The sequence below is a fragment of the Mustela nivalis genome (genome assembly GCF_964662115.1).
Source record: "Mustela nivalis genome assembly, chromosome: 1".
In the NCBI taxonomy this organism is placed as follows: domain Eukaryota; kingdom Metazoa; phylum Chordata; class Mammalia; order Carnivora; family Mustelidae; genus Mustela; species Mustela nivalis.
The window spans coordinates 86,655,081-86,799,259 of NC_139020.1; positions in this window are offsets into that span (position 1 = coordinate 86,655,081).

A 144,179-nucleotide genomic window follows, 5' to 3' on the forward strand; every position below is an offset into this window, starting at 1 on the left:
GGCAGGCAGAGGCAGAGGGAGAAGCCGGCTCCCCGCCAAGCAAGGAGCCCGATGTGGGACTCGATCCCAGGACGCTGGGATCATGACCTGAGCCGAAGGCAGCTGCTTAACCAAATGAGCCACCCAGGCGTCCCAATACATTATATGTTAATAAAAAAAATTAAAAATTAAAAAAAAAAAAAGATGCTCCCCAAGATTGTCAGTCCTCCTGGTGCACATACCCTATATAATTTCTAGGATAGTGACTAAGCCATGTTATATGGTAACATTGATCTTAAGAAAGGGAGATTATCCAAATCGGATAATCTGCCTAAAAGAAAGCAAACATTCACGCCATGACTTGCCTACTGGGGATCATGTCAGCAGGATCTGAAAGTGGTCTCTAGATGAGAATAGCTTCCACATGACAACCAGCAAAGAAAGGGAGATCTTCATTTTACAACCACAGAAATTGGATTCTTGTAACTAAAAGAATGAGTTTGGAAATGCTTTTGTTTGTTTGTTTGTTTGTTTTTTCCTCTTGTTTCAAGGAGAATCTAGTCTGGTTGACATCTTGTTTTTGACCTTGTAATCAAGTCTCTGGATAGAGAACCTAGCCATACCTTGCCAGAGTTCTGGCCTACAGAACCATGAGTCCATAAATGTATGTTGTTCTAAATTGTTAAATTTGTAGTCATTTTCTATTAGAACATAGAATTTCTATTTTAACATAGTCAATTTCTATTATAACATAGTTTCTATTGTAACATAAAATTATTGTAGTGTTATATAAATAAAAGTGATTGAATAAATGATTGAATGAATGGGAGAGAAGAAATAAATCATCCTAACATAATTCTGAATCATAAATGTAGAAGGAATGTAGGAAGTAGAAAATCATTATTTTTCAGTTATTCAAAAATAACTGCTATATACAATATCCATTGAATGATAAAAATAACCATTTTTCAGTTATTCAAAAATAACTGCTATATACAATATCCATTGAATTATAAAATTAGCATGTTAAACTTTGAGGAAAAACAGACTACTTGCATACCTTCAAGTTATCTCCTCTGAGTTACTTATTAATTACTATAATGATTGTAACATACTTCTGTAGTCTTTGATGCTCCGCCCTTCCCTTTGAGTGTAGCCTTGTTTCAACACCTAAGTTATTACAACAACACAGTATGAAAAAGAAAAATAGTAATTTTACTGTAGAGAAACTTGTCAGACATCAACTTACCGAAATAAGATTAATGTCATGAATCATAAACCAGGCTGATATTGCATTCCTCCTGATTTGAGGAGATGAGGAGAGCATCCTTTAGTATTCTCCAGAACTCTGAACTCCATTAATAATCATGAGAAAATACCTCAACAAACTTAAAGTCATATGGGCCTCTGACCCTTGACCTGAAGGAAGAGTGGCTCTGATCACTGTCTCTTCCAGTGATTCAGATGGGTAACTGTGCATCCATTACCACAAATTGGGGCTCTGAAAATTCAGAAGTAGTGGCCTTCATAGAGGGGTACACTCTTGCCAGGAGACAAAAAAAAAAAAGAAAGAAATGGTACCAGTGGATTACCTGCTATAGGTACTGTCAAAACATTTTAAACTTTGCCCAGGTACTGTCAGGTGGAAAAAGAGTCACCAAACTGGCAAAGAAGGAGGTGGAGCTGCTTTTACACCATGGGGACAAGAAGAAATATGTGTGCAACCCAGGTAATCCACTTAAGTGTCTCCTGATGCTCCCATGATGTATTTTAACTGTGAGGGGACTTACACAGCAACCTGACCTGAACAGGTGATCATTTTTCAGATTTCAGCAAATGGAGGTTTAAAACACAGACCAGAATGACCCACCCAAGTGACACTTCACATTAAAGGGAAGTTAGAATGGATATTGGTTGGGGGAGATGATCAATACCAAATATAGCACAGAGATCTGCTGAAGTGATGGGAACCATAATTCAAGCAAAAAGGCACATGGAACCCATGGAAGAACTATATTTACTGATTTTATTTTATTTATTAAAGATTGTATATATTTAAGGTGCACAAAGTTACTATCTTTATATATGAATAACTATTATAATCGAGCTGATTAAACATCACCCGACATAGTTGTCATTTTTCTTGTGTGTGTGTGTGTGTGTGTGTGTGTGTGATGAAAGTACATGAAACCTACTCTTTTAGCAAGTTTCCAGTTATTAGTAACTATGGCCATCATGTTGTATATTATTAGATTCCTAGATTTATTCATCCTATATAACTGTGACTTTGTACCTCTGACCAACATCTTCCTATTTGCTCTACTTCCCCCAACCTGGAAACCAACATGCTATTGTGCTTCTAGGTATTCACCTTTTTAAAATTTTCCAGAAATACGTGAGATCATGCAGTTTTCTCCTTTATGTGTCTGCCTTATTTCACTTAGTGTAGTGTCCTCCAGGTTTATCCATGTTCTCAAAAATGACAGGATCTCCTTATTTTTGAGACTGAATAATATTCCATCATATATATGTGCTATGTTTTTTTGAAAGTTCAGATATATCTCTAAGGTACTGGTTTCATTTCTTTTGGGTATATACATGACAAAGGGATTGCTAGGTCGTGCTCACTTCATTTTTGAGTTTTTGAAGATCCTCCATACTGTTTTCCACAGTGCCATCACCAATTTACATTAGCACCAGCAGTGTATAAGGGGTCGCCTTTTCTCCATGTTCTTGCCAACACTTGTTTTACTTTTTTTATCTTTCTGATAATCATTTGACAGGTGTGAGGTGGTATCTCATTTTAATTTGCATTTCCTTCATGATTAGTGATATTGAGCAGATTTTCATATGTCTGTTGGTATTTGGAAAAATGTCTGTCTTGGTCCTTTGCCCATTTTTTAAATCATGCTATTTATGTATGTATGCTATTTATGTATATATCTATATAGCTTATTTATTTATCTATTTAGTTAGCCCTTTATCTGTCTACCTATCTGTTTATTTATTTTGGTGTTGAATTGTATGAATTCTTTATATATTTTGGATATTATCCCCTTGTTGGACATATGGCTTGCAAATATTTTCTCCATTTCATAAGTTATGTTTTCACTTTGTTGATTGTTTCCTTTGCTGTGCAGCAGCTTTTTATTTTATTAAAGATTTATTTTATTTGAAAGACAAAAAGAGTGAGTGTTTGAGTAGGGGGAAGGGTAGAGGGAGAAAATCTTTCAAGTAGACTCCCTGCTGAACATGGAGCCTGACTCAGGGCTCGATCCCACAACCCATGAGATCATGACGTGAGCCAAAATCAAGAGTCAGCCTCTTAACCAATTGAGGCATCTAGGTCCTCCAGCGTGCAGAAGCTTTTTAGTTTGGTGTAGTCCTACTTGTCTTTTTTTCTTTTGTCACCTAAACTTTTGTGTAATATCCCAAAAAATCATTGCTAAGGTCAATGTCAAGTTGCTCTTTATTTATGTTTTCTTCTAGGAGTTTAATAGTTTCAGGCCTTTAATCCATTTTTTTTTTTAATTCAGGTATAGTTGACACACAATGTTATATTAGTTTCAGGTGTGCAACGTAGTGAATCAACACCTCTGGATATTATGCTATGCCCATCACAAGTGTAGCTACCACCTGTCACTGTATCACTGTACAATACTATTAAAATACCATTGACAGTATTCCCTATGCTATACCTTTTATTCCCATGAGTTCATTCAATAACTGGAAACTTGTATCTCCTTCTTCCCATCTCCCATTTTGCCTCTTCCCTCCCCGTCCTCTGGCAACTATCAGTTGAAACACTTCTCTGTATTTATAGGTCTGATTCTGCTTTTTGTTTGCTTATTCATTTGTTTTGTATTTTAGATTGTACATATAAATGAAATCAGATGGTATTTGTCTCTCTCAGTCTGACTTATTTCACTTCACATAATATCCTGTGGGTCCATCCATGTTTCAAATGGCAAGATCTCATCCTTTTTATGGCAGAGTAATATCTGTGTGTGTGTGTGTGTGTGTGTGTGTGTGTATCTCATATCTTTATCCATTCATCAATGGATGGACAATTCGTATTGCTACTATATCTTAGATATTGTTAAGTAATGCTTCAATAATCATTAGGGTGCATATATCCCTTTGCATTAGTGTTTCACTTTTCTTTAATCCATTTAGAATTGAACTTTGTGTATGATGTAAGATAAACATGCTTCTTTTACTTTTTGCCAATATTTCTATTTAGTTTTTTATATTTACCTCAATGATTTATAGGACTTGCTTACATATTCTTGATAATAAGCTTTTTGAAAAAATGTGTGATAAATATTTTCTCCTTTGTGCCTTATGATCTTTTTAAATAATGTTTTTTTGATGGATGTAAACATTTAATCAACATAAATATATTAATCTTTTCATAAATAGTTAATGATTTATTTACCTTATTTAAGATCAGCTTCCTGGCCTTGCCTACCTATATCTCATCAGGGCATTTTCAGCTTCTTGGAACCAACAAATACATTCTGCTCACCTGCTTACACCCACAGATACCCCTGCAAGAGGCTTTGAGCACTCCAGTCCTAGTCTGCAGTTTCTTATGTGCCAGTGTTGGGTTTACTGACTTTAGACCAGCCCTGGCAGGGCAACTCAACAAATTTCTCCTCCATCCTGTGAGCTGCAACCATACCTTCTCCTGCCATCGGAATCCCAACCTTGGGAGGGACTCTGCCAAATTTATTCTTTTCTTGAATAATCTCTTTTGGGCCTAGATTATTTTTTAGAGGTTTTTTTTTTTTTTTTTTACCTTTTTATAAGTAATCACCTGTTATAATTAATAATTACTGATATTTAACTCTCTTCCTCAAATTATTCTGTGATTTTATCATCCTAATTGGACCCTAACTGATACATACTGTTCATATGTTCATACATACTCTTCATATGATAGATATATATAATCTTTAATATTCACTGAAAACATTAATAAGTATTGTTCATCTTCTTTTAAATCACTTTTATTCATATCTTTATATTATAACCTATTATTTTACATTCTTAGTTACTTCTGATGATTCTTAATTTATATATTTATATTTGTATACATTTGCATTACTATGCTAAAGCTTTCAAAATTGATCCTACATAGAACAGTAAACTGATTGTAAGGGAGATTTAACCTTTACTATAAATAAGTTATTTTTCTTTATAAATTCACTTCTGTAGTAATTTTTTACTACACAAATAATTATATTCCTGGGGCTCCTGGGTGGCTTAGTTGGTTAAGTGTCTGTCTTCCACTCAGGTCATGATCTCAGTGTCCTGGGGTGGAGCCTTGCATTGTGCTCCCTGTTCAGCCGGGATCCTGCCTCTCCCTCTCCTCACACCCTCCTCACTCATCTTTCTCTCTCTCCCAAATAAATAAATAAATCTCTTAAAAATAATTATATTTCCATTTCGTATAACTCTATGATATGTATTCCTTCTTGCATCATTTTCTTAAAGGAAAAGAATGAAACACACACCATATCAATTTTGTGGGTGATTATTTTTTATGGACAAAAACATTTGCCTTTTCCATATGGAGAGAATGAATTTTGAAAATTAAAAAATGAAATCTCTATCCTATATTTAAAGGGAAAGTTATATTAAACTTACAAATATTTCTAATCACTTTTTCCTAAAAATCGCAAATATTTCAAATATATAGAAACTGATAAATATCACTCTAAATCAGTCCTCTAAATTTTGTTAAAACTTTTAGGGCCTCTGGATTTTTTTCCAACTCAGAGTCACCCGATGAATCTCCTGAGAATCCTCAAGTAACCAACTGTAGGTTTTTGAAAATATTAATCTGTATTTTGCCTTAAAGAGGTAATTCTGATCTTCCTTGCTGCTCATTAAATTTCAAACCTACCCTATATGCTTTGAAATGCTAAATATTACTAGAACTAAATCCCAAAGAAGTGTCAAAACTACTCGTTATTATTTTACCTTGATGGTATACTTTTTATCATTATCTAACAACTTATATACATGTTGGGACAATATTGTAATTTTATAAATATGTTATAATAAGTTAATGCTTATTCCTTCAAATGGTGAACATGACATGAAAAAACTAAACTTATTGTTATTAATATTATTATGATTCAGGGGCATGCTATGTGTCTTTCCTAAGTGAAAAATAAGTAATTTCTCCAAAAATCTTAGAAATGATACGATGATATTGACAAGATATGACACTTAACCATCTTCAGATCTGCTTCATTAAGTTAACTGAAAAACTGCATATAAATAAATGTTAAGGTTTTAGTTATTAAATATAAGTAATATACTCTAAAAGCCTTGAGCCAATAAATGACATTGTCTCCTTTTTCTATGTTGGATATCTTTTATACTTTCATTACCTATTTTCACCCATCTTTTTGCATTCATTATTGTTACAATAGAAGTTGAAGATTTATCCTGAAAATGCCTTCCTCAGCTACATCCCATATGTTTTGCTTTATGCCTTCATCTTCTCCTTCCACTGTGTGGATGCCTGTAGGAAGCTGTTCAACCATCTGGCACGTGTACAGTTGATTTACAACTGGGCTGAAAAATCTTTATCTCTGTCTTGGATGTCTGGCTTTTGACTCTCGGCTAAGATAAGACAGACCTATGATATGCGGTTTTATATTGAAACTCTGCTGGTGACCCCCAAATCAGTTACTTACTGATGGTTTGCTACTGGCTCAATCAGTTAAGTCAGTTTTTCTTGATTAAGTGGCCAGAGAGGTATTTCAGACCTTCACTAGGAACTTCTGCTTTGAGTTCTCTCAAATGCAAACTTCCTCACACAGATGTCCATGGTTTTAACTGAAGAGAGAGAATCCTCCATTGTTTGTGAATAAGGTCCTCTGAGGAGTTTTTGCATGGAATATATCTGGGACCCCTGAAACTTGCCTGCAACTCTTGATGGACCATAGCATTTGCCTTTGAATAAAAGCCTTTAAATAAAAGATGAGTGTACTCTGTGAGTGTAATTGAATCTACTCAGATAATCAAACTGGGAAAATCTTTGCATGCACAAACCTGGAAATAAGAAGGATGTAAGAATTCTGGGCTTACATTTGATTAATGAGCAGAAAAGGCAATAGACACATTCCCCTCATTTGTGTTTTAGATGAATTCAAAATGCATGATATAAGCTTTCTTAGGTCATCCCTAGCAACACTGATCCCAGGTTCCCACAGAAGAAACTAACCTATTCATCTTTTAATTGGGTTCCCTTTCTTCCTTGCTTTGTTCTCTCCCATCTGCCCAGTTCCAGTCTCTGGGATCAATTCCCCAAATGAACTACCTGCTTGTAAAACCCAGACTTAGATTCTGAATTCTGGAATAAACCCAAGTGAATAATAAATTAATAAGTTAATTTTGCTATTTTTCCTATTCTTTTACAATTTTGTGGTATAGTACTCTCACTACCAAATGCTAAATAGATGTAAATCTTTGAAATGAAACTTAAGCTGTTATTTGTTATGGAATAAATAAGTCACAGGAATAAAATGTACAACATAGGGAATATAGATAATGGTATTATAACAGCTTTGTAGGGTGATGGATGGTATCTACACTGGTGGTGAGCCAAGCCCAACACACGGGGAATCACTGTGCTGTATACCTGAAACTAGTGTAAAATTGTGTGTCAACTATACTTCCATAATAAAATATATATATATATATATATGTATATATATATATATATATGCTGGGGCACCTGGGTGGCTCAGTAGGTTAAAGCCTCTGCCTTCGGCTTGGGTCATGATTCCAGGGTCCTGGGATCGAGCCCCTCATCAGGCTCTCTGCTCAGCAGGGAGCTTGCTTCCTTATCTCTCATCTCTTTCTGCCGCCTTTCTGCCTACTTGTGATCTCTGTCTGTCAAATAAATAAATAAAATGTATTTTTTTAAATTTGCTATTACAGTATGTAACAATTGTTGAGCTCCTGCATAAACCAAAATTCTGTCCATTTCTGTGATAGGAATAATCCTAGATTAAGTACATTATCTTTTCTGTTCTAGCCCCCACTGTTCATTTAAGTGCTTCTGCAATATAATGGAGAATAATTGGTTTAGAAATTGAAATAGAAATCCAAGAATTTGGGTGCCTGGGTGGCTCAGTGGGTTAAGCCTCTGCCTTTGGCTCAGGTCATGATTCCAGGGTCCTGGGATCGAGTCCCGCATTGGGCTCTCTGCTCAGAAGGGAGCCTGCTTCTCTGTCTCCCTCTGCCTGCCTCTCTGCCTACTTCTGATCTCCATCTGTCAAATAAATAAATTAAATTAAATTAAAAAAAAAAAGAAATCCTAGAATTTTCCTGAATTAGAAAGTCCTGGATCCTCAGAATTAAAAGTACCACCAAATGTTGAGTAGAATTCATTTTAAAGACCAGCATTGATAAACATTACCTTAAAATTGAAATTTGTTAAAGAAAAGAATAAAATTATAAATGTTTAGCAAAAATAGATGACTAATTTCAGTGAAGAATAACCCGAAAATTCTAAAGGGAAATTGAAATTAGACCTTTATGTCTAACAAATTAACCTAAAATAATTTAAAAATAGAGATATGTAGCTTTCCAAAAATTGTAATACTTTTAGGTCTGTTAAATGAAAAAGTTGAAACCCAGGATATGTACAGGAATATTATAAACAATATATTTCAAAGAGAAAAAAAAGTATTCAAATTGTATAGTAAAATGGAAAAGTATATCAGTAAGATAGTTTGGCCCATCCAAAATATTATGACTCTGATAATGTAATAACAGTAATTTTATATATATTTAAATACAGTTATAATTAAATTTTTTTACAAAATACCTTGGAATTTAAGAATGAGCTCTTCAGATGGAAATGAAAATCTGTTTCTAGCTTATCCTATTCAGAACTAAAGATATAAATAAGTTAAGAATTAGCTAAAAATAGACACATTACAAACTTAAGGCTAATGACTAAAATAATATAGTTGTCAATTATAAAACATTTAAATCAGAACAGGAATAAAAGGTGGCTCTAGAGTAAAAGGAGAATGATATTAACTCATCATTAAGCTAAGGCACAGAAAGTGTGTACTATACAGTCATTTCTAGTGAGAATGTAAATTAGAACAGCTACTTTAAGGAGTAATTTAAAATGATCTAATAAAAATTTAAATGCTCATACCTTATGACTCAGTAATTCCTGAATATACACTGGAGAAACACTTGTTCACATGCACAAAGGGGCATATACAAGAAAAGGCCTAGGAAGTTTTTGTAATTCAGTCTGATTTAAGCATTCTAAAATTTCATCCAGAGGAAGCAGATAAGTAAATTGGTAACACACGCACACATTGGGACTTCATATAGTACTTGTTTCCTCTTTCTTATTCATTTCCCTTATTACCCTGCCTATATAAATATCATAAAATATATATATGTGGGACCCATTATTATTTGAAAAACACTACTTACAGCACATGCACCTTACAGCGATTTAAGTAAAACTGAACTATCAATTTGTATAACTTAAAGAGACATTTATCTTTATAAAAAGGGTCTGAGTAAGTACACATTAGGAACTGCCTCTGCTCTCTATGATAGAGCAAAACTAGTTCTCCCGTGCTAAGTTGCCATAAATGATGAGGCAGCTAGAAAGGAGGCAAGACAAAGCAGGAATTTCTGAGTGAAGGGGAACCCAAAGGGACAGTACTGAAATCTGTCATCAAGTTGTTTATTTAAAACTTAGGAGATAATAGGATATTAGGCTCTCACTACAGTAAAATAAATTCTAAGTTTATTTTTGAATCAGTATGAGATTTACAAAAGCACCTGTATTCATTTGGACTTCAAACATTTATTTATTCAACGTACACCCTGTTGTATTTTGCATAAAATTTTAAAAAGAGTCTTGTTCTGATGTTTATTGTTGACATAGTTCATATCCTGAGTAAACACAGGAAAAAAAAAAGTGGATCCAGATGAATAAAAATAGTTTGACTCTTATTTCTATAATGGAAAAAAAAAAAAGAGATATAGCAAACAAATTTAAAATGGTAGTAGATTTAATAGTGGTATTTTTAAATGTATTAGAAACTTTAAAACTCAGATTTTTCTGTTTCAGCTCTGAAGCTTTTTTTACTTTTAGCCTTTGGGCAGATAGGCAAAGAGAGAGGGAGAGAGAAAGAGAGAGAAGAAACTTTGCTTGGCTTACCTGGAAGGAAGAAGGAATGAATATGAATAAAGGTCTGGGACTAGTGGAGCCTTTCCAGCCCTCCCACCCCACCTTTGTTTTTACTCCCTTTTTTTCCTCTTATCATTTTTTCTAGATCCTAGGTAGCATTTTATGTTCCCTGAAAGCTTTTGTTACACTTTCTATTAATCATAATTCTTTTCCATCAAATTAAATTGTATTCAGTCTAGATGGAGTATTTGAATAAACTGTAAACTCTAGTCCTTCTTGCTTTCTTTTCCTTCTTTTTTTTTTTTTTTAAGATTTTATTTGTTTATTTGACAGATAGAGATTACAAGTAGGCAGAGAGGCAGGCACAGAGAGAGGGGGAGGCAGGCTCCCTGCCGAGCAGAGAGCCAGATGCAGGGCTCAATCGCAGGACTCTGGGATCATGACCTGAGCCAAATACAGAGGCTTTAACCCATTGAGCCACCCAGATGCTCCTCCTGCTGCTTTCTTCCACTTGATTTCAAGCTCTCTCCTCTGGAGTAAGATACAAATCTTATTTTCTTGCCATATTCCTTACAAACGTTCTACTTTTTCTTATCCCTTGCAAATGAAATAAAACCTCTGAGCATGTAATTCGAATCTTTTCTTAACTCTTCTTTCTTATTTTCCCTCCTTTCTAACTTTTCCTGCTTCAACCCTGGTGTTTCCATATGTGCTATAGTCTTTTCTCTCTCCTTCTCCCAGTTGGTAGAGGGAATCCATTGCAGCATCTTGGTATAGATCTTGGCACATGCATGTGTGTATGTATACATATGTGTGTGTATAAATGTGTGCATATATGTATATAGAGATATACATATATGTGTATAAATATGTGTGTGTACATATATACACACACATGTATATGTGTGTGTGTAAAGGCAAAATGTAAGGGATTATAAATGTTTGTGAAAAGATTACCTTTAAATCATTATAAAGGGGAAAATGTATAATTGAATGACACCTTCCATTCCATACATTTAGTCCTATGAAAAACATTGTTCATCCCCTTCTACAAAGCTTTTCTAAGATATAATACCTGATCTCAACTACATTTGCATTTTAGAAGTTGGTAAAGCTATTAAAAATATAATACATTCAAGAAGAGCCATATAATGATTCAAGCCTTCTCAATAACATGACTGATAGAATTTATTTTAATACACTTCTTAAAATATATAAAACAGGGAAAATTTGATACGGAAAAATTAGACTTTTACTAAGCCTAAATTTTAGTAAGAATGCCTTTTCAAAGATGTATGGCAAAATTCTAGGTGTTGCAGTTATGTCAATACAAAAAAATCTAGAATTGACCCAGAAAAAATTGAATTAAAAATAAAATGTTTCAGGGACACCTGGGTGGCTCAGTCAGTTAAGCGACTGCCTTCGGCTCACATCATGATCCCAGGGTCCAGGGATTGAGCCCCACGTTGGGCTCCCTGCTCAGTGGAAAGCCTGCTTCTCCCTATTTCTTCTGCCTGCCATTCTGCCTACTTGTGCTGTCTGTCAAATATATAAATAAAATCTTAAAAAATAAATAAAAATAAAATATTTCACAATATAGTTTAAAAATAAACATAAACAATAACTATAAGGTAAAATTATGGTTTTCTTATATTCCTGAAACAATCATGTCATTAAAGAACTTCATACTTGGGGCACCTGGGTGACTCAGTGGGTTAAAGCCTCTGTCTTCAGCTCAGTTCATGATTCCAGGGTCCTGGGATCAAGTCCTGCATCAGGCTCTCTGCTTAGTGGGAAGCCTTCTTCCTCCTCTCTCTCTGCCTGCCTCTCCACCTATTTGTAATCTCTGTCAAATAAATAAATAAAATCTTTTTAAAAATAAAGAAGGAAAGGAAGAAAGAAAGAAAGAACGAAAGAACTTCATACAAAATATGAAAAAATTATCAGGACAGAGATATTCATTCTAAGGTATTAGTATATATATAGGTATATGCATATATATAGAGAGAGAATGTACATATATATGTATCTACTTAGTTTGTATATATACATTACCTGTACATATAGATACATGTATGTGCATGATACATATAAATAATAGTCTGTACATATAGACTCTGTATGTTCTATATAATATACACAGATATATAAATACAATAATATAATCATACATTAAAGATTATACACACACACAATCATTATATTCACCATTTTGTAAACTGTAAATCTCACATTTGCTGCTTAGTAGTTATTTCATCCTATTACCCAAATGTTTATTGGATATCTTTATATGCCAGGCAATTTTTTAGACCTATTCAATACTCATTTAATTAATAATTAATGCGTTTATTTTTTCAATACTATTTCAGTACCAATTAAGTACCAGTCCTATCATAAGTCTTGGAAATACAACAGTGATTACAAACAGCAAGTCTGTCATTAGTGTGTAGTAGTATAGACAATAGGTCAGCAAACTTCTGCTAGAGACCAGATAGTAAATATTTTATTTAGGTTTTGTGGCCCATTTGGTCTCTGCTGTGACATTCAACTCTGCTGTTGTAACATGACAGTAGCCAAAACAAACAAACAAAAATACCACATTAATGAATGAGCATGGCTATTTCCAATCAAACTTTATGTACAGAAACAGATAGAGGGCTAAATTTGGTCCATAGCCACAGTTTGCCAATGTCTGGTATAGACTGAGTATTAGTACTTAACAAAGTTTTAACAAATAAGAGAAGACAGTTCATGCAAAAAAAAAAAAAAATGTAAAGCAAAAGATTAAATGATGAGCTCCCATTTTTGATATAATAGTGAGGTCTTCTATGAAGAGGTAAACTGACTAGAAAACTAAAAAGAGAAAAAGTTATATCAATATCTCAAGAAAAAGTATACCATAAAAAGGGAAAAAAGAAATGAAGTGTTCATGTGTCGTGAGTAAAATAATTAAAAATTTGGAATTTATTGCATCATCAGACAGTGAAACAAATTTGATTTGGTAAATCTGTAACATACCATAAGTCAACCTCCGTTACTTTAGTGAAGAATGTTTTTCTTCACTTTCCTGTAGTTATATATTTTTCACTTAAAACCCTAATTAGTGTTATCTAATTTCATTAAATGATGAGGATGCAAAGATTTAATCTTTGAAACCAAATATAATTATCAAATATTGAAAAATAATAGTGAGACATCCTTATAATTACTCTTAAGTACTTTTTCTGTGTATAGAGAAATAGAAAATCTCATCTGTTGTCTTGTGTAGATAAATGATGTTTTTCTCATGAGCTAGGGAAAATTATCACATTTGCCCAGGTGTTTCTCATATTATTACAGAAATGAGTAGTGCCATTACCAGACTTCATACTTTCTCTTTTTAATAGCCTAAGTACATTGATCAATTTTGGAGTTGTGATATCTGCTGTAAAACATTTCTTTTTTAGTTATTTGATTGCTACTTTTTCTTAGTTTTACTCCCCTTCTACAGAATAAGATTTCCTTTCCTCTTTCTTTTTGAATATTTTCTTATTAATCCCTCATCTTCATGTTTAGTCATATTTGTATTGTTTTTTAAAGACCTATTTAAACCATAATTCAACTCTTATAAAAATTGAAGAACCAAGAGAGTGGTCTCCTCTCCAATCAAAAGTACCACTGTCATATTTTTGGAGGCCATGGAAGTGAAATATCCAACACACTAGTTTTGCCTTAGGTGACTTCTTTTGTTGCAAACTATAGATGGTGAAGGTATCCACGTTTAGGGTGTCTTGTGTGTATATGACTGTACTAATCATGCAGTGACACTTACTTTTAGATTGTCTGACACAGGACACGTGGGATTTTAATTTGCAAAGACTTTTTCCTGACAGCTTACTATTGTTCTGTAATTTTCCTCAGAAATATATTACTATTTACATAATATGCCCATCACAAAGGCTACCAGACAAGCCTCAAGCAAGGTTCTTGACTCTTGAAAAAGGAGGACTTTGACAGTCTGAGAAGACTATAGAGCAGGATATTATAGGGTCATCATTGCCTCCTGTAGCTCCTGACAAACATTCTGTACTCTAGAGTACTGGGAATGCTATTACACATAACTTTGCTTTCTGTCTCAATAGAGAGTGGGGTGAGCAGTCCTGTGCAGAGGTAGACCTCTAGGTAGAAAAGTACAGAGCAATCTGTTCTTTCAGCAATTTGTGTTCTTCAGAACCTTTTATTTTGAGTCTTTTTGGGAAAATATAGTTGCTTAGAAGAATCTTCAATAGCTTTCCTTCTTGTAATACATTGTTTCCCAAGTTTAATTCTGTAACTGAAGTATCATCACAGGATTTCAGATTGTGAATGCTACTTTCTGTTGTCTTTCTCCTAAAATGTCATAATTGAATGCTAACCCTTACTTCCTTGAATAGCTAAATTTAAAAAGTCCATTTACTTTAAACAAGTGGACACATGCACGGAGATAAAGGTAGAGTATTAGTTTAGTATTTTTCTCCCTGTGATATTTAAAATGCAGTAACATACACTTCCATTGGCTAACTGTATAGGAATGAAATGGCATAAGTTGCAGGAAAGAAAAACCTGTATCATAAAAATAATTCAAAACCAATTATTTAAAAATATCTTAGCAAGGAAATACCAACTTTAGCATTGCAAACTATCTAAGGTGGAAAATGGTATATTTGTAAGTATGTGTTTAAATGAAGTCTCACCCTAACAAAATGGCCTGCCTATGGCCATGTTAACATCAGAATGTTGCATATGCCTTGTACCATTCTGCTGGCATTCTTCTCTTCTTCATATTCTCCAAATACTCCATGAAAACCTTCTTCCCATTCCTTCACATAGCTTCACAAAGGGAATGACAAAGCATGGAACAGTGATAATCATATGAATGGAGTGTGAAGCAATATGTTCTTCCTCTTGAGGTCATGGTCTGGTCCTCTTTGCAGGAGATTGGTACTCAATAAGATATGGATTTGTTAGACTGGACTAATTAATTGTCTTCTCTGTTTATCTCCACTATTATATTTTGCAATCTTCTGCACGTTACTAATATTTCACTCTTGAAATCCTCAGTGTCCTTAAATCATATTCATGTTCAGACACCTGAATCAGAAATAATTTAAAACTTGATGCATTCATTTTTTTTTAAAATAAAATATCAAGCATGGGTAATTTAATTCAGAAATGATCTCTAGAAACCCAAATACAAGGGAAAGATTATGACTGAGTGAGGCAGGAAGATGACCAACAAAATTGTATTAATAAGCAAGTCACCGTTGGGGGCAACAAAGTTTAATCCCACTAAGAATTTGGAAAGCCAGTGTGGAACACATTCTTCAGATACATCACCCAAAGAAGCCAGAGTATTTATTTACCACTTCCTGTCAGTCATTGGTTAAATAGTGTGGTGTTAATTCCACAGGAATTCTGGCTTCCATTTATATGGACAATTTGGGATCCAGTTGCCAAAAACAAAAATAAAACAAAACAAAACAAAAAACTTTCAGGCAAAGGTATGCATGCAGCCACCACCAGTTGGAATTCCAATTGAGGTACCTAGAAATAATGACCAAGGGGATAGGTATTCAGCACTGACAACAATCCACTATACGCCCTTAGTACCGGTTAATGCCATTTTAATATATTTTAACATTTTTTAAAAGATGTATTTATTTATTTGAGAGAAAAAGAGAAAGAGAGAGTAGGGAAGGGGGCAGAGGGAGAGAATCTCCAACCAGACTCCCTGTTGAGGGCCGAACCCAAGGTAGACCCATGAGATCATGACCTGAACCAAAACCAAGAGTCTCATGCTCAGCCAACTGAGCCTCCCAGGCACCCCTATCATAACATTCCTAAGCAAACACATTGCCTTCAAGGTAAATAGATACCTGGATTGCATCAAAAACTGCACTGACATGAAAACAAAAAAATCTGTATCTGAGGTCCATACTAAGAAAACACAGGAAAAGTTATATACATCCTTTGTCCTCAACTTCTCCACTTAATGAGGGTGGTTTTACCATCTTGCTCCTTGATGAAAATGTATGCAGAAATGTCTGAGATTGAAAGAAAAATAAAAAAGATAAAAAAGATAATTTCTATCAAACAATTTAAAAAGAACAAAACACCCAAGAATATTACTGGGCCATTATTTAACTTAGATTTTTGAAAATCTATTGTAAAGCTAGTAAAAGATTGTGATTAGAATTATTGGCCAAATTATAGATGATTTTTAAGTAAGGCATCAAATGTATTTAATAAATTATGCTTCCTTTGATCCATGGACATTTTGATATCTGGATTCATCTTAAGATGTAAACAATCACTAAAGATAGGCTCAGCATGTTGCTAAAATTGATATCTCTAATTTGCATCACAGCATGCAACAGTCATGATAATTAAGCCAACTGATATTATCACTTATGATTGCTTCTTGTCAGAAACTGTGGTATATTTCCCATTGAGTGGGAGTGAGGCTGAGTGAATTAAGCTTAGTGCTAGAATTATTTCTCTTTTAGGTGAAATTCATCAAAACCAACAGTGAGATTCAAAATGACCAGTAATAAAAGTAGGAAGAGAGATGATTGTCTATAAAGCTCAATTTAATGGGACTGGACCCACAGAGAATATAACCACCTAGCGAATTAGGTCATATTAAAAAAAAGAATGGTCTCCATATATTCTATTAACAAAAACGAAACAAAAGGAAAAAATACATTTCAGTCATTTTAGATTAGCATCTATTCTTTTTTTCTGATTAAAAATGTTAGTGTTTTTTTTAATAAAATTGACACATGCACATATTAAAACCTTAAAGAGAATAGGAAATTCTCCCACTTCTAAATCTAGCCCAGATTAAAGAGGACAGTCTACAGTTTCTGGTGCAATTCCTTAAAAGGTGACTTGCTGACTTGAAAAGCGTATGTATTTAAATTTTGTATTGCCATGTAAATGGTCTAAATTGTTTAATACCATTCACAAGCACTGTAAGTTCTTGCTTTTCTACACTTCCATTAGTATTATTTCAGCCTTACTGTTTTGCCTATTTAGTAGGTGAAAAAAAGAAACTGATGCTTTAATTTTTATTCTTCAGTGGTAGGCGATGTTAAACATTTAATGTTTAGAAACCTAATTTTAGTGTTTTGATTCTGAATCACCTGTTCAATTTTTCTTTTTTACAAGATATGGAGCTGTTTTATTTTTCTGACTGGAATCACATTTAGCAACTTTTAGAATACAGTTATCACAGTAATTGATAAAATTAAGTGTTTAACTACTGTAAGGCATCTACCTTCCATTTCTTTGAATTGCCAGAGAAATAAAAACAATATATGTCATTAAGTCTTGTACACAAATATTCTTAGTAGTAATATTAGCCAAAAACTAGAAACAACGCAGATATCCACCAACTGGTAACTAAATTGTAGTCTATCACTACTATGGAGTACTACTAAGTGATTTGGGGGGAAAAAAGGAACATTAACACATGAAACAACATTGAAGAAAGAATGAAGTTGAACACAGAAAATTATATACTGTATGATTGCACTTAGAGGAAATTTTAGAAAAGGCAACAATAGCGTGGTTGAACATAGATCAGTTGTTGTGGGTTAGGGCTTAGGGAGTTTATTGAAAAAGGCAATGAGGGGATGTTTTATCATGATGCAGCTCTTCTGTATTGGGTAGTACAGACTATATGATTAGATAAACTTGGCAAATCCCTTAAACATTAAACGATATACTTAAAGAGTGATTATTGAATGGATATTATACATATTATACCTGTTCATATTTTTAATTTACTTATATATTACATATATTTGGCTTTTATTCATTTGTGGAAAACTTTTGAATATTGATCCACTAGAAGGAAGTAGTATTCTCTATGCTCTACATAACAGTTCTAGACCACTGAACCTGCTTCCTTCCACAAAATGTTTTATTATTTTTAGTAGCTTTACATATAAAAAAATATGCTTATGTATGCCGTAAGGTACTTTAATCCTTGTCATATCTATAAAGTAATCAGACTATTGATAGTACCATCTCAATTTCAGAGTTGAAGAAATGGAACCCTAGGATGTTCAATGACATGTTCAAATCTCATAACAGAAATGAAACCCCTGACTTCTTTCAACATTTTTTGCAGCTACACAAATCCATTGTCTCTTTTACTAATAGACTATTTTTAAATCCATTATCATGAACCTGAATTTTTTACTATTATGTTTTTATTATTGAATGCATCCTAATTAATGAAAAAACAGGTGAACTCCCTAGAAATTCTTGCCACAATCTGCTTTACTAGTTTAACATTTCAATACTCCCATCATTGGCCATAGACTTATATAAAACTGACTCAGCTATTTTCCATACAATTGCAGGTTTGCTACCAAAGTCAGTGTACACAATATTTCAGCTTTCTGGAATGGCCTTAAATACTTTATGCTAACTATTGCCAAACTATTACTCACCCTGGTTTCATTTCCTCCTCCTCGAGGAATACTTTCATGATATTCTGATCAAATCAAGGTCAGATTTTTTCCTCATGAGTTCCCATAAACTTTACAGTATTTTTATATAAAAAAAGGAAGCTGATTGCTTGAGTATCTGTCATAATCTTTGAAATAATGTTCATAAAATTATATTCACATATTATTAATACACAGTTTGACAACAGAATGTAACTATACATAAATTTATGCAGTTAGTTGGTGTTGCTCGCAGGTGTCAATAATTATTGGCAAGATGGGAGTTGAAGAAATTCAGGGGAACTCTTTTTGAACTAAAAAAAAATGATTTAAAATTTAAGAGCAGAAATAAGAAAAGATAAAGAAATGGAAACTGAGTAGATAATTTAAAATGTAAAGATGGATGTTATCATCCAGAGCCAGGTTAAGATTTGGAACATAGCAAAACATAAACTTTCCTAATATTTCCAGAATTTTTCTGTCTGCCACTCATGCCAGGTTCAATATTTATGTCTTATCAGAGCAACAGAGCGTTGAAGACCCTAAGGAAAAAATACAGAAAGCCAAATAGTGGGTTTGTTAATTAGCTATGCAAGGTTAGGAGGTGGAAAGGAGTTAAAAAAAAAAAAAAAGATGATGGAAGAACATCTAAGACAGAAAAGAAGAAAGGGAAAAGTAAAAGGCAAACAGGCAGAGGAAAACATTATATTAACCTACGTGTGGAGGTCAAGAGATTGTTAAAGGTGCGCATACAACAAAATAAACAGTAGCCAGACTGGACCAGTAGCATACTTAATGATTTGTGACTTTATATAATTCCATGGTATAAGTCTCGGGACCATAGAGGTGCCTGTGTCCAGATACTGCCCTAACAATAGTCTAGGGTTTGCATAAACTCTTCCGGAATTTTTCTTTCATTCTATATTGTAGGTTGTACCTAACATACCTAACTGGATTAACACAAAGGTAATGGTTAGACCATTTTATTTACACATATCTCCATATCTACTCATCTAACAGTTTATCAAATTATGATGTTTCATGTACTGGGTTTTCTAAAGATTATTTCATTTCACTTATTCTTTTGAGTCATTTTTTAAAAATTAAAATTAAAATTACACATGTATTTTAATTTCTGCTTAAATTATATAAAATTGTTTTACACAAGGATTAATGCACAAATAAAAAATGGCTAGTATTCTATATTGCTATTTAGGAGGATATTAATATGGCAGATAAACAAAAAAATGTTCTATAGATATCACTTATTTTTTTTTAAGATTTTACTTATTTATTTGACAGACAGAGGGGTCAAGTAGGTGGAGAGGCAGGCAGAGAGAGAGAGAGAAGGAAACAGGCTCCCTGCTGAGCAGAGAGCCTGATACGGGACTTGATCCCAGGACCCTGGGACCATAACCTGAGCTGAAGGCAGAGGGTTTAACCCACTGAGTCACCCAGGTGCCCACAATTCAACAGTTCTATACATGTCTCAGTGCTCATCGTGGTAAGCGTACTTTTCATCCCCTTCACCTTCTTCATCCATCCCCATATCCACCCCCCTTCTGGTAACAACTAGTTTGTTCTTTGAATTTAAGAGTCAGGTTTTTTGTTTGTCTCTTTTTTTCCTTTGTTTTGTTTCTTTTTTTTTTAATTTTTAATTTTTAATTTTATTTTTTTTCTTTTTAAGATTATTTTTTATTTTTTAATAAACATATATTTTTATCCCCAGGGGTACAGGTCTGTGAATCACCAGGTTTACACACTTCACAGCACTCACCAAAGCACGTACCCTCCCCAATGTCCAGAATCCCACCCCCTTCTCCCAAACCCCCTCCCCCGAGCAACCCTCAGTTTGTTTTGTGAGATTAAGAGTCACTTATGGTTTGTCTCCCTCCCAATCCCATCTTGTTTCATTCATTCTTCTCCTACCCACTTAAGCCCCCATGTTGCATCACCACTTCCTCATATCAGGGAGATCATATGATAGTTGTCTTTCTCTGCTTGACTTATTTCGCTAAACATGATATGCTCCAGTTCCATCCATGTTGTCGCAAATGGCAAGATTTCATTTCTTTTGATGGCTGCATAGTATTCCATTGTGTATATATACCACATCTTCCTGATCCATTCATCTGTTGATGGACATCTAGGTTCTTTCCATAGTTTGGCTATTGTGGACATTGCTGCTATAAACATTCGGGTGCATGTGCCCCTTTGGACCACTACGTTTGTATCTTTAGGGTAAATACCCAATAGTGCAATTACTGGGTCATAGGGCAGTTCTATTTTCAACATTTTGAGGATCCTCCATGCTGTTTTCCAGAGTGGCTGCACCAGCTTGCATTCCCACCAAAGGTGGAGGAGGGTTCCCCTTTCTCCGCATCCTCGCCAGGATCTGTCATTTCCTACTTGTTTATTTTAGCCATTCTGACGGGTGTGAGGTGATTTCTCATTGTGGTTTTGATTTGTATTTCCCTGATGCCGAGTGATATGGAGCACTTTTTCATGTGTCTGTTGGCCATCTGGATGTCTTCTTTGCAGAAATGTCTGTTCATGTCCTCTGCCCATTTCTTGATTGGATTATTTGTTCTTTGGGTGTTGAGTTTGCTAAGTTCTTTATAGATTCTGGACACTCGTCCTTTATCTGATATGTCATTTGCAAATATCTTCTCCCATTCTGTCAGTTGTCTTTTGATTTTGTTAACTGTTTCCTTTGCTGTGCAAAAGCTTTTGATCTTGATGAAATCCCAATAGTTCATTTTTGCCCTTGCTTCCCTTGCATTTGGCGTTGTTCCTAGGAAGATGTTGCTGCGGCTGAGGTCAAAGAGGTTGCTGCCTGTGTTCTCCTCAAGGATTTTGATGGATTCCTTTCACACATTGAGGACCTTCATCCATTTTGAGTCTATTTTTGTGTGTGGTGTAAGGAAATGGTCCAATTTCATTTTTCTGCATGTGGCTGTCCAATTTTCCCAGCACCATTTATTGAAGTGGCTGTCTTTTTTCCATTGGACATTCTTTCCTGCTTTGTCGAAGATTAGTTGACTGCAGAGTTGAGGGTCTATTTCTGGGCTCTCTATATTGTTCCATTGATCTATGTGTCTGTTTTTGTGCCAGTACCATGCTGTCTTGTTGATGACAGCTTTGTAATAGAGCTTGAAGTCCGGAAATGTGATGCCACCAACATTGGCTTTCTTTTTCAATATCCCTTTGGCTATTCAAGGTCTTTTCTGGTTCCATATAAATTTTAGATTATTTGTTCCATTTCTTTGAAAAAGATGGATGGTACTTTGATAGGAATTGCATTAAATGTGTAGATTGCTTTAGGTAGCATAGACATTTTCCACAATATTTATCCTTCCCATCCAGGAGCCTGGAACATTTTTCCATTTCTTTGTGTCTACCTCAATTTCTTTCATGAGTACTTTATAGTTTTCTGAGTATAGATTCTGTGCCCCTTTGGTTAGGTTTATTCCTAGGTATCTTATGGTTTTGGGTGCAATTGTAAATGGGATTGACTCCTTAATTTCTCTTTCTTCTGTCTTGCTGTTGGTGTAGAGAAATGCAATTGATTTCTGTGCATTGATTTTATATCCTGACACTTTACTGAATTCCTGTACAAGTTCTAGCAGTTTTGGAGTGGAGTCTTTTGGGTTTTCCACATATAGTATCATATATCTGTGAAGAGTGATAATTTGACTTCTTCTTTGCTGATTTGGATGCCTTTAGTTTCCTTTTGTTGTCTGATTGCTGAGGCTAGGACCTCTAGTACTATGTTGAATAGCAGTGGTGATAATGGACGTCCCTGCTGTGTTCCTGACCTTAGCGGAAAAGCTTTCAGTTTTTCTCCATTGAGAATGATATTTGCGGTGGGTTTTTCATAGATGGCTTTGATGATATTGAGGTATGTGCCCTCTATCCCTACACTTTGAAGAGTTTTGATCAGGAAGGGATGCTGTACTTTGTCAAATGCTTTTTCAGCATCTATTGAGAGTATCATATGGTTCTTGTTCTTTCTTTTATTGATGTGTTGTATCACATTGACTGATTTGCGGATGTTGAACCAACCTTGCATCCCTGGAATAAATCCCACTTGGTCGTGGTGAATAATCTTTTTAATGTACTGTTGAATCCTATTGGCTAGTATTTTGTTGAGTATTTTAGCATCTGAGTTCATCAAGGATATTGGTCTATAGCTCTCTTTTTTGATGGGATCCTTGTCTGGTTTGGGGATCAAGGTGATGCTGGCCTCATAAAATGAGTTTGGAAGTTTTCCTTCCATTTCTATTTTTTGGAACAGTTTCAGGAGAATAGGAATTAGTTCTTCTTTAAATGTTTGGTAGAATTCCCCGGGAAGCCATTTGGCCATGGGCTTTTGTTTGTTTGTAGATTTTTAATGACTGTTTCAATCTCCTTCCTGGTTATGGGTCTGTTCAGGCTTTCTATTTCTTCCTGGTTCAGTTGTGGTAGTTTATATGTTTCTAGGAATGCATCCATTTCTTCCAGATTGTCAAATTTATTGGCATAGAGATGCTCATAGTATTTTCTTACAATAGTTTGTATTTCTTTGGTGTTAGTTGTGATCTCTCCTCTTTCATTCATGATTTATTTGGGTCCTTTCTCTTTTCTTTTTGATTAGTCGGGCCAGGGGTTTATCAATTTTATTAATTCTTTCAAAGAACCAGGTCCTAGTTTCGTTGATTTGTTCTATTGTTTTTTTGGTTTCAATTTCATTGATTTCTGCTCTGATCTTTATGATTTCTCTTCTCCTGCTGGGCTTAGGGTTTCTTTCTTGTTCTTTCTCCAGCTCCTTTAGGTGTAGGGTTAGGTTGTGTACCTGAGACCTTTCTTGTTTCTTGAGAAAGGCTTGTACCGCTATATATTTTCCTCTCAGGACTGCCTTTGATGTGTCCCACAGATTTTGAACCGTTGTATTTTCATTATCATTTGTTTCCATGATTTTTTTCAATTCTTCTTTAATTTCCCGGTTGACCCATTCATTCTTTAGAAGGATGCTGTTTAGTCTCCATGTATTTGGGTTCTTTCCAAACTTCCTCTTGTGGTTCAGTTCTAGCTTCAGAGCACTGTGGTCTGAAAATATGCAGGGAATGATCCCAATCTTTTGATACTGGTTGAGTCCTGATTTAGGACCGAGGATGTGATCTACTCTGGAGAATGTTCCATGTGCACTGGAGAAGAATGTGTATTCTGTTGCTTTGGGATGAAATGTTCTGAATATATCCGTGATGTCCATCTGGTCCAGTGTGTCATTTAAGGCCTTTATTTCCTTGCTGATCTTTTGCTTGGATGACCTGTCCATTTCAGTGAGGGGAGTGTTAAAGTCCCCTACTATTATTGTATTATTGTTGATGTGTTTCTTTGATTTTGTTATTAATTGGTTTATATAGTTGGCTGCTCCCATTTTGGGGGCATAGATATTTAAAATTATTAAATCTTCTTGTTGGACAGACCCTTTGAGCATGATACAGTGTCCTTCCTCATCTCTTATTATAGTCTTTGGGTTAAAATCTAATTGATCTGATATAAGGTTTGCCATTCCTGCTTTCTTCTGATGTCCATTAGCATGGTAAATTCTTTTACACCCCCTCACTTTAAATCTGGAGGTGTCTTCGGGCTTAAATGAGTTTCTTCGAGGCAACATATAGATGGGTTTTCTTTTTTTATCCATTCTGATACCCTGTGTGTTTTGGCAGGGGCATTTAGCCCATTCACATTCAGGGTAACTATTGAGAGATATGAATTTAGTGCCATTGTATTGCCTGTAACTTGACTGTTACTGTATATGGTCTCTGTTCCTTTCTGATCTACCACTTGTAGGCTCTCTCTTTGCTTAGAGGACCCCTTTCAATATTTCCTGTAGAGCTGGTTTGGTGTTTGCAAATTCTGTCAGTTTTTGTTTGTCCTGGAAGCTTTTAATCTCTCCTTCTATTTTCAATGATAGCCTAGCTGGATATAGTATTCTTGGCTGCATGTTTTTCTCATTTAGTGCTCTGAAAACATCATGTCAGCTCTTTCTGTTCTGCCAGGTCTCTGTGGATAAGTCAGCTGCCAATCTAATATTTTTACCATTGTATGTTACAAACTTCTTTTCTCGGGCTGCTTTCAGGATTTTCTCTTTGTCACTAAGACTTGTAAATTTTAATATTAGGTGACGGGGTATGGGCCTATTCTTATTGATTTTGAGGGGCGTTCTCTGAACCTCCTGAATTTTGATGCTCGTTCCCTTTGCCATATTGGGGAAATTCTCCCCAATAATTCTCTCCAGTATACCTTCTGCTCCCCTCTCTCTTTCTTCTTCTTCTGGAAACCCAATTATTCTAATATTGTTTTGTCTTATGGTGTCACTTATCTCTCGTATTCTCCCCTCATGGTCCAGTAGCTGTTTGTCCCTCTTTTGCTCAGCTTCTTATTCTCTGTCATTTGGTCTTCTATATCACTAATTCTTTCTTCTGTGAGAGCCTCCATTTTTGATTGCACCTCATTAATAGCTATTTTGATTTCAACTTGGTTAGATTTTAGTTCTTTTATTTCTCCAGAAAGGGCTTTTATATCTCTCGAGAGGGTTTCTCTAATATCTTCCATGCCTTTTTCGAGCCCGGCTAGAACCTTGAGAATTGTCATTCTGAACTCTAGATCTGACATATTACCAATGTCTGTATTGATTAGGTCCCTAGCCTTCAGTACTGCATCTTGTTCTTTTTTTTGTGTTGAATTTTTCCGTCTTGTCATTTTGTCCAGATAAGAGTATATGAAGTAGCAAGTAAAATACTAAAAGGGTGGCAACAACCCCAGGAAAATATGCTTTAATCAAATTAGAAAAGATCCCAAATCGTGAGGGGGGAGAAAGGGGATAAAAAGTGGTTTAAAAAGGAAGAAGGGAAAAAAAAAAAAAGAAAAAAAAAAAGAAAAGAAAGGAATTTTAAAAAAAGAAAACAAATAAGAAAAATATAAAAAAGAAAAAAATATATATATATTAGATAAACTAGTTCAAAAACATTAAACAAGAAAAAGGTAAAAGTTAAAAGAAAATTTTACCAGAAGGCGAGAAAAAAAACAAAAAATGAAAAAGAAAAAAGTTAAATTAACTGCAAGATAAAAGAAATCACAGGGAAAAAGCCATGAGTTCCGTGCTTTGCTTTCCCCTCCTCTGGAATTCTGCTGCTCTCCTTGGTATTGAAACCGCACTCCTTGGTAGGTGAACTTGGATTTGGCTGGATTTCTTGTTGATCTTCTGGGGGAGGGGCCTGTTGTACTGATTCTCAAGTCTCTTTGCCCCAGGCGGAATTGTACCGCCCTTACCAGGGGCCAGGGTGAGTAATCCGCTCAGATTTGCTTTCAGGAGCTTTTGTTCCCTGAGTGCTTTCCATAGAGTTCTGGAGGACGGGAATACAAATGGCGGCCTCCTGGTCTCCAGCCTGGAGATGCCGAGAGCCCAGGGCCCCACTCGTCAGTGCGCCCTCAGAGAACAGCGCCCAGTTACTCCCGTCTGCCTGACCTCCGGCCGCCCTCTGAGCTCACCGAGCCTGCGACCGGTTCAAGGTCACCCCGAGCTGCAAGCTCACTGTCGGCTCTGTCTCTGTAGCCGGCTTTCGCGTTCCAATACCCACAAGCTCTGCGACACTCAGACACCCCCGATCCTTCTGTGACCCTGCGGGACCTGAGGACACGCGTGGGCTTCGCCCCGGTTTAGCCTCTGGAGTGATGTCCCTCAGTGGAACAGACTTTTAAAAGTCCTGATTTTGTGCTCTGTTGCTCTGCCGCTTGCCGGGAGCTGGCCCCTCCCCCTGGGGTCTATCTTCCCGTCGCTTTGGAGTCACTTCACCATTCCTACCTTTCAGAAAGTGGTTGTTTTTCTGTTTCCAGAATTGCTGTTCTTCTTCTCTTCGATCTGCGGATGGATTTTCAGGTGTTTGCAATCTTTAGATAAGCTATCTAGCTGATCTCCAGCTAGCTGAAGTAGTCTCAGCCTGCTACTTCTCCGTCATCTTGACTCCTCCCTCTGGATATCACTTTTAATAATCCCATAGCTGCTTCAATTATGCTATAAAGTGTAGAATACTGCCAGTTAACTTTAAAAGACATAATGATATAATGATAGAGGAAATGGATTTATAACTGTTACAAATTATTTTTAATAAAAAAAATTGTCTTGGGTTCACCTTTTTTAATCCCATATACTTTGGGATTCTTAGGTTCCTTAAAAGGATTATTATAAATGACTGTACAGAAACATTACATCTGATTTTGTGTTAGAAAATTGAAATAGTATGTGATAGTGGCTAAGCAAGAGCTTTATAGCAGTAGCAAATAGTTACATGATTACTGAAGTATAGCTGTCACTGGAAATAGAAACCTGCAAGAAGCCTATCATAAAAGTAGCAATTTCAGATTCACTAGTGTTTAAAATTAAAGTTTAGTAATTCATTGTGGATATATCTTCTTAACAGCTTTGGGAAAGTTTCTTACTTTCACTTAGCATTTTCATCTTTTTCATAGTATCCTGCCCTTCAAAATGAAAATATGGTTATTTAAGATCATTAAGAGGGTATTTATAAGACTATATAATGAGACACCTTGAAATTTTTGCATTATGGAAAATTGTTAGTTTTTATTTATTGTTAACACGGTATTTGTAATTCATTGAGAGATGCACCATGTTATTGTAGGTTAACTAATTTGACCAATATTTGTATTTTTCCCTCTTCTGGTGGATGATTGACAGATGAACCTGATAAGAGATGAGGCAAACCATCAAGTAAAATGTTTGATGAAAAATAAATGTCTATTTAAATAATTTTACATAAATTTATATGACATTATATTGTCTGAAGTAGAGATGAGAAGGAGATTTAAGAAATTGGATACTAGGGGCACCTGGGTGGCTCAGTGGGTTAAAGCCTCTGCCTTCAGCTCAGGTCATGATCCCACGGTCCTGGGATTGAGCCTTACATCCGGCTCTCTGCTCAGCGGGGAGCCTGCTTCCTCCTCTCTCTCTCTGCCTGCCTCTCTGCCTACTTGTGATCTCTGTCTGTCAAATAAATAAATAAAATCTTTAAAAAAAAGAAAAGAAAAGAAATTGGACACTAACAAAAAAAAGAGTTGAAAAAGAAATATTTGAGTTTTTTACATTTTGCTCATTTAACATGAAATGCATTTGGATGTATATATCCATTAAGATGTATGTAAAATATTGTGGAGGGACATTACAGAATTTGCATGAACCAAAAAAAAAAATAAACTTCAGAGAAATTGATAAAACTAACCAGAGTTTGAGACAAATTAGACAAACAAGGAAGGTATTGAAAAGAAATAAAGAATTCAGATCAAGAAGATTTAAGAGAGAAGATAAACAGTTTGGGACTTAATACTATTTTATCAAAACAATATTTTAATATGGTTCTATGAAAGCCTTGAAGTAGAGCACTTTCCTAGGCAACACTGAATATGAAAGCATAAGCCTCACATAAGAAGAGCATATTTTCCTAAGTTAAAGTTCCAAAACCTTTTTAAAAACTTAAGATCTCATTGTTATTTGGGCACCTGGTGGTTCATTTGGTTAAACTCCTGCCTTTGGTTCAGGTCATAATCCCAGAATCCTGGGATCCAGACCAACGTGGGGCTCCCTGATCAGTGGGGAGTCTGCTTTTCCCTCTGTCTCTGCCTCTCCTCCAACTTGTGCTCCTTCTCTCTCTCTCTCTCTCTGAAATAAATAAAATCTTTTTTAAAAAGATTTCATTGTTACAAGAATAAGAAACTTTGTGAAATATGTTCATGGCTTTGGTTTCCAGGTGCTTTTATAGATAATGCTGTAAGTAACCTAAAATGTTTTATGTATGTTAACCAAATAGGGTAGATAATACATGTTTTAATATTGCAATTAATATAGGTAGAAATTTACATATAAAGAACAAATGTCATAATTTAGTGCTTATTGGCATAAGATTATTGTTCACATCTGACTGAAAAGGAATATTTCACTAGAAATTACCTCTTTTTTGTGAAAGTACAGATTATTCTTTAGGACTATTAGTTTAATTTCACATAAAAACAAGAGGAAAGGGAAAGGCAAAAAATCTGCATATAGAAATAAAGTTATTGAAAATGTGAAATAATATTTTAAAATCTGCAAATCTAGTCCAATAAATCTTTTCATTGTTATCCATTATCTCATTCTTCTACAGCATGCATTCCTGCTCTAAACAGCAACCTTTCTAAATGTCCTGTGGTCTTATATATCCAGAACTTCCATTTATCGTGTTACTGAAGCTTGGAGGACCCTTCAAACACATTTCCCCATTAATCCCACAAGTGTGATTCCTACATTTCTGAATTATATATATCAAAAAGATTGAAGGAAAAGTCAAAAAGAAATCTTAAAATTGAGATAAGATGAAAATACCAAGAAGTAAAATGTTTTTATTAAGTACAGCTCCACTCTTACGACTTGACTCTAGGGGTGCCTGGGTGGCTCAGTGGATTAAGAGACTGCCTTCCACTTGGGTCATGATCCTGGAGTCCTGGGATCAAGTCCTGCATTGGACTCCCTGCTCATCAGGGACTCTACTTCTCCCTCTGACCCTCTCCCTTCTCATGCTATTTCTCTCTCTCAAGTAAATAAATTTTACAAATCTTAAAAAAAAAAGACTTTAGGCAAATAAAATATATATCTACAAAAAGACTCATGCATGAATGAACATTGTAGCACTGTTCAGATATCCAAAACACAACAACAACAGCAACAACAAGAAAACAAAACCCCAAAGTAACAACAAAAAGACCCCAAACCAGAAATAATCCAAATGTCCATCTGAAGGAGAATGGAAAATCATATTATGTTTTTTCCACACAAGAAAATAAAATGCCAATCAACAATGCAAGGACCAAACTTCTAATGCATACAAAAATTTGGATGAATATCACAGAAATTACATTAGTGTAAAAAGTCATATAAGAAAAAAAAAAAATAAGAAAAAAAAAAAGTCATATAAGAAAGGTACATATTGTGGCACCTGGGTGGCTCAAATGGTTAAATGTCTTCCTTTGGCTCAGCTCATGATCCCAGGGTCCTGCCTGGGATTGAGTCCTACTGGGGCTCCCTGCTCAGGGTTGAATGTGCTTCTCCCTCTTCCTCTACTGTTCCCCCTGCTTGTGATCTCTTGCTATATTCTGTCAAATAAATAAAATATTTTTTAAAATGTAAATATGATATTATTCCTTTTTATGTGAAGTTCTAAAACAGACACAACCAACCTGTGTAAAAATATTCAGAAACAATTGAAGGTAGTTGATTAAGAATGGTTTTGAGAGGGGCACCTGGGCGGCTCAGTGGGTTAAGCCACTGCCTTCTGCTCAGGTCATGATCTCAGGGTCCTGGGATCGAGTCCCACATTGGGCTCTCTGCTCAGCAGGGAGCCTGCTTCCCTCTCTCTCTCTGCCTGCCTCTCCATCTACTTGTGATTTCTCTCTGTCAAATAAATACATAAAGTCTTAAAAAAAAAAAAAAAGAATGGTTTTGAGAGAACTTTCTAGAGATGGAAATGTTCTATATATTGGTAGTGTATGAGGTACAAAGCTAAGTACTCATCAAATATTAAATTATACATTTAAGATGTATAAAATAAAAATACATAAATATTACTTTGAAAATAAGTATAAAATATTGAATTTTATTTAGTATCTTTACTTTTTCTGCAATATAAAGTTGGCAAAACTCAAAGTATTTTCTGTGTAATTAAGTTATTTAGATAGTTAATTATTCTATGGAAAAATAATAGGAAACAAAGAAGAGTTAAAAATACAGAAAACGAGAAAAGTAGGATGTACTCTATGGATTGGAATTAGAGTTATCCATATGAACTCATTGTATACACAAATGTGCATGCACACGCACACACACACACACATACACACACTCGGTGGAAGACAATTCTCCATGAGTGCCCTGTGTTCTTGCTCATTTTCCAAGAAAACCTATTAAACTATTAAACCTATTTAACCTATTAAACTATTAAAAGTATTTTTTCCAGATGGTTTATGGCATCCAGTTTGGGCTAATGAACATAGTACCTCTGAGACAGAGGACAGATCTGCTTCTCCAACAGAGTAGTAAAGTCTCATTCCAGGGCAGTTTGGGCAGATTTGCCAGCAACTCCCTTCCAATATTGGAAGTTTCCTCGGGTCATATTTCCTCAGTTGTCACACAAAACTTACTATGTAGACAGCATCCACATAGACCCATCTCCAGATTATCCCTGTGGAGTTTGGGGGCAACAGGAAGAGATGGGAGCATGAAGCTACTGGTGCCTGTGTGCCCTTCTGAATAAAGTCTTCTGATCCGGGAACTCCGTGACTTTTGTCTGCATTTATGACCGTGTTCAGACTAACTTCGTAAAGTGCAACTAGAGTAGTATTTCAAAACTTACATTCTGGTAACACCCATTTATTTTCTGAATTTTTCTGATAAGAGGGCTTAAAATTAAGGACCTAAGATATTCTTGACCAAACCTAGCATGCATATCTTGGTCTCTGAATACCATTCAACACTAAAAGAAAACAAAGTTTCTTTAAGAATGTACTGTTCAATGCTGTTCAATGCTGGGGCAGGTGTAGAGAAAGGAAATGCTAAAGAATAATGGTGGCAAATCTTAATCAAGTGATCATATTAAACATCACCAACTTTGGGACAACCCGGTATCACTTGGCTCCTGATATGATACATTGAGAAGGACACATCACATTAGTACTATTCCTACCTTAACTGTACAACCTGAATCTAATAATGAGGAAACATCACTGAGGAACATCCTGCAACATAAATAGAACCTGTGTTCTTCAGAAATGTAAAGGTCACAAATGACACAGAACTCTGAGGAAACATTCCAGTTTATAAGAGACAAAAGAGACCTCCCAAATAATTGCAAAGCATGATCTTTGTAAGAGGATATTTAATTTAACCATGGACACCAAATGAACATGTATCAGAATTACCCATTATGCAGTGGATACTGATGACCTGCCAAGTCACAGTGCCTAATGAGCCAGAAGCAGATGGAAGTGCTACGACTAGGGTCAAGTGTAAACAGGACCAGAGGGCATGAACAAGCTGTGTGAGTTGGTAGTCAAGACCTCCATATAAATACACCCTGTGCCATCTGGGGTGTTCCATCTGGGCTGAAGATGGAAGAAAAGCCTGAGCTAGGTCGTTGAGGACTACGCCAAAGATGGACAGTGACTGCCTCACAAACACATTCAGGGATGGTTCTGAAAGACACTGGGGAGGGAAAACTTTTGTGCTGGGAGAGATGAGAGCAGTGCACCCATCATCCACTTGGGAAGAAGTGGCCTGAGGTGAAATATATATACATTCCTTGATAGTGACAAAAAGCCTTACCTGGTCAGGGGGCTGGAAAGAATGAAAGACAAAGAATTCTTGAAAGAATTGTTGTTGTACAACATGTGTTGGAGAGGATGTGGAGAAAGAGGAACCCTCTTACACTGTTGGTGGAAATGCAAGTTGGTGCAGCCACTTTGGAGAAAAGTGTGGAGATTCCTCAAGAAATTAAAAATAGAGCTTCCCTATGACCCTGCAATTGCACTACTGGGTATTTACCCCAAAGATACAGATGTAGTGAAAAAAGAGCCATCTGTACCCCAATGTTTATATCAGCAATGACCATGGTCACCAAACTGTGGAAAGAACCAAGGTGTCCTTCAATGGACAAATGGATAATGAAGATGTGGTCCATATACACTATGGAGTATTATGCCTCCATCAGAATATGGATGGGACTGGAAGAGATTATGCTGAGTGAAATAAGTCAAGCAGAGAGAGTCAATTATCATATGCTTTCACTTATTTATGGAGCATAACAAATAACATGGAGGACAAGGGGAGATGGAGAGGAGAAGGGAGTTGAGGGAAATTGGAAGGGGAGGTGAACCATGAGAGACTATGAACTCTGAAAAACAATCTGAGGGTTTTGAAGGGGTGGGGGGTGGGAGGTTGGGGGAACCAGGTGGTGGGTATTAGAGAGGTCATGGATTGCGTGGAGCACTGGGTGTGGTGCAAAAGCAATGAATACTGTTACGCTGAAAAGAAATAAAAAATTTTTTAAAAAACCTAGAATATCAGATGAAAAGACAATCTAGGGTAAATCATGAGTATGCATATATGAGAGTGGGCAGAAAGTATGAAAATTTTGTTAGCACATATTCATGTCTAAAAAATATTAACCACCCAGGAAGGTCTAGATAACCACATAGAGTAGAGGTCAGTAAATCTTTCCTGTAATGGACAAAATCATAAATATCTTGGGGTTTGAGGTTCACATAGGATTGTTATCACATAGTCATATCATTTTGGGGTGTTTTCTGTTTTGAGCCCTTTGAAAATATCAAAACCATGCATGTGTATGAGCACTCAAGCCTACGCATCCATAGTCCATCTGCAGCCCTAAAAATAGTCATGTTTTGCCACCACATACACCTAAGAATGTGGACTCAGGTAGTGTCATGAAATCCCTAGTAGTATTATGCAGGCCTTAGACCAGAACTTGGAGCTCTTTGGGTAGGAAGCCAGGTGCCAGGCATCTAGAACATAGACTAGAAGTAGAGGTATTAGTACCAGGTGCTCCTCATCTTATGGAAGGTGTATAGCTGTAAGAGGGCCTGAATGGAATTTTCTTAAGCACAAAACCTAGGTCAGCAACACTTTTGCTGAGACCCACGATGCTAATGTGCCCCAAATTAAGCTTTTGGCATGATGGCCTTAAAGTTTTCTCACTTGCCCCCAAACTTCAGACAGCCTTCTTTCTGGGTAAGCTGCAGGCCTCCTTTTTCTTAGAGCATTTGCTCTAAGAAAATTTGGAGTTGCAAATTATTTCTTTGCTCCTCTGAAATGTAAATGTCTCAGTCTCTTGTTTTATAACCCAGGAATGTCTTTTTTTAAAGTCTTGGGAATCATCCCTTTGAAATGCAGTCATCTAGGGAGATAGGGCCTTTTTCCCTGTTCTCTGTGAAAGGGTAGGGACCTAACTTCAATAAAGCAACAGTTAGCAAACATACATGGCTTAATCAGATTGACCAGCCTACCCTCCAATGTGTTCTTGTATTTTTTCATCAGCTTATTCCAGCTTTTAAAATTCCCTCTGCCTGTCCTTTCAGAGGAATTGAGTTCCACTACTGGAAGGATCTTGAATGCATTTCCTTGCTTGTTTAACTCTGTCAGGTGCAGTTTTCTTTGACACCTGCCACTTGAGTATGTGTAAGAAAAGGAACAAATCACAAGGATTGATTTGGGAAACCTGAGGAAGAGGGGCTGCTTTCACCTAAAATTGGCCAACCAGATCACCAAAAGTTAAGTGTTTAGGCCAGCCAGATTTCCTACATTCCTGTGCTCCCTTCCTCTTCTATTCTCAGTTGTCTAAAATTAACAGAAGAGTAAATAGTAGACAAGGGGAACCTGCCCATTCTTTCTCTTAAGCAAGCTCCACCAGTCAGCTCTCCTCATTTCACACACACACACACACACACACACGTGTGCACGCGCACACACACAAGTTATATATCAAGACTATTCCCAAGTTCACCAGAAGAAAAGTCTTAGAAAGTTTTGAAGGAATTCAGAAAATACCTGGCATAACTTTTTCCTAAGTTTTATAATACATAACAAGTGTATCTTAATTTCAGAATTGTCAGTCTTAATTGCATTATTAATAACATTTTAAGTACCCTCAGGAGAAAGAATTTGTAAACATTATAGATTTTCACAAGGGTGACACTTTATTATAATTTTAATTACTTGGGAGATACTTATAGACAGAGCTATCATAAAGCTGAGCCTCAGGGCTGTGGGACAGGAGCTAAAACTCTTCTATCGGATTTTTTTGGTCAACATCAACATGAAATAAACAAATGAGATCTAAGCAACATTGTGCAGCACACAAAGACCTTTCCCAGGTGGCTTATCTCTCCCATGGTACATAATCTTTCCATCTCCGGTTTTGGCAATAACTACCACCATCCCCTCCAATTAACCAACTGAGCCACCCAGGCGTCCCTCCCATCCCCTCCAATTAAAATAAATTGTTTTAGAAATTGGAAATTTTAAGATTCAGCTTATTATTTTTAATAAAATATCTTAAAAAGTATTATATTTTTCAATGAAAATTATTGCAAGCATCTGGGAGCAGAGATAGGGATTTTTTAAAGGAAAAATGGATGTCTGCTGTCCCAGAAATAATATTATGTGCATGCCTGACCCTGTAGGTATACCTGCTTTAATCTACTTTGGTTTTTCAAGGGGATCAGATGAAAGGCCTAACTCTCTTCATCTGACTCATGGTGCTCAGTTCTGTTGATGAGGATAAGTCTATCTGGCATCTGCCTGCTTTTTATCATCCTCCTATCACTTTTTTCCCTCCTTTTCCTGAGCAAAGTCCTTTGCCAGTATCTACCTCAAGTACTAGAGCTTAGGGGTACTGTGTTTCCTCTCACGGTACTCTGGAGCAAGGAGCAGATGGTCCTTGGATGTGGTGCTGGCTTAGGACAGAACCGATAGAATGGAATCTCCTGGGAAGATCATAGGGCATCAGGTCTTTAAATGGAAAAGAAATAAATTTTGTTCAGTCTCATAAGTTACTAAAATATCAAGTCACATTTAACTTTAAATCAGCAATTATCCTATTGTTTTTCAGATTCTTCAGAATATGCATATTTCAGAATATACATATTTCTTTTTTTTAGAATATACATATTTCATATACAATATGAAAGTAAATTTAATTAAAATTAATTTAATCTCTTAACAAAATCTACAAATGTCATTTTCAATTGGTAGACCATCACACATATTTTTGTTAACTTATAAGTAAATTGGTTTCATCTATAAATAAGAAAGTTTACTAATATTTACTTTGAAAATTTTAATGAATGATTTTATGTAATTTTACATTTGAAATTAGTCTTATAAATTGCTTATAGAATATGAAAAAGTGAAAAATCTGTAAGATGAGACAGTAAACTTATGTAATAATATATATATATTTAAATTGTGCAGAAAAATTAGTATGTATTTGTTGAGAAATAAATTTAAGAACAAATAAAATATATAGGTTTACATTTCAGAATGTCTAAGTCAGGAAAGAGTCCTCTAACCATCGTTATTCTACTAGGATGTAGCATCTGAATGTCACAAGGATGAATTTAGCTAGATGTCAAAAGAGCAAGGGGCAGCTAATGGTATATCATAAAATCATGGGCCAAATGTGAGTCAAGGCAATTCTGTAGTACAGAGAGAACATACAGCAAATGTATAAATAAGATTGCAGGTAAGCAGAAAAACATGGGATTATTTATGGACAAATAATCCTAATTGTAATAAACTATAAACAATTGATAATTTAATCTCAGCAAAAGCATGGCTAAATATTTTTCATTATTATCTCATTAAATTCTCACATCAAATTTATAATTAAACCATCAAAGAAACTGAAACTGAGGGAATTTAAATAAGCACCCATGTGCCCAGAATAGATTTGAAGCTAGAATTTATTCTACTTATTTAACTACCCAGTATGTATTTATAACTGTGAAATTCTACTCCTTTCTTCTTTCTGCACTGTACTGTCTGCACTACTGTATGGACTGATTCCCTAATGTTGCATATTCCATGCATCTTGGTAGAACAAAGGAAAATGAACATAATCCCAACTATTTAATATCTACATATTTTATACTTTGGGAAAATGAATTTGTACTAATGACTTCAATTCAATTCAATGTGTTGTTTTCCTGTTTTTCCTGCCATGAATGTGGTTAAATTCATTGCTGCCCACTTATCACATAAATTCCTGCAGCTGAACGTGGCTAGAGTGATAAACACAGGAGCCTGCTGGATGGTCACCATTTAAACCTAAAATTACCAAATTCAAAGGTTGATACTGCCTTACAATCATGACAGTTTCCTAGTCTTTTCCTACCCTATTCTTCAAGATAAATTTATAGCTTCCTTTTTATTTTTTTCTTTTTTTAGATTTCCATCATCTCTTTTCACCTGTTGCTCAGCTGAAAATTTATTCCACAGAGGGGAAAAAAAGAAAGAATTATTAGGAAGTTTTTCTCAAATACTACTTTATCTAATAATTTGCTTCTATTTGCTTTCACGTCTAACTTCTTATTAGTTTGGATGAATTTTCCAAATTCCTATCCAAAACAACCCTTCCATATTTTGTGTAAGATTATATATGTATATGTGTATATATATTTAAATGCAACAGCCCAGCAATTTTTCCTCTCTCTCCCACATTATGAATTTCCTCTCTGCTTCCTGGATCAATGTGATCAGCATACAAACATGTTTTGACTCTTTCCCTTAAAAAAAAAGCACACATCTAGTGTTGAATCACTAAATTCTACTACTGAAATTAATATTACACTATATGTTAACTAATTGGCATTTAAATAAAAACTAAAAAAAAAAAAAAAAGCCACTCTCAGTGCTACCTCATTTCTCCTTTCTTTAGTCATTCTTTGTTGAATATCAAGCATTGGTCCTTGTCATTACACAGAAACTGATCTCCATTTTTCTGTGTCCATTGGTTAATTCTTACTCTGCAACTTGATTTAGCAGTATCTGAATTAGTAGTTCAGCCTTTTCCCTTTGAAGCTCTTTTCTTAGCTAACAGAATTTTACACTATCTTTGTTTAACTTCTAGTTCTTTGGGTGCTTTTCTTTCTCATCTGTTGATTCCTCCTAATTATCAACACTGGAGTATTCTAGAACTCAGTCCTCAGACTTCTGCATTTCCCTTATTCTCAGTAATGAAAGGAGAAGTCAAACACTCAGCCATAAAAAAAAAGAATGAAATCCTGCCATTTGCAATGACGTGGATGGAGTTAGAGTATAATTCTTTTTTTTTTTTTTAATTTACAATTCCTTTTATTCTTTTTTTGTTGTTGTTAACATAAAATGATTTTATTCCTTTTTTCTTGCATAGCATTTTTTAGTTATTATTTTCAGTTAGCCCACATATCATTAGTTTTTGGTGTAGTATTTAATTATTCATTAGTTGCATATAACACCCAGTGCTCAACACTATAAATGCCTTTCTTAATATCCATCCCTTTACATCATCCATTCACCCCCCTCCCTTCTGTAACCCTCAGTTTGCTTCCTGGAGTCCAGAATCTCTCCTGGTTTGTCTCTCTCTGATTTCTTCCCATTCAGTTTTCCCTCTCTTCACTTGTGGTCCTCCATGCTATTCCTTATGTTCCACACCATCAGTTATTGTATCCTGTCTTGTTAATTTTTACCATTCTAACTGGTGTAAGGTGGTATCTCATTGTGCTTTTGATTTGTAATTCCCTGATGGTTAGTGATGTTTTCCACATCTCTGTTAGCCATTTGTATGTCTTCTTTGGAGAAGTGTCTTTTCAAGTCTTCTGCCCATTTCTTGATTATTTGTTCTTTGAGTGTTGAGTTTGTTAAGTTCTTTATAGACCTTGGAGACTAGCCCCTTATCTGTAGTGTCTTTTGTAAATACCTTCTCCCATTCTGTAGGTTGTCTCATATTTTTGTTGACTATTTCCTTTGCTGTGCAAAAGCTTTTTGTCTTGAGGAAGTCCCAATAGTTCATGTTTGCCTTTGTTTCCCTTGCCTTTACAGACATGTCTTGAAACAGGTCACTGTGGCAATGTTGAAGAGGTTACTGCCATGTTCTCCTCTAGGATTTTGATGGATTCCTGTCTCACATTAAGGCCTTTCATCCATTTTGAGTTTATCTTTATGCATGGTAAAACAGAATGATCCAGTTTCATTCTTTGAGTGTGGGTGTCTAATTTTCCCAACACCATTTATTGAAGAGGCTGTCTTTTATTCCATTGGAAATTCTTTCCTGATCTGTCAAAGATTAGTTGACCATAGAGTTGAGGATCCATTTCTAGGTTCTCTATCCTGTTCCATTGATCTATGTATAATTCTAAGTGAAATAAGTCAGAGAAAGACAAATGCCATATGATTCTACTCATGTTTGAATTTTAGAAACAAAAGAAACAAGCAAAAGAAAAGAGAGAGAGGGAGGCAAGCCAAGAAATAGACTCTTAACTATAGAGGACAAACTGATGGTGTTTTGTTTTTTTTTTTTTTTCCTAGAAGGGAGGTCGGTGGGCAGATGGTTGAGATAGGTGATGGGGATTAAGGAGTGCTCTTGGGAAGAGCACAAGGTGATGTATGGAAGTGTTGAATCACTATATTGTACACCTAAAACTATTATTACACTGTATGTTAACTAGATTAAAAAAAATCTTTAAAAAGTAAAATGGGACATTTACATGATCAATAGTAGATTATATATAAACTTTAAAGACCTTTAGTATCAATGGAAGGGAAAATAAATCAATTCAGAATTATTAGAGTTAATCAGTTACCAACTATATTATTGAAGCTGTATTTAATGATTTCTCTGGAATTAAAAGTTAGATTTAAATAGTTAAAATTGATATTTCTTATTTAACTTACTTAACTGGATACTATTTTTTGGCTTCTAGGATCCTATCTAAACAGATGCATGGTGTAGAATTCAGAGACTATAAAAACATTCACTCAAATATATACACCAGCGTATCTATATTACTTTATTTTGTGTATCATTTTTACAGTAGAATTAAATTAAATATTTTGAAAATGTAACTCTAAGAGTGTTTAAATAAAATTTTAACACCTCCCCCAGTATACAGTAAGTTAAAATAAAGCATTTGTTAATATACTCAAACACCCTCAAAGTAAGTTCTGGGTTGGCCTGAATTTAAATTATCTAATTAGATTTGGGTTGAGCTGAATTTGAGTTATCTAATTAGGCATTTATATAAACATAAAGCAAGATAATTAGAAATATATTTGGAAAAGATAAACTTTTTTTTTTCCCTAGAAATCTCTCTAACCAAACTATTTACTCATTGAGAAGACATTTGTGAAATCTAAAGAACATGACAAATAGTCTCAAATTGAATGACATGTGGAAGACTAAGAAATTATATACACACTTCTGTCAATATTATATATATACTTAAGTGTCATAATAAACATATGTAAATAACAGACATTATACATTGATTATGAAAAACCAACATTACATTAGATTAATCATGCCTTTACAACATGCTGCTTATTTGGCTTCTTTTTAACTAATGCTTCTCACATGACTTTATAATAAGTCAGTTCTTTATATTCAATCTCTATGAGTAAGTTTTCATAAATTAATTTCATAAACTTTATCCCATCTAGATTAAACTCTTTCTATTACTTTAGCTTATTAAAAAACCTTACACATAAATCTACTAGTCTACATAACTTCTCCTTACTCTATATTAATCACATATTTGATAACCTTATCCTTTTTATTATAACCTACAATAAGGTAAAACAATTTAATAGGAAACTGTCAAAGAAAGGCCACCAGTGAATATCATAAGTAAAGTTTGTCTAGACAAAAGCTTTAATTGGATCTACTCAAAGATTGAAACCTAGTTAATTATACAATTTTCTAGCTTGAGTTTCTCCTGTCTATAAGCAAGCTACTTTATAATCAATGATCCTATCTAAAATGAAATACGAACTAGTGGGCATAACTTTTTCTTTAATGAACAATAGATTACCTATTTTTTTTTTCTAAGTGCTTATGCACTATACATTTATTCAGGCATCCATTCATTCAAATACATATTTACTACCTCCTCTCTGTGAACTCTGCTGTAAGTACACATGAGGTCCTACTATTATATAATTTATCTTCTAAACTACAGGTGGTAGATAGAAATATTTTGACCATAATAATCACACTCTCAATTTTCTTTTTGAAAAAAAAAAGTTTATTTATTCTTTTTAGAGAGAGACAGAAACAGGGAGAAAGCAGGGGGAGGGGCAGAGGGACAATCTCAAGCTGACACCTTACTGAGCATGTAGCCCCTTGTGGGGCTCAATTGCTGGACCCTGAAATCATGACCTCAGTGGAAATCAAGAGTCTGCCACATACCCACCTGAGCCATCTAGACGCCTCACTCTCAATTGTCTTTATAAGGAATCTTAATATTAATTTGGACAAATTTATTGGTTTACAGGCTTTTTATTTTCCCTAACATCATGTTTTTTTTTTCTATGAAATAAAGTTTTTCATTTCTTTACATTACTTTTAACTCTGGATTATTTATATGAGTTTTGTATTTCTCCAAACAGGAAAGACACGGATTTTTTTTTTTCATGAAAGTAAGAGAGGGTGGCTCAGTCAGTTAAGCATTTAATTCTTCAATTTTAACTCAGGTCAAGATCAGGTCCATGAGATTGAGCCCTGCCTCAGGCTGCGTGCCAGTTGTGGAACCTGCTTAAGATTCTTCTTCTTCTTTTTTTTTTTTCCTTCCCCCTAAGGGAATGTTTTTATTTTGGCTATCATATTTTTTTTTTTAAGATTTTATTTATTTATTTGACAGAGAGAAATCACAAGTAGTCGGAGAGGCAGGCAGAGAGAGAGAGAGGGAAGCAGGTTCCCTGCTGAGCAGAGAGCCCAATGCGGGACTCGATCCCAGGACCCTGAGACCATGACCTGAGCCGAAGGCAGCGGCTTAACCACTGAGCCACCCAGGCGCCCCTTGGCTATCATATTTTTAACTTTCATGACTTCTTTCTTCTTTTCTTTTTTAATAATTTTTTATTATTTTATATTAGTCACCATACAATACATCATTTGTTTTTGATGTAGTGTTCCAAGATTCATTGTTTGCATAAAACAATGGTTGCTCGATGCAATATGTATCCTCTTTAATACCCATCACCAGGCTCACCCATCCTCCCAATCCTCTCCCCTATAAAATACTCAGTTTGATTCCTGGAGTCCATAATCTCTCATGGTTCATCTCCCCCTCTGATTCCCCACCCCCTTCATTTTTCCCTTCTTTCTTCTGATGTCCTCTGTGCTATTCCTTATGTTCCACAAATAAGTGAAACTATATGATAATTGACTTTCTCCATTTGGCTTATTTCACTTAGCATAATTAATCTCCCTCATTTCCAGCCATGTTGGGTATTCATCCTTTCTGATGGATGAGTAATATTTCATTGTATATATAAACCACAGTTTCTTCATCCATTTATCTGCTGAAGGGCATCTCAGCTTCTTCCAAGTTTTGGCTATTGTGGACCTTGCTTTATGAACATTGGGGTGCAGGTGTCCCTTCTTATCACTACATCTGTATCTTTGGGGCAAATAAATAGTAGGTAATTACTGGGTCATACCTATTTTTAACATATTGAGGAACCTCCACATTGTTTTCCAGAGTGGCTATATCAACCTGTATTCTCACCAGCAGTATAAGATATTTCCCCTTTCTCCACAACCTCTCCAACATTTGTTGTTACTTGTCTTGTCAATTTTTGCCATTCTAACTGATGTAAGGTGGTATCTCAATGTGGTTTTGATTTGAATTTTCCTGATGGAATGATGTTGAATATTTTTTCATGGTCTGTTAGCCATTTGCATGTCTTCTTTGGAGAAGTATCTGTTCATGTCTTCTGCCCATTTCTTTTTTTTTTTTTTAAGATTTTTATTTATTTATTTGACAGACAGAGATCACAAGTAGGCAGAGAGGCAGGGAGAGAGAGAAGGAAGCAGGCTCCCTGCTGAGCAGAGAGCCCAATGTGGGGCTCGATCCCAGGACCCTGGGATCATGACCTGAGCCGAAAGCAGAGGCTTTAACCCACTGAGCCACCTTCTGCCCATTTCTTGACTTGATTATTTGTTTTTGGGAGTGTTGACTTTGATAAGTTCTTTATAGGTCTCGGATAATGGCCCTTTACCTGTAGTATCATTTGCAAATATCTTCTCCCATTCCGCTGATCGTCTCTTAGTTTTGTTGACTATTTCCTTTGCTGTGTATATAAGAAATAATTTTCCCTTCATCACTTTCAAGATAGTTTCCTTTGATCTAAGATTTATAAATTGTACTATTATATGTTATGGCATCAGTCTGCTCTCATTGATCTTGAGAAGGGTCCTCTCTCCCTCTTGCACAGGAATGCTTGTTTCCTTCCCCAGATTAAGGAAGTTCTCAGCTACAATTTGCTCAAATATATCTTCTAGATCTCTCTCGCTCACTCGCTTTCTCTCTCTCCACCCCTTTAAGGATCCCAATAATTCTGATATTGGAAAATTTCATTGAGTCATTAGTCTCTCTCAGTTTGATTCCTTGGGTTTTAATTAGTTTTGCCAAAACAATTTAATTTGTTTTGTTGCCTCTATTTCCTCCTTTTCTGTCATTTTATCCTCTCATTAATTTGTTCTTCTGCCTCATTTACCCTGGCAGTCAGAGTATCCAGTTTAGATTGCATTTCATTTATTGCATTTTTAAGTTTGGCCAGATTAGATCTTATTTCTGCCTATTGAGATTCAATATTGTCATTAATATTTTTCTCAAGCCTAGATATCACCTTGATAATCATTACTCTGAAGTCAATTTCTGGCATCTTGGTTATATCCATATTCCTTAGTTCTGTGGCAGAGGCCACATTCTCTGGTTCTTTCCTTTGTTGGGGGTTTATCTGAGGAGTGGTTGAGGGAACGTACAGAATCCAAATTATTGACCACAACCCAAGCAAGATGTACCTGTTTTATGAGGACCTTAGTGTTGTCAGCCTCTTGTTCTTCCATCCTGTCTTCTGGGGGAGGGGCCTGACATGCTGTTACTCAGACAACCCTGTCTGGGCAGAGTTGTCCTCCCCCACTGTGGAGGGGGAATGGGCTCAGTGAAAGCTGGTTTGGGGGGACTTTTGTTCTCTGGTGGCTTTCCATGGCAGCTTTCTGTGTCTCTTCCAAGAGTCAGAGCAGAAGTGACCATATCCAAACCTCTGTCTTAGAATACAAGAACAGAGAGCAAGATCACAATCTGCTCTCCACTGAGCACTCCAGGCCACACTGACTCTGTGCTGCTAAAAACTGCAGTGTCCTAGGTTGTATGGCTTACAGTAGCATTCTCAGCTCTCACTTCTAGGTCCAGGCATGTCTCTGACCTTTGTGCTTCTAAAACTGCAGCTGCCCCCCAGTTCACACACGTGCCCCTGGAGCTCCAGGTTTCACTCTCGGGACCTTCCCTAAAGTTCTTTCCCTACCACTACCGGTCTATGCATCTGTGCTGGATCTCCAGGGCGGGAGGCTTTTGCACTCTGGTGGCACAGGATCCTGGAGTCTCCCCTGGAGTCTCCCTTCCCCTTTTGTTTATCTTCTGATATCTGTCTACAGAATCATGGATCCCTGCTTCATACCTTGAGACCAACCAGCAGAGATACTCTGACTGTAGGGATCCAGATATATCTTCTTACATCTCAGGCTGATTTTGTGGGTGTTCAGAATGGTCTGATAGGAATGCAGCTCAATTCCAGAGATTCGTTGAAATAGAGTCCCCTACTCCTATGCCATCTTTTAGATCCAATCCCTGTTTAAGATTCTCTCTCTCTCCCTCTGTTCCTCACTCCTGACACACATGTGCACTCTCTCTCTAAAATAATAATAATAATAATAGTAATTAAAAAAAATAAGATAAACTATAATACATAGATCTTTAATTTTAAAATATATGTTATAGTTTTTTGGGGGAGTGCCTGGATGGCTCAGCCATTTAATCATCTGACTCTTGATTTCTGCTCAGGTCATTATTTCAGGGTCCTGTGACTGAACTGCAGTTTGGTCTCTGCCCTATGTGAGAAGGCTGATTGAGGTTCGCTCTCTCTGCCCCTGCCACTGTATACTTGCATGCTCTCTCTTTCTCAGATAAATAAATAAATAAATAAATCTTTGAAAAAAAATTTTTTAATGAATTTTAATTGTTTATTTTCATATCATGATAGTGAAACATGGGAATAGAGTACCAACATCTCTTTCTTTCTCTCTCTCTCTTTCCCTACCTTTCCTATGGTATCTGGAATGTGAAAACATACATAAAGGAAAAAAAAATAGGGGTGTCTGGGTGATTCAGTTGGTTAAGCATCTGCCGTCAGCTCAGGTCACGATATTAAGGTCCTGCGATTGAGCCCCACATCAGGATTCCTGCTCGATGGGGAGTCTTCTTCTTTTCCCTCTTCCCACTTGCTTGTACTTGCTCTCCCTCCCAGCCTCTCTTTCAAATAAATAAATAAAATATTTTTAAAAATAAAAGAAAAAATAATGCCTTCATGTCTTTCTGCATATTTCATATACATTTTGAGGATTTGTGCCTTGTCCAGCAAAATGTAGTTGGATTGGACTAATGTTCCTGTTATTATTGTTGTCATTGTTGTGGATCATGAAACACTTTTTTGTGACCATTAATACTCATTTTATTCATTAGCCTGATCAAATGTATTACATTGGGGCAGCTGGGTGGCTCAGTGAGTTAAGCTTCTGCCTTTGGCTCGGGTCATGGTCTCAGGGTCCTGGGTTAGAGCCCTTCACTGGGCTCTCTGCTCAGTGGGGAGCCTGATTACCCCTCTCTCTGCTCTCTCTGCCTGCCTCTCTGCCTACTTGTGATATCTTTCTCTCTGTGGGTATATATATATATATATATACACACATATATACTCTCTGTGGGTGTGTATATATATGTATATATCCGTATATATACATATATATTTTTTAAGATTTTATTTTATTTTTATTTATTTATTTTTATTTATTTATTTATCACGGTTGTAAAGGATGTCATATATATGTACACATATATAGATATACATATATACATATATATATATACAAATATGACATCCTTTACAACCATGATGTAAGAAGAAAAGGTTTAGATCTATGAATGGTCTCTTTAGTAGGATATACTTCGAAAGTGAATGCTGGAAACACCTGTGTTCCCAAAGAGATTTCCCAGTGCAATGAAGTTTAACTGCAATTGCTGGATCCCTCTAAATTGGGTTTTACCTAATTGAGGACTAGAGAGTGATCTTTTAAAAACTTTTACTAAAATTATTCCAAAACCCCAGGGGTACAGTTTCTAAAAGAATTGGATTGTATTTCAGTCCAAAAGAAATCATTTCCTTTCATGATTTTTGAAATGATCTGCTACTGTAGCTCAGTTGGTTTATTTGCCTTTTTTTTTTCTTTCAGAAAAAAAGATGCCATTCATTAGCATCGCACGGTAGCCACTTAGTACATATTTAACCCATAATTATAACCTTTTGTTAATTTTGCTGATGATATTTTTTCATTTTGTTTCCTGTTGCAAAGTAACTTGGCCAGGCATACCCTCTACTAAAATAAATATATAGCATGACATGAAAAATTGGGGGCTGTCAGGTGAGCATTTGAACTCAGATGTAAGGGATGTAGAAGCTGATAAAGAAGCAGCATCTGTTGTGATAGATCTGAGCAATGGCATAGCTGTCAGAAAGACCAAACTTTGTGAGAAGGGCTGAGGGTGACTGGAAGAGAACTATCCAGAACATTTGCTGTACAAAAGAAAGAGTATGCGATTTCACAAGTGGAAGGGTTATCAAATAATAAAATAGGCTATTTTATAAAGAGAATGGTGTTGCTAAAGAATGAAAATATCTATTGTCTAAAATTTTATAACAATCATAATCGGTGAGACCTTTTCTGCTGTCATGGAAATTAGAAGCACCTGCTGTTACTGGTAATAACAACTACTGACCCTAGTATGTCAAATAGATTTTCCAGGCACTGAAAATTACTGTTTTTATGGAGAACTGCAACTGTCCAGGAATGAAAGAACTCGTTTTTGTAGTATTAAGAACAGTTTGGATCATTGCTCTTTAATATGTTACTGTCACCAAAGACAATTGCTTATGTCTGGATGAAAAGTTTTCTTAGCAATCTAACAGTTTTTGCTACCTGGGAAAAAATTGTATGGTCAATAATCTCAACTTTGGCTACTATTTTTTAGTGACTACTTGTATTCAATGTTTCAAAATAATACAAGTTTGCAGTAACCATGTTAACTGGTGTATCCCATTACCAACATAAAACTGAAAAAATTTAATGAGTATTGGGTAGTTTATTGAAGCAATTGCTCTGATTAGTTAGATAAATAGTATTTTTAAGAAAATGATGTTGAGGCTAGAGGGGTAACATTTAGAAAGGACAAAACTTTGGTTAAATTATATATGTTGGTAAGAACTAATATATTTAGCACAGTGCTTTGTTAATGTTGTTACATATTATTCCTTATTGCAAAATGTATGCCTATAACATAATCAAATGAAAATTTGAATACAGGGAAATTTAATGAAAATTGATTTGGTTATTATAATTGAAGGTAGTGAGAAATTTGAAAGGCTACAAATAATGGTAATGCACACATTCGGGTAAGCAGTTTATTCCTAGCTCAACTATATGACATACCTGTATTGAACACCTAGCATATGTCACTGGAATGTATAGCATTGACCATATCTGACAGAAATCTCTGCCCTCAGAGATCTTACATAATATTGTCATTGCATATTAATTTTATCTTATTTAGTTATATAATACTAAATTTTATATAAATACTAACTAAATATTAATAGCATTACCTCTTTAGCAAATATCTATTTGGCTTTCAGTGATAAGATCTATGAAACTTATGGTTACAACTTCTCCATCACCTGAAAATATTCTATATGGTGGTTGTGGTGGTTATATGACTTGTATACTTGTCACAAAGCACCAAAATATACAATTAAAATTTAAAATTAAACTAGATAATTTAAGCTGTATAATTAAAATGAAACATATGTAAATTATATCTCAATAAAGTAGATTTTTAAATACTTGAAATATATTACATACTAATTATGAGGATTAGTATATTTATTATATTTTAGGAATACAGTTTTTCTTTGAAATGAGGTAGTTTCATCCCTGTACATCCTTCAGATCGTGAGGATGACATTATTGATGTCAGTAATAGATGGCATAGAGAAGGTGTCATATGAACTTTGGATGATTTATATAAAAATAAAATTCTGTTGTCTTGCTATAGTGACATTTACCTTTCTTTGGAGCTTCTATTTTTAGGAATATTTTATGAAGAAATGTTTTTTTTTTTTTTCAAAGAAATGAAGAAAAATAAAAATAAGTTTGTCTTTAACTTCTCTAACACCATTAAATTCTCAGTTACATTGTTTAAGAGAACCAAAACAGCACCTATCCTACCTGTGATTAATGACAGAAACACTTCATGAGAGAATTTATAGCTAAAGCCTTTGAGAGTAGCTATCTAAGTCTGTGCCACAAGTTATTAAGTGCTCAGTATTAAGAAACTATCAGGACAGAAGAGCAGGAATACAGAGGCTGTTGACTTGACTCCTTTGGCTGATTCTAACTCACTGATACTGGCCCAGAAACAGAATTATCAGCATGAACCTGAGACAGAATTATTCAAATGACACAGTGCTAACAAACAAAATAAGAAGGAAATGTGTTTCTACTGCTTAAGACCGCTTTAAGTAGTAAAATGCTGCTTTTAGGTTATAATTACATAAAACTGAAGGCTGTTCTATGTATGTCATGAGAGAAAGTAGAGAAGAAAATCAGTATGAGTAACTTAAAACAAACTTGCCAAAATATGAATAACTGTGATTCCTATCAGTTCAGTCTCTTATCATGGCTCTCTTTCCATACATTTGTTGCTTTTGGATCCGTTTATTCCTCCTCTTTCTTACCTTCTCTTTATCCTGTAAACATGGACTTAGCTCTTAGAATTCAGTTCATGTTTTATCTCATCCAGGAAGACTTCCTTGCTTCAATCTCTAATTCTATGCCAGAGAACCCTTTTATTCTGTGTGCTCAAGACAGACTGCATGATCCTTGCTCAAGATAGTTACCCTATGGCATTGGACTTATCTCTTTACTGACTCATGTCCATCACTAGCAGATAGCTTCTCAATAGACAGATTGTCTGAGAATCCATCCCTCTCATCCTCTATCATAACATCTTCTGCAGGCCATTTTTAAACACATTGTACTTTACTAGTTATTAATTCATGTATTTATACTGCACAGTGCTCTCCATGCCTGTGGAGACCTGTCTGTTTTGTCTGTTCTATTGCCAGTCCTTCACACAGTGCCTGGACCATAGTACAATTCAAGTATCTATTGAATAAATGAACAAATGAATGGATACCTCATGACTTGTTTATAATCGTATGTCCATCAGACACCATCTTATTGAACACATAATAGATATGTTAATACGAAAAAGACCTGTGTGAAATATAAGAAAAAATAATGGGACATTATTGTTAACATGTAAAATTTACCTATTTTAATATGCAGAGTAGTAGGTGGTATAACAACACAGGAAGAGGATAAAACTTATATGTAAACTTTAGATTGTATTCTATACTTTTATCTATTTATCAATTTGCATCCCAATACCTGATTTTTCCATTAAAAGATGGACTAAATTTTATAGATGTCTACAAAAATCATAGAGAATAATAACTGTGTAAAACATTAACATGCATTAGGAAATATTTATCTCAACCTTATTATATTAAAAATGAGCAGTCTCACTAATGTGATTGGCTTTACCCAAAGTTGAGATCTAGTTAATAGCAGAACCAAAGTAATAACAACTATTGCAAACTACTGCTATTCAGAAATTTAATATACATACACCATAGAAAGTAAAAGTATGTTTAGCATATTGTGCGAAGAACATATATGAAGAAGGGCTTAGTTCTACACATGCTAATAGAATTTATGGGGAAGTCAAGAGAGGATAGATCAAATCCAAATTTACTAGTGGCTTAGATTCCCACTGTAAGTTTTATAATTTTCACATATATTCCCAGGTGATTGGTTTTAAAAGACAGAAAAGTAGGGAAAACATGAGAATAAAAGAAAAAGAAGGACATGAGCAAAGAGGCTAAAAAAGAATAGACAATAGAAAATATGACAAAGGTGGAAGAATTGATAATATGAGAACAGGAATTCAGTCCCTGCAAAATAATTCTAAATCATCTGACAAAATTTTGACTCATTGTCTGCACTGAGTAAATTTAATTTCCCTTCTCTCTGATCCAGAGATTATTTCTTCCCGAGCTCAGTAAAACAACAGCAATAGCTACAACTAATATTTATATATAATATCCTTGTTGAAAATTCATTTTTTAGAATCTTCCAACTGTAGATTTCATGTCATAAAGAGAAACCAAATTACCTCACCAAAATATCGCAGGTAGATAAATGGATATTTGAGATATTTGTTCCTTTTGTTACTTACATATATTTGAGTTGGATAATTCTGCACAGACATCTCTGCAAAAGTTCCAAAATTTTTCAAGAAATTAAATTAATTTTGATGAAGTCCCAAAAGTTCATCTTCGCTTTTGTTTCCTTTGCCTTTGGAGACATAACTTGAAAGAAGTTCCTGTGGCTGATATCGAAGAGATTACTGCCTATGTTCTCCTCTAGGATTCTGATGGATTCCTGTCTCACATTGAGGTCTTTTATCCATTTTGAGTTTATCTTTGTGTATGGTGTAAGAGAATGGTCGAGTTTCATTCTACATATAGCTGTCCAGTTTTCCCAGCACCATTTATTGAAGAGACTGTCTTTTTTCCACTGTATATTTTTTCCTGTTTTGTCGAAGATTATTTGACCATAGAGTTGAGGGTCCATGTCTGGGCTCTCTACTCTGTTCCACTGGTCTATGTGTCTGTTTTTATGCCAGTACCATGCTGTCTTGGTGATCACAGCTTTGTAGTAAAGCTTGAAATCAGGTAAAATGATGCCCCCCATTTTATTTTTGTTTTTCAACATTTCCTTAGCGATTAGGGGTCTCTTCTGATTCCATACAAATTTTAGGATTATTTGCTCCAGCTCTTTGAAGAATACTGGTGGAATTTTGATCGGAATGGTATTAAAAGTATAGATTGCTCTAGGCAGTATAGACATTTTAACAATGTTTATTCTTTCAATCCAAGAGCATAGAATGGTCTTCCATCTTTTTGTGTCTTCAATTTCTTTCATGAGTGTTCTGTAGTTCCTTGAGAACAGATCCTTTACCTTTTTGGTTAGGTTTATTCCCAGGTATCTTATGGTTCTTGGTGCTATAGTAAATGGAACTGATTCTCTAATTTCCCTTTCCGTATTTCCATTATTAGTGTATAAGAAAGCCACTGATTTCTGTACATTGACTTTGTATCCTGCCACATTGCTGAATTGTTGTATGAGTTCTAGTAGTTTGGGGGTGGAGTCTTTTGGGTTTTCCATATAAAGAATCATGTCATCTGCAAAGAGAGAGAGTTTGACTTCTTCATTACCAATTTGGATACCTTTTATTTCTCTTTGTTGTCTGATTGCTGTTGCTAGGACTTCTAATACTATGTTAAACAACAGCAGTGAGAGTGGGCATCCTTGTCATTTTCCTGATCTTAATGGGAAGGCTGCAAGCTTTATCCCATTGAGGATGATATTTGCTGTGGGTCTTTCATAGATAGATTTTATGAAGTTCAGGAATGTAGCCTCTTTGTAGAACAGTGTGGAGATTCCTCAAGAAATTAAAAATAGAGCTTCCCTATGACCCTGTAATTGCACTACTGGGAATTTACCCCAAAGATACAGATGTAGTGAAAAGAAGGGCCATCTATACCCCAATATTTATAGCAGCAATGGCCACGGTCACCAAACTGTTGAAAGAACCAAGATGCCCTTCAATGGACGAATGGATAAGGAAGATGTGATCCATATACACTATGGAGTATTATGCCTCCATCAGAAATGAAGAATACCCAACTTTTGTAGCAACATGGACGGGACTGGAAGAGATTATGTTGAGTGAAATAAGTCAAGCAGAGAGAGTCAATTATCATACGGTTTCACTTATTTGTGGAGCATAACAAATAGCATGGAGGACATGGGGAGATAGAGAGGAGAAGGGAGTTGGGGGAAATTGGAAGGGGAGGTGAACCATGAGAGACTATGGACTCTGAAAAACAATCTGAGGGTTTTGAAGGGGTGGGGGGTGGGAGGTCAGGGTACTAGGTGGTGGGTATTATAGAGGGAACAGATTGCATGGAGCACTGGGTGTGGTGCAAAAATAATGAGTACTGTTATGCTGAAAATAAAAAATAAATTAAAAAAAAGAAATTATATTAATTTTTTAAAATTAAAAAGTATGAATAAAGACCCTTTGAAATATTTTATGATCTTATTTGCTATCTCTATATTAATCTGTGTAATATTGTATTTTGAGGATCATAAGGAATCATTGGTGTAACATGGTCTTTAGGGTTTAAACGTGTTCTTTTTATTTTATATACTTTTAGATAAATGCAATACCACCCTACATTTTCATTGAGTCAGATGTATTTACATGCAAATTTGATTTATCACATTGTCCTTTTCTCTTATTAAATCTTTTAGCCTAGATTAGTTATACTGATAAGTTAATGGGAACAAAAACAACAGAAAGGCAATATCTTCTCAGTACATAATAAAGAACACATGAAAAAGTTGGTGAAAGTCCTTTTAAATCATGGTAAGAATGAATATGCATATACATGCTTTTTTTAATTCTATATATTTTGTAGATCTCATATAATTTTAATTGTAGATAGGTTTTTTTTTTTACAAAAAAGTATCTTAATGGGAATAATTTTTTTTTAATGGGAATAATTTTTAATGGCTACTTAATTTCTTCTTAAGAACTTGTCCTAGATCAAATAATAATTTTCATATCTCAAGACTGAAAATATAAAACAGCTACACATGAAACTGTATTAGCATCTTTCACTAAGTTATGGGATTTTGTTGATTTTCTCTCTTCCTTTAATATTTTTCTGTGTTTAAGACATTAAAAATACAGACAAATTAATTTTAAATAGATTTCATTGATTTTCCATGTGAAACAATTTATATTAAAATATGACTGTAAATTTTAGAAGGGAGGGAAAGAAGTCAGGACCAAACTTTGGGATTAAAGTCGCTAAATTTTAATAGGGAAAACATTTTTTTTAAGTCTGTGACACAAAGTTCTTGAATTAACATGACTGACACTGAGGATGGGTGAAACAGAGCATAGAATAAATCTCTAACAAAATACCAACACTCCAGAGGATTACTTACATGCTCTATTTCTTTCAGTTTGTTTCTGTAGTCTATCACTGTAATACAGATACAGTCAGTAGGTAGTCCAAAAGAATTGAATAAAATGTGTCAAACTTAAAAAACAGTATATTAAAATTGAATAATTTCTGGCCTCTTGTCATTAATATAAATGCTCAAGATTTCACAAATCAACTATACCAAAGGGGAATGAAATATACACTTTTATGTGCTAATCACTTATATGGTTTATACAGTTAAAATCTTTAGAATATTTTATATGGCTGGAAAAAATCCACAATACTTGACTAACAGCAAACATGTAGTATTACCTCTTATACATTTACCCAGCGTGCAAATATATGCGTATAGGATTGACATCTTGAGAAATGGATAATTTTAGGAAAAAATTATAGTGAATTAAAGGGTCAAGATGCTAAAATGTGTGATAGTAAATGCTTTACCTTCTCCTTCTCCAGCTGTTGTCTTCCAAAAATTATCAAAAGAAAAATACAGTTGTATTAATTTAAGTAAGGCTTTTTAGACTATTCATGTAAATGTTTATTTTCTGTAAAATGCCATCTGTTTTCCTTAAGTGACATCTCTGCTTTCCCCTGCGATTATGACATTTCCTGCTATACTCAAAGATAACAAGACTGAATCCCTAAATGGAGAGTTGCCTCTACGTTATTTGAACAGCTGGTGATATTGATCCAACCAGACACTTGAATCCAACTAGATCTATTAACAGGCATTTACTTTGACAAATTACAGTTTGGGGTAGTTGTAAGAGGATATTTCCCCATGTATGCTGGATAGTCCTCCTAACATACGCATTTATAGGCCACAGATACGTTATAAACATTACAATGCGCTTCATCTAATCCACACTTATTTCAGAGGTGCAGTCTCAGAGGACAAATGTCCTTATTTGCTGAAATGCAAAGCAAAAGCTGTATGGGTCCCCATGACATTGTTAAAACATTTAAAAAGTCTGTGTAACCGGTAACCATGGAGACTGTTATCGCAACAGAAACAATGCTCTCAAATTAGATGTGAAAAGAGGTCAAGTAGAGGATTGTAATTTCCTTCTTGTTTTACCTTTTTAGATTGCAGACATGAAAACAAGACAAATTATCTTCTTACAATGAAATAAAATATTAATTGAACATAAACAAAATTGTGTTGCCCTAAAGTAGACCTTCAATTAAAATTTTCAGGAAAACTTTTATAACATTTTTATATTTTCAACTGAACTGTTATGCTTTCATATTGTGTGTGATTCATATTGTTAATTCTCATGCACTTGAAAGCCAAACCACTATGAAGTTAAATTCCTGTTAAATAGATACATGAAGATAAAAAATAATATTTATCAAAAATAAAAATTTAAAATGCTGCAATTAAAATGATCCCTAATGCTTTGCCTCAAAATATCTATTTATATAATGATTGAAATATTCTCTAATTCTTAGACTATTTTTTGACATAATTTTTAAGTAAGACACAAATGTTAAGTAGTTTCTGAGTCATAGAAAATATTATAACTTGAAAATTTCCTCTAAAATATTTTAAAGGTTCTCTCTTGAAATCTAACCCTGAATATTGAATTCCAATAAACCACAAAAGAATCAAATCATCTCTGATCCAAATATAAGCAGATATCAGTTAAAAATGCCAGATCTGTGCAAGATTAAATCTTAAAACCATATGGTTTATTAACAACAGATGTGACATTTAACAACTGTGCCTTAATTAGCTTCAAAACACACACTAATTCCCCTTTCAAACCAACATATCCATTAACATCCAAATGAACTAGCGCCCAAGGTCTCTTCCATTTTCCAAATAGTTGTTCTGAAGTGCTGACAACTCTAATTGCTCAGAATATCTCCATTCTTCCCTCACCTAAAACACAGTGTAATTTAACCTTATTCTTCTTTAGATTTCAAGTGACCAGATAGGAGAATATAAAAATCATAACATGAAAGGATTCTTAGGAGCTCATTTGATCAATAAAATATTAACCTATAACACTATTTTTAAAAAATATAGTGTCTCATAGGCAAAAACACTAAAATGGCATAGCCATAACTTTAGAATATAGATGTATGTGTGTGTGCTAATAGATTCAGTTTTAAGATGATGATATATTAGGTGATCATATATAGATAAACTGCCAAAATAAAATATACATCTAAAACAATGTCATTACAACAATCTAGCTGCTTTTCACAGAGTAGTATTTAACCCAAACATATGAAAACACTATAGACACATATAGTTTTATACACATACACACACACCACGTGTGTGTGTGTGTGTGTGTATCTATATCTATATATATATACATATGAAAGAAAAGGTGGTAGAGAAAGATGGATCAATTAGATCCTAAGTAAAGAAGTGAACTGAAGTGTGGGTTAGATTCAAGTTGGATCTCCTATTGAAACTGAGGGAATGTTTAATAAGAAACATGAAACAGATGGACATTTATAAGAATGTAGATAAAGTAGATAAAATTTCATTTGTTACTTGAACTAAATATTCAGATCAATTTACTGCTTTACAAAATTAAATTCTATCTATTTCTACAAGTATATATGCATTGAGTTCCTTAAAGTGGAAATAAAATTTCAAGTGTGACATAGTCTCTGTCCTAAGGATACTTAAGATTAAGTTAATTTCATGGGGCACCTGGGTGACTCAGTGGATTAAAGCCTCTGCCTTTGGCCCAGGTCATGATCTCAGGGTCCTGGGATTGAGCCCTGTGTCAGGCTCTTTGCTCGGCAGGGAGCCTACTTCTCTTCCTCTCTCTCTCTCTCTCTGCCTGCCTCTCTGCCTACTTGTGATCTGTGTTTGTCAATAAATAAATAAATAAAATCTTTAAAAAAAAAGATTAAGTTAATTTCAAATAATAGTAAACACCAGGAGAAAACAGCTTACTCAGGTTTAAGTGATAGCTCTGAAATGTAATCATTATCGAATCACAGGTAAAAGGGTCATTAAATTTACCTTAATTTCACTTTCTTCAATCAGAATGTGGGATTAACTATAATGACTGTAATATATTTCAAGTGTTGTGGAAGTATAAAAGGAAGTAATGTTTATGTGATTTACTTACCTTTCAGAGTCTGAATAACAATTATTATTCTAATATTTTGGTAAGTATATTTGGGTACTGAACAATAAGATATTCCTTCTAGTGTTAATGGTGTCATGAAAATGACAATTCCCTTTCAAAAATAGAAAGTTCAAAATTGGACACAGTTCTCAAAAACATTCATTTCAGGGATCTGGAAACTAACCAATATCAAGACAAAAAATGGAGAGAATTTATTCTTGAAAACCTTCTAGAATTTCTTAAGAAACATGAGGTCTGTGCCTTTTTACCTGAAACTATTATTTGCATTGTCACCCACAGTAGTTGGTGAGAACTGGAGCTTTACCAGCTTCATGCTGGCCATGAAAAATAGTAGCTTTGCTTCCTGAGAAGGTGATTTTAGTTCAGGGCAGGGAGTGAGACAAAAAAAATTATGGTTTCACATGGTAAAAATTGGGATGGACTAGAAACATAGTAGATTTGCTAGCCTATGTTTTCTGGCTTACTTTGAGGCAAGTGGTAGATCATTATCAAGGAGACCCTGGAACTGAGACAATAAAGACAGGTCTGATGTAAGATTTCCACACATTACCTAAAGACAAAGAAACTATATGAGTTTGCTGAGATTAAAGAGAGTCTGCCAAGAAACTTGAGATGAAGGAGCAGGGGGCTGGCTGGGGACAAATCAAAAGCTGGCGCCTTGCACCCCCCCTTCACCGGCTCCCCTCCATATGTGTGGCATTCCTCAGGCACCCCTGACTGCCATAAAATGATAAATGGTTAACTTGCTGAGATCACAATCCAGCAGGACAGGAGTCTCCCTTGGTTTGCAAATGTCCTTGAGATTTACAAAGAAGTTACCTTATCAATAGCCCAATTTCCAGGGACACAAAACTCAGTTCCTCAAGCCCTAATGTCACCCTCCCCTCCATAAAACACCGCAGGAGGCGGAGGTAGAAGGAAAAGTAAATAAAGTTAAATTTCTTCTAAACCTAAATCTCATTAACAAGGATGCTTGATAGCAGGAATGTAACATTCCACCAGGAGACTCCCAATTGTCTTTACTTGGTAAGTAACCAGGCCTTCAATATCCTGGTAGTGCTTTTTTCACATGCGTGGGCTAACCGGGCCAGTTCTGCTTCTGTAAAATTGCTTTGTCTGTTTTCGCGCGGAGTCCCCTGACCCAATCCACTGACGCCAAGTATGCCTGTTCAAACTATCAATCAATCAGCTCAGCCCCACCCGAAACTTGTTTGTATCTGTCTATAAAAATCCTGCACCAACCCAGCTCTGGACCTCTCGGTGTTATCGGCAACGAGCGCCACAGAGGTCCAGGTTCGAACCTGCAATAAATGACCCTTGCTGCTTGGCTTTGACTCACGTCTCTGGTGGTCTTTTAAGGTGGGGGTAATATTCAATTGGCATTTCAGAGAAATGATTACAACTTTTAATTTATTCCCTAACCCATGCCCAGATCAATCAGCAGAGGTTGGAAGCCTTACATACTTGGAGTATTTGAGCACAACTTCTATTCAAATCATTGGCTTGCCATTAAGCAATGCCTACAAGAGAAAAAGATCTAAGGAACTAGGCTAAAAGGTAAATTAAAGCAAAAATAAGAGAAGGAGGAGGAGGAAGAAGAGGAGGAAGCAGAGGAGGAAGAAAAAGAACAACAACAAAAAAAGAAATTGAGCAGAGGTATCGAAGACTGAAGTTAATTTCGGGTTACTAAAACAAACAATCAAAACTCAGAAAAATAAAATATAATCCACTTTTGCTACAATACATTATCTAAAATATCTAATTTTCAACAAAACTTAAGTAGACATGCATAGAAGGAGGAAATTGTGACCTACACTATTAAGGAAAAAAAAAAACAGGTAGTTGAGACTAACTCTGTGTGCAACTAGGTTTCAAAGAAAAGCCTTGAGGATATATATATATTTATATATATATATAAATATATATATATATATATATACACACATACATACAAAGAATTAAAGAGGAATATGATAAAAACTCAATCAGAAATATCAGTTGAAAACAGAAATGATAAAAAAAAAAGTCGAGTGGCTGTTATAGAGGTGAAAAGAACAAAAACTGAAATGCAGAATTTATTAGACAAGCTGAACAGTATATTTAAAAGAAGAGAGGTATCAGCTCACTTAAAGATAGATAGATATTAAAAACTCAACCCCCCAAAACAGAAAATACACCAAGTATATAAATTAAAGCCACAATGAAAGCCACGATGAGGTAGCACTACACATCTATAAGGGTAAAAAACAAACAAAACAGTAACAACAACAAAACTAGTGACAACACCATGTGTAGTGAGGTTGCAGAACCACTGGATCTCAAACTTACTGGTAGGAATACACAGTGGTACAGCCATTCTGATAAGCAGCTTGGCATTTTCTTAAAAAGTTAAACATACTTCCAAGTAATTGTATTTTAGCATAGTTGTAAATAAATTAATATAAGCATTCATTTCTTCATACAAATGTTCATAAAAGTTTTACTTGCAACAGCCAACAACTGAAAGCAATACAAATGCCCTTTTATGAGCATATGGACAAACTCATGCATTGATACAAGGGAATACTACTCAGCGATAAAAAGGAACAAACTATTAACACCTGTAACAATTTAGATGAGGCTCAGAAGCATCCTGCTAAGTAAAAAAATACAATTTCCAAAGATTACATACTGAATTACTTTATTTATGTAACACTCTCAAAATGAATTATAGTGATTATCACTGGGTAGAAGATACAACTATATAGTGGTAGTGTTGAGAGTTTTTTGTGGTGATGGAAGTTCTGTATCCTGATTATTGTGATGGTCACACAGATGTATTTTGCAACTCATGTGATAGAAGTTATTTTTTAAATAAAATGTTTTTTTAAAAAACCTCATATTTCAGCCTTCACATTTTTTTTAAGATTTTATTTATTTATTTGACAGATGGAGATCACAGAGAAGCAGGCAGAGAGGAGGAAGCAGGCTCCCTGCTGAGCAGAGAGCCCGATGCAGGGCTCCATGCGGGGCTCAATCCCAGAACCCTGGGATCATGACTTGAGCTGAAAGCAGAGGCTTTAACCCACTGAGCCACCCACTGAGCCACCCAGCTGCCCCAAGCCTTCACATTTAAAGAGGGGAAGTCATTACTCATGTCTTTACAGAAACAAACAAAAAAAATTTTAAACATATAAAATTTTAACACACAAAGAAATACCTTTTTTGAATATATCAGAGAACAGATATCCAGGGCAAACTGCTACCCCACAATCTAGAGATACTAACAGTACATCCAAAGAAACACAGGTAAGATCTGTTTACCTAGAATAGAAACTTTCTGTAGTCATTAACTGGTAGGGACACTTAAACAGTAATTTTGAAATCCTGCTTATTGACTCAGTGTGGCTTAGCATGAGATTGAGAAAATCCTGGAGCCATATTTTTAGAAGAGCTGAAACATATTTTTTTAAAGATTTTATCTTGTATTTTTAAACATAATTTATTTAATTTGTTTTCAGTGTTCCAAATTTCATTGTTTATGCACCACACCCAGTGCTCCATGCAATAAGTGCCTGACAGAGATCACAAGTAGGCAGAGAGCTGGGGGATGTGGGGGGAAGCAGGCTCCCTGATGAGCAGAGAGCCTGATGAGCTGCTCCATCCCAAGACCCTGAAATCATGACCTAAGTTGAAGGCAGAGGCTTAACCCACTGAGCCACCTAGCTGCCCCTAGAAGAGCCTAAACATATTTATGGTTTTAATCTGTAGGAACTCCACTGGTTCCTCATAGTGAAGAGGCAGGAAGCATCCTTTCTTCGCTCTGCCACTGGAAGAAGAAAATAAATCACTGTTAAATATTCTCAGAGCCTTCTCTATGAAAAGTCCAAGTCTTCAGTGGAAAAAAGAATTGCTATATGTTTCCAAATTGCAGGCAAGGAAATGTTTTGTTGAAGACCCATCTAGTCTTCCTGTTTTACCTAATGGGGGAAAGATGTCCCATAGGAGTCCCATAAGCCATCTACTTGGCTTCAAGAAGATGTATTTGGATCATCTATGATACAGAAGGGAGTAGGAGATGAAGAAGAAAAAAAAATCAATATCACTTGAGAAGCAGTTTGTGAAGGTCATAGACATGAGACATGAGACATAGCTAAAAGGCTGAGATTTCATCAGAAGATTATAGAATCTTCTTCCTCCTCTACATTCTACCAGCACATCATCTGGGCTACAATATAATAACATTGAATTGAATTTGAGAACCACAAATCCGGAAGTTCAGAGAACACCAAGCAAGCAAAACATCAAAGAAGTTAAGTAATTCCATATACTTCATTGCCATCACTGGCTTAGCAATTGTATAGTTTTGAGTACATAATTATCCAAAAGGGCAGTTACTATAGGTATTTTTCATATTTATCAAGAGGGAAATTATAGAGTGAAACTATTATAATTTATCTTTTAAACTCCCAGTTCTCTATGAAATTATTTAAAACTCCCATATGAGTAGATTAAAGACATTGTGAACAGAAGTAGTAGACCTTTCAGAGTTCACAACAGAAGTTACAGATTTTCCTATGACAGAAAGTCAGCATAGTTGTAGTCCTGCTCATATTTAATAGAAGGGACAGAACTATTAGGAGTACTGAATAATAAATGGGAATATGCTGTGTAGCAAGTTTAGCAATGGCCATAGACAAAAAAGAGCAAATATAATACCTGTTCATTAATTGCCTATTCTGTCCTGGGCGCTGTGGTTTCTCCCCTGCATGGTTTTAACAATGCTTAATTAGAGATCACTTTCTACAGTCTCTGTTCCAAGTGATCTCAAGGTTTAGTAGCCACAGTACTAAATACTTTTTGAGCTCTAGGACTACTACCAGTACTTGTACTTGTGGACACTAGGCAAGTACATTTATCCAGAATTTATAACTTATGAGTGAAAGAGTAAGATTGTAATTAGAAGACTGTAATAACTCACATAAGTATAACTCACAGAAATATAAATTTGAAAACTGGAATCAACAATATGGTCTATATTGAATATAGCAAATTCTATTTGCTTATCCTACAGATTTAGGTGATGAGCATGTCTATACAGCCTTTTCGTTTTCTTCAGAATCATTACCTATTTCTCCTTTGTTAAACACACACTTACACACATGTGCATACATGTGCATATATTAAATACAGAAATACCTATTCCATAGTAACTAAAATATACATCCTCGGGCCAAATAAATCGATAAACAACAACAAAAAAAGTGTTTTTTTTTTTTTAAAGATTTTATTTATTTATTTGCCAGAGACGGAGGGAGAGAGAGCGAGCACAGGCAGACAAAGAGGCAGGCAGAGGCAGAGGGAGAAGCAGGCTCCCTGCCGAGCAAGGAGCCCGATGTGGGACTCGATCCCAGGACCCTGGGATCATGACCTGAGCCGAAGGCAGCTGCTCAACCAACTGAGCCACCCAGGCGTCCCCAAAAAAAGTGTTTTTTTATCAACAGAATACAACTGCAGGAAATACTGCTTTAGGGGTGCCTGGGTGGCTCGGTGGGTTAAAGCCTCTGCCTTCGGCACAGGTCGTGACCCCAGGGTCCTTGGATCAAGCCCCGCATCGGGCTCTCTGCTCAGCGGAGATTTTGCCTCCTCCTCTCTCTGCCTGCCTCTCTGCTTACTTGCGATCTCTGTCTGTCAAATAAATAAATAAAATCTTTAAAAAAAAAAAAAGAAAGAAATACTGCTTTATATAGAATAAGTTAATATTTAATATTCTTACTCAGAATAATTGAATTCCTTAGAAACACAGGCTCAGATATTTTTTATTCTAAGTATTTGTTTTTGTCTACATTTGTGAATGTATATAAATACATTTATATCTGCTTCTAAGCAAACACCTTTTATCCCTTCTTTCCTTCTTTTCTCCTTCCTTGCCTCCCTCCCTCCCTCCTTCCTTCCTTTCTTTCTATTTCTTTCTTTCTTCCTTTCTCCCTTCTTTTTTCCCTCCCTCCCTCTATCCCTTTCCTTCCTTTCTCTTCTCTTTCTTTTTTCCTGTAAGCTTCATGTCCAGAATGGAGCCAAATGTGGGACTTGAACTCATGATCTGAGATCAAGGCCTGAGCTGATATCAAGAGTCAGATGTTTAACCAACTGAGCCACCCAGGTGCCCTAAGACTCTACTTCTTTTTTTCTAAGATTTATTTACTGGGACACCTGGTTTTCTCAGTCAGTTAAGCAGCTGCCTTTGGCTCAGGTCATGATCCTGGAGTCCTAGATCTAGTGCCGCATCAGGCACTTTGCTTAGCAGGGAACTTGCTTCTCTCTTTGCCTCGGCCTGCTTGTGCACTCGCTCTCTCACTCTCTCTCTCTCTGAAAAATAAATAGATAAAATCGTTAAAAAAAAAAAGATTTTATTTATCTATTTTAGAAAGAGAGTGTATGGGAGTGGGGGAGGATCAGCTTAAAATTATCCTCCAGCAGACTCCCCACTGAACGGGGAGCCCAATGTAGGCTTGATTTCACAACCCATGAGATCATGACCAGAACCAAAACCAAAAGTCAGATACCGAACTGACTGAGCCACGCAAGGACCCCAAGACTCTTACTTCTTAAGATTAAAAAACAACATGGTAATTTCAAATTTTAATTTCTTTTTTTTTCCCTCACTTCTTGCTTTCCAGTTCCAAATCAAAGATAATCTCATGTCTGTGGACCTCATCACATTTCTGATTTTCATATCACACCCTTACTTTAACCATTAAAACATAAGGCTCAGGACCACCTGAGTGGCTCAGTCAGTTAAGCCTACGGCTCTTGATCTCAGCTCAGGTCTAGAAAACAAACAAACAAAACCCAGGAGGCTCAAAATATAACTGTAGGAAGTGTCCCAGTGGGGTGACTTGCAGGATGTCAGAGTAAGGATCACAGTGGAATATCTCCCCAACAAAACAATAATTTAACTGGTAAAACAAATATTAAATACAATTATTTAATGCCTCCAGGAATTATTCTAATTGTATAAATTAAGTGAAGAAACATTTGTCCCAAGAAATCTGTTAAATTTAGATACGAACAAAAAGAGTTTGTGACATTTGAGTGTGTGACACATCACCCACTTACTTACAATTCTGTGCTATGGAAGCTCTACCTCAGTCATTCTAATCTAAGAAGGGGCAACCAAGAAGATGGTGTCTTCCTCTTGCCACAGCTTCCAATTTTTATACAGTTTTACCCAGAGAGGGACAGAGTCCCAGTGTTTTCCATTCACCTCTGCCCCTAGTCCATATTATAGAAATTCTATTCCAAAAACGTACAGCAGAGAGGACTTGGTCCCCTTCCTCTTAATGAGCCCCCATATGCAGGACAGCATTTCTACTCCTGGAATAGAATCTCAAAAAATATGGGTACATTGATTACCAAGCCCCAGCTTACTTGATAGCATAGGCATGTTATTCCAGGAGATGATAATTTCCACCCCTAGCACCAGTATAATGGAGTAGGGTTTCTGTTTAGAAGAGAAGCAGGCCATAAGAATGAAAACTTCACAGTTCTGCCTTACAGAACTGACTTCATTTGGAACATGGCTGCAAATTCTATATCTGATGATGTGGACTAAAAATAGAACTCTTACAACTCAGTAATAAAGAGATAAGCCAATTACAGTGTAGGCAAAGAATTTGAACAGATATTTCTTCCAAGCATATATACAAATGACCATAACTATATATACAAATGACCATAAGCACATAGAGAAATAGAAATTGAAGCCACAATTAGGTATTTCTTTACCTTCACTACAATTACTATAATTAAAAGGACAGGTGATACCAAGTATTGACAAGGAAGCAGAGACATGGAAATTTTTCATAATAACATTTATATCAAAGGAGTCCCAGAAGAATAGAGAGAAAAGGGGACAGAAAATTTGAGGAAATGAGAGATGAAAACTTCCTTAATTTGGGAAAGGAAATAGACTTCCAAATCCAGGAAGCACAGAGAATTCCTATCAAAATAAACAAAAGCAGGTCAATGCCAAGACATTTCATAGTTAAATTTGCAAAATATAGAGATAAAAAGAAATCCTAAGAGCAACAAGACAAAAGAAGTCCCTAACTTATAAGGGAAGACAAGTAAGTCTAGCAGTAGATCTCTCCAAAAAAACTTGGCAAGCCTGAAACAAGTGGCAGGATACATTCAAAGTGCTGAATGGGGAAAACCTGCAGCCAAGAATACTCTATTCAGCAAAGCTATCATTCAGAGTAGAAAGATAAATAGAGATTCCCAGAAAAACAAAAACTATGGGAGCTTGTGACCACTTAGCCAGACCTGTGAGAAAGATTAAAAGTGACTCTTTGGGGGGAAAGAAAGATCAAAAGCAAGAAAGACTAGAAAGGAACAAAGAAAATCTCCAGAAACAACAACAAGGTAAGTAATACAATGGCAACAAATTCATACCTATCAATAATTACTCTGAATGTAAATAGACTCAATGCTCCAATCAAGACATAGGATGTCAAAATGGGTAGGAAAACAAGACCCTGCAAGAGGCATTATTGCCTATAAGAGCATTTTAGACCTAAAGGTACCTGCATTTTAGACCTAAAGATACTTGTAGATTGAAATGAAGTGATGAAGAACCATTTACCATGCAAATTGACATCTAAAGAAAGCCAGAGTAGCAATACTTACTTTATCAGACAAACTAGATTTAAAATCAAAGACTGTAATAAGAGTTGAGGAAGGGCACTATATCACAATAGAGGGGTCTATCCAACAAAATGATGTAACAATTATAAATATATAAAACAATAACAAACATTTAAGAAACTCATTGATAATAACACATTAATACTAAGGGAATTTATACTCACTTAAAGCAATGGATAAATCATTTAAGCAGAAAATCAACAAGGGAACAATGACTTTGAATGATGCAGTGGACCAGATGGACTTAATAGATGTAGTCAGAACATGTCAGCCTAAAGCAGCAGAAAACACATTACTTTCAGGTGTACATGGGACATTCAACAGAATAGATAACATACTAGGTAACAGATCAGGCCTCAGTAAGTACAAAAAAAATTGAAATCATACCATGCATATTTTCTGACTAGAATGCTTTGAAACTTGAAGTAAACCAGAAGAAAAAAATTGGAAAGAACACAAATATACGGAGGTTAAAGAACATCCTACTAAATAATGAATGAGAAGAAATAAAAAAAAAAAAAACATGGAAACAAATGAAAATGAAAACATAATGCTAACAGACCTTCAGGATGCAGCTGAAGCAGTTAGAAGAGGGAAATATGTAGCAATACAGGCCTACCTCAAGAAACATAAAAGATCTCAAATACAGAAGGTAATCTTACACTGGAAGGAGCTAGAAAAAGAACAACAAATGAAACCTAAAGCCAGACCACGAAGGGAAATTATAAGACTACAGTAGAAATAAATGATATAGAAATAAACAAAGAAAAACCAGTAGCTCAATGAAACCAGGAGTTGGTTCTTTGAAAAAAATCAGTAAAATCAATAAACTGCTAACCAGACACATCAAAACGGAAAGAGAAAGAACTCATATAAATAAAATCAAAATGAGAGAAGAGAAACCATAACCAACCCCACAAAAATTTAAACAATTATAAAAAAATACTATGAGAAACTATATGCCAACAAATTGGTCAATCATGGATAAATTCTTAGAAACATAAGCTACCTAAGCTGAAATAAGAATAAATAGAACATTTAAACAGACCCATAACCAGCAAGAAATTGAATCAGTAGTCAAAAATCTCCCACCAAACAAAAATCCGGGACCCAATGGATTTACAGGGAAATTCTGCCAAACATTTAAAGAAGAATTAATAGCAGTTCTTCTCAAAGTACTCCAAAAATAGGATGGAAGAAAACTTCCAAATGCATTCTACAAAAGCAACATTACCTTGATCCCAAAACCAGACAATGATCCCCTTAAAAAAGAAAACTACAGGCCAATATCCCTGATGAACATGGATGTAAAAATTTTCAACAAATTACTAGCAAACCAAAACGAACAGAACATTAAAAGAATTACATGCCATTATCAAATGGGACGTTGGATTGCAGGAATGGTCCAGTATTCACAATTCAATCAACACGATCCATCAGATTAATAAAAGAAAAGATAAGAACCATATGATGTGTTCAATAGATGCAGGGGCAAAACAAAAACAAAAACAAAAAACAAACTTTTGACAAAGTACACATCATTCTTGAAAAAAAAAAAACCCTCAGCAAAATAGGGATAGAGGGAACATATCTCAACATCATAAAGGCCATATATAAAAGACACACAGCTAATATCTTCAATGGGAAAAAACTGAGCACGTTTCCCCTAGGGTCAAGGAAAAGCCTAGGATGTCTACTCTAACCACTGTTATCCATCATACTACTGGAAGTCCTAGTCTCAGGAATCAGACAACGAAAAGAAATCAAAGGCACCCAAATTAACAAGGAAGAATTCAATCTTTAAATATTTACAGACTGCATCATACTTTCTATAGATAACCCAGAAGATCCTACCAAAATATTGTTAAAACTGATAAGACAAATTTAGTAAAGTCTCATTATACAAAATCAACATACAGAAATAAGTTACATGTCTATACACCAAAAATGAGACAAAGCAGAAAGAGAAATCAAGGAATCAATCCCATTTAAAATGGCACCAAACCATAATATACCTAGGAGTAAACCTAACCAAAGAGATAAAATAACTGTACTCTGAAAACTGTAAAACATTGATGAAAGAAATTGAAGATGACACAAAGAAATGGAAAAACATTCCATGCTCATGGTTTAGAAGAATAAATATTGTTAAAATGTCTATATTACCCAAAGCAATAAACCCATTTAATGCAATCCCTATTAAAATACCACCAGCATTCTTTCACAGAACTAGAACAAGCAATGTTTAAATTTGTCTGGAACTGCAAAAGACCCCAAATAGCCAAAGCAATCTTGAAAAAGTGAAACAAAGCTGAAGGCATCACAATTCAGGACTTAAAGTTATATTACAAAGCTATAGTCATCAAGACAGTTTGGTATGGGCACAAAAACAAACACATAGATCAATGGAACAGAATAGAAAACCCAGAAATGGATCCACAACTCTATGGTCAACTAATCTTTGACAAAGTAGGAAAGAATATCCAATGGAAAAAAGACAGTCCCTTCAACAAATGCATTGAAAACTTTGGACAGCCACATGCAGAAGAATGAAACTGGACCATTTTCTTATACCATACACAAAAATAAATTCAAAATGTGTGAAAGACCTAAATGTGAGACAGGAAACCATGAAAATCCTAGAGGAGAACACAGGTAGCAGTCTCTTTGACATTGGCCATAGAAACTTCTTACCTGATTTATCACTTGAGGAAAGTGAAATAAAAGCAAAAATGAGTTATTGGGACTTCATCAAGATAAAAAGCTTCTGCATAGTGAAGGAAACAATCAACAAAAGTAAAAGGCTACCTATGGAATGGGAGAAGATATTTGCAAATGATCTATCTGATAAAGGGTTAGTATCCAAAATCTATAAATAAGTTCAACTCAACACCCAAAAAGCAAGTAATCCTGTAAAAAAAATGGACTGAACATATGACTAGACATTTTTTCCAGAGAAAGCATAGAAATATAGCCAACAGACACATGAAGAGATACTCAATATCACTCATCATCAGGAAACCACAAATCAAAACTACAATGAGATATCAACTCATACCTGTCAGAATGGCTAAGATGAACAATGCAGGAAACAACAGTTGGTGAGGATGGAAAGAGAGAAGAACCCTCTTACACTGTTGGTGGAAAGGCCAGGCTGGTGCAACCACTCCAGAAAACACTGTGGAGGTTCCTCAAAAAGCTAAAAACAACTACCCTTCAAGCCAGCCATTACCCTACTAGATATTTACCGAAACAAAAAAAAAAAAAAAAATGCTGACTGAAGGGATACATGTTTATAGCAGCATTATCAGCAATAGCCTAGGACTAGACCTAGGGATGCCAGATATACTGTTATTTGTTGTTATGGCAATTAAGAGTGAAACGTAAGTATTAGTATTTTCTAGGACAAATCATTTAAACTCAAACCAGGAAACTATGTCCAAATGTATGAGTACAAGAGATTATTAATATTGGTATTAATATTGGTGTTAGTTTCTTAGGGCTTCCATAACAAACTACCAAACACTCAGTGACTTAAACAATAGAAATTTATTTTCTCACAATTCTGGAGGCTAGTAGTCTGAGACCAAAGTGTCAGCAGGCATGCTCCCTCTCAAGGCTAGGGGGGGGATCTGTTTCAGAACTCTCTTTTATCTTCTGGTCATTCCTTGGCTTGTGGCAGTAGAACTACAATTTTCATGTATTTCCCTGTATGTTATCCATGTCCAAATCTCCCCTTTTTATAAGGACATCAATCAAATTAGATTAGGGGTACACCCTTCTACAGTATGACTTCATCTTAACCAACTGTATTTGCAATGGCCTTATTTACAAAACACGTCTGAGGTACTAGGAGTTAGGACTTCAGCATATGGATTTTGAGGTTACATATTCCATTCATAACAGGAAGCACAAGAACTAAGAGACAGTATGTGTCTTACAGACACTGAGGCAGAAAAAATCCAGAAATAAATCTTGAATTGGGTACAGGGGAAGTGGTTTGTTTAAATACTAGAGAGATAGCCAAGGCAAGGGTTTAAAGTTGCTAATTTTTAAGGATGGATTAGACATAATAATGTACTCAGATAGCAATAATTTAATGTTATCCATCTTTATATTATTTTAAAACATCTATATATTTAACTTTGATGTTTAAAGTATATCTCCTAGTTTGATTTAAGCAGTACACAAGTATATGTATTATTACATAAATATATGGCAAGTATTTTTTAAGTAGAAAAATACTCAAAACTACTAGTTATAGTGACTATTTAGAAAGATTTTATTTATTTATATGAGGGAGAGAAAGAGCTAGAGAGAGAGAGAGAGAGAGATCATTAGTGGGGGGGGTGGAAGGATAATCAGGGTCCTTACTGAGAAGGGAGCCTGATGTGGGACTTTATCCCAGGACCCTGAGATCATGATCTGAGCTAAAGACAGACACTTAACCAAATGAGCCACCCAGGTGCCCCTAGTGACTTTTGAAAAAGTAATTAAAAAATAATTTCTAGTTATTGTTCTGGGACTAGCGTAGAAAAGAGCAATTATTTTGTTTTAAATATTCACATAATGTATGTTTTCAGACAGGAAAAATCAAAATATGTGTAATAAATCATATGGAGAAAATTAAGGTAAGAATGTGGTTTATTTTAGAAACATTGACCTTCAGGTTACCAGTGAAGGCAATGTCAGTTCAGATTAAATGTGGAATGAATCCCATTATCCTAGTTATCCTAGATTCTGTTTCCCTTCTAGGTTCCATAACTGCACACACAATCATTTTTAAAGGGTTCTATTTTGGTCTTTACATCTTGAACTACCAAAAACATTTACTTTCCTTTAAATATATAGTCAATTTTGAAACAAAAAGAGCAAAATCTTACACTTGAGAAAAGCTGCTAAAATACCAAAGTGAAACTAAGTTTAACTAAAAGGGATGATTTCTATAAATATAAAAAGAAGGCTGTACTTACATTGGAACTGCTACCATGATGGTTTTACTTCTTCACTGTAATCCATTAATTAGTATATTACATGAACATATATTTAAGTATTTTCCATTTGAAAAACATTTGTGGAATGAAGGCTTCCTTTGAAAAGATGAGAGAACAAGTGTCATTTGACACCTAACTGTGTAAACAATACACATCACAAAGAAATTCCAGAATTCCAGTGTCTGTAAATGAAGAAACACTAATTTTGACATTATCAGAACTATCCCCTACAAATACCTTAGAAGCTGATGGCATACATTTCTTAATTAAACTTTTAATTAAATTAAACTTTTTAATTAACATAATTTCAAGCTAAGAAAAAACTAAAAATAATAAACATGCCTATGCTTTTTACTAAATTTATCAACTATTTACATTTGCTCTGTATCCTTTATCATTCTGTCTTTTGATACATGTACAAATGTCAGCACCTATACCATAATATATCAAGAGTTATATAAATAAATAGAGAGAGAAATGTTAAATTTTCTGAACTGTTTGAAATAATTTGGGAAATCATGACCATTGTGTCTACATTCTTTGGTATGTATTTCCTAAAAGCAAAAATATTTTTAAAAAATAAGCTCTATTTTCAAATTTTTAAAAAATCAGGAAATTGAACTTTGTTGCAATATTACCTATTCTACAATCCATATTCAAATTTGCTAAATTGTTGAAATAACTAAAATAATTTGAAGAGCAAAATAGGAAGTTGGTACTAGTCAGTTTCATAGAAATCCATTTGCTTGGATTTATGTCCTAAATAACATGGTTTTTCTTTTTATTTTTTTTAAGATTTTTATTTATTTGACAGAGAGAGATCACAAGTGGACAGAGAGGCAAGCAGAGAGAGAAAGAGAGAGAGGAGGAGGAAGCAGGCTCCCTGCGGAGCAGAGAGCCTGATGTGGGACTCCATCCCAGGACCTGAGATCATGACCTGAGCTGAAGGCAGAGGCTTAACCCACTGAGCCACCCAGGTGACCCAACATGGTTTTTGAAAGTGGACTTTTAAGGGATTGGGCCTGACCAGATAGGGTTTTGAAGATTTTGAAGCACAGACTTCTTTGAGGTAGGGACACAGATGTCTTGGCCTTGTGACCTCACTAATAACTGAAGTAGACAAATGAAACACTGAAATACTGCTAGGTTAGGTTTCCTATAAGAAGCACTTGAGACTTAAATCCATATGCAATTAATTTATTAAAAAGTGCTTAGGGAAAGAAAGAGAGTGAGAGAGACAAACCAAGAAAAAGACTTAACTGTAGAGAATAAACTGATGGTTACCAGAGGGGAGGTAGGTAGGGGAATGGGTGAAATAGGTGTTGGGGATCACGAAGGGCACTTGTGATGAGCACAGGGTGAAGTATGGAAGTGTTGAATCACTATTTTGTATACCTGAAACCAATATTATACTGTATGTTAACTAACTGCAATTATAAAACAAATGAACAAAAACTTTAAAAGTAAAGAAGTGCTTACAGAAGTAACTGGTGAGGGGCACCTGGGTGGCTCAGGTCATGATCTCAGGGTTCTGGGATCAAGCCCTTCTTTGGGCTCTCTGCTCAGTGGGAACCCTGCTTCCCCCTCTCTCTCTGTCTGCCTCTCTGCCTTCTTGTGATCTCTTTCTCTATCTGTCAAATAAATAAATAAACTCGAAGAAGAAGAAGAAGAAGAAGAAGCAGAAGAAGCAGAAGAAGCACAAGAAGAAGAAGAAGAAGAAGAAGAAGAAGAAGAAGAAGAAGAAGAAGAAGCACAAGAAGCACAAGAAGCACAAGAAGAAGAAGAAGAAGAAGAAGAAGAAGAAGAAGAAGAAGAAGAAGAAGAAGAAGAAGAAGCACAAGAAGCACAAGAAGCACAAGAAGAAGAAGAAGAAGAAGAAGAAGATTTATGTGAAACTTAAAGTGGTATGAATTTTCCATCTCAGTCTGAGTGAGTAGAAACTATTAGAAGAAGAAGAAGAAGAAGAAGAAGAAGAAGAAGTAGTAGTAGTAGTAGTAGTAGTAGTAGTAGTAGTAGTAGTAGTAGTAGTATTGGTAGTAGTAGTAGTAGTAACTGCTGAGGGAGTAACAGTAACAAGACAGGGAAGGATAAAGAATAATTCCCAGCATCAGCCTGAGGTCATAGTGAATTCTGCAACATAAAGCACATCTTAGAGTTCTTCTGACTACTAGAAAGAGAGATGGAATTTTAGATTCAACTATCAATAAGTCATTTACACCCGAATGGGTGTAAACTCCCAGGCACTTCCAGCTCTCTCTGGCTGAAGGAGAATGGAGTTCCAGGACCAAATGACAAATCTCTGTAGATGATTTCAAGTGTCAACCATTAGAAGCAAAGCCCATAGAACCTGTAGTTGAGATCTGAGGGCATTTGGATGGTCAATGACAGTGTTGGTGCTAGTGCCCCTATGAGACAGAAAGGAAAACCGAATAGTCAGCTCCTGTCTTATGATTACTAAAAGTCATGTTTTTAGTGTTACACTTCCCACTTGACTACTGGAAAGATAATTATACTTCATGATAGAAGATTGGTAGGTTAACTATTATCTCTGAATTGGAGAGTGGGAGTTGAATATGTTTTTACATGTTGAAATACTATTTTACAACTTTTCACATTGTATCATTTAATCATTCAAATATGTCACTTCTGTTACATCTAGCTCCAAACATTTTTTAGCATAAATAAGAATAGAATTGTTTTTACATATTTATATTCGTTTTCCATGGATATGTTGTTGAAAAGTTAATTGTACCTCCCTCTAAAGTATGAATAATCAGTGATTAGTAGTTCAAACATAAAGAAATGTTATTCAGGAAGGCCTAGGGCCAAATATTCCAGGTTGGTCAGGTGGAAGGTCTAGAATGCTCCGTCATTTTGTTTGTATGTATATAAAATAGAACCTTGAAAGGGGTAGAGGCTGTTGGAATTTTAGATAAAATATAGCTATGAGCCCTGTGTGGGTAAGGAGAAACTAGGCTTTGTTTAGGTGGGAACTGGATAACTCTGCAGGTAGAAGCATTTCTTGTAAGTTCTTTGGCACTTGAGCTAAAACTTAACACTAGTATCTGGTTTATCAGGTTAGGTTGGCACCCATGGAGGGAGGGTTCAAATAGGTGTGACCAAGAGATGACGAGGTCAATATGTCCCTGTCAACATTCAAAAACTGAGTGTTCAGATGAGAACTAATCTTAAAAATGTTGTTTTTAAAATAATTCTGATTATTTTTTATCAATTATTGATCAATTATGAATATCTGATATGGGGGCACCTGGGTGACTCAGTAGTTTAAACATCTGCCTTTGGCTCAAGTTATAATTCCAGGGTCCTGGAATTGAGGCCCACATCAGGCTCCATGTTCTGCTGGGAGCCTGCTTCTCCCTCTGCCCACCGCTCTGCTCCCTCAGCCCAAACCACTGAGCCACCCAGGCTCCCACGTGTACACACACACTCTCTCTCTGTGTCAAGTAAATAAACAAAATCTTTAAAAATAAATAAATAAATAGAAATCCCATATAATGCTTTAGGTTCATGGTGGTGATATAATGTTTAAATTGTAATGTCCCTTGGTTGAGTTGTGTCATCGCTGCCACAATGTTCTAGGACATTTAAATATATGGAAGTATTTGGGCACCGTAAATGGAAGCAGAAAACCAACAGCTGAGCTAACTTCCAGCAAGGGCATTTGCCTTTCAGGAAACCAGAAGTCTATAACACAGAAGTAATCCAGACTGCTGAGTGTTAATTATATAACACTGAATAATCAATTTTAAGCACAATGGAGAAAAGATGAACAGGAGTAAAGTCGCAGGGCTGTTTTTAGGGTGGTGATAGAAGGCCTCTCTGTGGTGGTAACATTGAATAAGGAACCAAAATAAAGTGAACTTAGTGATATGATTATCAGGGGAAAGGTGTTTCAGGAAGAGGCAACCACGTACAAAGGTTCTAAAATAGCAGTATGCTTGTTTTGTTGGAGGAGCAAAAATGAGACCAGTATGATCCAAGCAGAGCAAAGAAGAGCTAGAGAAATATGCAAGAGATCATAAAGATAAATAATTGATTTATGTGAAACTTAAAGTGGTATGAATTTTCCATCTCAGTCTGAGTGAGTAGAAACTATTAGAGAGCAGGCATGGCCTGAAATCTTTAAAATCACCATACTGGCAGTGGTGGTGATTTTACTAGAGCAATCAATCTGGTTGTTGTAGTGCCTTCGATATTCACTGGATATTGGCCTTGGGAAAATTCATAGAGACATTTGAAATTCAGTTACATCATTAGAGAATTTTCAGAAATATTTATTGTAGTGTCTTCCTACACTACAAATGAGAACGTGAGATCAGATAACTTTGTCAAGTATAAAGCATCAAATCAATACTAATTGTTGAGAACTGTATAATATTCTTTATACAAACCACCAGTGAAATCCAAGAAATAGACTAATTTTAACTGGGAAGCACATAGGACTCAATATAGTTACTTCCAGCTAAACACCATGTTTATTAATATTTTCCCCTAATAGAGCATAATTTTCAACTAGGATATATAAAACATATATTTCACAAATAAATCTTTTATTCATTAACACTTCTTTGCTTGTTAGCAGTTTACAAATTTAAGCACCTGAATGTTTGGCTTGTCAAGAACATAAGAAGTGCAATTCTAACACACGAATCTACTAAGTTATTAGTTTTAAAAATGAGTTCAAGGATGCCTGGATGGCTCAGTCGGTTATGCATCCAACTCTTGGTTTTGGCTCAGGTCATGGTATCAGGGCTGTGAGATTGAGCTCTGGGTCAGGTTTCACACTAGGCATGAAGGCTACTTAAGTTTCTCTTTCTCCCTCTCTTACCCCTGTTTTCCCACCTCCTGCTCTCTCTCTCTTTCTCTCTCTCTCTCCCCCCCTCCCTCTAAAATAAATCAATAAATCTTTTAAAACAAATGAATTCAGTTTTTCAAAACTTTTCATAGCACCTCAGTGGATCTTAACTATGCTTTAAGTGAAAAGTTAAGGTACTTACAACATTCCTATTTTAGAATTTTTGCCAGTGTAACAGTTATTGAAGAAATTTTCAATTATTTCTGAAAATGCTGTCTTTTTTACTTTGTAAATACTAACTTCAACATCTTCCCAATTCTAAATTAAACCCATAAGTGTAATTATAAGTGTGTTATTAAGGTAAACAATAAAAATGAGTCATAATGTTCAAAAATGGTACCAGTCACTTTGAGGAGTCCTTGATTGACCTCTGCAGAGTAAGTGAGGGCCTGGCAAAGAGACTATTGTTCAGTAAAATGAGTTATTTCACCTACAGAGACAGCATACATTTGCCAAACAATGTAGGTGGGTTTTCACCACTTCCTTTCATTTTAGCAATCAATTTGAGAGCTGTACTAAAAGCAGTATAAAGTTCATTGTCCTCTGGCACAGAATCAGGTGGCACATTTAAATTTGGCTGTGTTATAAAAATCATGTAAACAATAAATGCTTTTACATGAAAATATGCCCAAGGTAAAATGCTTTGACTAAGTTTTATAGTGAATTGGAAAATAGAGAGTTTTTAAAAAATATTTTTAAATTAAAACTTTCTGATTAATTTGGTGGAAAGGATGTAATTTAAAAGATTCTACATGAATCAGTTACACTTGCCTATATCTTTAACTTCAAAAATTCACGTAGGTTTACTACTTTTTTTTTTTCAAAAAAATGTATAAAAGAATAGCTAACATTTTTCCAGCATATATTTTGAGGAATCACTCTCCTAAATTGTTATGCACATTATCTCAATTAACAGTCTCTTAGAGTTGGTCACAATATTATACTGTAATATAGATAAGAAACTGAGGCATTGAGTTGAGTTATTTTCTGAAGATCTCACAGAGAGTAAGTTGTCATGCCAAGATTCAACCCCAAGAAATTTGCACACTAACTGTATATCATTATGCTTGTGAAGAATCATGGAAGAATGTGAAGTAAGGACCAACATGTTTATTAGACTTTTCAAATAATTAGATTTCTATTGTCAAGGTGGTATGTTTGAAAGAAGATAATGGCTTTTTGCTTATAAAATTGGCATGATTTTTTTTCCAAATCCAAAAGAGGGCTGGAAATCATATAATACAATCTTTCTGAAAGGAATTTTGGCAAACGAATTAAAAGCTTTATAAGAGGCATAACTTTTGACCCAGCAATTCATCATTTGGAAAAGTAATTATAGATTATCAATGGTCAGGGGAGTTGGAGATAGAAAGTCATGAAGGTGGATTGCCTAAGGTAAAAGCACTGGTTTCTGTGTTGATTCTGTGAAGAATCCAGAAACATAAACCCCAGATTAGGAAGGATACAAAGTTATAATTGTGCCCCCAAAAGAAAACACAGTTGTGTTCATACACAATTTTTAATTGAAACAATGTATTAACTGCTCAGAGAGAAATTGTTTTAGACTGAGGACATAACCTTAAAGCCATTCAGATTTCCTGAAGGACTTCATGACCTGATTCTTAATCCAGTTTGCCCCCATTGTTTGAAACTGAACAATGTAATTTTAAGATACGACCTTCTTAGATCAATATCCCTTTTAGCAAATAAGGCATAGGATTTCATTCATTTCTAAGGTTCTCACCAGTAATCCACCTATTGAGCAAAAACATTGAAGTTTACACAGGAGAACTCTTCCTGGTCTTTGGCTAACCTGGATACCATAATAGATTGGATCTGAGGCTTTGGTTCCTTTTCTTCCACTTTGGGGCATATAATTTGGATCTTGATACCCTAGGGTACCTTGATGTCCCTGCATGTTCTGCAGTATCTCCAAGAGCTCTAAGGAAGCAGAAGGGTAATCTCAACCAATCGCAAAATTACTATTACTAAAATATACATTTACTATTACTCTAATTTGATTATGTTTTTAGCCTTCTTATCTCAAGGGTAGCCTAACTCTACCTTTAAGCATAATGTTCTTTATGTTTCCTTGAAGTAGTTGAGTATGAAACTTCCCAGGGCATCAGAATTTGTTCTTCACTCTATCTGTGTTATCCATCCTTTGATATATTAATCGGTGAATCCCTCACTTCTCTCAAGACTTAAATGTCACTTTTCTAGTAAAAATTTTATAATGATACCATTAGTGTTAATATGTAAATTTCATTACTTTCTTGAATAGATAGAAAACCATAGTACCCAATTAAATTACAGTCAGGTGTGACAATATGACAAACTTTGGCTGCTGACTTAGAAGAAATAAAGAGTGTCCTGTTTAGAGGCAATCATGTTACAGGGGCAATGACCAGTAACCCATAACCAATACGGCGACTTGCTCATATCCATTCCAGCAAACATGAAAGTCATGTTGTTGGAATGGAGCCAGAATTTGGATCCTTGTGTCACCATTCAGGAAGAAGTTGCCATAAAGAGCTGCCAGATCACAGAAATTTACATGAGTCAAGAAGACACATTTATATGTTAAACCAATTAAAACCTGAAAGCTAATTTTTTTACTGCAATTTAGCCTACCTGATATACTTTCTTTAAACACTCAAATTAAAATTATAACCCCTTTCCCAAGCATTTTCTCATCTTCCTCCCTTTTTATTAATTTTGTTCATAGAATTTATCATCTAACATATCATGTTACTTAAGTTTTATTTTTTTAATTCTTGCTATCACTATCACAGCATTACTCAACTTTAGCTACAAGAGGACAGAAATTTTTATCTGCAATGTCTCTGCTGTATCTGCAGCACAAAGCACGTGTTAAATAAATCTTGTAGAAAAATAAATTACTAAGAAAGTCTGAATTGATTTAAGATTTAGAAAATTGAGTTTGCACTTCTGACTTTTGACTATTTTTCTTCCTATGTTTATATATTTTTTAAGAAAGAGTAGTTATTATTTATCTTTGCTGCATAATTCCTCATAGCTTGAGTAAAATTCAATTAATTAGATGGTGTTCATGAATCAAGAAGTAATTTGACAGTTCCTTTTTAAGTTATTACTATTGATATGGATACTGTAATTATTGCAATTCAGTCTAGTCATATGAACGAGTTTTAAATTTCCTTTCTTTGGGTTTCATCCCAAATTCATGATTTTCCACATTTATTCATGTTTTCAAATCCTTAACATTTATTCTATGATAGTGTGAAAGTGTATAGAAATTCTAGTTTATTGAAAAAAAATGAAAGTTCTGAGTTTAAAAAAAATGTTGACTCAGTATCCATCTTTCTCATATACTTTCTTAGAAATGTTATAATATTCAACTTTTAATTTATCCTTAGAAGAGACATTGTTTATGAGAGTATCTAAACTGCTACATATTTGACATATTTCTTACTTCCTGCAAGTAAAACTTTGCGAGAGAACTTTGTTATATACAGTTCATTCAATTTTATGGAAAGAAAAAAAAACAGAAAACATAGTATGAAAAGACTTACATATTTCTAATCATTTACTGCATATTTTGGAGAGAAAGCACTTGTCTTCTAAGAGAGTTATTACATGATTACCAGTTTGTCCTACTCTTTTTTTTTTTTTTTTTAAATCCTGGGTTCTTAAAGACATAGAATGACATTCAAAAACATTTTATCAGTAATTACTGTCATGGCCTTTGTAGAAACTGTATAAAAATAAGGCACTTATTTTTACTTTTTGAACAATTTTTACTTTTAAAACCAAAACAATAGTTTTAGTGAATTACATCATTTCGGTCTGCTATGTCTGCTACTTTTGTCTTACTCTGTCTTATCCTCATCTTGGGGAAGACAATTCAATAGCTATCAGACAAATATGTTCCTTGAGAAGATCACCTCTCTCCCTCTCTCTCTTTTTTCCTATATCTATCTATCTATAAATTTATATACATATGCATATTTATACAGAACTATATAGAAATAGAGATATAGACAATAATATAGGTATATATACAACATAATAAATTATATACACAACATAATAATACATACTGCATAGTATATAGTAACAATATTATATATTATCTATTACCATATTATTTAAATGTAACAGTATTTTAAGATAAAAATAAATATAATTATTAGGTATTTTAACCTGTGAGTACATGAATCAAAAGGACAATTAAAAAATGGCTTTTATTGGGGCACCCGAGTGGTGCAGTTGTTTAAGCATCTTGACTCTTCCTTTCAGCTCAAATGCTGATCTCATGGTCGTGAGGTTAAGCCCCATGTTAGGCTTGGTGCCCAGCACAAAATCTGCTTTATATTTTCTCGCTCCCTCTGCCCCTCCCCCAACCCATGCATGCGCATGCTCTCTCGCGAATAAATAAATCTCTAAAAAAATGGCTTTTATAGGGGCGCCTGGGTGGCTCGGTGGGTTGGGTGGCTCGGTGGGTTGGGCCGCTGCCTTCGGCTCGGGTCATGATCTCAGGGTCCTGGGATCGAGTCCCACGTCGGGCTCTCTGCTCAGCAGGGAGCCTGCTTCCTTCTCTCTCTCTCTCTGCCTGCCTCTCAGTGTACTTGTAATTTCTCTCTGTCAAATAAATAAATAAAAAATCTTTAAAAAAAAAATGGCTTTTATATTTGATCCAAAACTATGATCTTTCTTTTCTTAAGTAAAAGTAAAATATGTTTGGGTGCCTGGGTGGCTCAGTGGGTTGGGCTGCTGCCTTCGGCTCAGGTCATGATCTCAGGGTCCTGGGATCGAGTCCCGCATGGGGCTCTCTGCTCAGCAGGGAGCCTGCTTCCTCCTCTCTCTCTCTGCCTGCCTCTCTGCCTACTTGTGATCTCTCTCTGTCAAATAAATAAATAAAATCTTAAAAAAAAAAAGTAAAATATGTTTTTATGTTGAACATAGGTTACTACTCGATTAATACTGGATCATTTTCCTCCAGTTTTATACAGATTTATAATAAAATATTAAGCTTATGTAATATCAACACATGGGCTTGTTTTACACATGCTCAGTTCCAGTCACTTAAAAATTACATAATTTAACTATATGTGATTAGCGATAATTACATATAGCCATGATTACATATAGCTATTATAGGATAATTTGATATTTCAAAGAATTGCTTTATCACTAGGAAAATGCATTTTTTAACTTTCTACATCCTCTCTTCATTTACTTTAACCAAAAACGGCCAATAACCAAACTCTCTGAAGCATAGCACCCCTTACTCATTCATCCATAAGCAAATTTCATATTATTCAGGAAATAAAGTTTTTCTCCATGATTTCAGTCACCCCTTAAAAATGTTTCTCTTTCTGTTTTCTGCATAGGATTTTATTTAATTATACCACTTATGTTTGTCTTTAATTATTTAGATTTACATTTTAAGAATGTGATAGGTGGAAAAGAGAAAATGCTGGATTATATAAATGTGTAAAGAGAACCTAACATATTATTTTGAGTATAGACAAAATACCAGATCACTTCTATATTGTTAAAACTACCAAATGATGAAGATCCTATAGGTGGTTGTCATGGTGTGGGGGCTAGGGTTTGGAATAAAGTGTTTTGGTTGTCATGGTGTGGGGGCTAGGGTTTGGAATAAAGTGTTTTGTTTTGTTTTTTTAAACATTCTATTTATTTCAGAGAGAGAGAAAGAGAGACACACAAGCAGAGGAGAGGGCTCCCCACCAAGCAGGAAGCCCAATGCAGGGCTGGATCCCAGGACCCTGGGATCATGACCTGAGCTGAAAGCAGACACTTAACCAACTGAGTCACCCAGGCATCCCAGGAATGAAGTGTTTTAACATGGTTAGTTCTTAAAATATATATCACAGAACCTCTGCAATATTATGTAGTATGCTTAATAGGAAACTTACTTAACTCAATATATTCATCCAAATTAATGTCCCTTTTAATATTTTCAGGAGCAATGAGATTTTTTTTTTCTATATCTTAAGACTTACTTAGAAAATACATCTTTCTGTGTAATTCTGACTCTAGAATCTGTTAGTTTTCACACACACACACGAAAAAAAACAAATAAAGGAGTGGAAAATGCAAAAATATATTACAAACAAAAACAAATGAACCAAATCATGTTTCAAATAAATTACATAACTACCATGAAATTCATGGAAAGGTATTAACACAAGTGATTTTTTAATCAGCATTTGGATGGTATATCCTCAGGCTACGAAAAATGAACTCTAAAAATATTGAACCCTATACTTAATACACAGAGTCATAGTTAGAAATTCTGAAACTACTTTTTGGATATTCAATGATTGAGTGATTATGTAAATTTATTGTGGATAATTGGAGCTTGGTTTCTCACTGTGGATATAGAAGCTATAAATATATAACAGAAGGATAGAATAAGCCTGGCTGTTTGATTGGAATGGGAAGAGTCAGTATAAGCTCATGTGTTTATGCAGAAACACCTACTGATACATATTCAGATACAAATGTGTATAGGCATATTAAAGATACATATAGTTTTGAATACAGATTGATCCATAGATTCAGATGTATCTCCATATTTACATATATATGTGTGTATTTATGTATACATGTATGCAGACAGATAAATATATATTCAATCTAGAGCAATGATTTTCTATTGTCTATGAACTCAACTCATGCCCAAGTCATGGTTGGTACATTGTATCCTTTGCTGAAAAGAACTGTTAGTCCAGTGTGCCTAGGTAGCTCAGTTGGTAAAGCTTCTGCCTTTGGCTTAGGTCATGATCCTGGGGTCCTAGGATCCAGCCCCAGGTCAGGCTCCATGCTCAGCAGGGAATTTGCGTTTCCCTCTCCCTTTGCCCTCCCCCCCCCCACTTGTGCTCTGGCTTTCTCAAACAAATAAATAAAATCTTTAAAAAGATCTGTTAATCCTTGGGAAAAGGCCTGATTCCAGGACAAGGGCAGCAAAAGTTCAAGATGAATCTGGAATATCTTGTCTGGAAAGCAAGAAAGTGCTAAAGGAATAAGAGGGACAAGCCAAAAGATAGAAAAAAGGAGCGTGAAGGGTCTTACCTTCAACATGGGGCAATTGTGCCACAAATAAAGGGTTATTACCTACTAAATAATTTAAAAATCGTTGAGTCCACCCTGGTATAAAGAAATGAGAAAGAAAAGCCCTTCTTCACAGTAGAAAAACAGACATAAATAAGCAATTATTAGAAGAAATCATTAAGAAATCACTACTTCAAAAACACTGTTGTAATAACTTATTTAGCCAAGAATCATCATGAATACTAAAACTGTGAAAGCTTGAAGATTATGAGTTTATTGGTATAGGATTAAAGTATCTTGTCCAAAAATAGTTGTGAAATACAAAAAGAAATAAATAGTAACTCTCCACTAAAGAAATTATCTCCAACCCTACCTTAATTATGTGAATAAAATTAACAGCACCAGTACTGAATCATATGAATTCCATGAGTTTCCTGACACAATGAACTTTTAAAAAAATAAATATATATTGAACTAAAATCTAGATTACTGAAATTGAGTGAAGTTATATTGAGATTTTTTTTAATATGAAATAGATGCCACAGTATTAAAAATGTTCGCTGCTTTTTTATGGTTATAATCTTACTTGCATATTATTTGCCAAAAGTGTATCACTATAATCTAAAAGTGAGGTAACATTAGAAAATCCCAATGTGTGTGTATATACGTAGGGCATGAAACTAGTTTAAAATCGCACCATTTTAGGAATCTAGATAAAAAATTATATTAACCCTTTGACTCTTCTCAAAACTTTTCTCTACGTCTTCAATTCTTACAGTTAAAAGAAAGTATTGTTAGAAAAAAAGAGAACATTTAATATTAATGAAAGTTCAATACACATACACATTTTTAAAAAACCTTTTAATCAATTTTTTATAGTGAGAGAATAATGTCTTTACCTTCTGCATTCTGACTGGTAAGTGAAGTTCATTAGTTATTTTGAATTCATTTTTTTCTTGCAAAATAATATTAGGTGAAGCCAACAGTAACTATTACGTGCTGCTATTAACTTAATTACCAGCCCTTCCCCTGGAGACAGACTTTATGGTAGATTGTCTGCTTCACATGTAACAGAAGGCAATATTTGTATTCTAAAAATTACTTAAAATAGATTACTGTATTGCCAACACCAAGCATTTATTCCCATTCTGCTAGCCAATAAATGTTAAGATACTTCCACATATTATGTATTTTGCTTTATCAGTAGTCCATCACTAATAATATGTATGCCGGTCTGAATGGGCTCGGCTACACAGTAGTAATAAAAGACTGCAACATCTTTAGTGATTTTAAGAAAGCAAACACTTAGGGTGACTGGGAGGCTCAGATGATTAAGTGTCTGCCTTTGGCTCAGGTCATGATCCCAGGGTTCTGGGATTGAGTCCTGTGTTGGGATCCATGCTCAGTGGGGAGGCTGCTTCTATCTTTATCTTTTGCCCCTGCTCCTGATCTCTTTTTCACTCTCTCCCTCTCAATAAGTAAAATTTTTTTAAAAAATGACAAACATTTAATTTTGGTGGAAAAAGCATACTACCACAGTTTTTTTTCTGAAAATTTAATTTTTAAAAATTTTTTTCTGAAAATTTTTTTCTGAAAATTTAAATTTCTTCCTTAAAATATTTTATCATGTTTATAATGCTTGTAATAGTTTATGTGTTTCAGTCAGTACACTTAACTGAATTCAGTGGTCTTTATTGAGTGCTATTCTTTATGCATTAAAAATAATGAAGTTTTGGAAAAAGTAGAGTTATTGTTCCTTATTTACATTATGACAGAAATGTAAGGTTAAATGTTAATGATTTTGATTAACTTATAATTGAATATTATTTAATGTAATATTTAATTATACAGAAGATGAGCAAGAGTTTTCTAGTTGAATGGATTCTAAAATGGTTATACTCATGCATATAAATAAATCATTAGTGTGTACAAATACAATGAATATGATTGATTTTTTTCTCATGATAAACATCCTTCTCTTTACCTTAGAAAGCAAAGCTAGTGAAGCATTTATAAATATCCATATAAATCATAGTATACATTTTAATGATATTACTCATGAGATTTTATAAGTGAACGCACTCTAGATATTACTAATAATTATTTTTACTTATTTTTAAATTATCATTTACATTTAAGTATAATATATTACAAATATTATCTTCCAGTAATAAATTAGTTTGCTAGAGCTGCCATAGCAAATATTATAGATATTTGAGTGGTTTAAACAATACAAAGATGTATCCTTATAATACTGAAATCTCTAAGTCCAAGATCCAGATGTCAGGACTGGTTTCATTCTGAGGGCCTCTCTCCTTGGATTGTAGATCCACTTTCTTCCAGTGTGCTCATGATCCTTCTCCTGTGTATGTCTTTGTCTTGATCTCTTCCTTTTATAAAGATACCAGTCACATTGGATTAGGGCTAACCATGATGACTTCATTTTAATTTAATTACCTCTTTAGATGACTTATCTTCAAATATAGTCACATTTTCAGGCACTGGAGGTCAGAACCTGATCATATCAATTTTAGGGGACACATTTCAGCCCTTATCAGGTAACCAGAGTTATCAGGTTGTGTTATTTTAACTAAAATATACATTAATGTAGTTGGGCAAAGTTATATTAGGATTCTCCTACTATCAATTAGGTGCCATGAATAAGAAATATTCACTGTTTTGTGGTTTGTAATCTGATAAGGAGATTTGTTGTAGGGAAAGATGTACCAAAAGACATTTATTTATGGAGTTATGAGTTGTGATTCCAGAATTTTTTTTTAATTTAAATTCAATTAGCCAGCATAGAGTACATCATTAGTTTTTGATATAATGTTCAATGATTCATTAGTTGAGTATAACACCCAGTGGTAATCACATTGTGTGCCTTCCTTAATGCCCACCACCCAGTCACGCCATCCTCCAACCCCCTCCATTCTGCATTCCTATTTGTTTCCCAGAGTCAAGAGTCTCCATGGTTTGTCTCCCTCTCTGATTTTTTTTCTCATTCAGTTTCCCTACCTTCCCCTATTGTCCTCTGCACTATTCCTTATATTCCACATATGAGTGAATCTATATGATAATTGTCTTTCCCTGATTGATTTATTTCACTTAGCATAATGCCCTACAGAATTTCTGATAACCATGTCTATCCCAGTTTGGGTTACTTGGAAGAAGACCTTAAGATGTAAATTAGCATAAAAAGAGATGTGGTTTTTATTCTTGTTTTGTGACCACTAACATACAGCTTAAAACAATAGAAATTTATTCTCTCGCAGTTCAGAAAGCCAGAGTCTGAAATCTAGCTATAGGTAGAGCTGTGTTGCCTCCAGAGTTCCCAGCTCTAAGGGGGTATCCATTCCTTGCCTATTCCAGTTTTTGGTGTATGTTGGCATTATGGATACCTCTCTCTGCTCTATCTTTATATCACATTTGCTGTGTCTGCTTATGTCAAAAGTCCCTCAACTTTTTCCCCAGCTCTATTGAGATATAAATGACATATAACATTGTGTAAGTTTAAGGTATATAACAACATGAAACAGTTAAAAATAGGGTTAATTAGGGATTCTTTCATGTCCTTACTTGATAATATATTTCTTCAAAATAGTTGCCTATTTTTATTGGATTATTTGTTTTCTTATTATAGAATGTTGAGCTATTAATGTATTCTAGGATCAAAACATTTATCAGATATATTATTTGCAAATATTTTCTCCCAGTCTCTGGCTTTTGTTTTTATTTTCTTAACATTGTGTTTAAAAAAAAAAGAAGTTCTTAATTTTGATAAAATCCAATTTATTAATTTTTCCTTTATGAATTATGCCTTTGATGTCATATCTAAGAAAATATTCTAAACATAAGATCAAAAAGATTTCCTCTTACATTTCCTTCTAAAATGTCTAGTTTTATGTATAAATCTCTTATCAATTTTGAGTTACTTTTGTCTATAGTAAGAAGTATTGATTATGGCTTATGGCTTATTTTTTAGAATGTGAATAATTAATTGTTCCACAAATCCTGTGTTCCAAAATTACTTGTGAATTGCTGTTGCACCTAGTCTCAAATCAATTGACCACATAAATATGGCCAATACTTATGGACACACTATTCCTTTTTAAAATGTAAAAAAAAATTTTTCTGAAGCACCTGGGTGACTTAGTCAGTTGAGTGTCTGACTCTTGGTTTCAGCTTAGGTCATGATCTCAGGGTTCTGGGATTGAGCCCTGCATCAGGCTCCATGCTCAACAGGGAGATTTCTTGAGATTCTGTCTCTCCTTCTCCCTTTTCACTCTCTCCCAACAAAATAAATCTTTAAAAACAAAACTTTACCTTCTTAGCTCACAAGTAGTACAAAAATAGGCCACAATATAGATTAGACCTACTGAATATAGTAAAACTGACAGAAATTATATATATTTAAGTTGTGTAAGTTAATGTTTGATATACATGTATATTGTAATATAATCACTACAATCAAGTTAATTAACACATCATCACCTCATATAGTTATCATTTTTTTTCTTTTTAGAGGGGGGCATGTGGTGAGAACACTTTGGATCTACCGTCTTAGCAAATTTCAAGTATACAATATAGTATTGATTAAAGTGATGTTACTATACCTTGTTCTACAGAACTTTATCTTGTATTACTAAGATTTTGTCCTCCTTGACAAATCTCTCCACATGCCCCCATGTTCTCTAGCCCCTGGCTACTACTATTCTACTCTTTGCTCTATGAATGTGACTATTTAAGATTCTGCATAGAAGTGAACTTATGCAGTATTATCTTTCTATGTCTGGCTTATTTAGTTTAGCATAATGTCCCAGCTTTATTCCTTTTGTAAAAAGCAGGATTTACTTCTTATTCAGCCTAAATAATATTCAGTGTGTGTGTGTGTGTGTGTGTGTGTGTTTGTGTGTGTGTGTGTGTGTGTGTGTGTGTGTTTGTATGTATATGTGTGTGTTTGAAAGAGAGAGAGAGAGATCAATTGATGGCCACTTAAATTTGTTTCCATATCTTGGTTCTTATTAATAACTTAGAAGAACAGATATATCTTCAATATAATGATTTAATTTATTTTGGTTATAAACCCAGAAGTGGAATTAATGAATTATTTAGTAGTCATATTTCTATTTTTTTTTTAGAAAACATCATACTGTTTTCCATAATGGCTATACCAATTGACATTCTCATTAGCTGTGTACAAAGGTTCACGTTCTCCACTTCTAAATGCTTTTTTTGCATCTCTTTAGATGATCGTATGGGTTTTTCTTTCATTTTTTAATATAGTGTATCACATTGATTGGTATATATTTATTTATCCTTGTATCCTTAGAATAAATCCCATTTGGTCATGGTGTGTGACCTTTTTAAAATGCTGTGAATTTGGTTTTTTGTCTCATCGTGCATTAGGGGTATTGGCCTATACTTTGCTTTTCTTTTATTGTCTTTTCCTGGTTTTGGTGTAAGGGTGATGCTGGCCTCATAAAATGAGTTTGAAAGTGTTCCCTCTTTTTTTATTATTTAGGAAAGTTTAGGACATATTGGTATTAATTCTTTGAATGTTTGGCAGAATTTACCTGTAAAGCCATCTGATCCTGGACTTTTTTTTTTTTTAATTTATTTTTTATTTTCAGCATAACAGTATTCATTATTTTTCACCACACCCAGTGCTCCATGCAATTCGTGCCCTTTATAATACCCACCACCTAGTACCCCAACCTCCCACCCCCCACCCCTTCAAAACCCTCAGATTGTTTTTCAGAGTCCATAGTCTCTCATGGTTCACCTCCCCTTCCAATTTCCCCCAACTCCCTTCTCCTCTCTAACTCCCCATGTCCTCCATGCTATTTGTTATGCTCCACAAATAAGTCAAACCATATGATAATTGACTCTCTCTGCTTGACTTATTTCACTCAGCATAATAATCTCTTCCAGTCCCGTCCATGTTGCTACAAAAGTTGGGTATTGGTCCTTTCTTTTTTCTTTTTTTTTTTTTTTTTATAAACATATATTTTTATCCCCAGGGGTACAGGTCTGTGAATCACCAGGTTTACACACTTCACAGCACTCACCAAAGCACATACCCTCCGCAATGTCCATAATCCCACCCCCTTCTCCCAAACCCCCTCCCCCCAGCAACCCTCAGTTTGTTTTGTGAGATTAAGAGTCACTTATGGTTTGTCTCCCTCCCAATCCCATCTTGTTTCATTTATTCTTCTCCTACACACTTAAGCCTCCATGTTGCATCACCACTTCCTCATATCAGGGAGATCATATGATAGTTGTCTTTCTCTGCTTGACTTATTTCGCTAAGCATGATATGCTCTAGTTCCATCCATGTTGTCGCAAATGGCAAGATTTCATTTCTTTTGATGGCTGCATAGTATTCCATTGTGTATATATACCACATCTTCTTGATCCATTCATCTGTGGATGGACATCTAGGTTCTTTCCATAGTTTGGCTATTGTGGACATTGCTGCTATAAACATTCGGGTGCATGTGCCCCTTTGGATCACTACATTTGTATCTTTAGGGTAAATACCCAATAGTGCAATTGCTGGGTCATAGGGCAGTTCTATTTTCAACATTCTGAGGAACCTCCATGCTGTTTTCCAGAGTGGCTGCACCAGCTTGCATTCCCACCAACAGTGTAGGAGGGTTCCCCTTTCTCCACATCCTCGCCAGCATCTGTCATTTCCTGACTTGTTGATTTTAGCCATTCTGACTGGTGTGAGGTGATATCTCATTGTGGTTTTGATTTGTATTTCCCTGATGCCGAGTGATATGGAGCACTTTTTCATGTGTCTGTTGGCCATCTGGATGTCTTCTTTGCAGAAATGTCTGTTCATGTCCTCTGCCCATTTCTTGATTGGATTATTTGTTCTTTGGGTGTTGAGTTTGCTAAGTTCTTTATAGATTCTGGACACTAGTCCTTTATCTGATATGTCGTTTGCAAATATCTTCTCCCATTCTGTCAGTTGTCTTTTGATTTTGTTCACTGTTTCCTTTGCTGTGCAAAAGCTTTTGATCTTGATGAAATCCCAATAGTTCATTTTTTCCCTTGCTTCCCTTGCCTTTTGCGTTGTTCCTAGGAAGATGTTGCTGCGGCAGAGGTCGAAGAGGTTGCTGCCTGTGTTCTCCTCAAGGATTTTGATGGATTCCTTCGATCCTGGACTTTTTTGTTAGGGTTTTTTTGATTACTGATTCAATGTTACTATTTATTATGGGTCTGTACAGGTTTTCCTTCCTTTTTGATTCAATGTTGGTAGATTACATGTTTCTAGGAATTTATGCATTACATCTAGGTTATCTAGTTGTTAGTTGGCATAATTATATTTCATAGTAGTCTGTAAAGTCTTTTTTTTCCCCAGTCTTCCATTCTAATATTTTTAATATCTAAATTATTTTTTTGAGTCTTCTCTCTTTTTTTTTTTTTTAGTCTATTAAGGGTTTATTGATATATCTTTTTACAAGGACAACTCTGAGTTTTGTTGATTTTTTAATATGGCTAATATTGTTATAAATTTTGTTTTTATAGTCTTTATTTTATTTATTTCCTATCTAACATTTCCTCCCTATGCTAACTTTGGGCTTAGTTTGTTCTTCTTTTACTAATACCATGAGATGTAAAGTTAGGTGAGGGCTTGTGAATGTTTATATGAACAGTGTCAAATATATCTCTGTAAATATTAAAAACCATGTCTGGATTATTTTATTTATGATTTTTCATTAAATATAAGCATATGAGTTTCCCCTTTCCGCAAATAGTACAAATTTAGTCTGACTGACTTCCCTTTTTATTAAAATATGACCCCAGTTTCTACTTAGTTTCTCCTGATCATTCGACCACATGATTGTCACCACAGGACTCAAATTGTTAACCTTCCTTGACAACATATTGAAGGAAAACAGGGATAGAATGTTAGAGTTTCTAACCCTCTATTTTAGAGAATGCTTTGATAATATGATTGAACTGCCTAGAAGTAATTTATATTTATCATAGTACTTAACTTGTTTTTATCTCTTGAAAGAAGGTATATTTTTCCTGTCAGAATCACACATTAGATTTGTCAAGCCATTGATAGAATTAAAAAAAAAAATCATTTTCACTAAAAATAAGTAGAAGCATTCTTTTCTAAAGAAAAGGAAAGACTAAAATTCATGGTAAATTTGAACAAATAATGCAAGCTAAAAAAGTCATTCACTTTTATTTTCTATAACCTATAATTAAGTGATATGAATTCTGGATAATCAATTGATTGGGAGACTACTATAATCATCATGCCTTAGCTTTTCCTCCTCCTACGTGAATAATTAATACTCTTGAAACAAAAGCAGGACACTGCAATGATGATTTCAAATACTCTTCTATTGTTAAGATACCTAGCATAGCATAAAAATGATGAACAAAGCATGCAATTGAATTTAAATCTTTTATTTTTTTGTATTGTACAGAACCAAGTATTTAAATTTGCAACTAACTGAGGAATTTCTCATATCATTCACATGTAAAATGTTGATTTTTCTTTAAAATTGAACTATTCTGTATAACAGTTCTTAAATATTGACAGTTGTTAATCTTTTAATATTTATATTGACACATATAATTAAGTTTTCAGCTTTTTACATTTCTGTATGATTTGGCTGTATTTTGCTTGATCAGTAGTTCAGACAACTTAATATAATTTTATATGAGGAATCAGCTAAGTTGTTTAAATCACTGAGCTATTAAGGCCAAATCCACGTCCCTGACCCCATACAAAAATATGTTCTTCTGTGCACAAAGGCAAGATACAATGGTATGTCTACATATTTTCAAAATTCATGGTGATTACTAGAAAAACAATTTCAACTCTAATTTTTAAGGAAAATGAGCAAAAAAGATACAAGTTATAAAGACTTAAGAGCAAACTGGTAACCAATTATGGCCCTTTTTATGTTGCTATAATATAAAAATATAGTTCATTGAAGACTTTTTTTTCCCCCTCAGTAATTTACTTTTTCTCAATGCAAGGAGATAGCATGTCATTTTCTACTACTGTTTCTCAATAGAAAGTTGTGTATTTAGGACAAATGTAGAAGTTTTTAAGACTATAGGAAGTTTTATTTTAAAGATTAATTTTATTGGGTTTCAAGGGGGTGGAAGAAAAGGTGAGGTATACGAAGAGACTAAAAGGCCTAAAAAAAAAAAAAAAAAAAGAATGATTGAATGCATGAGAGACAGGAAGATGCAAGGTTCACTGAAAGATTTCTAATAGATTAAAATAAGAAGTGCAATGAAGAAGCTGAGGGAGACATCTTGAGACTGGATTTTGGTCACGTGGCTCTTCAGCTTGATGTACACTTTCTTACACCTCAACAAACATGACAGCAAGAGAATTGAAGGTTGTCAATAGTCTCTTGGCTTCTAAAACATACATTCAAGTATCAAGCATGTAGTACTTGAGTCAGAAACCTTTTGTTTCACTTAAAAAGTATATCAAGTACCTATCATGCCTTATAGCACTAAGAAAAATGCACAAAAATTTTGTTTTTACTTCAAGGGCTGGGAAAAATAAGCCTATCAATAAGCTATGTAGTGTGTGCGATGGTAAGTCTGGTGAAGAAAAAAGTTAAAAGAATAAAGAGTGATAGGGGAAGATGGATATGGGGAATTGTTTTTTTAACAGATTGACAAAAGAACTTCTCTAAGGCAATGTTTAAGCAAAGTACTTGAAGAATGGGAGATGCATATAATTCCAGGACCAGATGTTTCTGGAAAGAACATCAAATACAAAGTTACTTCAGCAGGGGCTCCTCTGGTAGATTTTTTTTTTTTAAGATTTTATTTATTTATTTGACAGACAGAGATCACAAATAGGCAGAGAGGCAGAAGAGGGGAAGCAGGCTCCCTGCTGAGCAGAGATCCCAAAGTGGGGCTTGATCCCAGGACCCTGAGATCATGACCTGAGCGGAAGGTAGAGACCCAGCCCACTGAATCACCCAGGTGCCCCTCCTCTGGCAGATTTGAGGAACATATTTGAGGGCTACACATCAGACCTGAGTGAACAAGAGAGTGATTAAAAGTAAGGTTGGACAGGTAATGCGTGTGTCAATTTGTCTGAAGACTTTTAGCTTTTGCAACAGATTGTGGTACAAACCTTGGAAGAAGTGATGGATGCAATGACAGAGATGGAATTTCAAACTGGCCTAGAAGAAGGGGATTTTTGAAATCTTGTTGAATTTAGCTTGGGCATTGAAGGTGTAGAATCTAAGACAAGAAAATCTAAGTTTTAGAAAATAAAATAAAATAAAATAAAATGTTACTGATGTCCACTGCACATGTTTTCCTGCTGGTTTATTCTTGCACACCCTCCCAAGAACCATTCTTATGATGAATTAGGCATTTATTATTTATCTATATTTTAAAATATGTTTATATTTTAAACAACATATACAACTTTTAAACTTTACATATGTTCTTAATTTTAACTCTATGTTCTATTTATGTAACTTATTTATGTTCTTAATTTTAACTCTATGTTCTATTTATGTAACTTATTTATGTTGATATATATAGCTATAATGTATTCATTTTCATTTTTCCTGAGGACTCTTTTTTTGAACACATCACAGATAATTTACTTATACCTGTGTTGAGGGGCATTTAGGTTATTTCTAGTTTTCCACCAATATAAATGATGTTGCTATGGACTGTTTGCATCATCTTTTTGTTCCCAAGTGCAAGAGTATGTATCTAAGAGTGTAAGAGTGTAATTGTTAAGTCATAGGGCTATGTGCATTTTTAATCTTACCAAATCAGGCTATATATTTCTCTACACATTCATTTCACCAATGTACTTTAAACTCCACCCTCTAGGACAGATACATTTTTCTCAATCAATGTTTCTGAATGGGTTCAAGATTATAAGTAGAGGAGACAAATTCACAATTTCTTAACTGTCTTGTACATATCGTATCATTCCTTAAACATATCATTCCTGACCTTTGCCCACCAAGTGCTTCTCAAACCTTCAGTAAGATCTATTTTTTGAGATCCCATATGTCTATGTAATGAATGTGTAATGTAATGAATGTGTATTATATTTGACCTGAAATTCTTTAGTCTTTATATGAATGTAACTCATCCCCCTAAATATTTGATTTGTCCCATAATATGTGGAGAACACAGCAGTTTGCTATATTTTGAAATATTCCCTAGGTCATTCTTAGTAAGTATTTCTTAGCAATTTTTTAAATTGACATAGTTTATCAGTTTGAGGTGTATAACAATGATCTGACAATTATATACATAACAAATGCTTACCATGTGGTTACCATCTGTCATCAGACAAATTTATTATAATACTATTGACTACATTCCCCATGTAGTACTTTCCATCTTCATGACTACTTATTTTGTAACCAAAAGTGTGTACCTCTTAATCTCCTTCACCTGTCTCACCTATCCCCCGACTCTCCTCTTCTCAGGCAACCACTGGTTTATTCACTGTATCTCAGTCTGTTTCTCTTCATTGTTTTTGTTTGTTCATTTGTTTCATTTTTTTAGACTCCACATAGAAGTGAAATCATGTGGCATTTGTCTTTTTCTGTCATCTGACTTATTTCACCAAGTATAATATGCTCTAGCTCCATACATGTTAGAGCAAATGGCAAGATTTTGATTGTGTAAATGCCATATCTTCTTTATCCATTCACCTATGGGTGGGCACTTAGATTATTTCCATATCGCAGCTGTTGTAAATAATGCTGTAATAAAGATAGAAGGGCACCTATCTATTTAAATTAGTGTTTTAATTTTTTTTTAGGGTGTGATTCCTAATACAGATTCCCTCTGAAGAACTTTAGGTTTACCAATTTATCTGTCTTCTCTGTTGCTCTTTTGGCTGCCCATGTGGTGTCCCTGGGTTCCATCAGTTCCCTTTCTCCGTTCTTATATTACCTATGTTCAGATTCACTTATTTTTATCAAACACCTTGTATTATGCAACATAAATTTTAATCAAATGCTATTCTTTAAGATCATATGATACTTATAGAAATATAATTTATCTTTGTATTATATGTTGTCCCCAGCGGTAGTGACTAATTTTATATAGTAAATAAAACCTAAACTGTTTTGCCAGATAATTTTATTTTACTTAAAGAGATAGATCAGAAGAAATAGAATAAATGCACATGCAGATTATGCAGGGAGGTAGATGAGTCTATTTGATCTAAAATAGCTTTCTGAGATTTGTGAAATATCTGAAGGAAATGATATTTCAAAACCTCTTTAATATTCAAGTCTAAAACTGACTTGGATAGATTTGTGATAGTCTAGTCAGGATGGAAAATATTTTACATATGTAGTATTTGGAAGGTTCAAAATCAGGAAAGTTTAAATTTACTTAACAAAGAAAATCTTAAATCAGATGTACCTAAGATGGGTGATTTGAGAAAAAAAGATTACAAGATCATGGAATAGATAGACTTGAAGAACTCAGTTAAATTACATTTAGAACCAATAAATAGAGAAAATTACTTTTAAAAGGAGTTAGTGTTGAGATCCTCAAAATTTTATTTATTTATTTGACAGAGATCACAAGTAGGCAGAGAGGCAGGCAGAGAGAGAGAGGAGGAAGCAGGCTCCCTGCAGAGTGGACAGCCCGATGTGGGGCTCGATCCCAGGACCCTGGGATCATGACCTGAGCTGAAGGCAGTGGCTTTACCCACTGAGCCACCCAGGCGCCCCAAGATCCTCAAAATTTTAAACCTACTTTACTTTGCTTCTGATCAGTATGTTAAAAAAATTCAATTTCTATGAATAAAGAATGCATCCTAATAACACTTTCCAGAAAATCCTTATCACCAGATCCAGAATTGTTCCAATATTTAATGCCAATGTAGTGGCAGCAACTGAGATAAATAATCTGTTGTAGAAATTTTAATGAATATTTATAGCCAAGTATTAGATAGTCTAAGTAGACTTCTGGTTTCAGATACTCACTAATACTGTAGTCAATAGATTATAATTGGAACCGTCTACTGAATAGCATATGCATATTTCATAGTATTATTTTCTTCTCTGGGTATTAAGTGTGAGGCTTTGCCAGCACATAAATTACATTCATTCCTGTGAAGACAGTAGATAGGTTTGAAACCATTTGACAAACAATAGGTCCATTTTCTTAAATATGAATTAAGAACTCACCAGGTAGTCATCAATTCTTGATACCAAATCTCAAGGCAAAAGACACAATCAACAATATCAGTAATGAAATTTCTTTTAAAAAGTCTAGAGTTTTATTTTCTCTTATTTTGTTAAAACAGGTAAGATTTATCATTGGTATTTGCCTTGTGCTAAGATGACAAGAATGTAAGCAATCTTATATATTGTATTTTCCTGTGTACAAAATCCTTCAACTATGTTTTGAATCTGAGCTTTTAAACAAGAAAACATTGATATCTATGAAGATAACATATTAGCCCCAATTTTATAGCTATTTCAAACTAGTTTTATAACATGAATTATAGGTACAAATTATAAATTAAATTCATGTTCTTCACATTTTAAGACCTGATAAAAGTCTTAAGACCTGACAAAGGAAAACTGTGAGAAACATCTTCCTTTAGCAGTGATATTATCAAGAATGGAAAGTAGAAAACTTTCTCAAAAGGAACTGTATAGTTCTATTTAAACAATTTATTTTGTATCTGTTTTTTAATAGAACCATTTATTTTATATTTGTATTAGCTTTTTATTTCTGCTCTAACATATTATTGCAAATTTAGTAGTTTAAAATAACACAAATTCATTTTCTTACAGATTTTGTGGTCAGAAGTCAGAGATGAGTCTTATGGGACTAAAATTAAAATGTTGACTGGGCTGCATTCTTTCTAGATGATCCAGTGGAAATTTCAGTTTCAGAAACTACCTATATTCCTTGGCTCATGGCCCCTTCCTCCACCTTCAAAATCCATCATTCCAACCTTTACCTCCTTTCTCATAGCTCCTGTTTCTGAGTCTGATAATCTTGTTTTTGTTGTGTGTGTGTGTATGTGTATGTGTGTGTGTGTTTTAATAAAGACCATTGTGATCATAATGGACCCACTCAGATGATTCAGGATAATCCCCCCATAATTCTTAAATTAATCACATTTGTAAATTCCCTTTTGGTATGCAAAGAAACATGTTAGGATTGTAAGGATTAGGTGAAAAACATTTAAGGGAGCTATTATTCCACCTACTACAGTATCTGGTATCTGGGATGGCTCCAATATGTTCATGACAACTGGCAAGGTGTGTGTGCACATGTGCATATGAAGCAGAAGCAATATGCCACATTTGCCTTTCCATAACTCAGCAGGCATTCATTGAGGTCAATAAGTGTATTGTTATTCATAATAATAGAAAATGGTTAGCTGTCCTCAAAGAACGAAATGTCTACCTTGTTATTTGTTGCAAAAGAAAGACTGACAATTGAGCAGTACTTTATCTTTAATATGTATGGATATTTTTAATGTTTTATGGATATGCTTCTTTTTATTCATTTTAAAGAGTGAATTTTCTATCATCTTTTTGAAACACTGAAAACATTTGGAGGCTCTGCCTCTTTACCATATCTAGGGGCAAATGATTACTTTTAAAGTGCTGTGGCTTTTACCTTCAGAACTAAAATGTCCTTGATTTGAATTTCTGTTGTCTTTTTTCTAGTCTGCAACCCTAAATGATCCAGTTTTGGAAAATGCTAAAAGTCTCTAATTTTAAAATTGGTCCCTTAATGCTATTTTTACCAAAATCTTTGCAACTACTTAAAACATCCTGCAAAGCAAACTTTGCAAGTGATATTAATCTCTGTTCTTTTAGGACTATGTCAGTTGCTTCTCAAGAAGTACTTTTAGGAAGATTTAGGAAGTCCTAACAAGGTAGATTTCTAAAGCAGTTTTACTCATTGGTGGTTTATATTCTAATATTTTTTTATTAAATGAGGAAAACATACTTCACTAAGCTTTGATCTTCAGATACATTGTATTTTGCCTTCAGACTGCTTCTCTTTTCAACGTAAATCTTCCTTATATATTTCCAAATTTGAGTGCCCTGAAATGCGTGTTACTTTTTTTTACTATAGATAGACCTATGAGATTTTTTTTAATGACTGATTAATTTCATCTTGTATGAATTGCATTTCTCATGAAAGTACTCCTTGCAGTTTATTGCAATTTGATGGTATCTGTTTACCTTTATACCTTCAAGGTGTCCACTGAATTTGACAACAAAAGAGACATCTCACTACTTTAAGAAAGAAATAGCAAAGATTGTAATAAGTAAGGCATCCCAATAAAGAAAACACGCTGCATTTTATTGGTTAAAAGATCAACTGCAAAGTAGTAACACTGATTTTGTTTTTTAATCTGGAGTAAGAAAGTATAAGAGAGAGAATAATGAAGGAGTGGGGTAGAGTTGGGAAGGAGCAGTGTGGGGAAACTGGGTTTCTTTGGTTGGCTATTTGACATTGTTTAATTCAGTTTGCCTTTTTAAATTTTGTGCTTGATTTGTACTGTTTCATTGTAATTTTTGAGTGAGGAAGATATAAATCATGTTTAAATTGGTATTAATAACAAACTAGATGAATAAACTATTCTTAAATATTATATCTGTAGAAATAAATAACACACCATCACATAAATTCAGAGAAGTTATTATTATTTATTATTAACATCACATGAAAGTAGATTCAGTGAGTTTCCTAAGATTAACGGAGATGGGACAGGATGCTGCAAGATGTCAAATTAACTGACCTTCATATTTCTATCACAACTGCAAAATAAATGTGCAGTGAGCAGTACAAGAAACTTCCCTGGGTTTGAGAGCCACAATGAAGTTGGAGGTCTTTGGAACCTTGTGTGAATTCTAGCTACAGCAGTATTTTAAAAGCCCAGTCTGCCTCTCAGAAGCTAAGGAAATAATTCCAATAGGACTGGCAAATCAACATGTGATAATTAGTATTTATATTAATATTTATAAATGTTATAAACACAGAAAGAAATGCTTCTGTCATCATTTTAGATTCCTGCAATAAAAGGTTTTGTTAATAATTTCTTATAAGCAATAGGGTGACCAAACATCCAGGTTGACCCAGGTCTGTTCTAGCTTTAAGACAGAAAGTAATATATATAATATAATAATTTATATATAATAAATGCATTATTATATATTATATATACATAATTAAAATTTATAATTTTTAATCACTCTGAATCATTAAATCCCCTATTTATAATCTCTTAAATGTCACAGATAATTGCTCGAGATTACCAGGGTCTAACTCTAGGTCTAAGTCTCTGAAACAAACTTGTATTGCTGCCACTTTCATCCAAGAGAGTAAATAATGAGTTTCCTAGGGATATGCTTATTTATGGAGATATAATTTTTATATCTCATAAGGCATCATTGGAGTAAAAACAGAAACAAAAACAAAAACAAAAGAAGGAAAAAGAACAAGAGGCTGCAGCAGCTTGGTTTGCTAGACTGTGTATCACGATGAAGAACAGGAATTGTGAGAATAAAACATTTTTTTCTAAGCATTCTCTCTCTGTGGCAGCGTCACTCTGATTCATACTGCTATCATGGTGGGAGAAGGTGACCTGAAGGCACATTTGTGATGCATTGGCTGTGCTAATTTGGAACTTCTTTGCCTGGTATGCAGTAATGATATAGAGTTACAGCGACTTGGAGTTCCTTAGAGATCTCACCATAGAAAAATGGATATCATTTGAATCTCGGATGCACTCATCCAATTTCTCTATTGTTCATTAAGCAGCACTGGTGGTGAGTTATAGGGGGAACGTCTATAAATATTAATATCTTATGTCGTTACAAGTAGTAGTTTGCAGCTTATTATTCTCAAATATTTTTTAGAACTGGAATTCTACTAAAGTTTTTTAAAAATTGTTCAAATATAAAAGCATTGAAAAATTGATTAAATCAGATGATTATCACCAGTAACAATAGAAGTTACTTTACAATTAATAACATTTTTAGTCTTTGTTTCAATTCTTGCTGAATGTTCATCATAGTACAGTGAAAAATTACTATAACTTTTGGAATCACAGAGGCTCAAGTTCAAAAACTGACTTTTCAAATCAATATTTTAAACAATAATATCATTTCCCTAAGCCTCAGTTTCCTTAACTGACAAATGTTGAACTATTCTTAGGAATTACTTTGAAGATTACATGAAAACATATTCTAGGCATAAAGCAGGCAGCAAACGCTCACTCTTTACTTTTCAAATTTGCTCAAGACTCACTGACCAAAAAGAGAATGATCTTTCATCATCTGCTTACTACATATGTGAATTTTCTGAGGTTGTGAGATTCCCCTTGCTTGGGTTGAGATAGAAAGTGTTTCCTCCCTTAAGACATGGGCAGAAGGGGGAGATCAAGGGTAGTCTTAACCCATGAGATTATTGCTTACTGTCCTCCCTAATCATAAGTATTTTCCTGACTCCAGACCTCAGTCTTTAGGGCTATAATAAATAAGGTTGCATTATCTTTTCCCTAACTCTCTTATATTATCATTTTCATGGATTATTATGCAAGAAGCATGCACAAATATATTACAAAGTCTAGCATATCACATATAGATAGGGTATATTATTATACTTACCCTTAAAAGATAACAACTACTCTTTGCTCACTTCCTAGTACTTGCAAAAAGATTAAGAAGCTCTCTGAAATCCTGAAAAATACTCTTCCTAAATCCCTAAAAAAAAAAACAAAAAAAACCCACAAAAAATTGGACTGTTTAAACTTATTCAATCAATTCTAGTTTTTATAAAAAGGGTAGTTATAGCACTTAACTTCTCAATCTTTATAGCTAGATTTAATTATCTATGTGATAGAGATAACAAGATTACAGGATGGTATGAAGATCAAATGAATTATTGCTTTTAAAAATCAAAAGAGGGTCTTGGTTTCTAGTACTGGTGACTCACTAGCAGCCTATACTAACAGTAGAGATAATATAGGTTTATTCATTTTTATTTTCAGTATTTCTTGATTCACATTTTTGTAGAAAATATTAAATATTCTAATCTTTCCCCTGGAATTATTTAAAATAATATTATTTACTCTAGGTAAATTGGCTTCATGTAGTAGTTAAATTATTTATACACTCCAACCCAAACCTCAAGCTTAAACTTTCTGCTTCTATATACTGTTGCTATAACACATTCTTGGTTTCTGGATCAATTAAGATTTTTTTGTTTGTTTTTTGTTTTGTTTTGTTTTGTTTTTTACTCTTACTCTTATCAGACAGGGTGTAACATGACAAACTACATCCCAGAGTAAATAAGAACTTCTGGATGAATGAAAGCAATTATAAATTTAAAAAATTATTAAACTCTAATTTCACCACGTTTTTACCTACATGATTTAGTCAAAGGGCATACAGACTTGGACGCTGGGTAACTAAACCAGCATATCTGTCTCCACATCTAGCTGAGATATGCCCACCTTTCATTCTTTCTCATTTCATTTCCCCTCACTTTTTAATGCCAGCTGATATACAATGATCCCACAACTTTTAGTGCTAGTGGGATTGGACCCACTGTGCACTCATAATGAGAATTTTAAAATGAAAGTCATTATTGGAAAAACACGATAAGTGAATGGAGAAACAATACTTAATCAAAATTTCTCAAGAAGCAGAAGCATATTTTATATTGATTCTTAACTTTTGTAGTTATGTCTTCCATTCTAATAGTGACTTATAAAGTTGAAATTCCTTCCCCTCTACATCCTGTTTCCTTTTGTCTTAGACTTTCCACTCTTCAGTCTCTTCCCAGCTCCCTGGTTTCTCTCTTAAAATCTTAATAACTGCTTAATTTTTAAAAATATATGGATATTGATTCTTTTAAAATTGTGTGAATATATTTGACAATCTCATGCTTTCAAGTAGAAAAGATAATACTTAGTTTGTGAGTATCTCATTCTTGTCACCAAAATTTCTAGGTATCCCTTATATGAAAAGTAGAAAATTCCACTGTTAAGTTTTTAATATTTTCTTTTAAGTATAGCAGAAGCATACTCCCTATAAAGTTATCCTAGATCTCAGTTGCAGGTGAAGGTCTTATACCCTAAATGGTAATATCAGAAAAAAAAAAAAAATCTCAACATTCAGATTTGCAGTAAAGTCTAATGGTAACAGGCTCATCTGATTCTGTATTCTCTTGACATCATTTTCTTAATCAATGATGCAATCTTTTTACAGTGTCACCAAGCATGGAATGATGGTACATCTGATTTTCCCAAAGGATGCTAACATTACAATTACCGAATTGACTAAGACTTTTAGACGTGTTTGATTGTCATTCTATTAATCATACAGTATTAAATGTATACTACAAACTATTTTATTATGCAGTTTCTTATCCTATGTGTTTCATCCTTCTCGTGATGTTGAAACAGCTATTTTATTCACTTTTGAGTTCATTTTCCATAGTATTTTGTTTTGCTAGCTTGTTTTTTTCTTTTATTGTCTCCTCATTTATATTCCTTTTTTTTTAAAAGATTTTATTTATTTATTTGACAGAGATCACAAATAGGCAGAGAGACAGACAGAGAGGGAGGGGGAAGCAGGCTCCCCACTGAGCAGAGAGCCTGACGTGGGGCTGGATCCCGGGACCTTGAGATCATGACCGGAGCTAAAGGCAGAGGCTTAATCCACTGAGCCACCCAGGTGCCCTCCTCATTTACATTCTTCTGATATATAGTTTAGATATAGATATAGTATAGACCTTTCTTCTGATATATTGTTTAATGATTATTTTCTTTTGCTTGCACCTTATTTTTAAAGATTGTATTTATTTATTTGAGAGAGAGAGAGAGCATGTGCATAAGCAGAGGAGGAGAGAGAGGGACAAGCAGACACTGTGCTGAATGCAGAGCCCAATATGGGGCTTATTCTCAGGACCCTGAGATCATGACCTGAGCCAAAACCAAGAGGCCAAAGTTTAACTGACTGAAACAGTTCTCGTGCCCAGAACTTTATTTTTTAAAACACTGTCATGTCCTGATTTCTTTAAGTCTACCATTTTTCTGAAATAAAATGTTCCTTTTTTATAGAAACCTCCCTTTCAAAAGATATTGCATATTTAAAATTACTAATATTGAATATTACATATAATGCTTATCTTAACAAGAAAGTATTAGTAATTTTACTGTTCAAAATAGTCAAATCAAGTATCATTTTATACCTATTAATCTATTGTTACTCTTATTTATACTTTATTATTGATTTTTATGGCAGAAACAGAGAACTTTAATTTTTCAGAAATCTACATTAAGTACAGATAACACTTCAAAACATGTGCAGACTGACTAAAGACTTACATACACATTGAGGCCACAAGTAGAAAATGTCTGGGAGGAATAACTGAGTGGCTCAGTCAGTTAAATATCTGCCTTCAGCTCTGGTTGTGGTCCTGGGATCCAGTGCCACATCAGGCTCCCTGCTCATTGAGGAGCCTGCTTCTCCCTCTGGCTGCCACTTACCCTGCTTGTGCTCTTTTTCTCTGACAAATAAATAAATAAAATATTTTTAAAAAAGAAAAAAGAAAATGCATGGGAAAAATCACTTCACTCTCACACCAGTTGTTTATTTGGAGGAAATCAATTTGGGGGCAATGTGGGGGAGAACTAATTGTAAACATTGTTTTCATGTGAGATTTCAGCAAAAATTACTTGAGACAAAAATGTATTAATCGTGGCACAAATTCAAACTTGTTTTTTTTCTTTTACCATTGTTCCAGTTACAAAATTTTTAAATAATTTAATATTCTTCGTTCTTAGTAAATCTTACAATAACAAGCTAAATATCACAACATAAATCTTCTGAATTCATCCTCCTTGTTTATTGAAAGAATATATATATATTTTTTTAATTAATGTTTTTTTATTATTTTTTTTATAAACATGTATTTTTATCCCAAGGGGTATAGGTCTGTGAATCGCCAGGTTTACACACTTCACAGCACTCACCAAAGCACATACCCTCCCCAATGTCCAGAATCCCACCCCCTTCTCCCAAACCCCCTCCCCCCAGCAACCCTCAGTTTGTTTTGTGACATTAAGAGTCACTTATGGTTTGTCTCCCTCCCAATCCCATCTTGTTTCATTCATTCTTCTCCTACCCACTTAAGCCCCCATGTTGCATCACCACTTCCTCATATCAGGGAGATCATATGATAGTTGTCTTTCTCTGCTTGACTTATTTCGCTAAGCGTGATATGCTCTAGTTCCATCCATGTTGTCGCAAATGGCAAGATTTCATTTCTTTTGATGGCTGCATAGTATTCCATTGTGTATATATACCACATCTTCTTGATCCATTCATCTGTTGATGGACATCTAGGTTCTTTCCATAGTTTGGCTATTGTGGACATTGCTGCTATAAACATTCGGGTGCACGTGCCCCTTTGGACCACTACGTTTGTATCTTTAGGGTAAATACCCAGGAGTGCAATTGCTGGGTCATAGGGCAGTTCTATTTTCAACATTTTGAGGAACCTCCATGCTGTTTTCCAGAGAAGCTGCACCAGCTTGCATTCCCACCAACAGTGTAGGAGGGTTCCCCTTTCTCCGCATCCTCGCCAGCATCTGTCATTTCCTGACTTGTTGATTTTAGCCATTCTGACTGGTGTGAGGTGATATCTCATTGTGGTTTTGATTTGTATTTCCCTGATGCCGAGTGATATGGAGCACTTTTTCATGTGTCTGTTGGCCATCTGGATGTCTTCTTTGCAGAAATGTCTGTTCATGTCCTCTGCCCATTTCTTGATTGGATTATTTGTTCTTTGGGTGTTGAGTTTGCTAAGTTCTTTATAGATTCTGGACGCTAGTCCTTTATCTGATATGTCATTTGCAAATATCTTCTCCCATTATGTGGGGTTGTCTTTTGATTTTGTTAACTGTTTCCTTTGCTGTGCAAAAGCTTTTGATCTTGATAAAATCCCAATAGTTCATTTTTGCCCTTGCTTCCCTTGCCTTTGGCGATGTTCCTAGGAAGATGTTGCTGCGGTTGAGGTTGAAGAGGTTGCTGCCTGTGTTCTCCTCAAGGATTTTGATGGATTCCTTTCGCACATTGAGGTCCTTCATCCATTTTGAGTCTATTTTCGTGTGTGGTGTAAGGAAATGTTCCAGTTTCATTTTTCTGCATGTGGCTGTCCAATTTTCCCAGCACCATTTATTGAAGTGGCTGTCTTTTTTCCATTGGACATTCTTTCCTGCTTTGTCGAAGATTAGTTGACTGTAGATTTGAGGGTCTATTTCTGGGCTCTCTATTCTGTTCCATTGATCTATGTGTCTGTTTTTGTGCCAGTACCATGCTGTCTTGGTGATGACAGCTTTGTAATAGAGCTTGAAGTCCGGAATTGTGATGCCACCAACGTTGGCTTTCTTTTTCAATATCCCTTTGGCTATTTGAGGTCTTTTCTGGTTCGATATAAATTTTAGAATTATTTGTTCCATTTCTTTGAAAAAGATGGATGGTACTTTGATAGGAATTTCATTAAATGTGTAGATTGCTTTAGGTAGCATAGACATTTTCTGGAAGGAAAACTTCCAAACTCATTTTATGAGGCCAGCATCACCTTGATCCCAAAACCAGACAAGGATCCCATCAAAAAAGAGAGCTATAGACTAATATCCTCGATGAACACAGATGCGAAAATTCTCACCAAAATACTAGCCAATAGGATTCAACAGTACATTAAAAGGATTATTCACCATGACCAAGTGGGATTTATTCCAGGGCTGCAAGGTTGGTTCAACATCCGCAAATCAGTCAATATGATACAACACATCAATAAAAGAAAAAACAAGAACCATATGATACTCTCAATAGATGCTGAAAAAACATTTGACAAAGTACAGCATCCCTTCCTGATCAAAACTCTTCAAAGTGTAGGGATAGAGGGCACATACCTCAATATCATCAAAGCCATCTATGAAAAACCCACCGCAAATATCATTCTCAATGGAGAAAAACTGAAAGCTTTTCCGCTAAGGTCAGGAACACAGCAGGGATGTCCATTATCACCACTGCTATTCAACATAGTACTAGAAGTCCTAGCCTCAGCAATCAGACAACAAAAGGAAATTAAAGGCATCCAAATTGGCAAAGAAGAAGTCAAATTATCACTCTTGGCAGATATTTGATACTATATGTGGAAAACCCAAAAGACTCCACTCCAAAACTGCTAGAACTTGTACAGGAATTCAGTAAAGTGTCAGGATATAAAACCAATGCACAGAAATCAGTTGCATTTCTCTACACCAACAACAAGACAGAAGAAAGAGAAATTAAGGAGTCCATTCCATTTACAATTGCACCCAAAACCATAAGATACCTAGGAATAAACCTAACCAAAGAGGCACAGAATCTATACTCAGAGAACTATAAAGTACTCATGAAAGAAATTGAGGAAGACACAAAGAAATGGAAAAATATCCCATGCTCCTGGATTGGAAGAATAAATATTGAGAATATGTATTGTTTTATAAAATTTTTGAACATTTTCAGATTAGAAGGGAAAACAAAGGTTAAGAATGTTCTATATGTATACTTTACAAATAGGGGGGAAAGTCTGAAAGTGGTTAAGTAACTTGCCCAAAAGTGTGTCTAGCATGCCAGATAGTTTGATGTCAGATTCAGAACTCAATAACTTTTTACACATCCTCTAGATGATAAAACATATGCCTTATTACATCGAGGCACCTAAATCAGAAGGTAATTCTGAACATATTTCCCCAGCTTGTTCTGAAAGCTTTAAAATGAACAGACATCTATTATGGACATTGGGGAGGGTATGTGCTTTGGTGAGTGCTGTGAAGTGTGTAAACCTGGTGATTCACAGACCTGTACCCCTGGGGATAAAAATATATGTTTATAAAAAATAAAAAGTTAAAAAAAAAAAAAAAAAAGAAAAAAAAAATGAACAGACATCTAAAAAAGCATACTGTTGCTTATAAAAATTAGAGTAGGAATCCAGAATTACTTCCCTGTTTTTTTTCTTTTGATCTATATTATCCTCATATACAAAATTGGAGATATTGCACATTTTTATACCGTAAACACCACTTGAGTTGCATGAATAATAATGAACAATGTCCTGAAAGGAAGACTTTCTCATTTCTCATTTCTCATTTCTCTTCATCTAAGGAAAAGTGTCTTTCTCTCTCGTTCTCTCTCTAAAATGTGCATATGTGTTTATATATGTGTGTGTATATATGCATGTGTGTATATCCGATACATACATATACATGCATACTTGTGTACTCGTATTACATATTCAAGTACATATACATGCATATTTATGTTATAAACTTGTATGTGTCATGATAATATATTTATGTACCTACAGACATTGAGACTTATTTTCAGAGATTATCAGACATCCATAAATCAGTCAATAAAATTGAGAATAGGAAATATGTGTGTGCGTGTGTGTGTGTGTATGTGTTCATAGTATTTTTCCCTATTTAATCCTCAATCACTATCTTACCCTTTATCCTTATTCTTATTAAATGTTTATTTTGTTATCTATGAAGTCTTGATGTGTGAGCTCAACAAAGACAATTTCAGGTTAAATTTTCCCATTAAGCAATGTTCACAGCCTTTGAGTATTTTTATGATCTCTAGGACAAATTACATAACAATGTTATGTATCTCATTTTTATTATGGAAATTACATGTTCCTAATTTTAAAGGTGTTAGTTATGATTAAATAAATCTATGTATTTGCTCAAAACAGATTTATTTAAAACACTTATGAAGTATACAAAATAATATAGAATAATAATATTCATGCGATGATAGTCTAAAAACTAAAAACAAAACAAACAAACAAAACAAGATTAATGAACCACTGGCTGAGGTGAGGGATGACCCACAGTGACATTAGATAAGAATATGAATATAGCAATAATTTAAAGACATACTGGCATAAGGAAAGGCAGTCAAATAGAAAAAATGAATTCAGAAATACTCTCATATGTATGATAATGATTGCATTGACATCAAAACAGGGAGAAAAACTTGGATGGGTTAACAAATCATACAGAATTAGTTGGTGTATCATTTGGTAATCATATTCACACGGATATTCAAATAATACAAAAGTTGCATCCTTTTGTCATTACATGTACAACACACACACAATATTGAGATAACAAATAACAAAATATGACAATAAAAATACGGGGGCTTGGGAGAAGGGGGTGGGATTGTGGACATTGGGGAGAGTGTATGCTTTGGTGAGTGCTGTGAAGTGTGTAAACCTGGTGATTCACAGACCTGTACCCCTGGGGAAAAAAGTATATGTTTATAAAAAATAAATATTAAAAAAAATTATTTTAGAATAATTTACAAAATGTAATTTAAAAATAAATTTCTATTAACAAATCAAAAAAAATACAAAGTAAGTTGATAAACAATCTAAGGTAGCTCTGCATGTATATGTTTAAAACATGCAAATAATACGAATTTTAAAAAATATTAAAAATGCGGTAAACATTTGAAAGACAAAATAAACAAGAAAATTATGTAATATGTATTAGAGAAATATTTAATTTCCCTAATACAAAAAAATCAAATCAAAATAAACAAGATCAACTTCATATTTAAAAAATCAAATTATGTCAATAGAATTGTCAAAAGAAAAATAAACATGTACAATAAATAATGTCCAATAACCAGAGAAATACACATAAAAACAATAATCATGTATATTTTGTGCCCATCCGTTTGATAAATATATAAAGACTCAAAATACCCTGTGTGAATGAGAGTGACAATGTACACACTTCCTTGGAGAAAGATCTGTCTTGGTTTCAAGAGTAGAGTTTGACAATAGCATACAATGTGTGTGTGTGTGTGTGTGTGTGTGTGGTGTATGTTTGTGTGTGTATACACATGTATATACACTTGCATATACATATGTACACACACATATATGGTAGCCATGATATATGTTCTTTAGACAAAATAGTTACAGTAAAAATATTAGAGTTTCATCAAATTTATACAAATTGGTATTCTAGTATATCCATTAATGTTAATATTTTCATGGATGTCGACTAAAATATTAATGGTAGCTATTTCAAGGTAGTAAGATTTACTGTCACACTGTTAAATTCTTACTGAAAATACTTGTTTTCTGAAAATATTACACTAATTATAGTTCTTCTAAATTCCTAATTACTTTTTTCACAACTTTCAGGTATTGTCTTGATCATTGCTGGAAACTGGTTGTTATAATATTGTCTCAAGTTCATTTCTTTATCAGTATACTTAATATTTTATTAGTCTGGATCAAAATTAGAGTTCCAATCTTATTCTTTGGCTTGATAACTTTTCTTTAAAGTATATTCAAGTATAGTTTAATATAAGAACATTTAAAAATGAGTATTTCATACAAGCAAGAATGTTCAAACAATAAAGATTAAATGAGAAAATTGGTGCATGTGCCTGATTATTTATTCAACATAATTTCAGAAAGAGTCATTAAATAATAAAAATAAGGAATATTGGGGCTCAGCAAAGCCATTATTACACTAACTACCAATAACTCTTCTCACTTTTCTTCTTACTTTTGCTTCTTTTACAAGCAATTTAAACAAGAAATGAAGTCAATATAACTTTTCTTAAAAAAATAACAGCATAGTAGAAAATATCATACAAGTTTATGTATTTTAACCATCTGATTTTTTCTTTTAATTTGCACAGAACTGGAGTGTATATATCATCTTTACTATATGAGAGTATAACTAAGTAGAACATGTTAGCTTCCTTAAAGCAGTACGATCTTGGGAGAATAGGTACACTTTAGTTGAGATACAACTGAGTTGACCTCAATTCTGAAATTAATTTTGTATGAGTTTATTTCCTGGCATTTTATTTCACAAATGAAGTTGAAAACTACCTGGGGTAGTGTGGAGGGTCACCAGGGCAGGCATTGCCTGCAAAGAGAAAACTGCAGGAGAACAGTAGCCAGTGGGTGTGCCAGGAGAAGCAAGTTGATTATGAAATCAGTGTCCACATATTTTGGAATGATTTCTACAAAAAAACCACGAAAACGGGTTTTTAAAGGGCATTGATTTTTTATCAAATTCCCAGAGCAGGCACCTAGCCCACACCAAAATCACTGGAAGGATTTGTTCTCAGTGAATAAGAGGAGTGAAGTACCTGAATGTCAGAGCAGTGACAACAGACCTGGTTTAAAAATAGAACACCACAAGTGTTCTTCAGATAGCCTTGCACATAAAACACGGATGCCTCCTATGGAAGAAAACGTAACTCACAGACTCAGTCACCTGGAATCTGAGGACCAGAGGGATGATGTCCTCTTTGATACAGCTCAGCTTCCGTTTAAAAAAAAAAGGTCAGTGTCTGTCTGATAATTTCTGTGTGAGAGGTGATGGTACTAGAGTTTATTTCTCTACACAAGATGAGCTGGATACACTTTTCCCTACTGCTGGACTGAAAAGCTTCAGAACCTGGTACATCTCTGGTTGCGAGTAAACCAAGGGAAACATCTGAGAATGTACTGAGTTTGGAGTCGGTGCATATATGGCAGGCCTCTTCTGTCCAGCCCTGACTGAGAAGCAGCTGCTCTGGACATGTTATGAGTTCATTGAAGCTTTTTAAGAAGAATATTAAGAAATGGTGCCTTGCTGATGTTGGAAAATTCAAGGAATCAGACTTGAACTTTGAACTTGAAAAATTGCTTTTATCCAGATTCTAATAATTGTGTTTCATCTTTGTGAAGCCCCTTAATATATACTTAACTCAAGCTTTTTTTTTTCTAACTTTGAGATTTTAAAGAATCTTTCTTGCCAATTTATCATAACTGAAATGTTCATGGGAATCATGAATTTAAAAGACATCAAAAATTTATTTCCATACGAAAGGATTATATATAATAAAGTGTCCTTTGTCAGTTGCATTAAATTATTTTGGAGCTCAAATACCTGGACTTGGCAGTTGTACATACAAAGGTTTGAATAAGGTCTTGCTAGGTGAAAAGCACGTCAAGAAGAATCATCTTTCTTTGGATATTTTCCTGACTCAAAAATACTACTTTAAACAGTATCAAAACATGTCCTTGTTAAGTATTTATTTGGTCATGGTCCCCTCTTAACCTTAGTCCTGTGAAATTTTAAGCTCCCTTCCCCTTGTAAGTAAACTCTTTCTAAAAAAATTAAAAGGATCTTGGACACCTGGGTGGCTCAGTCAGTTAAGCTGCTACCTTTGGCTTGGGTCATGGTGCCAGCTATGGGGATCAAGTCTCGCATTGGGCCACCTGCTCAGTGGGGAGCCTGCTTCTCTCTCTGCCTCTGTCTGCCACTCTGCCTGCTTGTTCTCTCTCTCTCTGATAGATAAATAAATAAGATCTTTAAAAAATAAAAAGTTAAAAGGATCTTCACTTTAAGCAAAAAAAGGTAAAATAAAACAAAAAATAAAATAATTATATACTATACCAATATATATATATATACCAATATATCTATACCAATATACCTTTATATAATCTCTGTACATCAACTATTAGCCAAAAACCAATTAAGTTGTTTCCGTATATGTCTAATACATATTTGAGTCATGTGTTTACCAGGAGCATATGAGTCACCCTGATCCAGAAGTAAAATCCATTCTCTAAAATTTACCATTTCTCTTTATTGAGTGGTCAGCTAGAGAATATTTTCATGTTCAGAGATACTGTAAGATAAAACCATATATTTTTTCTCATATGAAAAGATACCCTACTCTTAGTGGAAAAAAATGGGGAACTCAAAGAACATACCCATTTAGTATTCATCTTGAGTCTCCTTAAATCCTAAAACAAGATTGAACAAATTATTATTTCTTAAATGTTTATATTTAAATGCATAAATGAAAATACATTAAATTGAATGGATTTTAAAGAAATGAACTAATCCAGAAATGGAAGCCAAATTTGCATTTATAATTGTTAATATTCATTAACACTGCAGTGTGACAATGCATTGTGTCTGAGGTTCAGGGGAAGCTGCCAGAGAATTAAGTCATTGCATTTGTTATCAGTAACTATGTATATTTATACTAAGTACTTTTCAAATGCTCAGAACAAAGCAATTTAGCCATTTTCTTCATTTTAGAAGCAGAAAATTAATTTATTCTAATTATCAACTTCTTATGCTGGTGGTATAAAGGATAAAAGAATAATAATTAAATTGGGTTAGCATTTGGTGTGCACAATGAGACAATTGAAGAGGAATTAGTTTCTGTGAAGGATGAGAGACATACGGAAAATTACTGTGGAACACAAATTTAAAATGTTATAAATCAATTTAAAGGACATTTGATTAGTTTGTCAAGAGGTTTAGAGAGCATGGTAGAGAATCAGAAAATATGAATAGGATCAAGCTTAAGTGTGTACATGTGTGTTTACATACCAGCTATATGCGAAACTTACTAAGTTTATTCATGATTAATGCAACCTTTGAAAAGTAAACAAAAATATATAAGAATATTTTAAAAACTAGGACCAAGACTTTGACTTCAACAGAATTTTTTTGTATACTCTTTCCTTTTGTTTCAATATTTCTAACCCATTCAAAGATTTTACATTCCACTGCTGTTTTCCCATGTATTGTGAAATGTTTTTGAAAAATGTCATAAACTTCAAATTTACTTTTATCCAGTAAAACTCAGTTTGTTTGAAGCTGCATTTAGTATTAAGAATGATAATCACCAAAAAAAAAAAGAGAATATAATCACAGATCTGTAAAGTTCTATGTGCCTTAAAGTTACTTACTCCAGAATACCAAGTTTAAATTACACTTAATATCGTTCATCTTGAGTACGAAAAAGTTTATGGGTCCATTCAAGAGTCAGAAATCATACCAGTAGGCCGAAGAGGATAATTTTTTTAAAAAATATTTTATTTATTTGAGAAAGAGAGAGAGAGATCACAAGTAGGCAGAGAGGCAGGGGAGGGGAGGAAGCAGGTTCCCTGCTGAGCAGACAGCCTAATGCGGGGCTCCATCCCAAGGCCCTGGGATCATGACCTGAGCAGAAGGCAGAGGCTTAACAAACTGAGTTAACCAGGCGCCCCCCGAAGAGGATAATTTTTATAGAAAGAATTTTTAACTAATAACAGGGAATTAGCTATTAGCAGGCTAGAGAGAACTCTAAACAGAGAAATAGAAATATGGGGAGCCGCCACAATCTCTAGGGTTTAGGGAGAATAGTAAAGAAAGAAGCAAACGTGAAACAAAGAGGGTCTTTTCTACACACACATACAGACCCCACTTGAGAGGGTGGGGCCCTGGTTCACCATATGGTAGAGAGTTTTGACCAACTGCAGCAGGTCAGAATTACCAAGTGAGGAACCCCAAATCGGATGCTGCAGGTCTCTGGGAAACAAGAAGGCAGCTGTCAGTGAAATTTGAAGACAGCAGCTAAACGCCACACTGTAGAAGACAACAGGAAAGCAAAAGAACTGGAAGAGAAAGCCCTTCCTCTTTGAGTGTCTCTCCACTCCTCTCTACTGACAGAACCTAACACTGTGGCAGTGAGCAAAAGGAAATTTAAGTGATGCCGCCCCAGTATTACCGATCAGGAAAGAAAGGATGGATTTGGAATTGAGGGGCAGTTGATGCGTAGCATAGAGGTAAAGGATGGAATGTAAGCAGTTTATCGGAGTGTATTTGCTGGACTCCAATGGCTATTTGGTTTGTTTTTGTTTGTTTGGTTTTTGTATGGACGCCATTTGCTTTGAAGTCTAATGCTATTATTTCTGGCCTCTCATTTAAGGGAAACTTCAGTGTATGAGGAGTAGTAGAGTCTTAACAGCACATTAATTTTCAGTGAAAATAATGTTATATTGCACTTCATCACACATTATCTCAAATATGTGTAGAATGCATTCTTATCCTGATTTTCTCAATGAAGAAAATACAGTTTATGGAGGCCAAATAACCATCCACAGCCTTAAAGCTAATTAGAAGTAGAGTTAATACTTGAGAAAAAAACAAAAAGGTACTTGCTGTGTCTTTTGATCATGACAATTTTTAGTTCACCCATGGAGCCTCTGCTATATTCAATGACTTTCTAATGCTCAACCAACTGTTTTAAGGGCAAAATATTAGTACGAGAGCTCATGCTGCTCAATCTTTGCCTAGGCCCTTTTTTCATTCTGTCTTCCACTCCTGAAATACTGTGAGTGGCGTGTGCTATATAAAAGAGACAAAGGAAGGGGCAGTAAAAGAACCAATATGAAAATACTCTGCACAACTTAAAAATATACATATCATAACCATTATTAGGTTAATGTTTATTGGGTATCTGTAAAAGTTGTAGAGTTAACATTTTTGTAAATAATATTCTTTGGGGCAAGGTTTGAGCTTTTTTTTTTTTTTTTTTTTAAAGATTTTATTTATTTGTTTGACAGAGATCACAAGTAGGCAGAGAGGCAGGCAGAGAGAGAGAGAGGAGGAGGAAGCAGGCTCCCTGCAGAGTAGAAAGCACGATGTGGGGCTCAATCCCAGGACCCTGAGATCATGACCTGAGCTGAAGGCAGAGGCTTTAACCCACTGAGCCACCAGGCACCCCAGGTTTGAGTTGTTTAAAATAACATCCAAGCTTAGCTGTTTGACCCTAAAAGTAAACAGTGCTATAATAAGCATATGTCCAAATGGGAGTTACTGAAATGTTTGTATTTCTTTTTTTTTTTTTCTGAGTGAAATAAGATCTATTAGAGCTGACTTCTGGCTAGAATTATAGTTTTATAAAATACCACCATAACAATAAAATGAAAAGAGAGTCTACTTAAAACAACAACAACAACAACAACAAGTCCTCTGTAAAATGGAAAAAAGATTTCTGTTTATCATAGGTGAATTGTAGAGCATACAAAAGAAAGAGATTGTGCATTAAGATATTGACAACAGTTATCTAGGAGAATTTGTCCAAATTTTCATTGAAGCTCTGTTTATTTTACTAGTTAGGGCTTTAGGTTATTGGCATATGTTACTTCCTTTTGACTTTATTCTACCAATTAATCTATTTCTGTCATTTTGTCCATTCATAAAACCCATTTAGCTATGTTAATGTAACTTATTCAGTCATTGGGTTTTCTTGTAGTAGAAACAGAACCTGAAATGATTTTCCTTTAAGGATGATTATATACTTACATTACATATTAACTTATACTTTTTTATATTCAAATTTCTTAAGAACATGATAATCTAAACCCAGTTATCTCTCTTATTTCCTATCACTATCACGTCAGGCACTAAAATCCAACCAAGAAGACTTTGTTTCTTTTTTTGAACATAAAAGCTTTACACTTGAGTTTTAGATATACTGTTCTCTTCTGGAATGGTCTCCCCTCAATACTTCATCTGGTTAGTTCATTCTCATTTTGTAACTTTCTGATAAAGTATTATCTGCTCCAAAGTAGTTCCTTACTACTCCAGTAGAGAGGAAACCCCCTTAAATACACACACACACACACACACACACACACACACACACACTTCTCTCAACCCTGTTTTTAAATTCTTTCTCATCAGTATCCAAATCTTTAAGTCAAAAGTATTTTCCATTTTACTCCAAGTACTACACTTCTGACATATTGGAAAAAAACAGAAGTACCCAATTCATTTTAGAGTTTAGAAAGATCTTATTACATAGAAAACATACTGTATCAAAAGTAGAATCTAATAAGATTGAGAAAATGTGGTTCATAGACACTGTATAAATATGTAGGTGTTTTGACATAATTTTTACACCCTTATTATTGTTGATTCAGTGATTGGTATTATGTAGTTAACTTGCTCTGTGTCCTTGGAAAGAAGGCATTCAATTCGCTGATTTGGGTATATTTGTATATTCAAGTATTCCTCTTCCTGTGGTTTGTCAATAGCAATATTTGCAAAGTCGTCACTATTTCCTAAAATTTCTCTCATTTCTCTTATTAAAAATTAGTTGTACAAAACAGTTTCAGTCACTCAACAATTTTGGACTCATTAACTTCTAGCCCCTCCTTATTAATTAACAGCCTATTTTTGTATCATTGCTAATCCCCTAATGAATTCAAAACAATTCACATTCTTTAACCACTCTGCTAACACAAAACTTTTGCTTCTTTAATTGTTTCATCGTTGGAAGCTTTTCTATTTTCTTTGCTGTTTGAAAAATGCAGACTTTTTTAACCTTAAAAATTTCAAAGAACTCATAGTAAAAGTATCTTTTTATTTTAACAATGACCTAACAACAACTGGGAAAAAAAAAAAAAAAAAAAGAAAGAGAGGGATTTATGTGCTTTAACAGACAGTTCATTAACATTTAAGGGTTGTCTGGACAGATTCACTGACTTCATTATTTGATAAAACTGACATAAGTAGGGTGCCTGGGTGGCTCAGTGGGTTAAGTAGCTGCCTTCGGCTCAGGTCATGATCCTGGGGTCCTGGGATCAAGTAGCACATCCGGCTGTTTGCTCAGCAGGGAGCTTGCTTCTCTCTCTGCCTCTCCCTGCCACTCTGCCTACTTGTGCGCTCTCTCTTTCTGACAAATAAATAAATAAAATCTTAAAAAACAAAACAAAACAAACAAACAAACAACAACAACAACAACAAAAAAAAAAAAACAAAAGAAAACCTGACATAAGCAAATAGAGAAAATAAAGACAAAGATACAAATGACAGTAAAGAAAAATAATTTTAGGTCTAATCTAGCTTTGTGGTTGGTTGAATTTGTATTGAATGAATAAAGAACTAGGTAAACAGGATAAATACCTTTTGACTGTGTGATTTGCTCTCCCAAGAATCTATAAGTTACTTAACGCTGAGGATCCATTTTCAATGTGCAATATATACCCACTTTCTAAAGCATCATTCTTTGGGCATCTGAGTGGGTAACCTGGTGAAGCCTCTGATTTCATTTCAGGGTCCTGAAATGAAAGTGATTTCAGGGTCCTCAGATCTAGCCCTCTGTCCAGGTCCCTGCTCAGTGAGGAGATTTCTGGTCCTTCTCGTTTTTCCCCTCCCCCAGCTCTTGCCCTCTCTCTTCACCTTGATCTTTCAAATAAATCAATAAAATCTTTAAAAAAAAAATAAAGCATTGGAGCGCCTGGGTGGCTCAGTGGATTAAGACCTCTGCCTTTGGCTCAGGTCATGGTCCCAGGGACCCAGGGTCCTGGGATCAAGCCCTGCATTGGGCTCTCTGCTCAGCAGGGATCCTGCTTCCTCCTCTCTCTTTCTCTGTCTGCCTCTCTGCCTACTTGTGATCTCTCTCTCTGTGTGTCAAATAAATAAATAAAATTAAAAATAAAATAAAATAAAGCATCATTCTCTTTCTTGCTTAACAATAAGCTTGGCTGTTAGCCACTTACGAAATAAATGAGAGTAATTTCGACCATTTAATTACTGTTAGAGGGGATGATTATATCTCAACTCATGTTTTTAGGACTTTTTATTCTTTTAAATTCACAGTCTTGCAGGTTTGTTCTTATTGTTGTTTCTTCACGAATATCACTGAGAAACTCTCTGATACTACCTTCTTTTCTACAAACATTTCTATTAGCTACACTTGGTGAGACAATAAGGGAAGTGTTTAGTATTTACATTATATATGTTAATTTCATAAATTTGTGATTGAACTTATTTAATATATAAGACCCAACTGAGCTCTTGAGGACCAAAATGTCTTAACTGGTGCTTTTGTAGAGTCCATGACCTGATCAGTTTGATTTTAATTTGGCACCACTGTAAAATATAATTACATTGTAGTAAAATTATTTTTTTTATTTTTGTTTTTATTTTGTATTTTTTTTTTTACTTATCATACATAAAACTGATATGTTTGAAAGAAGAGCACAGTTTTATGAGCCTTAAACATGTAAGGGTTTCTTTAACCATCATCACAATACAAAATATTTCCATCACTCCATAAAATTCCTCATGTAGTCATATCATTCCCAACCTCTGGCAGTCATTGATTTTTTCTTTGTCATTCTAGTTCTATCTTTTCAAGAATGTCATATAAATGGAATTAAACACTAGGTAACCTTTTGAAACTGGATTCTCTCACTCATAATGCCTTTGCGTCAGGGTTTAGGCAAGAGATCTTGGACATGACACTAACAGCACAACCAATAAAAGAAAAAAATGATAAATTGGACTTCATAAATTTTTTAAAATTTGTGATATAAAAGATACTGCTAAAAGAATTTTAAAAATAGCTACAAACTGGGACATATTTATAAATTATCTGACAAAGGATTTGTATCCAGAATATTTTTTCAACAGTCTTGAAACCTGATAGAGAGAATCATATAACTTATTTCAAGTGTGGGGAAAAAAATACCAAAGAAATAGTTTTTACTTAAAACATTTTATGACTCAATGTTACAAAATAATATGGAATGCAAATTTAATTTTTAAAGTGTTTTTTTTCTTTTTTCCAACTACTGACATTTTTTGATATTTCTGTTCAACTTTTCTTCATTCATAAAATAAGACCCTTCATTTATTTTCTGAAGCATAGTTGAGCATCTGAATAAAGGAAACAAATATTAGGCTCACTTTGCATGCTTCAGAAAACTAAGTGGCATTATTTGTTAATTAAATGCACAAACCTAGAGATGTAGTCAGAAGACCTGTATTCTGTATAATAGGAAGCTCTTAAAAGCTTTTAACTAGTTATACTATTTCTAGATTTATTCTCTTTCAATGTATTCATACTTCTAATATATCTTAATCTATAGACATTATGATCTGTTATTATTTGTTTTCTTTTTAGTGCTTTATATTTAGAGAATTGTAGCTATTTCTTCTGCTGTTTTTACCAACCTATAACCACTTGCACTTTCCTCTACCTCACTTTTTTTTTTAATTTGAATATAGTTGACACACAAAGTCATAATTGTTTCAGGTATATGGTATGGTAATAATTATACGTTATGCTATGTTATGCTATGCTCACAAGCTACCATCTGTCACCTTATACTATTACAATACCATTGACTACTCCCTATGCTGCTCCTTTTATTCCCATGATTTATTCATTCCGTAGCTAGGAACCTGTGTCTTTCATACCCCTTCACTCATTTTGCCTATCCCCTCACCCTCTTCCCCTCTGGAAACCAGCAGTTTGTCCTTAGTGTTTATGGGTCTGTTTCAGCTTTCTGTTTGTTGGTTTATTCATTTGTTTTGTTTTTAATTCCACATATAAGTGAAATCATATGGTATTTTTCTTTCCCTTCTGACTTATTTCACTTCACATAAGACCCTCTGGGCCCATCCATGATGTCAAAAATGGCAAGATCTCATCCTTTTTTATAGCTGAGTAATATTTCATTGTATATATACCACATCTTCTTTATCCATTCATCTTTCAATAGACAGTTGGGTTTCTTCCATATCTTGGATATTGTAAATAATACTGTGATAAATGTGTAGGTGCTAATCATCAGATAAAGACAATCAAAACCAGAAAGAGATAATCATTAAAGAGAGAGAGAGAGAGAGAGAGAATGACTTTATATCTGCCAGAATGGCTAGAATCAAAAAGAAAAGAAATAACAAGTGTTAGTAGGTATGTGGAGAAAAAGGAACTCTTCCTACACTGTTGATGGGAGTGTAAATTAGTATAGCTACTGTGGTTAACAGAATGGAGTTTCTTCAAAATATTAAAGATAGAAATACCATATGATCCAATAATTCCACTACTGGGTATGATGATTCTTATATATAATATGAACAATATATACATATCACTTGGAAAATTTGTAAATAGTTATTTACTTATTTAATGTTTGACCATTTCCATTAAGGAGATTAGTTCACTGAATCAATCTATAATGGCCCTCCAACATCAAATACTTTTAACTCTGACATTCACTAATTACTCATAGGATTAAAAAATACTATTAGTTTTAATCATAAAATTATATTTTAAAATTAAAATCTATATGCACTTTTATATAACAATTAAACATCCACAATTTGGCTTACCAATCAAAAGTTTTCAACATTCTGCTCTTATTCTCAAATCTTAGTGCTATGAGTGATTGAGAATTTACTCTATTTAAGTGGATTTTTAAAAATGGAATATAAAATTTAGAAATGTATTGAACTGGTTAATACTTCAGGTTAAACTATGAATCTTTCATAAACTGGATTAGAGGGTCATTTTTCCCCAAGTATACTAATTTTATTTAGAAAATATTAGTGACAAAATTAAAACTGAAAAATTGACTAGAACAAACTACTTCACAGTGTAGAAATAATTACTCTCTGGTTTTGTTTATGAAATTTTCCTGCAAATACTAATCTGCATGTCTGTGGCTAAGATCCCAGAATAGTAATTCACTCATTTGCATTAATGTTCTATGTGGAATATATTGATTCTGGCTCTAGTACAATAGCAAAAATAATTATAATATATGTACATTGAACATTATAACTAACTCACATCTTGTCTAAACTAATCCAGTGTCAAGTAATGAGGTTATCATTTGTCAGACACAATTAAAGCAAACATATTTTTGTAGTTGAAAATCCAGTGTAGGTATGCATGTAAACTGTATACATTTGCACACTTTGTGGGTGTTGGTGAGATATGGCCATAGAAATATCCTAAACTGACATAAATGGAAACTCACAGGCCTAACAGAGCAGTGACAGGGTAGAAGATCTTGTCTCCTTATAAACACAGTAAACAGGGGTGCCTGGGTGGCTCAGTTGGTTGAGCGTCTGACTCTTGGTTTTGGTTCAGGTCATGATTTCACGGCTCTTGAGATCAAGCCCCGAGTGGGCTCCAGGTTCAGCATGGAGTCCACTTGAGATTCTCTGTCTTTCTGCCCTCCCCCGGTACACACATGCTCTGGCTCTTTGTCTCTCTCTCTAATAAATAAAATATTTTAAAAAATTAAATAAAGCACAGTAAACAATATAGGGCCTTGGCCTAAACATTTGATATTGTAAAGCAAATAACAAATAACCCTTTTTTTAAAAGATTTTATTTATTTATTTGACAGAGAGAGAAAGATCACAAGTAGGCAGAGAGGCAGACAGAGAGAGAGAGGAGGAAGCAGGCTCCCTGCTGAGCAGAGAGCCCGATGCAGGGTTCGATCCCAGGACCCTGAGATCATGACCTGAGCCAAAAGCAGAGGCTTTCACCACTGAATCACCCAGGTGCCCCCCAAATAACAAAAATCCTTGAAGAGAGTCTGTTAACGTTCCTTTTTTTGTTGCTTTTTTAACAGCATTATTCTTGAGCATGGACTAGAGTCTTTGGTTCAGCCTCCCATGGAGATAGTTTCCAAATTGCTATTCCAGTAAATAGAGCCAAATGGAGAAGGACTGCCTTACTACGGGGGGTTAGAATTTCTGGGGCAGTGCCAGGGAAAAGAGAATGAGAAAGAATCCTGGTAATCTGCTCAGAGGCTCCTCTCAATGCTAGCCTGAATTCTGAACTGCACATGTACAAGGTTAGACTGAAAAAGAACAACAAGGAACAGCAGCGGTAGGTAGGAAAGAACAAAGATTTCAGAGGTAATGCAAAGCTGAAGAGACACTGGAATTCGGACCTAGATAGAACAATTAATTTTCCAAAATGATTTATTATTTAAAACACTATCTCATAATTTATTAATGAAAAGCAATAAAATATATTTTGGAACAACTGGAAAACATTAAATATTGATTGGATATTAGCTGTTAGGGAATTATTATTAATAATATTAAGTGAGATAATGGAACTGTGGTTGTTAAAATGCCCTTATTTGGGGACTCCTGGGTGGCTCAGTTGGTTAAGCCTCTGCCTTCGGCTCAGGTCACGATCCCGGACTCCTGGGATCTAGTCCCCCGACGGGCTCCTTGCTCGGCAGGGAGACTGCTTCTCCCTCTGCCTCTGCCTGCCATTCTGTCTGCCTGTGCTCGTTCTCCCTCTCTCTCTGACAAATAAATAAAATCGTAAAAAAAAAAAAATGCCCTTATTTGGGCCACCAGGGTGACTTACTTGGTTAAGCATGTCTCTGGATTTCAGCTCGAGTCTCAGGGTTGTGGGATCTAGGCCTACACTGAGCTCCAAGCTTGGTGCACGTCTGCTTGAAATGCTCTCTCTTCCTCTTCCTCTGCCCCTCTCCCCTGACTCTCTCTCTCTTTCAAAATAAATAAACTTTTAAAAATAAGAGAGTAAAAAAAAAAAAAATGGCCTTATTTGATATGTAAAGAAGCACTTATGAGGAAGTAATATGATTAGGAGTTTAAAAAAATATTAGAAAAAAAAATTTAAAAAAATAAAAAAATATTAGAGCAACATAAAAAGAAATTGAATAAGAAGGATAAAACAATATAAGGGAAAAAGAAAGGAAGGGGGAAAAGCAAGAAGAAAGGAAAGAAAGGAAGATAATTATTTGATAGTTTACAACAACAGTTTCTTGAGTTTGCTCACAAATGTGTAGATAAGCTGTGCTGTTGTTATCTGGCTCAACTCAGCTTAAATTTGATGTTATGTTGGTAGTTGGCTACAGTTCCTCGAATGGCTGGATGGTCTGGGATGGTTTCACTTGTTCTGAAAGTTGGCGAGCTATTTGGTGTTCCTGCATTTAGCCCCTCATCCTCTACCAGTCCAGCTCAATTTTGTCTGCACAGTGCTTTTAGGGTTCTAAATACAGCAAAAAAAGACAAAGTCCAATACGCAAGCTTTTGTAAAGGCTCTGCTTGGGTTATGTTAACTAAAGTCCCCTAGGGCAAAACAAGTCACAGGTGAACCCCAGATTCAAGGCAGAAACAGAATTGACCTCTTGATGAGAAAAATTACAAAATGGGATGCTAAAAGGTTGGGAAGATTACATAGTCATTTTACATTTGAAAGAAATGGAGGTGGAAAGGAGAGAAAAGAAGGAGAGATGAAAGGAAGGAAATGATAAGCAAGCGTGGCATAATGCTGGTAACTTGAATTTTGGGGTGGGATAGAGTCTCTTCTCCTGCCTACTTTGTGTATTTTGGAAGACTTTTAAAATATAGAAGTTAAGAAAAAGAAGAGTAATCCAACAACCATTTGTTAGTATCTAGCAGTTTTTATTAATTTCCCTCAATCAATCAGGTCCACATAAGTTCCATAAATTCCAGAAATATTACAAATGAGTGAATCAGAATAAATTAAACTTGCATTCTTATATATCATTCTTATAGCTTATGTATTGTAAATATTGCCATAACAGACAGCAAGAAAGATATCAACTAAAATATTTTCCAAATGAGCTGCCTCTGTAATATTTCTACCAAGTTCACAGGCCAAGTATATACCTGAGAGCTACCTTTGGGAGTAAAATAATAATCTGAGGAATATTTATATGACTTAACATTCAAAATTTTAAGAAGCACGTTAGGGTAGAGAAGTGTTCACTGCATTTGACATCTTACTTATGCACCTGATAGTGCAGGGAGAATAATGTTCTTTTCTCTACAAGCTGTTGATCCTAGAGAAATGAACTGTCAGCAGCAGAGAAATCTGTCAGTGAAATAGAAACATTAAAATGGAATGGCTCAGGAAGTTACATATGGTAATTCTGACTGCTTTGAAAAATTGATACCATATTTCTGGGTAAAATGTATCATCGACCTCACTAAAATAATGATGTGATTACATAAGGAAGCATTACTTGTAATTAAGTGATTAATTCACTATAAACAGGATTTTGAAATACTTCCCAATATTCAACTATAGTTCAAATTTTCAGTACTAGAGCAGGGCAATTATTTTCCAAATATTTTTTTTCTCACGATCGGCTTCCCCTTTCCTGGTTCTTAGACTGAACAGAGCAGGCTCTGGCTGGATTTTTGAGTTTGTTTTATTTTGTTTGTTTTTTGTTCATTTGTTTGTTTTTGCTTTTTGTCTGTACCCACTGCTATCTCCAAGTGGTTGGATTTTCAGCTCCAAGTCTGAAGATAGCAAGCACAAGGAAAACGAGGGAACACACCACCAAGTCATTTCTTGGGTCCCCAGTCTGACTCCTTGTCAGAGTCTTTGGGTTTATTTGTACTTATTCCTGAAAAATAGGGAAACTTACAGTCTACCCCATCTTTCAAGAAGTGGAAGTATGTCCTATTATTTTTAATCATTGCTGCTTAACAAAATGAAAAGATCAGGAATATAGTGATTTTAAGTGTCAGTTGAAATTCTGTGGATGATCCACTTTCCCTAATCATGTGTCTCATGCAATCTATTCCAAAATTTAAAGTCTCATGGGGAAGAGACAGACAGCATTATGATTATAATTCACATAGCCTCTATATTCCTAATTTTCTTTACATTATATTTGTCAATAAAACATAAAAATACTAAAAAAATTGAATATCAAATATTTGCTAATGAGAAATGTAAAGAATCTATTTTTAGTGAAAACTACCTATCTAAAATAATGTGATGTCTACCTTCTTGCTTATTTCTGATGTTTTTCCACTGATGGTTTTATTATAATTTTCTTCATCTGTACCTACTGAGGTCTCAGTGCCAAAAACAGCAATCTGTTTTCAGGTGTCAATAATAAGGCAATGATGTCCCTAAATCTAGTATCTAGAGCCTTCCATAGAGAAATAAACAACAACAAAAAAACAGTGATTATCAATTTTTTTTAAAATATATGTGCATGTGTGTCCAAGTATGTTTGTGTATGGTTTCTGTGTATATAATATAGCTTGTCCTAGGTGGCTTCAGGCCAGGGAGAACTAACCAAAAAAAAAAAAAAATGCATTTAGCATTTTGGAAGTTTTGAATGAAGCATATTATGTGTTTATGAGAAATAAAACAAATTGATAAATATCAAGGAGGAGATGGAAAACCATATTTTAACTGCAGAGGAATGAGCGAAGATGAAGACATTTACTACAATTTTAAGAACACCAACCAGGAAATTTCTCAGTAGGAAACCTTGGAAGTCAATAAAAGCAAATTAACTACTGGAATGACTCTGTGGCAATCTGGGGAATGCTAGTTTTACTTTCACCTCTAGAAATGAAGCTTTTTTATAAACAACAACAACAAAACTTTTTTACACATACTGCACACTCACACTGATGGAGAGGAAGAGAAGTTAATCTGGTACATTTGTCCATGTATGGAAGTGTTTTCCCATGAAGAGAATGCATGATTTAAATAGACTTCAACAGCTATATTTTTCTGTAATATTTTTACTTGGCAAAAGTTAAATATTGAAATGAGTATAATATTTGCTTCTATATAGTTTGGAAGAGTCAAAAATTAAAATAAATTCAAAGAGCCTTTTTTATTAAATTAAATATTTTATTTATTTATTTGAGAGACAGAAATCACAAGTAGGCAGAGAGGCAGGCAGAGAGAGAGGAGGAAGCAGGCTCCCCACTGAGCAGAGAGCCCGATGCGGGGCTCGATCCCAGGACCCTGAGACCATGACCTGAGCCAAAGGCAGAGGCACCCAGGTGCCCCTAAAGAGCCTTTTTTAATGATAAATCTCACTAGGGGAATTGATGTCCATTTACGTCTTACCTATTAGTGTACTGAAAGACATCACAGAAGTTTCTCTTAGATGGTATCTTCAGTTTGATCTTTTTTTTTTTTTTTCTTTTTGAAAATTTATTTGAGAGAGAGAACACATGTGTGAACAGGTTTGGGATGGGCAGAGAGAGGAGAGAGAGAGACGATCTCAAGCACACCCCCACTGAGTGTGAAGCACCATGCTGGGCTTGATTCCAGGACCCTGAGACCATGACCTGAATTGAAACCAAGAGTCAGAGGCTTAACTGACTGAGCTGCCCACATGCCCCTAAGTTTTTTTTGTTTTGTTTTGTTTTTTATTTTGAGAACTTGATGTTTTTTTTTTTTAATTTTTTATTTTTTACAAACATATATTTTTATCCCCAGGGGTAAGGTCTGTGAATCACCAGGTTTACACACTTCACAGCACTCACCAAAGCACATACCCTCCCCAATGTCCATAATCCCACCCCCTTCTCCCAAACCCCCTCCCCCCAGCAACCCTCAGTTTGTTTTGTGAGATTAAAAGTCACTTATGGTTTGTCTCCCTGCCCCTAAGTTTTTAAATATTCATAGCATAAACATAATTTGAAAAATTAGTATGCTTTTGTATTTAATCATTGTTTTTACTCCTGATTTATACCTAAGCCACAGACCTATATCATACATCCCAAAGTGATAAATATGTTTATAATTATGATATAAAATACATTTATATACAATCATATATATATATATATTTTATATAATTATGATATATATAATATATATTGAAAGGAAGAGTATGCATATATATAAAATGTGTTATATATTTTTATATATCATATATCATGTTATATATATAATATATATTTGAGAGAGAGAGAGAAAGAGAATGTGTGCACATGTGAGTGGGGGAGAGGAAGAGAGAATCTTTTTTTTTTTTTAAAGATTTTATTTATTTATTTGACACACAGAGAGAGAGATCACAAGTAGGCAGAGCAGCAGGCAGAGACAGAGAAGAAGCAGGCTCCCTGCTGAGCAGAGAGCCCGACGTGGGGCTTGATACCAGGACCCTGAGATCATGACCTGAGCCGAAGGCAGAGGCTTTAACCCACTGAGTCACCCAGGTGCCCCAGGAAGAAAGAATCTTAAGCAGACTGAGCGCAGAACCAGACTCAGGGCTCCATCTCACAACACTTCACCTGAACCAGAACCAAGAGTCAGGTGCCTAACCTATGCCTTGCAGGTACCTCCCCCAAGTCGTATTTTTAATTATATTTAGTTGAACCAGAATTTTGAGTATTAGACATAAATATTCAAATTTGGACTAAAGCATAGATTTCTACACAAGCTATGTACTGCGTCTAACATTAAATACGTTAATTAAATACTTAGTAATAAATGATAATGAAGATTAAGTTGTTAACAAATTATAGAAGGTGACAATATATCTTTCTTCTTTTTTTAAGGTTGTGTTTGTTTTGTTTTCTTTTGTTTTATGATTTTACTGTTAAGTTATCTCTGCACCCAACATGAGGCTCAGCTTTGTAATCCAGAAATTGAGTTAAGTGCTTTACTACTAAGCTAGCCAGGTGCCCCTTGCTTTTCAATTGAAAACAAAAAAGCGAGTTCAAGACATTAAATTTCCACAAATAATTTACACTAATACTCCTTTCAACATTTATAATTCTTAGAAAAGATAAAAGGAGAAGACATGAAAAAGAGAACATCTGTACTAAGGTATATTAAATGTTTTATTCTCTATTGGTTCTTACTTCACCAAAGCAGATTCATTTTATGATATATTGTTTATGTGGAAACATAAGGTAAAGAAATAAGAATCAAAAGATATCATTGTTAATATAACAGCATGATATAATGGAAAGAATTGGAGTCTGGAATCTGACAGAAATGAATTCAAATTCCAGCTCCTTTCTTACAAGCCCCGATATTGTCAATAGATTACTTATCTTTTATCAAACCGTGATATCTACATTAGGAAGAATAATAGCTGACAGGATTTTTTATTTTTTGAGGGGAAAACATGATGATTCTTGGTTATTTTATCTGACTCACTGATGAATATAAATAACCCCAAATATATTTGTTGCTTATTAACTTTAATAGACCTGGTAACTATTGTCATTGTCATATCCTACTTCTTTTTAAATTATCTGTTGCTTTTGGTAATTTAGAGTTAGAAAAGTCAAATTATATATGAAAGAAGCTAAATCAGCATCATGGAATATATTGCTTTAGATTACTTAGTGTACTTCCCATTGAAATTACAGGCTCACTACAATAAAAATAATATAATGCGGAAGTTTTTTAATTAAATGAATATCTTGACTTAGAAATGTAGAGATCTGTCAATGCATTCAATGTGACAGTTTTGCTTTCCATCTGAATACAATCCAAAATGAACTATTTATATAGTTCTGTAAATATACATTTAGTGTTATTGCTTATCGTTATAACCTGAAGTTAGTTTTCTACAATATCAAAACACCAAAAATAAGCTTTTCCTTCAATTAAAGTAATCAAAGTAAAAATGCTAATGACCACAAAAACACTTTTTAGATAAGAAAAGGAGTTCTATAATACTTGTGTGTATTTGAAGTAACATGTGACTATTCTGATAGTTTTGAAATATCTAGAATTAGACAAAAACTAAGTTTGCATTTTGAATCTGTTAACAACATGGAATTGAAAAAAAAAACAGAAAACAGAAGAAAAATAATTGATAGCAGCATTGCAGAAGCTGAACAAATGCTTTATGACTAGTACTACACATATGTATTGCTGACCAAATGGAAAAGAACAAGGACTGAATGCAGAATTTATTTTTCTATTTTTTTCTGATATAACAAAAGAAATCCTACTGAGTCTAAGTTCTACAACCAACTCAGTCCTGGAAGCCTATGTGCTATTTTTTTTTATAGAATCTTGGAAGGCATAAACACATAGAATTAAGTAATACTGACTTATTCTTTTACATTGGGGTTCCCTCCACCTAACCATAATATAGAGCATTACTAAGACAAGTTGACAATTAAGATAAAATATGAATAAACAGGTGAACACATGTATGTATTACATTTCGGGTTATGAATGTCTATGCATTTAATTACAAACTGTATTAAAATTATAAAACATTAATATGTCAAAATGTAGATTTCAGCAACATTAAATTAATAGTGTGCTGAATCATTTAATTAATAAAGTAAATAATATAGTTTAAATTAGTGTGGTTTGTAATAAACCAAAGTAGATGCTTTAAAGAAGAGGAAGAACGCAAAATATCTTAGGAAAATGGATTTTTTTACTATTTTTAGATTAGGACTATTTTTTAAAAAAGATTTATTTATCTATTTGATAGATAGAGAAAGAGAGAGAGTGAGAGCTCGTACACATTCCTGAGTGGGCAGGGGGGCAGAAGGGCAGAGGGAGAAAATCACATGCAGACTCCATGCTGAGCACTGAGTCGTCATGGGGCTCCATCTCACCACCCAGGTGATCATGACCTGAGCCAAAACCAAGCGTCAGACACTTAACGGACTGAGCCACCCAGGCATCCCGGGGGTTACAATTATTTTATTACATGTATCTTTTTTGGGAAAATTTTTGTATTACTATACAGAGTCCAGTCCAGTAGTGTTTCCTAGAATGTCACAGAGGAAGCAGAATCATTTCTGTGATCCTGAGCTGGACCTTAGAAATAGGCCAAATGGAGAAAAACAGAGAGATTCACAAGAGATCAATTTCAACACATGATGACCAAAACTATGTTCTTACTTTTCTTCATCTCATTTTTCCAACATATATGGCTAGTCAACTTCCATGATTCACAAATAACTCCTAACAGTGTGTGTTGTGAGCATCATATCCTCACATGCACTTAATAGTATTTTTCTAAATTTTAGGGAATATAAGGAAAACATAGAACTTTAATTTGGGTTATGGAAAAGTAAAGTTGTTTTGTTTTGTTTGTGTGTCTGCTTTGCAGTAAACATACGTGATATGTTGTTAAACTGTCCCAGCAATCCTGTAAGAAATTTAAAATTATGCTTAGTTTACTAATGTTGGAATTGATTTTTAGAAGATATTGTCCTGAGATATTAAGCCATGGAAGCAAATACTTGAAACTATGTTTGGTTAGGTTCAAAGTCCATAGATTTTCTTCTTAAACCTTTTGGCTGCCTGTTTTTTTTTTTTTTTTTTTTTTTTTTTTTTTTAATGAGATGCAAAAAAAAATCTGCAAGTATATGATCAACTAAAAATCTTCATTTTGGTCTTTGTTTCTTCAGTATAGGTAATATGGAACAAATATTTATGTATTTTAAGTGGACATTGGGAGATGCATTTAAGGGTTTTTTTTGTTGTTTTTTGGGTTTTTTTTGCATTTAAGGTTTTTTAATGGAATAGTTTTTTGATTTCTGTGGAATTAATTCAAAGATGATTCTATATATAATCTTTCTATGATTCTTTTAATCTAAGAAAATATAAAATTTGAGAGGTAAATTTTTAGTTCTACAGAAAATATTACAAATAAGATTATTATTCTCTTTACATCCCTGTATTCAGTTATTTTTTTTCAAAGATTTTATTTATTTATTTGACAGAGATCACAAGTAGTCAGAGAGGCAGAGAGAGAGAGAGAGAGAGAGAGAGAGGAAGCAGGTTCCCTGCTGTTAAGAGAGCCCAAAGTGGGGCTTGATCCCAGGACCCTGGGATCATGACCTGAGCCAAAGGCAAAAGCTTTAACACACTGAGTCACACAGGTGCCCCTCAGTTATTATTTTAAAAAATATTTCAAAATGTCAATTATGTACTGGAAAACTGGTGAATAATAATAGACGTGGTACCCAGTCTCATGGTGCATACTATCTAGCAGGAGAGATGCATGTGTATAAAATAATAATGGAAATAAATGTAAATTTACAGCATTATGGTGGAGAGAATAAAAATACAAGTAGTAATCTGGTGTTTTTAATTAAAAAATACTCAAAAATCAATACACATGCTTAAACAACATACAGCATTATAGTTTTGAAAGTACATTCTAGTAAATATTATATAGATTTTACACACACACACACAAACAGATATTCTTTGGTTTATAAGACAGGACAACACCACAAGGGAATTAGTACAAATGCAAAATGAAGGGAGTCAAATTACTGAGCCTTCTGACAATAAAATTGAAAGGCCAGAGAGATAAGGAGGAAATAGTATTAAGTAATGATAGTAATTGTAAGTAGGTAAGCAGAAATTAGTAGTTACTAGTGACTTGGGAGAAAAAAAAAAGAATATGTCAGCCTTTTTTATCTCCCAGTATGGTGGTATCAGTCTTCACTGCAATATTGTGAACCATATGTTTCTTCAGTCCATTAAACTGAAGCTTGACAATCATTTTTTAAGATATTATCTGAGTATGGTTGATACACAATGTTACGTTAGTATCAGGTGTACAACATAGTTATTCAACTTCTCTACATGTTATGCTATGCTCACCACAAGTTTAATTACCATCTGTCACCATACAACACTATTAAAATATAACTGACTCTGTTCATTATGCTGTACCTTTTATTCCCATGACTTGATTCCACAACTGGAAGCTTGTATATTCCAGTCCCCTTCACCCATTTTGCCCATTCCCTACCTTACCTTCCCTCTGGTAACCATCAGTTTGTTTTTTGTATTTATAGGTCTGATTCTGTCTTTTGTTTGTTTATTTATTTGGTTTTGGTTTTTTGTTTGTTGTTTGTTTTTTTAGATTGAGCATATGAGTGAAATCATAGTATTTGTATTTCTTATTTTGACTTATTTCATTTAACATAGTACCCTCTAGCTCTGTCCACATTGTCACAAATGCCACAAACTCATTCTTTCTTGTGGTTGTGTAATATTCCAGTGCGTGTGTGTGTGCGTGCAAGTGCATGTGTGCACGTGCGAGCACATGTGTGTGTGTGCATCTTCCTTATGCATTTATCTATCGATGGACACTTAGACTGCTTCTGTGTGTCAGCTATTATAAATAAGGCTGCAGTAAATACAGGGAAGTATGTATATTGTTGACAATGTTAAGACTGAACAATAAGAAAAAAGAGGATAACAACTGCATATAGTACATACTTAAGTACTGTAGTTTATTTATCCAAGCATTTTTTTTTTTTATATTTACTCTGTGTTGGAATCTGTGTTAGGATACTGTGCATGGGTTACTTTGGTGATAAAAATAGATGAACTCTTTGTCCTGTGGATCATTTAGTAAATACAGCTGTAGTTGATGAAAAATGACCAAAAATTAGTGGCTAAATAGTAGGATGAATCACATCTTCTCTTGGCATTCTTATAAGTGACTGCTTCATCCTGTGCAAATAAATGAATGAAGTAGTGGGTGGAAAATATTTAGGAGATGGTTGAAAAGGAAGCTATGAGTGACTAATGGGAATGGCCATTTACAAAGGAGTAAATTTTATTTTTAAAAGCACTGTGATTAGCAACTTTTAAAGGAGTGAAAAAGAGAGCCTTATTTCTTATGTGATATCAAGGGTGGGTGTGTTTGCTTTTCTTTGCCAATGCCAACTGGATGAACTGCTGCTTAGTTAGCAGCTTAGCAGCACATTATATTAGAAATGTTTACTACATTATATAAATTCTCAAATATCTTCTTTTAATTCTTCAATGTTGCGATTTTGTCTTTTTGACAACTTTAACTACATTTCCTGGATCTTCCAACAGCTCTTCCTTTGTTTCCTTTTAATCAGCTCTTCCAATTCCGTTTAAATGTCATACTCAGTAATTTTACCATCTGCTTTACAAACAGTGTATTTTATTTTTAAGATGTTATTATCCCTTGAGATAATTTTATTTCTCTTCACAGAGCTCCTCAACATCATTCAATGTTCAGGACTCCCTTGATGTAGTGCTTCTTTTTTATGTATTTTCATTCAGTATCTGCTCGCATCATGCTCTATATTCAAAGAGCACACGCGGTCCTTGTACAATATGTTGAATATATGTACTGTGTCCTGGTCAGGAGGCTGGAGGTATATGATAAGGAGAACAATAAACATCTGAACATTAAGACACACATGTGGCTTACAGATGACCCTGTATAATATCTGTTATCTGTTGAATGAATAAAAATGTTTTTGTGCTTCTATCCCCAGGCAATTAAAGGAGATTAGAAAGTTAATTGTACTTTTAGCTAATCATTCATTTTATTATATTTCTGGCATGTAACAGGTCACTATTCATAATGCCTTACTAACCTTTGGTTTGTAGAATAATTAGTAAGTTTCTTTTTTTTTAAGATTTTATTTATTTATCAGAGAGAGGTGGGGAGAGAGCGAGCACAGGCAGACAGAATGGCAGGCAGAGGCAGAGGGAGAAGCAGGCTCCCTGCTGAGGAAGGAGCCCGATGTGGGACTCGATCCCAGGACGCTGGGATCATGACCTGAGCCGAAGGCAGCTGCTGAACCAACTGGGCCACCCAGGTGTCCCAGTAAGTTTCTTTTAATCTAAATTTCAGTCATACTTCCCATAAACCGATGAGATGGTCTGCCCTTGACGTGCTTATCCTTAGATAAGCATGATTGAGAAAGTCTTACCTAGATCTGTCTGCCTGTCTGTCTATCTATCTATATCTATCATATTATACTTCTCTCTAGGAGATTCTTTAATAGATTAGAATAATTCTCTTGAAAATATGAACATATCATACCTCTTTTCTTGGTTTCCTATTATACACAGGAAATTTTATTTTAGTGCCTGAACAATCATACATTCATGTCAGTGCTTGCCAGCCTATTTGCCCTAAATGTCAGCTTCTTCATTTAATCAACTTGCAGAAGTTTGATTATTACCCCAGAATTGTGTTTCTATGAAAATCTCAAATTTCCCATTAATATCTTCCCATTAATATCTTCTAAGGGCACTATCTAAAATTGTGTGTGTGTGTGTGCATGTGTGTATAACATATCCATATAATGTTGCACAATTCAACTCTTGCATTTAAATTTATCTAACTTTACATAAAAATTTCCACTTCTGAAACTTCTCCACCATCATGAACAACCCTTCACTTGGATTTCCTTTTTTGTTTCATTTACATAAAAGAAAGTCATTTAAGTCCAATCACAAGAGGTTTAATAAAGGCAAAAACAAAGGAGGAACCAGATTGACATGCATTGTAAGATGCCTGCTTAGCAACTAGGTTGTCCATGTCCCTAGCCTACTGGTTCATTCTCATACAGAAGCTTCCTAAAAATAAATAAATAAATAAATAAACAAAACAAAACAAAAACCCAAAAATAACCCCATATCAATGACCTCTGGAGTCACTTGCAAATATCTCAAAGGTGGGAATGATAAGTCTGCATTTGTCAGGTTTCTATGATAAAATACATGCCATTATATAGAAACATTATATTTCACTTCTTATCCAGTCTTTCTATATTATTTTTATCCCGAAATAATTTTTCCACTCCAGGTAGAACTTTTCCTTAATTAAAAAAAGAAATCACGTATCTTCAAGTACTTACTGGATAATGAAAAGTTAATGTGGACTTCAAATCTCCTTCATAATTAGACTGGAGTGCATCTTATAAACAATAGTAATCTTTTTTAAGGATTCTATTTATTTATTTGAGTGAGAGAGAGAGAGTACAAGCTGGGGGAGAAGAAGAGGGAGAGCGAGAAGCAGGCTCTCTGCCAAGAAGGGAACCCAACCAAGATTTTCAGTAATCCAGATACTGTTCTTTCTTGAACTCAAATACTGCATCTACAGAGGAATAAAGCAGAGTGCTAAGCTATTTTTTTTTTCCTGAAACATCTAAAGCTCTACATGGTTACTTTAAGCTCATAGCTTTTTATTCTCTATCAAGTTAATTCTAACTTTATATTAACTTTGTATCTGCTGTCAAATCAGTTTCAGTTACTATCAGAATGATAGTTTCAACTGTGTTTCAAAATCCCATGGCAAAATTTTGTTTTCTATTTCAAAAATGAATGACTTGTTTGGATCGTCAACATGACTTCCAAAAGAATGCATCCAGTATTCACAGCAGTATAAATTACTAAATAAAAATCATTTTCCTGTTGCTTGCTTTCACTTGCTTTATGAGAGACTAAGTACATTGGCCAATTTAACCAAGTTAACACTATGATTAAAGCATTTAAATATTTATTTCTCTGCTTCCTTGATGGATAGTCTCCTCCTTCTGCTTTTTATAAGGAAGATGATGACCAATGTCTGTGCTGTATAGACCCCATAATAGTCTTAGAATTCATAATACAAATATAGTAATTTAAGACTACACCTCCACACACACTTAGAGATCTATTATCAATACTCAGCAAACTTCCAGATCTGTGTTACATTGTTTGCCTCTAAGCCAGTGACTTCGACTTTTTTTTTTTAAGAGTTTATTTATTCATTTGAGAGAGATAGAGAGAAGGAGAAAGATAGTGAGAGAAAGCAAGAGCAGGGAGGAAAGGGAGAAACAGACCCTTCGCTGAGCAGGGAGCTCCATGCCAGGCTAGATGTCCTTATCCAAAGGCAGACACTTAACTGATTGAGCCACCCAGGCACACCAGTTTGTTTGTTTGTTTGTGTTTTGTTTGTTTTTATAAGAGCCAAACTGTTTACTCAAGAATAAAATGCTAAGTGAGATCCTGAGTGGCTCAGTCAGGTAAGCATCTGCCTTTGGCTCAGGTCATTTGCTGGAGTCCTACACCACTGGGCTCCTTGCTCAGTGGGGAGACTGCTTCTCCTTCTGCCTGCTGTTCCCCCTGCCTGTGCTCCCTTTTTCTGTCTCTGACAGATAAATAAATGATATCTTAAGAAAAAGAAGAAAATGTTAAAGGTAGATTCAATAAATGTCAAATGGTTATACACCGGCATCTCTGGTTCTCTAATTAGAGGTGGAGAGTTAGACCTAGATGGGCCAGAGACAGGGCAGAGCCTTCCTCTCCTTTCTCTAAATATACAATGAAATTCTAGTAGGGAAAGCAAGCAAACAAACCAACCAACCTGCTTCCTAACAGCACAGTTTGAGCACTCTTGCTCTAGGTGTTTTCATGGCATAGAGGCAATATCTGAAAACTCATCTTGATGTTAGCTTATGTAAAAAGGGTAATGACATTTTCATTGTTTTTACTGCAGATTGCTCATCAAAGACTCATTTTATCAAGGTGGATAGTGAGATATTCCAAACTCAAAAATAACTAAAATAATGAGTTTTCATGTATTCTTCTTAAGTGATAATTGCAACACGAAAAGACCCAAATGAGGGTTTTTTTGTTTGTTTGTTTGTTTGTTTTTAACGTAAAACAGTTTAGGTTAGGTTTTCAGTGAATACTTTTTATTTTTTTATTTTATTTTTTTTTAAATGTAAATCTTTTTTTTTTTTTTAAGATTTTATTTATTTATTTGACAGAGAGAAATCACAAGTAGATGGAGAGGCAAGCAGAGAGAGAGAGAGGGAAGCAGGCTCCCTGCCGAGCAGAGAGCCCGATGCGGGACTCGATCCCAGGATGCTGAGATCATGACCTGAGCCGAAGGCAGCGGTTCAACCCACTGAGCCACCCAGGCGCCCCGTGAATACTTTTTATTATTGAGAGTATGGCCATTCTTCATATACAGCAACAGTCAAAGCTTTGTGGCAAACAAAATACACTTCAGGTAGAATAAATGGATTTTATGTGAGTGCTCAAAAATGTGACATATGTAAGTGTAAACTGATTTGACTTCTTCAGGTTGAATTGTAGGTCTGTATAAAAAATCAAGTATTTAGGATGAAGTTAGGGAGGCCAGACAGAAGGATTAAGATCATCATGCCCAATGATACGTGATATTAGTCTAAAAAGGGACGGAAATATTGAAAAAGAGCACCTTTTCAGGTCTTCATGGTTTACTTTAGTGTTGCTGATAATTTGAATTAAACTATACCTTACAACTGAGGAGTTTTCCAGAAGCACATTTAAAAAAAAGAAAAAAAGGAAGCAGGTAGAGAGAGGGAGAAAGGATAAGCAAAAAAGTGAGTACAAGAATACTTCACAATAGGGGCACCTGGGTGGCTCAGTGGATTAAGCCTCTGCCTTCAGCTCAGGTCCTGATCTCAGGGTCCTGGGATCAAACCCTGCATCAGGATTTCTGCTTAGCAGGGAGCCTGCTTCCCTCTCTCTCCACCTACCTCTCTGCCTAGTTGTATTGTCTCTCTCTGTGTCAAATAAATAAATAAAATCTAAAAAAACCCACAACTACTTCACAATAATCTACAAATCATTCAAAATATGAGAATGGTAGCAATAATATCTGGTAAGGAGAAAAAGCAGGAAAGGCCAGAAAATAAAGGAAAAGGCAAGAAATGTAATATAGGAGAAAGTAACTCTAAATGCTTTGTTTTCTTTTTTGTTTGTTTGTGGTTTGTTTTGTTTGTTTTGTTTTGTTTTTAATTAACACATAATGTATTATTTGCTTCAGGGGTACAGGTCTGTGAATCATCAGTCTTACACAATTCACAGCACTCACCATAGCACATACCCTCCCCAATGTCCATCACCCAGCCACCCTATCCCTTCCCTCCACCCTCCCCCTCCAGCAACCCTCAGTTTGTTTCCTGAGATTAAGAGTCTCTTATGGTTTGTCTCCCTCCTGGGTCCCATCTTGTTCCATTTGTTTTCTAATTTTTGTGTTGGCTGGTGATTGAGGAAAACCACAGAGAAGAGTTAGCCAGATAGCTGGCTGCTTGTTTGTGTATCTTTGTTTTTAGCTAATGTGCTACTAATGCCTTCGGTTTCCTTCATCTTGGGCTAGGGTTTTCTACACAGCAACACATTAGAATCAGGGGAGGATCTTTTAAGCATTCCAAGAATGAACCTCCTATCAGCCAATTAAAATAGCATTCAGGGGTGGGGGTAGAGCGGGACAGTAGCTTTTTGTTATTACCATTTTAAATTCCGTGGGTTATTATAACATGAAGCCAAATGCAAAGTTTATAATCTAAGTAAACTAAGGCAAGTATTGAACTGAAATTATGAAGTGACTCTAAGCCTTTTTATGGCGCTTTAAATAGGGTCAGTCACTAAGCTAGAAGCAGTAATGGGAAAGGAAACTAGATAGAAAAGTTCAAAAGCTAAATAACTATGGTAGAATCAAAGAGATTAAAAGATATTACATGTTAAATACTGCAGTCCCATTGTCAGACAAGAAGCTGACATTTTAACTATTGAGATTTATTTATATCCTTACAGATTAAAACACAGTTTCTTCTACCTTACCTCTTCCTTGTTCTCTACTGCCGCTTTCTAACCAGTGACCACACCTAACCTCCTCAAAGTGTTTTACTTTTGAAGTTCATACCTTTAGACTATAGCACTCTTGCCAGCACATAGATCATTACATATCTTTCTACTAAAAATCCTTTAGTAATTTCTGGACATGTCATAGTCCAGCCATTCTTCATTTGCAAATCCTTGACCCTGTCCTCTAATCCCAGTCTCTGCCTCTCATCCCGTAATCCAATCCTAGTTCCTAACAATGACTGTGCACTAGAGAAGCCTGTGGGTTGCTTTTCCAAAACTGCAGGAGTAGATCAGAATCTCAAATCTTCTACCATTCTTCCTGTATCGGATTCCACAATTCTGCCTTCTTGTCTGTTCACTGTTTTCCCTGTTCAGTCCATCATCAAGACTTCATTTGAATTTGAGCCTATTCTCACTTATTCAAGAATACTGATTCTTTTAATATTTGCCTGTGTAACCTTAAGCATCAGTTTTCCCTCTTTACTGCACCTTCATCAAGATCATGCTAGGTCCCCAGTTGATTGTTAGGCACAAATCAGTTGGAGAGTGTTATGTAACTTGATCAGATCCTATACAGAGTAGAATGTTAGTGATAGAAACTGTCTAATCACTAGATGAGTATTCTATTTACTGTACAAGACTCTGTAACTTCTGAGATCTTCATTCTTTTACTCCTTTACTTGTAGCTTATAAAGTGCCAAAAGAAAATTTTCATCATACAAAATTGATAAATGTAATGGAATTTTTAAAGGTCAATTTGGGCTTGCCTGATATATTAATCTTATCAGTTCCTCTGTTATCATTAAAAAAAAGTGAGAGTCAAGAAGATTTTAATAGTCATTGATTTTTGTGTATAGAAAAGCATGCAATGTCTATATTTTGCTAAGTACTGTAATTAGAATTTTCATTTAACTCTCATAGGTTACTTCTTGTGGCTACATAACATATTTAGAGTTTGGAAAATAGAGCCTTTCATTTGTCACAGAAATAATTTTTTTGCTATAATTATTGTAAAGTTTATTAGAATGTCTCTCCCTTGTCTGAGGCTTAGAAATATGAAGTTTTATTTTTCCTAAAAAAATAAAATCAAGGGCCAGTTTCAGAGATCAGAGTATAGCAACTCTATCATTTAAAAAAAATTTAAATCATTTTTTAAATTTATTTTCAGCATAACAGTATTCATTATTTTTGTACCACACCAAGTGCTCCATGCAATCTGTGCCCTCTCTAATACCCACCACCTGGTTCCCCCAACCTCTCACCTCCCCCACCACTTCAAACCACTCAGAATGTTTTTCAGAGTCCATAGTCTCTCATGGTTCACCTCCCCTTCCAATTTCCTCCAACTCCCTTCTCCTAACTCCCCGTGTCCTCCATGCTATTTATTATGCTCCACAAATAAGTGAAACCATATGATAATTGACTCTCTCTGCTTGACTTATTTCACTCAGCATAATCTCTTCCAGCTCATCCATGTTGCTACAAAAGTTGGGTATTCATCCTTTCTGATGGAGGCATAATACTCCATAGTGTATATAGACCACATCTTCCTTATCCATTCGTCCGTTGAAGGGCATCTTGGTTCTTTCCACAGTTTGGCGACCGTGGCCATTGCTGCTATAAACATTGGGGTACAGATGGCCCTTCTTTTCACTACATCTGTATCTTTGGGGTAAATACCCAGGAGTGGGTATTGCAGGGTCATAGGTAAGCTCTATTTTTAATGTCTTGAGGAATCTCCACACTGTTCTCCAAAGAGGCTGCACCAACTTGCATTCCTACCAACAGTGTAAGAGGGTTCCCCTTTCTCCACATCCCCTCCAACACATGTTGTTTCCTGTCTTGCTAATTTTGGCCATTATAACTGGTGTAAGGTGACATCTCATTAATTTGAATCTCCCTGATTCAAATCACTGACTAGTGATGATGAACATTTCTTCATGTGTCTGATAGCCATTTGTATGTATTCATTGGAAAAGTGTCTGTTCATATCTTCTGCCTATTTTTTGATATGATTATCTGTTTTGTGTGTGTTGAGTTTGAGGAGTTCTTTATAGATCCTGGATATCAATCTTTTGTCTGTACTGTCATTTGCAAATATCTTCTCCCATTCTGTGGGTTGCCTCTTTGTTTTCTTAACTGTTTCCTTTACTGTGCAGAAGCTTTTGATTTTGATGAAGTCCCAGAAGTTTATTTTGGTTTTTGTTTCCTTTGCCTTTGGGAGACATATCTTGAAAGAAGTGGCTGTGGCTGATATCGAAGAGATTACTGTCTATGTTCTCCTCTAGGATTCTGATGGATTCCTGTCTCACATTGAGGTCTTTTATCCATTTTGAGTTTATCTTTGTGGATGGTGTAAGAGAATGGTCGAGTTTCATTCTTCTACATGTAGCTGTCCAGTTTTCCCAGCACCATTTATTGAAGAGACTGTCTTTTTTCCACTGTATATTTTTTCCTGTTTTGTTGAAGATTATTTGACCATAGAGTCGAGGGTCCATATCTGGGCTCTCTACTCATTAAAAAAAGTTTTAAGGTATCTTTGTTTAAATCCTGTTTTGAATACCCCTATAGCTATGAACATCTGTGTGGCTCAGTCAGTTGAGCATCTGCCTTTGGCTCAGGTCTTGATCCCAGAGTTAGACAGAGCCCACATCAGGCTCCCTGCTTAATGGGGAGTCTGCTTCATTTATCTCCTCCTTTCTTGTGCTCTCTGTCACTATCTCTGTCTCTCTCAAATAAATACATAAAAATCTTGAATACCTCTATAGTTAATATAAAAAATAAAATGTTTTTGATTAAATTAAGATATCAATAACTTTATGAACCACAGCACCTTTCTGGATTTTAATAAAACAAAATGCACACTTTTATAACAGAGAATCAAGTGCCAATGGTCCACAAAATTAGGTAAATTTTTGTAAGACAGTTCTGTTATCATGACTTTACTTTCAAGTTTATCATAAGCCTTACAGAAAACTTAAATCTAGGATAAGTTGTCATTTTAAATACTCAGAATACAACATAAAGAAAACTCTGTAGTATGTTTAAAATATCATATTTTACTTTAATTTATTAAAAAAAAACCCTGGAAATAAAAAAGAAATGAGATGGGAGCATTGTAGTATCTGCTCTACAACCTTATAAATCTGACTTGGTTTTCTGCTCAACAATTACAAATTTGGCTAAGTTATTTTCTTTCTGAGCACTGCATTTTTTAACTATAAAATTACAGTTTTTCTTTTTTTTTTTTTTTTAAAGATTTTATTTATTTATTTGACAGAGAGAGATCACAAGTAGGCAGAGAGGCAGGCAGAGAGAGAGAGGAGGAAGCAGACTCCCCGCTGAGCAGAGAGCCCGATGTGGGACTCGATCCCAGGACCCTGAGATCATGACCTGAGCCAAAGGCAGCAGCTTAACCCACTGAACCACCCAGGTGCCCAAAATTACAGTTTTTCTTATAAGAATTTATTGTAATTTAAATTAGAAAATATAGTAAAAGTACTAGGGGCTTCTGGGTGACTCAGTTGGTTAACTGACCAGCTCTTGCTTTTGGCTCAGGTCATGATCTCAGGGTCATGAGATGGAGCCCCACTTGGATTCTGTGCTAAGTGAGCAATCTGAGATTCTCTCTTTCCCTCTCTGTCTGTCTTCCCCCTGCTCTCTCTCTCTCTTTCTCTCAACTAAATAAAAAAATAAAATCTTTTTCTTAGAAATATAGTAAAAGTACTTAGCTCAATAATTGGAACATAAGGAGAGCTTTATGAGGGTAGTGGTTATAGTTTTTAATTCAATAATTTATGTAATATTTCAAGGGTTCAATGAATAAGCTCATAACCTTGTAGCTTCTCTCTTTGCTTCATATATATGATCACCCTGAATGTTTCAAGCTGTCATCTTGCCAAAGTGCAGACTTCAGCCAGCATTCTTTTAGTAACAACAAAAGAAATATTTTTACTGCCTCTTGGGCTTCAGTACCTTTCACAGAGTGTTTCAGTGGCCTCACAAGAGAAGCCTGTGGCTTTTCTGTTTGAATAAATGGGAAGCCACAGGAACCCCACAATTCATTCCACACTGTTACCTCCAACCTTTTGTCAACACTTTTATATAGTTTATTGATTGGGAAAACAAGTGAAGCAGAGAAGAAGAAATAAAAACATACTTCTTGAGTCTGTATAGAAACGCATTACATTTAACCCATGTCCACATATGTGCTTATGGTATATATGCTCGCACTTATCTACACATATATAAAGCAAATCCATAATACAGAAAATAGAAATGCACTTTAAGCTTCAGAATTTGAGGAAAAATGTATCATAAATTGCTTTTGGAATATTCATTTGGGTGAAATACAAAAAATACCAGAAGAAATTTAAGATCAAACTGAAAATTGAAAAAATAAAAAAATTCTGAGTTATCTAAGATAAAGCTCTGTTCATATCTCAAGTTTTATTATACTTAGAAGTCTAATGGACCAGGAGCGAGAACTAAATAAATTACATTAACTAAGGAGACAGATAGTTCAAAATGAAGTCACCCTTAATATTATCTGTCCAACCTAAACTGTGAGCTTGATAGACTGTTAAAAATAATCATAAATATGCTAAACACAAAACATGAAAATAATTGAAGTCTAACCTGAGCTGATGATACTAAACTTGATAATTACAGAAAATCCAGTAAAATATTAAGAAAAAAAAAACCCAACCTAGTGAGAGTTAAGTATTGTTCTCATTCTGGTCTTATCAAGAAAGCCATAAATATTATTTTGTAATGAAACTGCAGTTACTAGGTTTATGTTCCTTTCTCTCCAACATGTTACTACAGAGACAATAACAGAGAAGATAATCCTAAGCAACCAGATAAAAAGAAGAAACATAATAGGCAGTGGCTGACTGCTCTAAAAGCATAACTATTCATCAGGAGAAATACTCTTTAGTTAAATTCATGAGAGATAGAAACTTAATTTCCTGTTTCAGAGGTGGAAGAATCCCAAACTAAAACATACTAAATGTAGATAAAATCAATATCATTAAAATAAACATATTGCTTATATATAGCTCTTATTTTGAGACTCTATAGAACATGTATGTGAGTCATATGCCCCTATGCCATAATTGATGTCCCTACAGACTATTCAAAGAAATCCAGAAAAATTAAATCGTATACCATAAACAAAAAGAGTTAATTTGAACATCATATAACTCCACATAATCATTATTAGTGGCTTCAGCTTGTAGCCCATCTGTGCAATAAATCTGAGTTTCTACTCTACAAGAAATGTTACGTCTGTACTTTTGAGATACCTTGTCCAGTTCTCCTCAGATTTCCAAACACCCACCTTAGTCCCATTGTCACTCATCTTGCTTTTGTTTTCCTTTTGCTCAGGAAGATTTTGAAGTACGTTCTACACTGTCTCTCTGAGTTCTAGTTGTGTGAAATGGCTCCCTATTTAATAATGCATCTTTTGGGGCACCTGGGTGGCTCAGTGGGCTAAGTTTCTGCCTTTGGCTTAGGTCATAATCTCAGGGTCCTGGGATCGAGTCCCACATCAGGCTCTCTGCTCAGAAGGGAGCCTGCTACCCTTCCTCTCTCTCTGCCTGCCTCTCTGCCTACTTGTGATCTCTCTCTGTCAAATAAGTAAATAAAAATATTAAAAAAAATAATAATGAATCTTTTATTTCTTTCATTCTCTCTAACCTCTCAATTCCCCTCTCTCTTCCTGGTTCTCTATGAGATTACCTCATGCACTACTAGTTCACAATTCCTTTTTCAGGGTCTGCTTTTTGGGGACCCCAACTAAAAACACATGGATTTCAATTAAATGTATAAAATATCTACAGCACTGCTGCAAAAGTTAATAGTTACATAACAATATATATTCAAAAAAATAAAGTTTTTGTGATCTTTGTTAACTAAAGTAAAATTATCTTGTCTTCCACAAGCTATCATAGTGAATATAAGGAAAAACACAAATTTCTTAAAGTGTTAAAAGAAATTAAACTTTAAATATAATGCAAGGGCACCTGGGTGGCTCAGTGGGTTAAACCTCTGCTTTCAGCTCTGGTCATGATCTCAGAGTCCTGGGATCGAACCCCGCATCGGGCTCTCTGCTCAGCAGGGAGCCTGCTTCCTCCTCTCCCTCTGCTTGCCTCTCTGCCTACTTGCGATCTCTATCAAATAAATAAATAAAATCTTTAAAAATAAAATAAAATAAAAAAATAAAATATAATGCAAAATCACATATACTATCATTTGGTACTAGATATCTATATAACCAAACTACTTGCTGAATAAGTGAGTACCTTTAAAATTGCTGCTGGAAATCATTTACATAAAGCTATATAACTTACATACTGTCAAAACTAGCTTTAGCAGCAAACTGAGAAATGAAGCTTTGGGGCTTAAAACCACCATTAGTATCCAGATCAATCTTCCAAATATTCCTTTAATTATAAAATGTATATGTGTTATCTATATGTATGTATACACACACACACACACACATACACACACACACACACACACACACACAATATGTATTTGTTAGAATTTTATATACATTTGTTAGGATTGAATTCCCTGGTTTCATTTACTTTATGGACTATGCTGATGATTGGCCTGCCTTTCATGATTACCTCAGCATGTTTGGTTTTCAGGAATTTTTACTCAATGTTATGAATCAAATGAGATTCTTCCATAAACTGTTTTAACAAGAAGTTGTTAAAGTTCAGTGTTAAGTTCAGTCCATATTAAGTAGAAGTTTACAATTAGGTTGCTAGTGCTGTCAATGGTTTTCTAAATACAAAAGGAATACGAATAAAATATTTAAGAGCATAGCAAATCATGTAATACACATTTTTATAAACTTCTAAAATAGTCCTATATTTGCAGAAAAATTATGAAGATTATACAGAATTCCTATATACCCATCACCTACTTTCCCTGATTGCTAATGTCTTACAGTTGCATGATATATCTGTCACCACTAATAAACATGTGGGTGGTATTATTCTAACAAAACTCTTCATGTTATTCAGATTTCCTTAGTTTTTGCTTTTTTTGTTTCAGAATTCCATCAGGATAACAAATTACAGTTAATCATCATATCTCCTGAGGCTCCTCTTGGCTGTGACACTTATTCAGGTATTCCTTATTCTTGGGTTTATATTTTGGCTGTGATGGTTTTGAGGAATGTTGGTCAAGAGTTTTGTAGAATTTCCCTCAGCTGAAATTTTTAAAATGTTTTTCTCATGATGAAAATGAATATTTGCAATATCATAGACAATGGAGAAATTTGTAAAGGAAGCACATAATTAAAATCTTGCTGACGCTGTGTTTATAACCCAGGGTGGATGAGAGCAAAAGAATTGTAGGAATGGAGAGGTAAAGAAAGCTAAAAGCAAAATATGGATATCTTGTGTGATTGATTGGAGTACTGTAAGGTAAAACAGCATATCTCCAACACAATTCCAAAAACTCAGCATAAAGCAGTAATGAGTAATAAGAAGGTATTTGATTCTAACCAAACTCAATACGGTTTAATTTTAGATCATTGTGATAAACCAATCTCTCGATTAGCTGGTGTCACTCATTAGGAAGTTTAGGAGTACCCTCAGAGGAACTCTATCAAATGGCTCGTCCTGCCCCTCCTTTCTATTGGGTAAAAAAACAAACAAACAAACAAACAAACAAAAATCAAAAAAAACCTCCTGTGCCAGAATCTATGTGGTGGGTCCATTCAACACCTCACTCTTCCCATGGCAGGCTGAACCAAAAGATGAGGGGAGAGGATTTTAACTTAAAAATGAGTGTACAGTGAAAAAT